Source organism: Haliotis cracherodii, unplaced genomic scaffold (assembly GCF_022045235.1).
Source record: "Haliotis cracherodii isolate W230 unplaced genomic scaffold, xgHalCrac1.p SCAF_5, whole genome shotgun sequence".
NCBI lineage: Eukaryota > Metazoa > Mollusca > Gastropoda > Lepetellida > Haliotidae > Haliotis > Haliotis cracherodii.
In genome coordinates this window covers 26,927,043-27,053,466 of record NW_027266308.1, presented here as the reverse complement: position 1 = coordinate 27,053,466, position 126,424 = coordinate 26,927,043, and the positions used below count along the sequence as shown (strand labels likewise).

At 40.6% G+C, this 126,424-nt stretch overlaps 3 protein-coding genes and 1 pseudogene across 5 annotated transcripts; 2 read left to right on the top strand and 2 right to left on the bottom strand.

Moving 5' to 3' along the window:
* Positions 1 to 3,790: 3,790 nt before the first annotated feature.
* On the bottom strand, positions 3,791 to 24,203 carry LOC139442725 (calmodulin-like). Of its 2 annotated transcripts, none has more exons than XM_071223606.1 (5): positions 23,892 to 24,203; positions 13,634 to 13,664; positions 7,688 to 7,831; positions 6,975 to 7,217; positions 3,791 to 4,214 (listed from the first exon to the last, which is right to left on the bottom strand). In XM_071223606.1, exons 1-5 carry the CDS (start codon positions 23,892 to 23,894, stop codon positions 4,186 to 4,188), a joined length of 450 nt encoding a protein of 149 aa, XP_071079707.1. In that variant the 5' UTR covers positions 23,895 to 24,203; the 3' UTR covers positions 3,791 to 4,185. The 2 variants fall into 2 exon arrangements, with proteins under 2 accessions (XP_071079707.1, XP_071079706.1); XM_071223605.1 differs by lacking the exon at positions 23,892 to 24,203 and adding an exon at positions 18,864 to 19,093.
* Positions 24,204 to 52,108: 27,905 nt separating this feature from the next.
* On the bottom strand, positions 52,109 to 77,455 carry LOC139442727 (calmodulin-like). Its single transcript, XM_071223607.1, has 5 exons — positions 77,247 to 77,455; positions 58,371 to 58,401; positions 57,720 to 57,863; positions 55,964 to 56,206; positions 52,109 to 54,505 (listed from the first exon to the last, which is right to left on the bottom strand). Exons 1-5 carry the CDS (start codon positions 77,247 to 77,249, stop codon positions 54,477 to 54,479), a joined length of 450 nt encoding a protein of 149 aa, XP_071079708.1. The 5' UTR covers positions 77,250 to 77,455; the 3' UTR covers positions 52,109 to 54,476.
* A 14,491-nt stretch (positions 77,456 to 91,946) lies between these two features.
* On the top strand, positions 91,947 to 109,988 carry LOC139443062 (uncharacterized). Of its 2 annotated transcripts, none has more exons than XM_071223982.1 (2): positions 91,947 to 92,438; positions 106,373 to 109,988. In XM_071223982.1, exons 1-2 carry the CDS (start codon positions 92,436 to 92,438, stop codon positions 109,418 to 109,420), a joined length of 3,051 nt encoding a protein of 1,016 aa, XP_071080083.1. In that variant the 5' UTR covers positions 91,947 to 92,435; the 3' UTR covers positions 109,421 to 109,988. The 2 variants fall into 2 exon arrangements, with proteins under 2 accessions (XP_071080083.1, XP_071080084.1); XM_071223983.1 differs by lacking the exon at positions 91,947 to 92,438 and adding an exon at positions 103,995 to 104,067.
* LOC139443063 (uncharacterized) lies at positions 97,128 to 99,963 on the top strand (annotated as a pseudogene).
* Positions 109,989 to 126,424: the final 16,436 nt, after the last annotated feature.

Below are 126,424 nucleotides of genomic sequence, written 5' to 3'. Positions count from 1 at the left end.
GTACTTGCTATTACCCTGTCTGGCGCTCGGCATTAAGGGGCAAAAACAAGGACTGGTCGGCTCTGAGTCAGTATCTCTGTGTCTGAGTGGGGTATTCATGCTAAACTGCGGCATGGTATCTCAGTGGGCTAGCACTAGAAATCGGCACCAGTCCGGACTAGTACAAGCAACAACACCTCGCTATATAAGTGCAATAATCTTGGACGCGACGTTAAACCCAATTTCCCCGGCATCGAGATGACCCATTTGATAAAAGTGAGCCGAGCGGTGTTTTAGGTGTCTAGTATTAGAAGCATACGTAAAATATATCCTAATATTCACGTATTCTGTCTGCACGGCGCACTATGTTCCATACAACACCAAAGTACATGTAGCGTCACCTATATAATACAAGGGAAACAGCACATCTAACATCAGATATGACCCAACACTGATATTGCATAATGCCCGAGTAGGATAGAGTGTCGGAGATAGATCTAGAATGGCGAATATTGAAAACTTTAACTTTTACGCAGAAAGTGTGTGAAATATGAAATAATTCAACATTTGCAATAGATTTATATTTATGAGTGATTCTTTTTAAAAACCGCAGCAGCAATATTCCAGTTATATGAAGTCGACTTGTTTTTAATGGAATCTGGTCATGTTAACAAGGGAAACGATGTTGTGGTGCGCCCCCTTTCTGAAGCATGATAATCACGTTTACATTTGGAAAACATCAAACATTGGTGACTTAAAAAATAAAAATGAATTAACGAACTTTTGGCTAACGAACGCAAATTGTTTCGCGAATTATTTCAATTCAAAACACGTTTCGTGCACACTCCCCACCCTTTTTTTCCAAAACGCTGTGCAACCATACACACCATTTTCTTAAAGTTTCTGGGGGCACTGGTGGTCCATTCGTCTAAGGCGCCGCAATTTGCTGTGCAGAGTTGCGTCCCTTGGAAACCTATGATTGTGGATTCGAATCCCGGTTCGCCCCGATTATGTTTCTAGGTTTGTCAGCACCATAGCTGTGCTCATGGGTTTCACCGAAGTGGTAAACGTCTGAGACCTGCATTACTTCGGGATTTCCTCCCACATTAAGCTGACACGCCGTGATATAACTGAACTACTGTAAAAAGCGGCGTGAAACCCAATTCACTCACTCACTCTTAAAATTCTATCCGCGCTTACTATCACCTCTGTATCCGCGGGGTTTACTACTGAAATAAATGATGGAGCGTGCACTCCGTTGTTTTCTACTAAGTCTATGAACTCATGGGTAATAGAATAGAAGGTACATGCTTTTCTGTTATTTTCTCTACATTATAACTTTATTTATAAATTCCTGATATGTTGTTAGTTGTTCCTTTTTTATATTTATACCCTGAAATGCATGACATTTGTTTGAATGTTTACCGCAATAATGGGAGGGGGGTTCATCACAACAATTAGCGCGGTGACCACCTGAAATAGTTGCTGCGCTCATATACTGTTGAAAGACCGTTTTTATCAAATTTAGTATGTAGAAAAAAACATAATGGAAGATGTAAAACAGGGAATGAATTGAAACCAATATTGTTTATATTGTTTTAAACATGCCTGTGTTGATTGACCATTTTGGCAAAATATATTTAATATAAGTTTAATTTGTTTGCGATTTTAATATAGACATGCTATTTTTTGCAGTCGTGTTGATGCCTCGCATCCAACTTTTCTTGTGATGCCTATATGTAGCATTATCACGACTGTGACCTCAGATTGACATCTATGTTGGGTATATATTGCATGTACAAAGGTCCTGTTTGGCGAGAGAAGACACCAATGACTGGCCAGCCCTACAGCCTATATTTCTTTTATGTATCTCGTTTGACAAAATCGATGTCATGTGTTTTTTTATCTGGACCGAGATTATAATGATTAGTCGTGCAATTACATGTCGCCATACCATTTAGTGCGGTCCTTGTCGTCAACCAACTTCCGGAAGAAAATGTCCGGATATGAGATGTTGGATAAGAGGTGGGCGGAAAACAATAAACAAAACATGCTTTTATTGCTGTGATCGGACAAAATAACAGGGGTACTCCCTTAGGGAAACTCTAAAAACTAAACGAAAACACACCTGCCACGTTATTTCCCTATTTGCACTTAATACCTAGGTACGTAAGAACGGTGCTCTGGCACTAAAGTAAAAGAACTCACTGCATGCTTGAGCACATGATGGTATTATCCAATATCGTTGATGTCTTTTTTAATGAACAAAAAGAGTAAGGGAACAAAATATTTGGGGGGATTTTGTGTCGTGAAATTGTGTACTCACTCTTCACTACAAAAATATCGCCAAAGTGTTTTATTTCATTATACAACGCTGGTACAATGCGCCGCCATTCGATGTGTGTTACCTCCCTTTGCAGTGCTTGCCTCCGATGATTGATGGTTTAGATTTTTGGAACCTGTTCCCATCGGTTCCATATCATGACGTCTCTGCAGGCTTTAATATTACGTGTTTATCAGTGTATCAGTTTATCAGTTCACTGATTACCCCTGATTACCCTACTCACACATGGATAAGTCCCACTTTCGCATATGACAGTAAAATAGCGTCTATTCCTTTCACTAGAAATGGACCACCTCCGAGGTCTAGTGGATGGAGCGTCTGCCCAGAGAGAGGAAGGTCGGTGGTTCGATACCCGGCCGCTTCATACAAACGCTAAACGAAGGTACTTGTTGTTACATGGCAATATAAATGCAATAATCTTGAATGCGATGTTAAATCCAATTTTCACACTTCATGTTTCAACGAAGGAAAGCATATTATTGTATTGTATTATTTGTATAACTGTGTATATGTGGTGATGTGGCTTAAGTTTGGAGAAACAATAGAATTACGAACGGAATTATCTCCCTTGCACTTGTAGACGAGAATTTCAATTGGATACGTCAGAGATTTAGGCTATTTTAAAAATGGATTATCTCAGGAATATGTTATTTTGTATAAACATATTTTTTAATGGAGACTATTTTTTATCTATTTGTCTTTGAATGAAAGGGTAACGCATTTTCTCATCAGACACAGCATTTACTCCCGTTTAACAATACCGACCAGTCCTTGGTTTAGCCCTTTAATGCCGAGCGCCAGACAGGGTAACAACAAGTACCATCTTTTAACGTCTTTTGGTATGACGCGGCCGGGAAGTGAACCCCGGACCTTCCGCTCTCCCACCAGACCACGATGGCGGTACCAGATTTAATAACCAGACAGAAATCACACAATATCAACCACTCATCACGAGCCACACACAAATCGCACCATGTCTGGATTAAGCTGCATACCCCTCTTTTCCACACATTACACAGAATCCCAACACAAGACAGCAACCATTCCCCAACATACACCCTAAGCACGACATGCTTACCCTTTTCGCGAACACCAGGTGTCATTACTGATTTTTAGTGACCCTTGCATACACATTGTATCATCACTTCACCCTATGGTTTCTGTTTGGGAAGACATTCGGAACTGATAATTCTTGGCGTTGACATTTAGTGGAAATGTGATACTATTTGTTGTTTAACGCCGCACTCAGCAGCATTCCACCTATATGATGGAGGTCTTTAAATAACCCAGTCTGGCCCATACACGCCAGTGATTGATGTCATGAGCATAGATCCACGCAATTGGGATATGATCAACCAAGTCATCGAGCCTTACCACCCGACAAATGTAGTCGCTTTTACGACCTGCACAAGTTGCTGTGGGCCTATATTGTCGCCCTGATTCGGGGAAATAACACAACTAATGGTATAATGAGAAGGGTTTATTACAGTCTATGATAACAGGAAGAGATCGATGTTGAGTGATTAAATTCAAGAGTAGTCATGAAACATATCGATGTATAGAATTCGATAAGAGAAAACGTTCAGTAATATAGATGAATACAGGAATAACTAATGATATTTGTATAATTGAGAATCAGATTTAGAAAAACGGAGAGGAGGGCGGATAAATAATCATTATCAAAATATACACACGAGTATGGGATATTTACAATGTAAAAGCATAGTTAATACGATAAGGCAAGCGTTCTTGATTGGTCAGATATTCATGACGTCTTTGCTGTCAATCATGACAGCTTGCAGACCGAGCACAGGATGATGGACAATATTGCTGTACAGGTGGTCACGTGATACTGTAGCCTCTCACTTCGCTGTCATCATCTTAACGAATTCTGTGAAGAAAAACACAAATTAAAAGTGAGAGCTTGTTTGATAATGTTATGGCTAAGTAAGTGATCTTCAAGCCACCTTGGCCAGTATGCCAGTTATGCCACGGCGTGTCAGTTGAAGAATACACGAAATGATGCAGGTCTCAGACGTTTACCACTTTGGTGAAACCCACCAGCACGGGTATGGTGCTGACAAACCTAGAAACATAATCGATGCGAACCGGTATCCGTACCAACAATCACAGATTTCTGGCGTTCCAAGTAACGCAACTCTGCACAGAGCGAACTGTGGCGCCTAAGACGACTGTGTCATATCCGTGTTGCTTTCAATGCAAATTCTCTTGTGATGACTGTGATAACAGAACCGGCTTTTAGACCACGATTTTTCATAGGTTACGTTCGTCTAAACCAAGCGATTACATCCCATTCATTAAGCTTTTGGTTTTGGTTGTTGTTTTACGCCGCACTCAGTAATACCCCATCTATATGACAGCGGTCTGTAAATAATCGAGTCTGGACCAGACAATCCAGTAATTAACATCGTGAACATCGATCCACGCAATTGGGATCGATGACATGCATCAACCAAGTCAGTGAGCCTGACCACCCGATCCCTTCAGTCGCCTTTTAAGGCAAGCATGGGTTGCTGAAGACCTATTCTACCCCGGATATTCACGGGTCCATTCAGTAAGCACTGGATTTTTCATATGGAATGTCATCGATTACAACAGAGAAGTCAAATGTAAGTCCTAATTGCCTGTATATTGCTACCCAAAACTGGTTGAATGAATTGGGTTTAACTCCGTTTCGAACAATCTTTCAGTTATACAGACAATCCAGTGGATAACACCATGAGCATCGATCTACGCAATTGGCAACAACCGAGTCAACAAGCCTGACCACCCGATCACGTGAGTCGCCCCAAATAAGCATTGGTTGCTGAAGACCAGTTCTAACCGGGATCTTCACGCACTAATATTGTAACAAGTGTCATGAGTTGGATCAATAGCACTGATGGAACTACAGAACTCATTTCTCCAACTAGAACAATGAACGACCTTGTAGACGGTCGTCATATTAAAACACCATATACATGTACGTTTGTTTAATTTGTTTAACGATGCTTTAGTGTAAAACAGGCATTATTCTAATGACCCATTCGGCATCTGAGACACATGAATACTTTTTTCAATTACAGAGTTTTACCAAAGGCAGTATGGCTATTGCCCAAAATGTGAAATCAATACTTTTTGCATTTTCCCTGTATTTTGTAAGCCATAAATCGTGAATGATTGCTTCCAGGACAGGACAATGATCATGAAAACGGTAAAGTCCTATCTCAGTCCAGAACGGATGAATGTGTACGCGTCGTGAGCCGTCAGTCAAATGTCACATTATCACATGATTGATAGAAATACACAAGTAGAATCTGTCCGACTGTTACGCGGTGCGAATAAGCAGGGTCAGAATTAAATTTACGAACAATAATTGCAATCACATCTCTGGACCGCAGGACCACTCGTATGTCCATTTACGATGACGGCGACATGAACGGCAGTGGCATGGTTGAATGTAGTTGTCTCGCGTTGTAGACGTGGCTCGCAACAGACAGTTGTCTACAAATGTTTCGAGTAGATTACATGTGCCCATTGTTTCGCCAAAAAATATTGTGTCTGAGTCTGGTCAGGAAATCAATACACGTATGGAGCTACGAACTTGACAATAAAGCGGAATTCAATGCCACTGGAGACTCGTTGTCAGCGTGTGATGAATTGGCGCTGTGAGGAGGACGGCTCTGATCTCACATCCTGCCGGAACACAACTGATTTCATTTACACCGACCAGTCATCTCAACGTCAAAAGTCAGTTTCAGTTTAACTTTTATTCCATTGAGACAATATCGTGCTGGTTATGCAGCTATGGCTTGCCTGTTTGCCTGTTTAGATTTATTTGGGTGGGCGATACCATTGAATATACACATCGCTTTATGAGTCGATGACTCACCAACTGCGCGTAACGCTGATTGTTATTTAACCCGTACTTGGCAATATTCAAGCTTTATGGCTGCGGTCTGTAAACAATCGAGTCTGGAAAGCCAATCCAGTGATTGACATCATGAACATGTATCTACCCAATTGGGATACGATGACAATCAACCAAATCAGCGAGTCTGACCACCCGATCCCGTTGGCCGCGTCTTAAGACAATCATGGGATGCTGAAAACCAGTTTTAACCCGGATATGCACAAGCACTCCGCGTAACGACGCCAATGTAGGAACCTATGTATTTCCCCATAGACCGCGGGAAAGTGTACTATTTCTTTGTGCACCGTACTACAAAGCAATCATACAAAGTCCCGTTTTCTGCCATTGATGATGAGTACTTGGATAGTCTTGCATTACTATTCCTGGTTGCAATTATTAAAACGTAAATCTAACAAAACAAGTTAAATGCTATGAAAATGTAGCTTTCCTCGGTTACAAAAAGGTATCTCCGAAGATAACGACCGACTTCAAAGAGTCCCCCCATCCACCGAGAGTGCTGCGGTAGACAACAGGGTCCGTTGCACAAAGCGATCTTAGCTCTAAAAAAATCCTTACTCCCATACTTTAACATAGCTATTGGTAGTCTTAGTGTTAACATCGCTTTGTGGAACGGGGCCCCATGTCATTTCGGTGTATCCAAAAACATGGATGCTATGTTACAATAGCCATTTTAGACAGCTCAAACACATCTTAATTTCAAAGAAGTGTGTTACGTACCTTCATAATTTACTTGTCCATCACCATCAATATCTGCTTCCCTGATCATTTCATCTACTTCATCGTCAGTCAACTTCTCGCCCAAGTTTGTCATGACATGCCTCAATTCAGCTGCACTGATGAAACCGTTGCCGTCCTTGTCGAACACTCGGAATGCTTCTCTTAGTTCCTCCTCTGTATCCGTATCTTTCATCTTTCGCGCCATCATGGTGAGGAATTCTGGGAAATCTATTGTCCCGTTTCCTGTGATATAAGAACTTTATTAAATCTAGGGACGGAATTGGGTTAAAGAGAACATTTTACATCAACACGAAATATCAGCCTAATGCGATGCGGGTCGTAGACATTATCATTTCGATGAGTGAGAGAGTTGGGTTCAACAGTAATTCCAACTATCTCAGGGCGTGTCATTAATCAGGCAGGAAAGCTCGATGTGAGGCAGGTCTTAGACGTTTACCGAGAAACATAATCGGGTTTGAACCTACTATCATAGGTTTCTGGCATACCCAAGGGACGCAACTCTGCACAGCGAATTGCAGGGCCTTAGACGACAGGGCCACCGGTGACCTCATCATATTGATGAAACCAACGAGCACGGATATGATTCTGACAAAGGACTTGACACACTATGTTATGGTGCTAAGCAAACATTAACTTAAGATTTCAGTGAACTTGAAAGCCATTATTTTCTCTGTGTAGTATGTATGATTTACCATCAGCATCTACTTCGTTGATCATGTCTTGCAACTCTGCCTCTGTTGGGTTCTGACCTAGTGACCTCATGACGGTTCCCAACTCCTTGGTTGTGATGGTGCCATCGCCGTCTTTGTCGAAAAGGCTGAAAGCCTCCTTGAATTCTGAAGAAAGAAGAACAATAGATATATAGACAAACAGATTACAGGATTTTATTCCGTGAGTACCACACACAACTTTCTTCAATTCGGAGAGAGAGAGAGAGAGAGAGAGAGAGAGAGAGAGAGAGAGAGAGAGAGAGAGAGAGAGAGAGGAGGTGTGTGTGTGTGTGTGTGTGTGTGTGTGTGTGTGTGTGTGTGTGTGTGAATCTGCTATTTCGGGACTATTTAAAAAGATGGTCACCGTGGTTGCTCCCATTCAAGCTCTGCACATACTCGGAAACCATTGTGATACCTGGGGGGCGGGTTGCAAGAGTAAGCAAGTCAATCGCTCATACCGGGGTCTGCAACAGCTCCAAGTGCTTGCGCACTCCAAATGCGCAACTACCGCTTAGTTGCCTTGCCTTTATAAACAACGTAGCAGAAGGGGGGTTGGATGGCGAGCTGATGAATTTATGATTACTTTGAAGATGCGGAGCAGACTGAGGATGATGGAGTGTTTGCTGCCTTTGCCGATTTCCCAGTTGATCTAGTCAAGATGTCTTGTTCCACTGTCGAACACAGTCGCCATTTTGGTTTGAGAACGAAGCGATCTCAGCCAGCGATTTGTACGATTGCAAACGCCTTAAAGTTAGCGCCCCGTTGTAAGGCGAATCGTTGAAAACGCACCCCTGATCTCCATACTAACGGCCCCGTATATGGCTAGAAAAGATACCGGGCGCTTATGCTTCTCCGTGGGTATTGCTTCACGGAACATAGGTTTGTGAGGCAATGCACACACACAATAACCTATTCCCATATCACTGGGCTCACCTAGCAGCATTTCTCTCCAACAATAAACACAGTAACCCCTTGACAAGTCTTACTCTACAAAACATTGACATGTATCAGGTTACTCGCAGATGAATATTTTATGACCAAGGTACATCCAGCATTCATCGACTGGCGTTCAGATCAATTCATCTCACCGTGTTTTTTAACACAGAAATGTCCAAATCGTATATATTGCTACTTTCAATAAATATATATCAGCAATGAATATATACGACCAACACACATACGCTCTAGCAATCATGACACCAATAGTACAGAGGCAGTCTGGTGTCATAAACACTCATGTAGTGAATGCCAATACAATTATAGTTAATTTTTAATGTACATACTTCATAATAATGAATTTAGTAATACCAATATCAAATGATGGTTGCGGATTTGATATTACGCCTTATATACTTTAATAAATGTGTATAGAAATCCATCCAGTAAGAAAAGTCCAGAGCACTGACATGTTATTGACATTTTAAGTGAGTGAGTATGGTTTTACACCGCTTACACCGCAATATTCCAGCAATATCACGGCGGGGGACACCAGAAATGGGCTTCACACATTGTACCCATGTCGGGAATCGAACCTGGGTATCGGCGTGACGAGCGAACGCTTTAACCACTAACCTACCCGACCGCCCCTGACAACTTAAGGATTAAAGTCATGACCAGGGTGTGCACCTAAAGTAATATTCCAGCTGTATTTTGTCCATGTTGACAAACGCGAATTTGGGCCAGCCAAACTAATATTTGATAGTATAAGCAACGATCTACGCCGTACAATATATATATGTTCCCAAACATGTTTGAATATATTAATTTGTCGTGAGGTATTACATACAAATCGATCTTTGGACATGTGCTGGATGTTATGAAAAATAATGTGTCGTGGGTACCAAAAATGTTTGAAGCTTCAATTTAGAGAATGAAATTGAATGTTTTGAATAAAATTATTAATCCATCTCAAACAAAACTCCCGGCCCGGCCCGGCCCGGCCCGGCCCGCCCCGGCCCCGCCCACCCCCAGAATATTGATGGTAGGTTTGTTTGTTTGTTGTTAAACACCGCACTCAGCAATATTCCAACCATCTGAAGGCGGTCAGTAAATAATCGAGTCTGGACCAGACAACCCAGTGATTGATGTAATGAGCATCGATCCACGCATTTGAGATCGATGACATGCATCAACAATCTGCGAGCCTGACCACCCGATCCCCTTAGTCGCCTCTTACGACTGATGTAGGTCCCGACAGTAGCCCGTCCTATCTGTTTAACTCGGAATCATCAGTTAGACGTCATGTTTGGTACAATGTTGTATTTTTGTTGTTTAACGCCAGTCAGCAATCTTTCAGCTACACCACAGTGGTCCCTAAATATTCAAGCTGCCGCCTGGCAAACCAATGCTCGATTTGCATATTTAACTTTCACGGCTAGCGGTCGGGGATGGTGACACAAGCGTCAAAGTGACAGAACCTGACCGCCTGTGCCTCGTAACAGCCGGCTTCTAGCACGAGCAGGAGGTACGAGGGACCTATTCTCGTTAGGGATCCCCCATTGTTTTAGAAACTTGTATTCGGTATTGCCGTTATTTGAGTGGGCGGCATAATCGAGACGGGGGGCACACAAAAAGGGCAGGGGGGAACGCTGTCTATACTAAACCAAAACAATGTATGCATGATCTTCCCCAGGTGTGCCTGCTAATTCTTCGTGGTCTTTAAAAGACGATGTGACATGGCAACTTGAATAACCGTTCTGCTCTATATTACTCAGACACGCGGGAACAGGTGCAGTGTTCACATGGTTCAACGTAGTGCTCAGGGGTTTGTGTTTGGGAGTGTCATGGCGCAAAAGATTAGGTCGACGTATATTAATAATGCAGCAGACTGCAATATTACACTATATCGCAGTAAATATAAGAAAATAAATAAATGAAGAAATAAAAAAAACGTTATAAAAACATATAACACAAAGACATGGTTGGCAGCATTACTAACGACTATATTTGCATTTTCTAAAACAATGAATCTACATAGAGGTAGCTGTAATCAGTTGTGATATTTGGTTCTTTTTAAACCGTTATATATGTTACTACAGAGTTTAGGTTATGTACCGATTGCGGCATGGTTTTCATTTACCAAGGTTCTTCTATTTATCTACATAACTATGTACAAATGCCGCTTTGGATTTCTGATTTCATAACAGATACATAAATTATTAGGGAAGACATACGCTTATCGGCAAAAACACTGGAATTTGGCCCTTCGATCGATACTTTTCTCACTATTCATGTTATTATTAATTTAAGATATGTGTGGAACTCTACAGTTTTAAACACCATGTGAGGTCAATGATAAATGTTTTCGTGGCGAGGAATACCATCAATACTTAACAATATCATGACCAGTCGCTTACACGAATAACGTACGGCACCGATGTAATAATATATGCATAAGAAGTGTGCCACAGTCTTCATGGTGTGGAGTGGAGGATGTCGCTGGAGAGCGATCCCTCACACGGTACCTTGATTATTCATAACTGTGGTGACATACGCCACGTGTTTATTCTTATCAATAACCCGGTCGTTGACAAAGTACGTCTTTCGTCAATCTCACTGATTAGCATCTCTGTTAAAAATTCCCAAGTGCACCGATGTGCTAACAGTCAAGCAGAGAGTGTAGTGCACTACAGTGAATAGCAAGGCTAAGTCTGTTGTCAGTGGTGCTTACATATGCATATTCGTCTGCTATTACACTTGAATTAGAGGTGCTCCCATATGCATATCCGTCTGTTATTAAACCAGATTCACCGGTGCTTACATATGCATCCAATAAATGTTATAACACCTGCATCAGTAGTGCTTACATAGGCATCTACGTCTGTTATTACACCTGCATCATTATTGCTTACACATGCATCCAATAAACAAATTATTACATCTGCATCACTATTGCTTACATGGGCATCTATGTCCGTTATTACACCTGCATCAGTAGTGCTTACACATGCATTCAATAAACATATTATTATATCTGCATCACTATTGCTTACATGGGCATCTACGTCCGTTATTACACCTGCATCAGTAGTGCTTACACATGCATCAATAAACATATTATTACATCTGTATCACTGTTGCTTACATGGGCATCTACGTCCGTTATTACACTTGCGTCAGCAGTGCTTACATATGCATCTACGCCTGTTATTACACCTGCATCACTATTGCTTATAAATGCATCTACGTCTGATATTACACCTGCATCACTATTGCTTATACCTGCATCACTATTGCTTATACATGCATCACCATTGCTTATACATGCATCTACGTCTGTTATTACACCTGCATAAATATTGCTTATACATGCATCTACGTCTGTTATTACACCTGCATCACTATTGCTTACATATGCATCTACGCCTGTTATTACACCTGCATCACTATTGCTTATAAATGCATCTACGTCTGATATTACACCTGCATCACTATTGCTTATACATGCATCACCATTGCTTATACATGCATCTACGTCTGTTATTACACCTGCATCACTATTGCTTACATATGAATCTACGTCTGTTATTGCACCTGCATCACTATTGCTTACATATGAATCTACGTCTGTTATTGCACCTGCATCACTATTGCTTACATATGAATCTACGTCTGTTATTACACCTCCGTCAGTAGTGCTTACATATGAATCTACGTCTGTTATTACACCTGCATCACTATGGTTACATATGAATCTACGTGTGTTATTACACCTGCATCACTATTGCTTATAAATGCATTTACGTCTGTTATTACACCTGCATCACCAGTTCTTACATATGCATCGGTATCAGTGGTGCTTACATATGCAACTGCATCTGTTCTTACACCTGCATTACTAGTGCTTACGTATGCATCTACGTCTGTTATTACAACTGGGTCAGCCGTGCTTACACCTGCCAGTAGAACTAACTCTTGTCTTGGTCGAGCTTTTAGTTCTTAGCACGCAACATAAATGATATATATTCCCACTGCTAATAGTAAAAGTCACGGCCTCATCTCACTGTTAATGACTAGCAATCTACCCGTGTTTCACACATGTTGGCGCAAGGGGTACTATTACCGGCAGGCAAACTACAATGGCTCCATTCACTGAGCGTGAAAGAAACACCCTCACATTCCATCAAGTTCATTTCACCCAACACAAAGGCAACATGGCATTAATAATGCGACCTTCATTCACAGCACAATTATCACAGCCTTGATTGGCACTAATAAACACGAAAAACAAGCCCGCGTGGTGTGAACAGCGAGTGAATGCGTAATGAGAGACATGATTCAATTATAGTGGCAGCAAGTTATTATCCCAAAGCGCTCTTAATATATGAATTATGATCTCATAATTTATTAACGTCTGGCGCAAATGTTGTGCTTCAAATGATATCAATGGCATAATTCAACTCAACATCGGGCATAGTTTTATTGCAAAAAAAAATATTTACGCCTCAACCACCTTCCAGCTTTTTCATGGCAGTCTGTAATTAACCAGAGTGAGTGAGTGAGTGAGTAAGTGACCCGATCCCTTAGTCCCATCATGCAACAGGCGCCCCCTGAAGATCCGGTGTAGAATAGGTCTTCAGCAAACCATGCTTGCGGTAAGAGGGGACTAAAAGGATCGGGTGGTCAGGCTCGCTGAAGTGGTTGATACATGTCATCGTATCCCAGTTGCGTGAAAAGATGCTCATGGCATCAATCACTGGATTGTCTAACAAAATCATACAACAGGCAATGGTTGCTTTGTACCCATGTGGGGACTCCAACCCGGGCTATCGGCGTGAAAACCGGGCGCACTAACCACTAGACATCCCCACCGATATCATACAGTTACGGGCTACACTGAAACGGGGAATGACGGTTTACAGACATAGAAGCAATGTCAGTCATTGATGGCAATACCATTGCTTCTGTCACACACAAGTCTTTACTCACCAGCGATCTGTTCTTCTGTCAGCTGGTCTGCCTGTAACAAACAAAACAAGGACGTGAGTCATTTGATCATAAACATTCAACAGGTGCAAGTGTCTATTTCACGTAGGACAACATCTGACTGACATGTTCCAAACACGTCCCAGTGCAGTAAACACCGAGTGGGTTTCCGCAATATGACATATACTAGTCAATAATGTACGTAGCCTGGCTACCGAGTAAACATAGAGGGGTTTGAGAAGATCGATTGTATTAAAAAATACATGCCATGTCCGCTGATTTCCAGCAAAGATAATAACAAACAGAAAACAGAATTTCTCTTTCCTGAAATTTGTCATGTTATTATTAAAATTCGGATATAAAGTCAAAGAGTTAGTTGAAAAGGCAGCTGCATAGTAGGTCCAAATATAGATATCCCGATATATGTTGACATAAGATAGACATGTTGAAGGGTTAACCCAAAATATTTTAAATATGTGAGACAATACAGATAAATACTTGAATACATCGGAAGCAGACTTAAAGAGTGAGTGAGTATGCTTTTACGCCGCTTTTAGCACTATTCCAGCAATATCACGGCGGGTGACACCAGTAATGGTCTTCACGCATATTACCCATGCGGGGAATTGGACCCGGGCCTTCGGCGTTACGATTAAACGCTATAACCACAAGGCTGCCCACCCCCTAGTCTTAAATAGAATATGGGTGACAAATAACAGATATGTACGTATACGAGATGTACAATGCAGATCAGAGACGTTAAAAACGTTCCGCTTTAATAACCTCCTAATTCAGATATTAATTAAGTAAGGTCTAAACGTTTGAGAAATCGTACAGGCATATTTTAACTAGGCGCTTACAGAGCTTAAGTACAGCATGGTACACTGAACCTATGACTGGGGAATTACCATCTCTTATGACAAAAATGTCAATAATAATTGGCATTCCTGGCACATTTATGGGAATGAGAATGATTGAACGCTGCGCACTAAGGGGATCCCGACAATTTATGATTTCGTTTCTTCGGTTGTTGTTTAACGCTCTATATGATGGCAGGTTGGACCAGACGATCCAATGATTCAGATTGTGAATAACGATCCACGCCGTCGAGGTCCGATGATATGCTATCAACAAAGTCAAAGTTTCTGGTGAACTGCTCTGACATAGAATCCCTACGGGACAAATTATTCTAAACTTGATACAAAACAAGCACTCAGCACTATGCCAGCTATATGACGGAGGTCTGTAAATATTCCAGTCTGGACCAGACAATCCAGTGATTGATATCATGAGCATCGATCTACGCAATACGATGACAAGCATCAACCGAGTCAGCGGGCCTGACCACCCGATCCCGTTAGTCGCCTCTTACGGCAAGCATGTGTTGCTGAAGACCTATTCTATCCTGGATCTTCACAAGTCCACAGAGTGAGTCACTGAATGAGTAAACTTTTAACGTCGCCTCGGCATTATTCAAGCCATATAGATACCAGCTGTCACGCCGAGAAATAACTGAATACTGTTTAAAACAGCGTTAAATGTAACTCCCTTGATTAATATATGTGAGTTGGTGTGATTTTATGCGGGCATTAGCAATATTGCAGCAATATCACCCAAAATTGATTTTACACAATGTACCATGTGGGGAATCGAGTCCGGACCGAAGGGGTAACGAACTAACGCTAACCACAAGGCTACCACACTACCCCATACTGTTCCTGATATACAATCTCAATCTTTATATTGATACACTGTCTCAATCTTTATGGCAAACTGGTTGTGAACAACTGTGATATATGGCCAAGTTGAAGGACCTGTCTTATCATACAGCGATCACTTATTGATGCATTCCACAGTGACACATATTCATGTCACCGAGAAATTCGAGCTTATTACAATACGTTGCTCAGATTGCTCAATTTATCAACATACAGAAATATATCAAATTCGAAACTGTCAGGGAAACATTGATTTTTTTTATTCATGTGTCATTCGGCCCAAGGCATAATCTTCATACCAGTAAGAAACATTTGATACACGATTGTCTGTTTTGACCTATCGTTGGCTACCAAAGATAAATTACCTGTTTGCTGCAAAAGCTGATAACACGCATTAATTGTCGTCTAATCTGATCCAGTCAAACTCACATATGCATTTTGATAACTACGAGTAGATTGTTTAGCTGCAGCTGCAAAACCAGATTATTTATTATTTAAATCTATGCGCCAGAATATTTTTGAAGCTCGGAAGCATTATTATAGGTCAAGGTGAATTAGTTTTTTCGATAACAATCTCAGCTCCCATTCCCCCCACTAATATCAAACGGTCGGTCACTTCGATATTCACGCTAGGCCGCTAGCCTGTGACTATTAAATTATTTTGAGGCCAAGCTAAATCCTCATCCTTCCTTGTCCTCATCTTCTGACAGACAGAAACTGTAAACACAGTAAATATTTTGTCTCATTCAAGCAGCAGTAGCTACAAACTCTTGAGGACGAGAGAATTAAGGTTTACACTCGTCCTCTGGACTAGTCTTAAAAAACGAAGTTCTAAGGCTGCAAGGGTCCTTCTGTGTGGCCACCCGTAGCGCTTGGCCCCGTCTCAAAGCTGGGGGCCACTTGACAACGGGGCAATGCCGTGGTAAGTAGATTCAAATAATCTTGGTTGAACTTGAAGACTTGATTGTGCTCGAATGATAAATACTAAAGGGTGATTAGAGAAACAGACGAGTGATTATCAAGTCTGCCCTCTGGCGGGTTAATGTATGCCTCGATTAGATAAGCAGCGGTAGGGTGTTACAAAGCCGATTACGATCACTAGGGAAAATCAACAAAGACCGAGGTTGGCGATAGGTTTTAGGAGTGTCCCCTACCTATGCAATGTATACACCATGTTCCAGTTCAGTTGTCATTGTTAACCGGTCAACAGTAGCCATGGTATCGCTATGGTGAAAACTTAACGCCAAGACTCATAGTTATCACATGTCACACGTTGCAAAGCATGAAGATGTGTCGTTTGAAAACAGGTGTCGCAAATATGCTAACACTTCTGAAGAGTATCCATAGCAACAGTTGGATTGTTCTCTTAGGACAACCGAGGCTTAGAAGCTAGCACAAATCTTACAATCAAACCAAAATGTTGAATAATTCAGCTAGCATCAGGACTGGACAATTTACTTCCATAAAATATTTTTCCCCATCTAAACCTTTAAACCACAACACGAAGTTGTGACTTTTGAAAATTTCTACCTCTGCAGTTGTGGAGATTACACAAAATAACATTCCAGCCTCCGCGATTAAATTGATCTCGTTGCCAAGGGCTATTGGATGATCTCAACGACATTCTTATACGCCTCACCTATAGGCATAGATGAGTGAATCAGTAGTGATCCAGATGGAGAGTTGTAACACACAATTAAGCAGTCATTGTTAGTCCTGCGCCGTGACTAAATGCCTGAGCAAGTCTAGATCAACTTTGAAGTCTAGTTTCCTTGATTCCACACGAAAACACCAGAAGAGAAAAGGTTCTTTTGAACAAAATATACAATTATTTTAAAGAAATGTTTTCGTATTCTTAGTGTTTGTCTAAGTCATGATGACAGAGTCATGGAACAAGCTTCGTGCTCATTTAGGCACCATGTCCCCGACAGCTTTCCATACATGGGAATAAATGTCTGTACTTCAATAAACACACAGTGTCCGTGAACATCATTATCGTATTTCACGTTGTCATGGGGGTTGACGAATTGGACAAAAATAAGAAAATGATTCGTTTTAAACAGTTGACAGTGAATTTGGTAGTACTCTTTCATCATTTCTTTAGGGAAGCTTTGTATAAGCTGACGTGTTTCAGGGGGATAAAACTCGTTTTCAAAACAATATCTAGGTTTCTTGTTTCAACAGATCTGTTTCATGGTCTCGGGTTTCGAGGTGTCTGAATCCCAGTATACATTCAACACACCAAGACGGTGACATTCATAGCTTGGTAATTTACATGCTAAGTAAGCGTTTACTTGTTTCAACCTTAACCGCCAGTCAGAGAGGGCGAGAGAAATAGTACAAATGGTCAGGTTACAATAAAATCTTCAATAACAGTCGTAAAAACGTACCTTACTCTTTCTGTCACAGGAATTCTTGTGATAATGTATAACGGTTTGATTGTATATTTGTTTTAACGTTACACACGCAATACTATTGCAAGCGGCCTGTAAACAATCGACCAGATAGACCGGTGAATAAAATGAGCAACGGCCAAGCTGTCGGAGACGATGACATTGAAACTAGCCAAGTCATCGACCCTGACACCCGAACCATCTGGTCGCTTCTCACGACGAACATAGGTTGTTTCGGGGCCTTTGGTACTCCAAGATCCCCACGGGTAATAATGCATCCATTAAAAGTGATGCAGTTAGCCTAGATCATGAGACGAGTGCTACTTTCTGAATAAGTGTTTAATCCATCATGATAACGTTGCGCTATTGTTCTCAGCCAGGAATTCATTGCCATTGAACGTGCATTCTAAGTCATTATGCAGTCATATAGTGAGTTGGGTTTAACGCCGCTTTTTACAGTATTCCAGTTATATCAGGGCGTGTCAGCTAAATGTGGGACGAAAGCCCGAAGTGATGCAGGTGAAACCCACGAGCACGGGTATGGTGCTGACAAACCTAGAAACATAATCGGGGCGAACCGGGATTCGAACCCACAATCATAGGTTTCTGGCGTGCCCAAGGGACGCAACTCTGCACAGAGAAATGCGGCGCCCCCGCAGTCATAGAGAAATTATATAACAACCATAACATAGAGAAGTCACTCGAAGTCAGTCGAAGTTCGTATGTTCGAGTTCGTTGATTTTACTCCTGGAATCAACCGATTCTCAAGTTGTATCCATACAGAATATAGAGCGTTACGGGACTAAGACAAATACATGCACATAACTGGCGACCCGTGACGAACCGGGTTATATTAGGTGTTCAATAACCCATGCTTTTCGTAAGAGGCAACAATGCTTGTCGTAAGAGGCGACTAACGGGATCGGGTGGTCATGCTCGCTGACTTGGGTTATGCATGATCACCGTATTCCAATCGCGTGGGTCGATGCTCACGATGTCAATCACTGGATTGTCTGGTCCAGATACAGACCGCCGTCATACAGCTGGAATATTGCTGACTGCGGCGTTAAGAAACAAACGAACAAAGCAAATATGGCAGGATATTACAGAAATGTGGCTTACCAACATGTTGAGAGGACGGTGAGGGAAACAATGGCTGTATGACCCTGTCTGTGCGATCCCTTTATATCTCTGCTGATGTAATGATCATCCAATGCTCAACTGGTATATTGAATATCATATACCTTGATGTACACGTTCTCGTACAGGCAATATTGCTTAATGCTGTGTATATGATAGCGGTTATGTCACAGGAACGCCAGAGAACACGTGTGGTCTAAGAAATGCCTGAGCCAGAGTGTCGTAGATCTGGTCGCCACAAGCTGCTGGTTTGATAGTTCACTACCAGAGGGGGTCTCGCTGCACTTAAGTGGACGGACTTTAATTTGAACGCTCTAGGTTTACTCTAATTACATATTTATAGCTCGTTTCGAGTAGTTCTATAAGTCTGCTTAATTTCCCAATTACTTAATTGCCATGGAAACCTGATCATTCAACTAAACAAATAAAAGCCCATATATGATCAACATGAATCACTGGCACTATTTTGCTCATATCTGGACCATCTTTCCATAAGTAATTGGTAATTCGCCCAAAAAGTATTCACATCAAACCGAAGGTTTACTGGATGATGATATCGTGTCATTAAAATATTTCGTGAACCATACAACAAAAATGCAAAGTTTGTGCGAGTGTGCCAAAATCATTGGCTTGTTGCATCGGGAACAACTCGTGCCTCCGCTGGTCATCCCATCAGGAAATAAAAGTTAGATATATAGGTGTCGTCGTGTGATATTCTGCACGTATAGTACACATGACGTATTGGGAACAGCCAATCTCTGAATCACAATGAGCTCAAGAGCTTATACAAGTAATTTCTACCAAATAAATTGCGTCTTTCATTGCGTTATTGCCATTTAAGGGTACATTGAGATTTTCTTATCGTCCTGCGAGAGATGCAGCCACAAATATATGTTACTGGTCTTGTTTGGTTTGTTGTTGAACGCCGCACTCAGCAATATTCCAGCTATATGACGGCGGTCTGTAAATAATCGAGTCTGGACCAGACAATCCAGTGATTGACATCATAAGCATCTATAAGAGCAATTGGGATACAATGACATGCATCAACCAAGTCAGCGAGCCTGATCATCCGATCCCGTTAGTCGCCTCTTGCCACAAGCATAGTCGCCTTCTACAGCAAGCATGGGTTGCTGAAGACTATTCTACCACGTATCTTCAGGGGTCAAATGTTACTGAAATTGGCTATATATCTATATATCTCCCCTTTTCGCAGTCCTATATATACCTCAGCAATATGTTGCAATGTACAGTGTAAACTATTCAGTGAAACTCACTCATAATCCGATCACGCATGGCACAGCTTCACTGACTACAGCGTCATGTGAATATGGAATCTATATCACGCACATGTCACCATGGCAAAATTGGCGTGTTGTGAATAATCAACCAATACCAGAGGCTTTCACGAAGTCTGTTCCCCTAGACCCGAGAGAATACATAAAAAACAATCCAGCTCAAGTCTAGAATGATTTGGCATATCTAGGTTGCCTCAGGCCCGAAATTAAGCATTGTTCTGGGCTCCAAATGTATATTCTTTTCAATCAGTAGATATATATTTTTGAAAAAGATAACTTTATTTCTGGGACTAAATGTTAGTCTAGCTTTTGTCTCAGTAACATTGGTAATCGAACACGGTTTTCGGCGCTTACAACGTTTAAGAAAGTACTTGTTTGGGACTATATTTCAAGGTTTTCAAATAGTATCAATTCTTCAAGAAAACTGTCTCACGTCAAAAATAAGAAAACATATTCAACAAAAATATAAGTGATGTGTGTATATGTTCACTAAGTTAATTTGACAATATCTTGGAATTATTACCTTCAGGACAGATTTTCGAATACTGTACATACAACAGTAACAAACCATAGATCAGCGAAACACCAAATATTCAAGTTCAATGATCCGCACATATGCTATAAAAGTGCAAAACTCGGACAGTACCTACGGACAGTACCTTTGGGCAGTTTTTTAGCCATATTGTTTTCTGCCAAATTATAGTCGGTGTTTCTAGTTAGAATGTCACCTATCACAAATGTCGAATCGTTTGGCCTTTCAGTCCAGGATAAACGATACCTCCCCTAATAGGGCGGTATAAATATATCATGAGCCATAATGTCGCCGCTATCTGTATAACCGTAGGTTGAATCTGGCAACCGAACATGGCAACGCGCTACCGCAGCTACCAGACAACGGTGGTGGAATACGTCTTATCGGGTGTGTTCGATTAGGTGACCCGGTCGTGCCCGTGCTTGTCAATCAGAGTGAGTGAGTGAGTGAGTGAGAGCTTGACAATTATCGGATATATCAAGGGCAGACGCTATTCGCGGGGATGCCCGTCAGCCAAAATCAGCGCACTAACCGTATCTCGTGACATTGTAATGAAAGTTAATAAAACAGTTCGTAATTAGGGCACCTCATTGTTAAAGGGAACATCTACCAAGAGGTATTTATGGTTTCCATAGAGACGCCACCTAATAAAAGTTTCAGGGCCAATAGTCATATATTCCACCTTAAATCAAATTGTGAATAACGTCTACAAGATCAAGCACGTAAATTACTGAACAGTAGGCAAGAAAGAACAATGCATGAGCATGTATCATTGATTGTGTTGGTCGAATTGTCTTGACACGGTTAGGTCATAGCTAATCAAAAATTAATGTATAATGTGTGCTGAATGTGACTAAAAGTACTGGAATATCAAGTCACCAAAATATCGGTTAATAGATTCTACGTCATTAACATTCTATGACATTCCTCTGTTCTGTATTGAGAGAAAGCAACTGATTGTACAGCACTCCTACCTGTTTTGAAGGTCGAACGGAGTAAGTAGAATTGCCTTCAACTATTCAAGGGCACTAATTTGTACTTTACCTACAGACTAACGAATCGCTACCGACAATTTCCACTGAGCAGGCACTTTACATATTTTAAATTACTAAATAATTTTGAAAAAATCAGATACGCTGAGAATTTATCAGTGAAATTGACCATGCACAATACAGTATCTTCTCCCAAACGTGACCATATAGTGATTAAAAGTGGCAAACGAAAAAAGGAATTCATTATTTGTCACCATGGGAATAAGTTGATTAACTCATTTATTTATATTTCGTTATTTGAATTATGAATAAAATATGTCAAAAACGGATTAAATTAATTAGCATTCCACTTGATATACAAGTACAAAATATGACAGTGGTAGTGTGTGAATGTAAATATATACATATATATATATACAATCAATCAGTACAGCGTAATCAGACCAGCGTGGAGCCATAATCATTATTAAATCTAATTGTTGATTTGCTCGCTGTGGGGAAGTTATACCGGACCATCATCATATATACTGCATGATCTTTGGCAACAGTGAGAGTAATTTTACACCTCTGCAATACCCCAGCAATATCAAGGAGGGGGGTGGGGTGGGGTGGGGGTGGAGGAACACCACTTTGTACCCAGGTGGAGAATCAAATCTTGGACGTGACAAGTGAAGGCTTTTAACCACCAGGATCCCCTACCGCCCCAATGAGACAACAATCTGTTGTGGCTACATTTTATTGGAGATTTATCCCAATCATTGCAGCAAGCTATAACAATGAGGAAAATTGGCTGTAATCGCATGTAGATCGTCACGTCCTTGTGCCACTACACAGAAACCGCGGCAGCTGGCGCGTGAACAATACCATCCCATCCAGATATGCATCGCTTGTCCGCAGGTGTATACAATACCATGAAACATACGCTTACAGTAAGGTACTACAATCATCGATTTCTCATAGCGTACAACTGTTTAGCCATATAGATTTGTGGAGATGGTACGTTTTCAATTGAAATAGGCTATTAACATATTCTGTTCATCCAATGCATGTTCGCTTTCATGTTCATGCTAGGTTACGAATCGGCCCGTATCAAATGTACCCGAGAGTGAGACCGTAGCCGTAGATACACAGCGGTACAGTGACGATGAAACCCGAGACAAGACAGGTATCATTATGGCAGGGATACAGTATTGTGTGTCATTGGGATGAAAATATAGGTAGTGGTTGGGAACTGAGGATAGGGCGTCATTAGGGTAAGATGGGGCGATGCATGTAGATGGGGCGATGCAATGTAGAACTCTACATATCGTTTGTAAATATTCTTAAAATAGCCTACATTCGATGTGCAGATTTTACTTATAGCCTCCTAGTATTTGTAAAGCCATTCGAGACGATGGGAAACTATAATACACACAATGTGACATCAAGGCTAATACAAACTGGATTTTCAAGTATGTCAAACAATTGAAATCTATACTTAGTCTTTCATGTCATGAAGCCAACATGACATGAGAGTGGAATACCATTCACATTTTCGCAGGCAGATCAACATGTCAAAGCCACAGTGTAAATAAAATAAACAAATGTGTGTTTAAAGTAGGGACAAGATATTATGTAAGAAAAAACTCCCTCTTTCAATAGCATACCGGGGCTGGAGTTTAAAAGATACATATGTAAGCATCGTTCTAACCCTGGTGTCGACCTCACTGTAATGCCCGGTATAAAAAATGTGTGCAATACCTACGTACTTTGTATGTTAAGCGTTCATGGCATGTATGGTGAATAATGATTGATCTACGAGGAAGTTGACAGAATGAGAGGTGCCAGCGCTAACAGTAGGGTCATCGGGTAAACGGCGCGCACATGTGTGCGAATAATTCTATTTATAGATCAGTTTGGCTATAATGTAATTGTGTTGTGAAATTCTTAGAAACATGTGATATGAGATATATTACTCTTTCGGAATGCAATGACATAAGACAATGCAATGTAAGCTCGTCAATCACGTTGAGCACTACAGCGTGCAAGATCCCATGCTCAGCATGTGGGACACTTGTTGATCACTGTCCTAATGAACATAGCTAGTATTTGGTATTTCTCACAGCAGGCCGACAACAAAATGTCCCGTATACTCGTACGGTGTAACTTTTACATCACCACAAAATTGGTTGTGATAAATAGGTCTTACCATTTCAGCGCTAGTCCTTGCGAGTTTTCCGAGCCGAGCGTGTATCAAGTGCGACCGAGTTTCTGTCGTCTGTGACTCGCTCCGCAGTGAGAGATTACTCCGCTTGCTCACGTGGACTTGATCACCGGCGTAGTTCGATCCGAATGACTTAAATCACTTTCGTCTCTGAATGGTCACTGTTAGCGGTAGACGTGCAGTGGGCTTGTGGTCAACGCCTCTCCGAGCTGCCCTTTTACATGATTCCGCTTCAACTGTTTATAATCCGCTGGACTTAGTGAGAACCGAAAAATACTTGTCGCAGTGACAACGGTGGTTCATTATGTAACAGGCTTATGCAATACACAAGTCGCGCTGTGACAGGACCGGTGTTCCATGCTTAGTGCAACGAAGCAATTAATCCCCCCTCCCCCCCCCCCCCCTCTTCAAACCAAGAAAAGGTTCATTTAGCTTGATTGAAAGTATGGTTCATAAACAAGAAGCCGACTTTATTCGGTTCTGAGATTAAGATTCAGGTTATAACTCAACCCGGGAACAGTGAATAGGGCTAGTTGGTGTTGTATGTTTGGGGGGTCGGTTTCATGAATACTCTGTATCGAGGAATTAGGATAATCGGCATTACGTAGTATAGACGTGCTTATATAAATTAACATATGGCTTTATCATGATAATAGGGACTACGGATGGTCCGGTTATCTAAGGGTGGTTGGGTGGTTTGTTGTTTAACGCCGCACGCAGCAATATTCCAACGGTCTGTAAATGGAGTCTGGACCAGACAATCCAGTGATTAATATCATGAGCATCAATCCACGCAATTGGGATTGATGACATGCATCAACCAAGTCAGCGAGCCTGACCACTCGATCCCGTTAGTCGCCTTTTACGCCAAGCATAGTCACCTTTTACGGCAAGCATGGGCTGCTGAAGACCTATTCTACCCCGTAATCTTCACGGGTTATCTAAGGCGCCGCAATTAACTGTGCCGAGTTGCCTCTCTTGGGCACGCCAGGAATCGATGTATGATTCTGGGTTAGAACGCCCCGATTACGTTCTAAGTTTGACAATTTGTTTTGTTTGTTTGTTGTTTAACGCCGCATTCAGCAATATTACAGCGATATGAAGAAGGTCCGTAAATAAATCGAGTCTGGAACAGACAATCCAGTGATTGACATCATGAGCATCGAGTGTAAATGGGTTGTGAACTGATCTTCAGCAACCCATGCTTGTCGTAACAATTAAATTGTCTGGTCCAAACTCGATTATTTACAGACCACCGTCATATAACTGGAAAATTGCTGAGTGTGACGTTAAACAACAAACAAACAAACAAACAAACATCTTCCCGAGGCAAGAGAGTTAACTGACTTTTGATTTGACTATGCATAGACTCGTTAGTCCAGCCAAAATGTAACTCCACAATATCAGCCTAGTTCGGCAAGGGTGGAAACTGCCAGTGGACTTTTATAGTCAGTTAACTAACTCTCTTGCCTCGGGAAAATGACAAACAAACAATGTAATGAAGTAGGAAATGTGCGATGGAAAAACTTCCGTCTGACCTGTTAGCATTACCATATATTTTATAATGTTTATTTTGCCACCTTGGAAGTGAAATATTAATGCTTAAATTTTAGTACATATAATAAAATGATGTAGAATATCATAGCGATGATGTCCACTTGACAGGGCGGATCATTTATGAAACCAATGCTAAATTTGCAATTAACTCGCCCTTAGTAACATCACGCGGCCATACAGTCATGGGGGGCACGGGTGGCCCAGTCGTCTTTGGCGCCGCGATACGCTGTGCAGAGTTGCGTCCCTTGGGCACACCAGAAACCTATGATTGTGGGTTCGAATCCCGGTTCACCCCGATTATGTTTCTAGGTTTGTAAGCACCATACCCGTGTTCGTGGGTTTCACCGAAGTGGTAAACGTCTAAGACCTGCATTACTTCGGGCTTTCCTCCCACATTAAGCTGTTACGCCGTGTTATAACTGGAATACTGTTAAAAGCGGCGTTAAACCCAACTCACTCACTCACTCACCCATACAGTCATGATAAGACACGCTCGGACTTTCTTATAGCAATAGCTTGAACGCATGTCAGTTCAGGCAATCAAGACGATCTGTTTTACGTGTGTGAGTGAGGTGGATTTTACGCTGCTTCGAACAGTATTTCAGCCATATTACTCCGTTTCATCCAGGTGGAAAGCCCAGTAGTGACTCATGTCGTAGACTGAAAATAAAAGCGGCAAAAAATTACATATACATAGGAAATATGTGCTAAAATCAGAGTCGATTGTACGATTTTGACTATATCATGATCATGTGTTTATGAATTACTATCCAAAAGTGATCATACCAGGTGTTCGCGAAAAGGCGAGCGTATCCTGCCCACGGATGGCATCAGCCACAACACATGCGACGGCAAGTCAAGTGAGCACCAGAAAAACACACACGGGGACACATGGTACAAGTCATCTTTCCGAGGCAAGGGAGTTAACAAGTTAACAGAAGTCCAGTTTTTACACTTGCAGAACAAGGCTTGAATTTCGTGGCTTGATCGTAGCGCTACCGGTGGATATTATGAGTTATGTCCCTTGTGTGCCCCTCCTATTGACCAATCAGATTTCACCGCTCATATCACTTGGATTTGCTACAAAAAACAAAACCAAGATGATCTGATTGATAATCAAGATCTAGGTTGTAATAAAACGGGTCTAACCCTGCGAAGTGCATCACATCACTTGAGCACGTTGATTTAAAACATGAAAAGATTTGAAGAGTATCTTTCGACGTCCAGTGCAAATATGGCAGTCCCCATGTTGTTTACATATACTGTTGCTATAGACATGCTGTATGTAACACACGTGGAGACAGTGTAGACGTGCATGTACATATACTGTTGCTATAGACATGCTGTATGTAACACACGTGGAGACAGTGTAGACGTGCATGTACATATACTGTTGCTATAGACATGTTGTATGTAACACACGCGGAGACAGTGTGGACGAGCATGTACATATACTGTTGCTATAGACATGCTGTATGTAACACACGTGGTGGCAGTGTGGACGAGCATGTACATATACTGTTGCTATAGAAATGCTGTATGTAACACACGAGGAGACAGTGTAGACGAGCATGTACATATACTGTTGCTATAGACATGCTGTATGTAACACACGTGGTGACAGTGTGGACGAGCATGTACATATACTGTTGCTATAGACATGCTGTATGTAACACACGTGGTGACAGTGTAGACGAGCATGTACATACATGTGTATACTGTTGCTATAGACATGCTGTATGTAACACACGTGGTGACAGTGTAGACGTGCATGTACATATACTGTTGCTATAGACATGATGTATGTAACACACGTGGTGACAGTGTGGACGAGCATGTACATATGCTGTTGCTATAGACATGCTGTATGTAACACACGTGGTGACAGTGTGGACGAGCATGTACATATACTGTTGCTATAGACATGCTGTATGTAACACACGTGGTGACAGTGTGGACGAGCATGTACATATACTGTTGCTATAGACACGCTGTATGTAACACACGTGGAGACAGTGTAGACGAGCATGTACATAAACTGTTGCTATAGACATGTTGTATGTAACACACGCGGAGACAGTGTGGACGAGCATGTACATATACTGTTGCTATAGACATGTGGTATGTTACCACACGAGGGGACAGTGAGTGAGTGAGTGTCGGGAATCGAACCCGGGTCTTCGGCGTGACGATCGAACGCACGAGGGGATAGTGTGGACGAGCACGAGGAGAAAGTGTGCGCAGCCATATTGTTTTTAAGCAAATGCAAGTGATATGAGAGAAGGAATCTGATCAGTTATAACAGACACATAGCCACTGATGGCGCTACGATCGAGCCACAATATTCCAGCCGAATTCGGCAAGGGATGAAACGGGACTTTCGCAGTCAGCGAACGCCCTGGCCTTTGAAAGATGACCTCTTGTGGTATAGGGCAGAAAGATGGAGTATCTCCCTACTCTTTAGAGTTTCATACAAGGGTCCCTCAAGGGGAACCCATCTGGATAAATTAAAAAGAATAACTTGTAAACATGATGTGTTGAATACGAAAGAGCAAACACGTTTCACTGACAATATGGAAACTAAAAAAGTTGGAGATGTGATTTGCATAAAAAAATTAAATACAAAATATTAATACAAATATCTAAAGGCCTGGTCGCCATTACAAGCTCGTATTCATGAATGAACGGGATCTCTATTGTGGTTATAGTACGTAAATTATTTTCAGTGGAACGCCAATTTGAGTCAATTAAAGTTTATATTCGTTTACGTTTAGCATGTCATGTAACTTGTGGTTGTGGTTGGGGGCGCATCGAAAAAAATCCGAGATATGCCATCCCAATACTGTAGAATAACGGCGTACCAGCTTTAGTGTACATTATTGGGGAGGAAGGTTAGAGTTTCCCATTTCGCAAACGCCTGATGTCCTCACTGAATCGAAACAGCAACGAACTATGTACAGTAAACTACATGTACGTTTATAATGAACACTCTTATAACGAACTTCCGGATATAACGAACTGTTCCTGGGTCCCGACCATTTTGTGTGTATATGTTGTGCATATGCTTATAACGAACTACGGTTATAACGAATCAAAATGGGTGGTCCCTTTGAGTTCGTTATTACCGTAGTTGACTAAGTTATATAGGAAATATCAAGACTAACAATCAGTACGGGTGCGACCACACACAACCAGCCAGGTCATTCATTGTAGCCGCTCTGTCATCATCGTCATCCTGAGAAATTAGCCATCAATTTGGTGCCTTGACATTCTTGCTGTCGACAACACTTAGATGAAGAGACCGTCATCATGCGGTGTGGTACCAGTTCCACGCGTAATGGAGGAAGGAAGGAAGGAAGAAGGAACGAACATACCAGATCAACCTGTAACGAAGGAAGGGAGGAGGAAGGAAGGAGAAAGACCGACCGAACAAACGACCGACTGACCGAACGAATGTATCAGTTCAACGTGTAACGACGGTAGGGACGTAGGAAGGAAGGAAGGAAGGACCGACGGACCGAGCAAGCGACCGAACGAACCAGTTCAACGTGTAACGAAGGAAGGAAGGAAAGACCGAACGAGCGAGTGTGTACACAGGAGTGTATATACATTAAGAGAAATACAACACGGACATTACTATATCATACCGAGAACAGATTAATACTGACATGTTTGTATATTCACGAATTTGTAGTGGCTTAACTTTCACAAATATAGCAAAAACTGCAGATTCCAAAAACTCAGTGGCCACAACGTCTGTGAATACAGTCCTGTTATCTCGAGTCATGTCTTACAAGATGTGAGTGATGCCATCACTGTCCAAACGGGAGTCTCATTGTCTCATAGTCTCATATATTGAGCAAATAACATTATGTCAATCAGGTTTCTATTGTCATTGCACTCAGCAATATTCTAGCTATATGACGGCGGTATGTAAATAATCGAGTCTGGACCAGACAATCCAGTGATTGACATTATGAGCATTGATCGGCGCAATTGGGATACTATGGCATGCATCAACAAAGTCAGCGAGTCTGACCACCCGATCCCGTTAGTCGCCTCTTACGGCAAGCATGTGTTGCTGAAGACCTATTCTATCCCGGATCTTCACAGGTCCACAGAGTGAGTGACTGAATGAGTAAACATTTAACGTCGCCTCGGCATTATTCAAGCCATATAGCGCCTCTTACGACAAGCATAGCCATTTTCATTAACAGAGAAGCTTTTTATCTGTGGTCACATTCAGCATAAAGTCATCATGTTACAAAAGACAGCACTAGAATAGAAAAAAAACATGGTCAGTTTCAATGTACATTTAAAAAACATGAATATCTTACACAAAATCATCCAATAACAGCTGTCAGATGATTCAGTCTGCACTGAAGTCGAAAACTGCTGGTCGAACGACCGATTCTGATGTGGTTTGGTAGAACCTCTCATGTACATCCTCCGTTGTCAGGCTCCGAAAGTTTAATTCACCCCTCGTACGCGATATTCTCAAGGCAGGGCTCGATCAAACGGATGTCTGTCTGTGGTGGCACAGAACAGAACGATGGCGTAATTCATTACTCATTCGTATTGTTTTTCTTTATATGGTTCCTAGGAAAGAACTCCGCTGGATTTTTTAAATAGAATAACTTTAAAAAACAAATAACACTTTAAACGTTAGGAAAGCATTTTACTGACGATATGGAAACTAATAAATTGGAGATGTGAGTTACATATAAATTTATACATAAATATTGATTTAAATGTCTATGAGCCTGGACACTATCACAAAATATGTATGCAGAATTGATCGACGCCTATCTTGTGGTTATCGGACATAAATTATATTAACGTAATATAATGTTGTACAGGCGTTAAATGAAAATATTAATTGGTTACAATTAGCATTTCACATAAAAAAACACTTAAAAAAACTAAGTATGCCCTACTAATACTACAGAATAGCAAAACATTATGGTATATGTGTGGCCTATGAGGACACCAGCTTGCAGATATACTGCAAGATTTATAAGCAGTTCATCTTCGGGAGACTGTGTCTGTATACTGATGGGAAAATCGATTGCCTTCGAAAGACTATCTATCTTGTACGTATGGGATAATGTATATTGTGCTTTCGTACAGCTTCACATGTTGTACGCATAGAATTTTTTTATTCACATTTATGACCTACTTTAGCGTACGTATAGGATAATGTATTGCTTCTCTGCGCTGCGTAATTATTCAGCCGTGGAGGGCAAAATGACTTGGTGTAACGAATTGTAAGTTACAATCTCTTTGCTATGACTGATCCTTTCAGTTTCTAGGACATGAAATTGCGAATTTCAATTTATGTGCGTGTAGCTTCTTGACGTGATGAATTGTTTTTACGCAATAAAAACGGAACGAGTGAGTATATGTTTCTGTAAATCAGTCTCCCATTGGTTTGACATATATGAGTCTGAATAAACCTTTGTTTAAAGAGTTCTGTATAATCAGGCCATAATACCATGGGGTCATGCGCATCCTCCTTGGAATGCAATATTATACACATTAGACAGTCCCGTTGATGCAACATCAGTGACACTCGCTTTACACATTTTTGAAATGCAAGAAAACCTAGATTAGACAGTTGAAAGTATGTAATTCTTATACAACATTAAACATCCCTATTAATGATCATGCTATATATTCGTTATTAGACAACCTTCAGTAAATAAATAAATAAATAAATAAATAAATAAATATCGCACCTCACTTTGGCCACTGATGCGTCAAATTTGTAAGTCCACTCACTGTACCATTCCGACTATATCGGAAGCGCGCGTTCATGAATTTTACACAATCATCATTCACCGTTCTCGTAAAGCTCTCAGAGTGCCTCGTAAACAATGTATAACATACTATTAACAACTGCCCAGGTTTAACGAGTAACCCATTGGATTACAAGGGAAAGCGAAGCCCAGGATTAAACCCAACTGCACATAATATATGTCATAAGTTCTTTCCAAGATTCTAACAGACCTCAAGCACTCAATATTCTTAGACCCAACTTATGAACGTGTGTCGTGCATCATGCTGTCAACCACTGGTTTACCCGGCTCAGACCCGACTATTTAAGGACCCTCACAACATAGCTTGAAAATTGCTGGCTGCGGCGTAAAACGCCATTGATTCACTTACATATGTTGCTGATGCTTTTCGTTGCGAGGCCGCTGCGACCCTGCGTCGGTGGGGGAGGCGTATCTTGAGAGAGGACGCTCTGAACACTCTGGGCCTTGGAATAGAAGACGACAAGTGACAATGCGAGCCGCTCCCTTGACTATAATTTAGGAGCATCGAATTCACTCGATTCACGACACGACACCGCTTATCAGATACATTCAAACATGTGATGTAGGTATTTAGATGAATCATGTGATGTGTAAACCTCATACTATACCAGGGCAACTTGCTGGTATGCCATACCAGGGCAACTTGCTGTTATACTATACTAGGGCAACTTGCTGTCATTCTATACTAGGGCAACTTGCTGTCATACTATACCAGGGCAACTTGCTGCCATAATATACCAGGGCAACTTGCTGTCATACTATACTAGGGCAACTTGCTGTCATACTATACTAGGGCAACTTGCTGTCATACTATACTAGGGCAACTTGCTGTCATACTATACCAGGGCAACTTGCTGTCATACTATACCAAGGCAACTTGCTGTCATTCTATACTAGGGCAACTTGCTGTCATACTATACCAGGGCAACTTGCTGCCATAATATACCAGGGCAACTTGCTGTCATACTATACTAGGGCAACTTGCTGTCATACTATACCAGGGCAACTTGCTGTCATACTATACTAGGGCAACTTGCTGTCATACTATACCAGGGTAACTTACTGTCATGCTATACCAGGGCAACTTGCTGTCATACTATACCAAGGCAACTTGCTGTCATTCTATACTAGGGCAACTTGCTGTCATACTATACCAGGGCAACTTGCTGCCATAATATACCAGGGCAACTTGCTGTCATACTATACTAGGGCAACTTGCTGTCATACTATACCAGGGCAACTTGCTGTCATACTATACTAGGGCAACTTGCTGTCATACTATACCAGGGTAACTTACTGTCATGCTATACCAGGGCAACTTGCTGTCATACTATACCAGGGCAACTTGCTGTCATACTATACCAGGACAACTTGCTGTCATGCTATACCAGGGCAACTTGCTGTCATACTATACCAGGGCAACTTGCTGTCATGTTATACCAGGGCAACTTGATGTCATGCTATATCAAGGCAACTTGCTGTCATGCTATACTAGGGCAACTTGCTGTCATACTATACCAGGGCAACTTGCTGCCATACTATACCAGGGCAACATGCTGTCATACTATACTTGGGCAACTTGCTGTCACACTATACCAGGGCAACTTGCTGCCATACTATACCAGGGCAACTTGCTGTCACACTATACTAGGACAACTTGCTATCATACTATACTAGGACTACTTGCTGTCATACTATACTAGGGCACTTGCTGCCATACTATACTAGGGCACTTGCTGTCATGCTATACCAGGGCAATTTGCTGTCACACTATCTAGGGCAACTTACTGTCACGCTATACTAGGGCAATTTGCTGTCATACTAGGGGCGGTCGGGTAGCCTAGTGGTTAAAGCGTTGGCTCGTCACGCCGAAGACCCGGGTTCAATTCCCGACATGGGTACAATGTCTGAAGTCCATTTCTGGTGTCCCCCGCCGTGATATTGCTGGAATATTGCTAAAAGCGGCGTAAAACCATACTCACTCACTCACTGTCATACAATACCAGGGCAACTTGCTGTCATGCTATGCAAGGGGGGAGTCCAAAATGTCCACGTCTTAACCCGCGACCACGGACATAACCCTGACAATAAAACCCATGTCTCAGGCCGAACCCGGGACTCGAACACAAGATCATAGGTTTCTGGTGCGCCTAAGGTACGCAACTCTGCAAGGCAATTGCTCCTTAATAAGAAACCTCCTCGACATAGAAGCCGTATCGAACGATTAGATGAAGGTCATGAAGGGTCCAACCTCAAATAAAATGATGAGACATGGAATGGGGAATTTCCAGTGCTGTAATTGCTGCAACTTAGGTTGATAATGTGTACTTTCGCCGACAGAAGGCAACAATGTATTTGCAGGTGCTTTGCTATAAAATGTACTACGTTGAACCGGGCATTATATAACGTATCGACATAGTTGTGATCAATACAATGACACGCTGAATGACGTTGTGCGAGCTATTCGTATTCTGTCAATGCTATATCATAGCGTGTTTTATGTATTTAAAACTAACTTGCACTTTGTCGAATCTGTTTAACAACGGCACTATTGCCTCTTCAGCCCTTATATCACGGCGTCATACAAGGATTTTATTGTTTTACTCATCATGTGATGAATAACACATGAAGACTATTTCATTCGTTGAGAAAATTAAAAAAATTAAAAAAATTATGCCAAAAGTCATGATAAAAACATAAAAATTAACAATGGTATTTTCTAAATGTGAATTATGGAAACGTAATGAAGTGTGACCGTAGCACTACAGATAATCTCCCCCGTGTAGATCCGGGTAAGAATTGGTCTTCAGCAGCCCTTATGAGACGAGTAAAGGGATCGGGTGGTCCGACTCACAGACTTGGTTAATGCATGTCATCGTGTCCCAATTGCATGGATCTATGCTCTTGATGTCAATCACTGATTGTCTGGACCAGACTCTATTATTTAGAGACAGACGTCATCATGTGGAATATGGATGAGTACGGCGTCAAACAAGCAAGCAAACAAACAAACAAACAAACAATTTTAACATTTTACAAACATTTAAAGTATGTTTAGTCATTTGCAAACCCAACAAATCATTCTAACATCTGATTGACTAACATGGTTAGATGTAGTAGTTTATCATTGGTTTTATTAAGCGATGGGACACTGAACAATACAGGTGAAAAGATTACATCCACTGCTCATAGCAAAAGACAAGGCGACAACATACAGCGTGGCATCAGATGGAGTTAATGTTCATATGGACTTTGAAACACGAGCATCAGTAAGTTTGAATACCCCCAGACCCCCCCCACCCCCCCCCCCCCCCCCCCACTAAACAAAAAAACAAACCCCCCAAACAAACAAAAAAAACCCCAAAAACCATCACCAACAACATAAAGCCGAACCAAACAAGCCAAAAAACAAATGAAATTATTTTGCTAAAGATATTGAGTACAATATTAGGGATCCGATGTTATTTGCGTATAAACTGTACATCAACATTAATATAGTTACATCTTCAATGCCTGTATACTAAATATAGTTACTGAACTAAATTCTTTGATGTGATAACCATATTTTGTCTCGCAGGAATATGTGGAGCGGACTTTGTAATCGAAGCAGTCATAACATTCTGTGTCACTGTCGCAATATATACTACTCCTCAAACCAATACAACAACACAACCTCACCGGTATCCACTCAGCAATAACTGTTTTACATCACAGCTTCCTTCAGAACCGGGGCGGTCGGGTAGCCTAGAGGTTAAAGCGTTCGCTCGTCACGCCGATGACCCGTGTTCGATTCCCGACATGGGTACAATGTGTGAAGCCCATTTCTGGTGTCCCCCGCCGCTGGAATATTGCTAAAAGCGGCGTAAAACCAAACTCACTCACTCACTCCTTCAGAACCAAGCTTGCCTTAATAGTTTAAACTTCATTAACGCAGCCTCGTTGGATTCTTCATTCATAGGGTGGCTCGGGTGGCCCAGTCGTCTAAGGCGCCGCGATTCGCTGTGCAGAGTTGCGTCCCTTGGGCACACCAGAAACCTATGATTGTGGGGGATTCGAATCCCGGTTCGTCCCGATTATGTTTCTAGGTTTGTCAGCACCATACCCGTGCTCGTGGGTTTAACCGAAGTGGTAAACGTCTGAGACGTGCATCACTTCGGGCTTTCCTCCCACATTAAGCTGACACGCCGTGATATAACTTGAATACTGTTAAAAGCGGCATTAAACCCAACTCACTCACTCCTTCATTCATAGAGCAATGTTTCATTCCACGGTGCTTAACGCCCAGTCGTATAAAGAGCCACAATTCGCAGTGCAGAATAGCTCAAATTAGGCATGCAAGAAAACTGTAAAAGTGGTTCGAATCCCTGTCATTCTCATTATGGTTCTTGGTTTATCAGCACCATACATTTTGGTTTAACCAAAGTGGTAAACGTTTAAGATCTGCATCACTGATGGCTTTCTCCAAGTTAAACCGGACGTGATATATACCATCCCAAAGAAGTTGAAGAACATCCGATTTTTTTTATTTGACCAAGTGGTTGGCTCGTTCCACCAAAGACCCGGGTTCGATTCCCCACATGGGTACAATGTGTGGAGCCCATTTTCCGGTGTCCCCCGCCGTGATATTGCTGGAATATTGCTAAAAGCGGCGTAAAACCATACTCACTCACTTACATCGACTAAATTCACCCATTCACTTAAATAAGCAGCAACGAATACCATAGGTGTAATAAGAATTAAGTGTTAGAACCTATACCGAAACGATCGCTCTTAATTGTAATAAAGACGTTGTTCATCCATAAATTCCTATCCTTACTTAATGTACTATTGTTTACTCTTTTAAGACAAGTACATGATGTTCAAGAGGTCAGTGGGATTTTAACGCCGCTTTTAACAGTATTCCAATTATATCACGGCGTGTCAGCGTAAAGCCCGAATTCATGCAAGTCTCAGACATATATCACTTTGGTGAAACCCACGAGCGTGGGTATGGTGCCGACAAACGTAGAACCATAATCAGGGCGAACCGGGATTCGAACTCGAGGTGATGGGTTTCTGGCGTGCTAAGGGCCGCAACTCTGCACAGCGAATTGCCCCCCCCCCCCCCCCCCCCCCCCCCCCCTGAGGTGAGACGCAAAAAATGATATCTTTATGTGGTGGCACAGAGCATGACACATTAATCATCATCTTATTGACACTTTCAAAATAGTGCCTATATAAAGGAACCCAAATTAAATAAATAGTATACATAATGCGAGACCTCAATTATTGAGCATTGAGTGAGTGAGTGAGTTGGGTTTAACGCCGCTTTTAACTGTATTCCAGTTATATCGCGGCGTGTCAGCTTAATGTGGGAGGAAGTGATGATTGAGCCCGAAGTGATGTAGGCCTCAGACGTTTACCACTTCGGTGAAACCCACGAGCACGGGTATGGTGCTGACAAACCTAGAAACATAATCGGGGCGAACCGGGATTCGAACCAACAATCATAGTTTTCGGGCGTGCCCAAGGGACGCAACTCTGCACAGCGAATCGCGGCGCCTTCGATGACTGGGTCACACGTGCCCCCTTTTGAGCATTGAGCAGAAGGAACGCACATTACATGGATCTTCTTAACGAAGAGAACAGTAAAACTTTTGTTGTTCTCACAGGTACATATATAACCATGTTCTCCTCTTCATAACCTTCGTTTACAAGGTTCACAAGTAAGCAAATACTCAGAACCGTCGTGTTCCTCATAGTAGAGACTAACATACAAGCTGTCCCGTGCGTGTATCACTTCTACCTGCCATTTTAAGACTTATTGGATCGTCTTTCATTCAGTTACGTTATCGGGTTCTTAGAGAAGAACCCTCTGGATAAATTAAAAAGAATAACTTAGAAACATGATAAAGTCTGCAACGACTAGAAAAATTATTTCACTGACGATATGTGAATGAAACAATTGGATATGTTATTTGCATATAAATTTAAATATCAATTTTAATGTAAATATGCACAGCCTGGGCACTACCCCAAAGCATGCATCCATAATTGAACTAGGTTTATCTTGTGGTTATTAAACAAAAAAACATTTAAAATATATAACCATATTCTTCCTGTCCAACCGTACACTAATGCATATTTCATTCAACTCCTGTTCAAAATCAAATAAATATTTGTTTACAGTTAGGGTTTCAGTATGGTGCTGACAAACCTAGAAACATAATCGGGGCGAACCGGGGTTCGAACCCACAATCATAGGTTTCTGGCGGTGCCTTAGACGACTGGGCCACCCCTGCCCCCTCCAATACTTAATAACAAGACATAATAATGTTTGCGTTCGATTTCAAACCAAGGACGACCCGGCTAACCCGTGCTTACCAAGGTATTACTCAAATTAACCTTGGTCGACTAATGTTAGCACGTATTAACTGATTTACCTCATATTTAGGTCCAGCTCAGTTGCCCATACCTACTCAACCCCTGGGGTGCCGGGCTCCGGTTAGCAGCCTAAAGTGACGTCATCGTTAAAGCTATTTTGTTTCATGTATTGATTCAATCATAAACAAAAGAATTTTCATGAACATAATTACCTAGGTATTGATAGCATATTAGTCCTGCACCATGACCGTGGAATATATTTATTTTATGAAAAACAAAAAAATCTAGAAACGCATACAAAAGCAAGTCTAGCCAGCTCCAGCTAGCTCTATTCATCATAGGGATTTTTATTTTATTTTTAGAATCAAGAAGGATATTGTGTAATATAAGATTTCAGGGACTAAATGTTAGTCTAATAGCATATGCGTATTCTGATATGCGTCTAGCGCGCTTAACTTTCGATTATTGATATAAATACTTTGTAATGAATAATGAAACTTTGATGATGATTTTACATTTCTGTGTTTCAGGTTTTTCATGGGTACAATGTATGAAGCCCATTTCTGGATTCCCCCGCTTTATAGTGACGGAATAATCGAACGCAGGTAGGATGGTCCAGAGGTACTCGATGTTATGGAAATACTTTGAAATTAGGTTATATATCATGCACTGATTATATATATTGTGTTGTTAATATGTGTTTACATAAACCTTGATACTTCCTTAATATCGGTATATATATCCTTAAATTAGCTCTGTTTTGTAGTTAATGAACTAAAGTTATTTTATTTGGGATATATTTTTCTTGATTGCCGTTACACAGTAATCCACATGAACAAAGTATATTTTTAAAATTCCAAGTATAAAAGTTCCCTAAAGAAATGTCCGATGCATAGGGCACAACTAACTCTCATCAGATAAATTCATTTATTTTCAGTTACGTTTTCGAGCGCCTTAGGAGGCACTCATCCAGATAAATTAAAAAGAATAACTTAAAACATGAAGTAATTAAATTTGAAAGATAAAAATTTTTTACTGACGATATGGATAGTAAGAAATTGGCGATGACATTTGCATGTAAATTTTAAAAAATAATATTAACATCAATACCCACTGGCCTGGACACTATCACAAAGTATGTATGCATAATTGAACGAGGTCAATGTTGTGGTTACCGAAAAGAACTTTTTTTTATGTAATCACGTTTTGTCCGCTATGTACGTTTACAAATTATATGTGTGTAATATACACCGTAAAAAAATAGGTATAATACAGAATGACCCCCCCACCCCCCCCCACCCCACCCCACCCCCCAACACACACACACACACACACCTTCCCATTCCACTAAAACAGTAATACAACAATTAGACGTCGCACAAACATTTGTGTCCAGCATGGGACAGAAAGTATATCGTCTCCGATTTCAATTGTTTCATATGTGTTAAATGAAATATACATCATACAATTTTTACCGTAGCCTAGAGGTTAAAGCGTTCATTCACCATGCCGAAGACCCGGGTTCAATTCCAAACATGGGTTCAATGTGTGAAGCCCCTTTCGGGTGTCCCCTGCGTGATATTGCTGGAATATTGCTAAAAGCAGCGTAAAACCATACTCGCTCTCTTAGGGAACGCTGGATCATGTTAGTTGAAACGTTCGTAAAATATTATAAACTATGCGATGAGATAAAATTTAACGTTGCATCGGCAAAAATACAGTCACAGCAACTTCTGCGAAGAAACTATTTTTAGGGTTTCAGGAACGTCCTACACGCGTTGCGTAAATATGCAGCCAAAGTAGTATTTATTCGTGAAGTGATTAATTCCTAACAGGGTGTGTTGAAGTATGCATGGATCACACTGAACAGGTTGATAAATGGTGTTATATGATGTATTGCATTGTTTTTGTCGTCTACCAGATTAAAAGCTTATTGAATTTTGACCGTTTTCAAAGGTAAAGGATAGCCGAACCCGTAGATAAGACATACTTAATCAGACAGTATGACAACATAGCCGTTGCATACTGTGTTAGGAACACTTATTGAAGCAGTGTTCGATTTCAAGAGCCCGGACGGCCCAGAAAAACCCTTTGTTAACAACGGTATAACCAATGTTAACCTTGGTTGACCAATGTCAGCACAGGTTGCATTTAATACGTTTTATTTCGAGTACTGCCCTAAGTTATCATTGATTAACTCTGGTTAACTCAGGTTGACTCTGATCAACCCTAATTGTCAAAATTTGGTAACCTTAGTTAACGCAGGTTGAATCTCATCAAGCCTGGTTGTCAGAAATGGGGTAACCTCAATTAACTCAGGTTGAATCTCATCAAACCTGGTTGCCAGAAATGGGGTTACCTCAGTTAACACAGATTGAATCTCATTAAACCTGGTTGCCAGAAATGGGGTAACCTCAGTTAACTCAGGTTGAATCTCATCAAACCTCTTTGCCAGAAATGGGGTAACCTCAGTTAACACAGGTTGAATCTCATCAAACCTCTTTGCCAGAAATGTGGTAACCTTTTTTGACCCAGTTCACACAGATTGTAAAAATAGAACGCACGAAAAAAACCCGATATCACAACAGGCCACACCAAGAAAGGGTTTGGAATATTTACCTATGTTTGTAGCCGTGGCCGGTTTTTTTTACATAACGAGCGAATGCTTTGACCACTGGGCTAACCAACCGCCTTTACCTGCCGTTGCCTCACTACGTTGTCTGAAGTCAAGCCTATGTAACTCTAACATGCGAGTACAAGAATAAATGAGGAAATGAATTAATTTGGCTTTAAATATTGAAAAACCATCAGTACTTAACATTATTCTAATTAAATAAATCAAATTCTCCTGTGGAAAATATTATTTGTACCACACTACTGCTGCAGTTCCCATGTATTAATGAGTATTAATGTTATCGCCAAGTAAATAAAAAACCCGTCAACGCCAGAGAAGAACTAGTCTCGATTATCCGCCTCCAATCTAAATCAATCTACATAATTCAGCATGAACGGATACTATGGGTGAGCGTGTCTGTGAGTATGGTTTTACGCTTCTTTTAGCAAAATTACAGAAATATCACGGCGGGGACACCAGAAATGACGTGTGATATGGGGACGTGATACAGGTTACATAAATTGTTACAGAAATCAGTCAGAAAATTGTATTTTATGTCTTTATACCCCCTTGTAGTGATGCGTTTCTTGAAGGATCCTATGGCCGTCGGTTCAAATCTCAGATTTATCCTCATAATGATTCTTGGTTTGTAGGCGTCATACCCGTGCACGTGGGATTCTCCATGTGGTCCTACATCTGTAACACCTCAAACATTAAGCTAACACACCGTGATATAACTGACATATTGTTCACAGCGCTGTAAGCACAACTCACTCACTCACTTATGTGCCAGTGATTTCACTGTATCCGTCCAGTGATCCGTGAATATCCCTGATAACAAAATCTTTGTTATACGAATACCACTGTTAATGTAACGCCAAATGTTTGTGTCGTTCAGGATTTGATGTTCTGAAAACTGCATGTGAATTCCTGGATATAACCTCATGTATTGAACTAAGTCATCATTCAACATATTATCTGTCGTCTTGATGGCCTTTAACTACATAAAGCGAAGGATTATCATCTAACAAGCCTATATCGCTGTCTATATTGTCTTCGATAACCTAATGTGAATAATAGAGTGGGTCTAATACAGAACCTTGGGGGCACTCCAGTCAAGATAGTCTTACAGTATCCGTCTATATCACTTTATTTTTACTTTCTGAAGCCAATAATTGGGAAACAGGTACTTACTTAATCACTAAAGCCATTATCTTTGGGAACATTAATTAAGTATACACATTGTGTTTAACCCAATTGTTAACTTCTAAAAGGCTTTCCTCGTTTTGACAAAAAAAACAGCAGTATGTCTTTACCCGGGTAATCAACCAAGGTCCTATAAAACTATACAGTAAGTTAACTGACTCTCTGTTGAATCCATAAGGTTAAAGGATTGTTAAATACTAAATTAACCATTATTCCTAAGAAATATTATCACATGCTTGAATACAATTTTCAAACAATTCAGTCATGCAACTAGATCAAGAAGGGCTTGTTACAGAAGCTTTAATGAAGAAGCTTTCCAAATCGTGTTATAGATAATATAAATTATCAAAAGCAATTCTTGAATCGTGTATAGTGATATACATATATAGCTATAATTATTTGATGTGACCCTGTGGTCTTAAGATAAGGCAACCGCCAGTATTCATCTTTCATAGCTTCTGTTCAATGACTTCATGAATGATGAGGCTGAATATTCCACCCACTGACTCACGCACTTATGCCTTGGCACGTGTTTGTGACGTTTGCCACCGGTGGGACATGTTTTGGTAACTTTTCGCGAACATCTGGTGTCATCAATATTTCAGAGTGATTCATAAACAAATGATTAAGCTATTTATGGAATCGTACAATGAAGCCTTCTGTCATCAGAGATTTCTTATCAGAATGGAAAGGGTTTTGTCGCTTTTATTTATCTCTCTTCACAATTACATACAAACTGGACAATGGTGACTACAAAGGATATAGAACATCAGCGTCACCTGTAATGTTGTCTGACGTCATCAGAATCCAAGCAACGTTTGTACTTCTTTGAAGGGTCTGTTCTCCGGATCCAAATACGATATAGGCTAAAGTTGAACGTGGTCCCATTCAGCCTCTATTAAAACTAAGCATACGAACACTGAATTCAAGATCAGTAGTATTTCCGAACTATCCGCCAATCATATTACGCTACAAGTGAAAGAATTATGAGTCAAAACCTAATGAAGTAACCATTTATCCGAAATAAACATCCAGATATGCATCTGATAAATATTTCACCTATTTTAATCGTAGCTTTGATGGTAATGCGTCAGTGTTGTTTTTACACATTGTAAATTCACAAAGTGGTTGATAGAAATCTGATTAAATATTTTACATACTTTATCGTAGCTTTGACGATAATGGCTAAATGTTGTCTTGATATATCTTGGTTTATATAATTGTTATTCGGCTAGATATAAATTAAAAAAACCCAGTTATTATTAGATATAAAGTATATATCAAGCTTTAGTTTGGAGACCATAACACGTTGTTCTGAATTTAATATTCAACCATATATGCTTGTTTAGCTTAGTCCGCGCGCATGCGTCAATCACTATCAAACAAAGAGATAGAAAAAGAATGCGAACAGTTCAATTGATGTACTTTCCAAGTAATTGTTGTTCATATTAATAATAATAATTTTGGTGAAATATCACTCATGTATAACGACCGTCTAAAATGTTACTAACCGTCTCTCACAAATGAATAAATGTCATTCAATAACAGTACTTTATATCCATATAATCAGGGAATTCGGAATTGTGAGTGAAAGTGATTCATCCCTTCCCGTCCGGCCATGAATCAATATCAATGTGCAGACTATTAACAAATAACAATGCCAATGTATCATCGATAAAAGCTTGCTCTTCTTTGTCAACGAAAGCACGTCACAAATCGATATGCCATCCGGTTATCATGGAAAATTTACAACCAACAGCTTTCCTCGACAGTTATCAGCATCACTGAAAGGGAATAGTGTTACTTCTGAAAAGGTGGACACGTTTGAAATAGATTGTATTTCGCTCAAAATCACGGGGGCTTGTAACGCAAAAAAATAGCTACTATATATATGGTCACACTCAGTGACAATATACTATAATATATACTATACTATATTCTATACTATTAAAGTGCAGGGTTTTTGATTGCCTGGTATCTGTGTCAATCGAACAGTGACAGTTCAAAAACATGCCAAAATTAACAGAAGTTCAAAGAAACAACGTCACAGACCGCTTGCAGTCAGGGGAATCTCGACCAGCTGTAGCTAGGGTTTTCAATGTAGCGCTCAGTACCATCACAAGGCCAAGGGATCGGTTTCAACAGCATGGGTCAACACGTGATCGGCCAAGGTCGGGACGACCAAGAGTAACCACCCCCGCCCAAGATCGCTACATCCGACTGCGCCACCTACGTGAAAGGATGACGTCAGCCATCTCAACCGCATCCAAAATATCCGCAGAATCTCCGTCCAGACTGTACGAACCGTTTAAGAGCAGGACGTCCTGTTTGACGCATCATATTGAGTCGACAACATCGTCAAAAACGACAGCATTGGTGTCGTCAACACAGGGTATGGCCTCATCTGCGTTCAGCAACGAATAACAATTTCTCCTCCGTCGATGGGATGGATGAGCACGGGTCTACAGACGTCGGGGAGAACGTTGCGCCAGAAACAGAGTACAAGAAATGGACAAATTTGGTGGGGGTAGCGTTATGATGTGGGCAGCTATCTCTCATCACGGCGGGACAGGTTTGGTTCATATCCAGGGCAATCTTACGAAGCAACGATAGATCAACGAAATTCTCCTACCACACGTCCTCATAACTGCAACCAACGGCAACGGTGTATTCCAGCAGGTCAACGCTTGACCGCATACAGCACGGATCACAAAAGCCTGCCTACACAACAACAACGTTGATGTTCTCCCCTGGCCCTCCAGATCCCCAGATTGGAACCCGATAGGGCACCTGTGGGATGAATTGGACAGACGGCTACGCTGACGTCAACCATAACCACAGACGTTGCAGCAGTTGGCTTTGCGTTGCAGGCCGAGTGGGTATCATTCCCAGTATGTGATTCGCATACTCGTCTCTTCCATGGGCAGGAAAGTTCAGGCCACTGTCGATTCCAACGGGGGACATAAGCGTTATTGATGGCAGCTGAACTTCACCTTGGACTTTTCCTATATACCCATAACTGAGATGACTACAATCACCAAGTGTTCTCTCCACAACATTTTGGCTTAATATCTTGTACGGTTCCTCGTATAAATGTATTTTCCTACCTCACACAAATCTGGCTTTGCGTTTCTTTTTTTGGAAGAATATATATAAAAGGTATAGTATACTGACACTGGGTGTGACCATACATCTTGCAGCTATTTTTTGCGTTACAAGCCCCTGTGTTCAAAACAGGGTAGAATGGCCAATAGCATACTGAAGACTTGTATTGAACTCGCGCCTGCAAAATAATATTAAAACACGAATGTATGTGTTCATAAGTAACATTGATTATTGACACAAAGGCGATATGTTCTGAATAGTACAATTATATTATTTTGTTCAAGAAAGTAAATACCATCGTAGCGTTTGTGTAAATGAACATTTGTTGAATAAGAAGTTAAAAAATACGAACCTGCTTTCCCCATCATTATTATTGGGCATATAGAGGTTATCACGCGAGTGTTTTTGGTAAATATCCTGTATTAGGAATAAACATTGTATTTAGCGAGCCGTGGCGAGCTAAATATATACTAGTGTTTATTCCTAATACAGGATACTTACCATCCCCAAACACACAAGCGTGATGACCTTTTTATCATATAATGTCATTCGTCAATTCTCTGCTCGAAAATCTCTTTCCATCTCTCACAAACATAACCTAAACATTGTATTTTTTCCAGGAATGTGCGCATTAATATATATTACGTCAGAGTGTAAGTGATGTGCCAGCCGGACAGTAACAGTATCCGATATAATTCCAACAGAAACATGTTTCTTATACAGTGGCGTAACTACATACATGCAAAACAACAATTGCCTACACAAAGTTTTTTCTTACCTTTCGCGGCAATCCATCGGTCTGTCCGATAGAGTAACTGCCCTTTGTCAAAGGGAAGCTACTCTAACCCTAGTCTATGAAACGACACGGCCACAGTCAAACGTTGTTGACAGTCGGCCTGTCTTGTCGTAACGTTACGAAGTGCAGTCAGATGTACGCACAGCGACAAAACGAAACAAGGTAACAATTCGAACATACTTCAGCCAAATCCAACTGTTTAACTTGTGGAAAAGGTTCCAAGCCGCATAGGTCTACAATCACAGATATGGAAAGTGATCCCGCTTGGCTATTGCCCTCGCTAAATTGTTTCGCAATTTATATCTCCAAAGGTGCCAAAACTTGTAAAATGCCTTAGCTTAGTTATAGTTGGACACTGAGCTTCAGTATATTAGACTATTCTTTTCATAATGATAGCAATTATCCCAGTAGTTTCTCCAGATTCCTGATGGTTAATTCTGACCAAATCGCCGAGTGACAAGGGCGACGCCATGTTTGTTTATAAAAAGTGAAAGTAGTCCATACTTGACCTTTAATATTTGCATCTATATCCGCATATGACCCCAATCGTCTTTATCCGTTGGCTTTATCCTGACGAGAAGCACACCCATCATAGAATAAATCTACATGTATATATGCACGACGTATCAAATGATACTATAATGCGGAATTGTGGTAATCCGGAGTCGGAAAGTACCGTCCGTGATGACATGATTATTATATAGTCGGAATAGTACAATGAACTCTGCTTTTAACAAGGATTTATTAATATAGAAATGATTTTGTCGCTAATATTTAAGAATGTGTGTGTGTGGATGTGGATATGTGTAAGATAATCTGAATACAGTATGGGGACACGGGTGGCAAAGTCGTCTGAGGCGCCGCAGAGTGCAGAGTTGCGTCCCTTGGGCACGCAAGAAACCTATGCTTGGTGCGAATCCCGATTCACCCCGATTATGTTTCGTGGTTTGTTAGCACCATGCCTGTGTTTATGGGTTTTACCAAAGTGGTAAACGTCCGAGACCTGCATCACTTCGATCTTTCCTCCCACATTAAGCTGAAAAGCGCCGTTAAACCGAACTCACTCAATCACTCCTTCATTCATAGAGCAATGTTTCCTTCCAAATAAGCACGGGGCACGGTAGGCCCAGTCGTATAAAGAGCCACAATTCGCAGTGCAGAATTGCGCCACTGTAATCTAAAATCACTCACTCACTCACTAAATACAGTAGCACCTATTGTGTTAAGTTCGAGTTGTATGCAGTGGGGTCGTTGATTCATAACCACATGATAGAGTACAATGGACACTGCTTTTAACCGAGATTGACATGTCGATACGTCTACGATGATCAGAATACGGTAACACCTGTTCCTGTTTTATGCAATTAGGTCACTGATTCATAAACGCGTGCTCGTGATTATAGTCAGGTTGTGTGGCTTTTATTTCCTTTAAATGTACGTAGTTTAGATGTATTACGTGTCTCCCCGTGAAGGTCCGGGTTAGAGAAGGTCTTCAGCAATCGATGCCTGCCGCAAAAGGCGACTATGCTTGTCTTAAGACGCAGCTATGCTTGTCGTAATGGGGCCTTTACACAGGATGGCGACCTTTGTGCCTCCCGTGTCCGACCATAGACTTTGCCAGGTCGTCGTTGGGGGCTCAAAGGAGGCAGAATGGTTGCCTAGGTCGCTCCAAGGTGGTACACATGAGGTTCAGACATGGCCATGGACGCCATGGACGCCGTGAATTTATGAACATGTTCAAAACAGTCGCACAAAGGTCGCCGAGGAGCTTGGTTGTTCAAAGGTGGCTCAAAGGAGGAAGAAGGGAGGCACAAGCATTATCATTGTTGCAGGAAGAAGGCACAGTGGTCGCCCAATGGTCGCCAGGTAATAGATGCGTTCTGCGGAAATATTTCCCCATCAATCTGGGCGATGCTTCTGCCTCCCTTGTGCCTCCTTTGAGCGACCAACAGCGTGCATTGAACGATGAATGTGGCGACCGCCGTGCCTTCATTCAGCGACCATGGCAACCCTTGAGACACCATGGCAATGCTTCTGCCTCCTTTCTGCCTCCTTTGAGCTACCTGTAGTGCCTCCTCAGCCTGCCTATAAATAGAGGGCTTGTACCTGCAGTGTTTCATTGTGGTTGCAGACGCTGAACAACTCGAGCACTTACTGCTGAACAACTGCTGGAGCAGTTACATAGAAACATGATTTTCCTGGGTTCAGGCGACCATTGAGCGTCGTGGCCTGGTTTTGATTGCTCAAAGATGGCACAAAGGTCGCAGCCATGTGTGGGCCTTAAGAGCTTACATAACTATGTTTCGGGGCTTGTTAATTTCCTAATAATCGAATGGGTTTACTGTTTTATTGTCAGTATCTACTGCTGTTATATCTCTGACATAAATCATTGCTTAAGACAAATAATGCAACCCTGGAGAACTCATTGATCAATGTTTCAAAGAAATAAATATAAACATAGCTCTCAAAACATTCTATGTATTATATATAGTTCCCTGTGGCACCGAAGGACCTAGGGCGGATGACCGACAAAGTGCACTCCAAGTAATGTATACTTACAATGAATAGATTGTTTGGTTGGTTGTTTATCGCCGCACTCACCAATATTACAGCTATATACCGGCGGTCTGTAAATAATCGAGTCTGGACCAGACAATCCAGTGATTGACATCAAGAGCATCGATCCACGCAATTTGGATACGATGACATGCATCAACCAAGTCAGTGAGCCTGATCACCCGATCCCTCTTACGACAAGCATAATCGCCTCTTACGGCAACATGGGTTGCTGAAGACCTATTCGAACCCGGATGTTCACGGACAAGCAATAGATACTTCCAACCAAACAGATATATGTATATGGATATTGAGTTCTAAAATCGATATATGAAATATTACAGAATTAACTTAATATTCTTATCACCTGCATTTTTATTAACCGGCTCAGTTTGGATGCAGATAAGAATGTATAATATCATGTCTTTAAATGATATTTAAAATTGATACAATAAGGAAGAGAATTTATGGATGCCAACTTCTTTATTGCCCATAATCTATTTGCCCATTGCCCTTTCTTTCCTTTCACCTATCAGTGTTAATTACCTGGCCTCCCGTTTGCCCATTGTCCATTGCCTATTACCCGCCTTGGAGGGTAATATATTCATCAGCGGGGGAATAAACCTCTTATACCCCGCCACGAGCAATGCAGGCTGCATATGGGTATCTCAGAGACAGAATAAATACCTTATACCCCGCAACAATGCAAAAATCCGCCCTCTTCCCAGTCAATCGAGGTCACGTGGCATAACGCAAGTTAACCTCAGCTCAATGGAACAGCTGCTTTCTATGAATTTTGTAATTGTTGTTATTTTGTAATAATGTCGGTTAGATCAATTCGTTGTAGCCGGATCACTCGGGGTACATGGGGTTTATGCGTCCCACGTTAGGTTTATGTATACCACTCACCCCCGGCTCGTTTTATGCGTCCCACGTTAGCTTTTATATCTCTCACCTGCGGCTCGTAGTATAAAACCTAACGCGAGACGCATAAAACCCCATATACCACTCGTGGTCCTGCTACAACTTATAAGATAATTTGTATTGCCAAGCAAATTAAAATTAAGGTCGACGCGAATTCATGAATAAATAATAAGTATTGCAAGGTAACAGGGTCATACTACAAACTTATTTCCGAAACGGTTGTTAAGTTAATAATATATAATATTCTAAGGAACGTAACACGACACTAAAAGTCCAATAAAAATTAAATTACCGGCGACACGAGTCACTATGAATGAATTAATCAAATACTCTAAGGTCACATGCTCATAGTACAAAATTATTTTCAAAGCAGTTTCTAAGTTCCAAATAAATTCTAAGCAACATAAAACGACACCAAAACTGATGCTCTGAAACAGGGGGACATAAAACTTCATAATTCATGTCAACAAGATTCCCCGATGTTTATCGTCCGCATGTGTCTCACGCCTGTGAGATATTCTGCACTCTAGCATGCCATGCATGAACGTACACGTCAACAGGCAATGGGATCTAACAGCTGGTTGCAGAAATAACTAGCGCTGTAGCTGTCCTTACTTAATAATGAAATATATTTCTGGAAGGTCATTACGCGCAAGTTCAAAATCATTGAAGGGAAACCATATGACTACCATTCCCCATGATGTCTCAAAGACATATTTCCTTGTAATTATTTATTTGTTGCTGTTATAAATTGTTATTTGAAATACGGCCTAATTCCAACCGGCATATTTCTTTTCAAAACCATTATCCATGTTGGATAAAAGCTTTTACTGTAGCTGGGGTTGTGTTTTGATCGTGGTGTATGTACTAGACTACACCATTGTATTGCCCGATCCATGAGTTTCCTGATGATGATTGCTTCATAAATATTGCATGCTACAAACAACGAGGCGTGAATATCTACACGTCAGTAATTACTGGTAGTGTGGAATGTGGTGGATCTGACACTGAGGTACGGATGGGCGGGACGGTGGGCGTCGAGCGGATTGGGTTGTACAGCCAGATATATCACAGCTGTACAGCTGATGAATGAAATCAACCCTGCAGCTGGTCCCCGATCACCAAAGTGATTTTAGCCCTAAGACGATAAATTTATGAATAAAACATACTTGCACTTTGACACACTCAATAATATTCTGCATCTGGATTGAACTGGGTCCCATGAAGCTATATGACATAGATTTATTGTTGTTTGGTGAGTAAATGGTGTTTATGGCAGTGTTCAGCAATATGCCATCTACGTGATGGCGGTCTGTAAATGGTCGAGTCTGGGTCAGACAACCGGTGATTGATATCACGAGCATCAACTTTGTTGGCCTGTCTGTCTGTTGTTTAAAGCTGCACTCAGCAATATTACATCTTCATGACGGCGGTCTGTAAATAATCGAATCGGGACCAGACAATCCAGTGATTGACATCATAAGCATCGATCTACGTAATTGGGATCGGTGACATGCATCAACCAAGTCAGCGAGCATGACCACCCGATCCCGTTAGTCAAAGACAAATATGACAATCGTGGTTCCTAAAGAGCAATTCTAACCCAAATCTTCGACTGAAGAAACACTAGGTATGTGTCCTATGTTATCGCCAATCCAGGAATTCGTATTATCAGGCAGTATTGCCACCCGATAGCCATTTCTGTCGTCTCTGATGAGGTGTAGGCTAAATATTACAGGAATCATTAGAGATACAAACCGCAAAAAATATAAATTACTGCAATATAAAACACTGAGTCAATTAAATGTAGAAACTTTTGGATTTTTCATCACCAATGATGAGATCAATTAATTAAATCCATTGTTAGAACATCGAGACGTTATTTTCATAAGCGTTAAAGCAACGTCAAACAAACCCCTCTGTGACGTTATTTTCCTTAGCGTTAGAGCAACGTCATACAAACACCCCCGTGATGCTATTTTCATCAGCGTTAGAGTGACGTCACACAAAGTCTCGTGTGACGTTATTTTCATTAGCGACAATGCGATGATCTTGGCCGCTTCGCAAACAATCAAGATAATGGAACAAATGGCTAGCTCAATGAGGCTTAGGTTCAAAAATGCACCGCAACCCATGCGCCTATAGGTATAATCAAATTACTCGTGTATTATGTACTTTCCAATCAGTATAGCTTTGTGTTTAATGTCAGTATAGCTCTGTGTATAACGTCAGTATAGCTGTGTGTATAACGTCAGTATAGCTGTGTGTATAATGTTGGTTTAGCTGTGTATAATGTCAGTATAGCTGTGTATATTATCAGTAGAGCTCTCTCTATAACGTCAGTATAGCTCTGTGTATAATGTCATTTAAGTCTGTGTATGTCAGTATAGCTGTGTGTATAATGTCATTATAGCCCTATGTATAATGTCAGTATAACTCCGTATAACGTCAGTATAGCTGCGTGTATAATGTCAGTATAGCTGTGTGTATAATGCCAGTACAGCTCTGTGTATAACGTCAGTATAGCTGTGTGTATAATGTCAGTATGGCTTTGTGTATAGCGTCAGTATAGCTGTGTATAACGTCAGTATAGCTGTGTGTATAATGTCAGTTGAGCGGTGTGTATAATGTCAGTATATCTGTGTGTATAACGTCAGTATAGCTGTGTGTATAACGTCAGTATAGCTGCGTATAACGCCAGTATAGCTGTGTGTATAATGTCAGTAGAGCTGTGTGTATAATGTCAGTATAGCTCTGTTTATAATGTCAGTATAGCTCTGTGTGTAATGTCAGTACAGCTCTGTGTATAATGTCAGTACAGCCCTGTGTATAATATGAGTACAGCTCGGTGTTTTATCCCAATATAGCTCTGTGTATAATGTCAGTACAGCTCTGTGTATAATGTCAGTACAGCTCTGTGTTTTATCCCAATATAGCTGTGTGTATAATGTCAGTACAGCTCTGTGTATAATGTCAGTACAGCTCGGTGTTTTATCCCAATATAGCTGTGTGTATAATGTCAGTACAGCCCTGTGTATAATGTCAGTACAGCTCTGTGTATAATGCCAGTACAGCTCTGTGTATAATGCCAATATAGCTCTGTATATAATGCCAGTACAGCCCTGTATATAATGCCAGTACAGCTCTTTGTATAATGCCAGTACATTCTGTGTATAATGCCAGTACAGCTCTTTGTATGATGTCAGTACAGCTCTCTGCCTAATGTTGACTGTCCACAATAAAAAGAATGATACAAATATGGTTGCAATTTCAAAACCTTTAATGGATTATACGTGTTGTCGCAAATGTCCAACACAATGGTACAAGATGAAGTATGTTACGAGGTACGAGGCTCAAGCAGCCGCTGCAGCATATATAACGCGTCCATCACGCCCCATCCACCAGACAATAACAAACTCGCTAAGCTGGCTGTCGCTACGACCATGATGAAATTTACTGGGAGTTTTCGAGGAAGAAGCAAGTTGGGTTCCTTGAAGATCTTTCCAAAACTCTTTCCAAAATGGAATACTTTCCTTGTCTTTCATCCCTTACAAATCAAGTAATAAACGATGTCGGAGAAAGCCATTGGATGAATATGAAAATCTATTTTCGAAATAGATACCTTACATTGAATTTAACGTCCGTGATATCAAGCTAATCGCACATATTCTTTATTTCGGAGAAATTGGGCAATGTAATTGCTGATAAAAAAAGGTATATCTAGGGATCTCCAAATGTCATACGAACACTAAAATGATTATAGGGTAAATGACTTATAATATATAAAGAGAACTTTAGAAGATAATAGGACACTTTCACTCTAATCGATATCAAATACATATTTTATAAATCACTGCAGACCTTTCACATAGCATACCACTTGTATACAACGGACAGCAACACAATGCCATATCAAAACACATACAGATACAATAAAGTAGGAAAACCATTTTTAATGACCACACTTGAATATGCCACATGTAAATCGTCAATGTGTGTATAAAGTTGCACAATACATAGGCACAATGTAATCTGGTAAGTAGGCAAATCTGTAGGATAGAAGTACATGAATATATATATGTTGAGAAATTCAAACAAAAGAGCTGACTAAGCAGGAAATATTCAATGTACCCGTATCGGTAACAACACGGTTAGGACAATACCCTACACTAAACTGAAAATACATCCATGAACAAAATGCAGACAGTGAGTGTGGTTTTACGCCGCTTTTAGCAATATTCCAGCAATATCACGGCGGGGGACACCAGAAAATGGGCTCCATCGTACCTCTGTGGGGAACAGGAAGTAGAATGCTGTTCGAAAAAGACTTTCAAAGTTCAAGTGTTTTCGGCGTTATAATTAATACAATCCTATTTCAAACATAAATCATGTGTTACCATAGCAACAAAAGATATTGAAGAAATCACTGATTCTTCTATTTTTAAGGTGCCTTAAAATGTGGATTAAGTGGGATAAAACTTTTTTAAAATTCATATATATTCGCAAGGGGCCACCATGAGCTAGAATTCAGCCTATAGGGGTCACACCATTAGAGCAGTACACGAAAAAACACTGTATAAATATTTGTGTGAATATATAAGTTATCAAACGTTGTAAATTTGGAATGTGGGGTAAGGAAAAAGGGATGTAAACAATAAATCTGTGACATGAGCTGTGACACATCTCAGTCACGTGACAACCATAACCAATATCAATTGCATATGATTGCATATTTCTATGACGAAAAGAGTGCAGTAGATGGAGAAATAAAAAACAACCTCCCAATTTGTCATCGAAGTAAACATGTGTATTACCCGTAGCCATGGGAAACCATTTATCCATTCATCATTTACCGAAGTTACTCTATTACAGTATGGTTGGGCCGTGTAGACTATTATTAATATTATAATGGCATACAGATTCGGATTACAAATAATCAATGCCAATGAATATTTTGAGAAATCGTTTCCTGGCGTTGCTTTACCTGACATTTAAATTGAAGACGTATGTGGCTGTCTAATAAACTCCACTTCATTTTAGATGATAACGATGATAAAATTGATGTCACCTTTAATGTTCAGTCATGGCGTTTTCGTAATTCCATCGATTTTGTGGTGAAGGTGATAATAGACAGAGGTGAAGTGATTCTATGAGGAAGGATATATCTTGATAGTTGATGTATATCTCCAGTGCCGCTGGTTACAACCCATTTGTTGACAGCACACAGTTGGGTGATGACGAAGACGAAATTGGTGCCGCACTACACGAAAATGATGCCCATTCATCTCGTATGTTGACAGTCCTAATAGCACATGCACCCATTCAACCATGACACTACCTCTTATAAGCTCTTCGCTGATTGGCTGGTTCATATAGTCACGTGATCAGCTAACAGCACAATACACGACAATGATTGGTTGATATCACAACTTGTAAAGGCTGCCAACATGTAGATCCAACTCGGATTGCTTTAAGATTAGCATTTTATCTTGAAAAATTTATAAAATGCGAAGAAATCCAACGAATATATATATATAAACATACGACATAAAGGTATAGTTGAAAGCTGCCCCAATAAGATGGTTCCAGGGGCATGACGACAAACCACACAGCCGGACAGGGTTTCCAGATCACTTCGATGTCATCATCCGTACAAACTCTGCAACATAAACCGTAGCTGATGATGTCCCTGAGTCGGGCTAGATCACATATGCTCCATACCAATCATAGAATTCATAATATACACACACCCATACAGGGGGCACGGGTGGCCTAGTCGTCTAAGGCCCTGCGATTCGCTGTGCAGAGTTGCGTCCCTTGGGCACGCCAGAAACCTATGGTTGTGGGTTCGAATCCCGGTTCGCCCCGATTATGTTTCTAGGTTTGTCAGCACCATACCCGTGCTTGTGGGTTTCACCGAAGTGGTAAACGTCTAAGACCTGCATCACTTCGGGCTTTCCTCCTACATTAAGCTGACACGTCGCGATATAACTGGAATAGTGTTAAAAGCGGCGTTAAACCCAACTCACTCACTCACTCACTCACACACCCCTACAGGGTTACGTTGTCAACGAGACGTTTCTGTACCAATACCTCTTCCAACATTCCTCAAAATTCTATTTCGAATGCCTGCACCCTAAACTGTCTCCCCAGACAACCAAAACGTAAGACAACATAAAAATAAGGGCCCTATTTGTGAGGTGAAATGGGGTTTAACGTCGCATCCAAGATTATTGCACTCATACAGCGACGTGCATGCACATGTGTGTGTATGGCTGCTTGTACATGTACCGATGTATAGTGTCATCCCACTGAGATACCATGCCGCAGTGTAACATGAATACCCCACTCAGACACGGTAAACTAACCCCGAGCCGCCAAATGCAAGTCCTTGTTTTAGCCCTTTAATGCCAAGCGCCAGACAGGGTAACAACAAGTACCATCATTTAACGCATATGACGCGGCCAAGGGTCGAACCCCGGACCTTCCGCTCTCCGGGTGGACGCTCTACCACTAAACCACGGAGGCGGCCAAATAAACGGGAGGATGCTAGATATGTTTGTAGATGACTACTGCTTCATGGACTCGCGTAATGGAGATGATAATTCACCATTTTGACTGGACTTGCGCAGCTGCTACGTTTCCAGAGCCCGTTCCACAAAATGATCTTAGCTCTGAGGTGATCGTTACTTTCATATTTTAACATAAGATTACGGTCATTGTGGCGCTAAGATCGCTTTGTGGAACGGGTCATCAGGTCTAACAGTGGTCTCTTTATTCAGTGTAATTGTTTAAACCAAGATTTGATCAATCTCATTAAAATTAGATCTTACTACCGTCCAATCAGAACGCCGGGAGATTCACCTGACGTGACCAGAAATGGGAAGCCATCATATCGCTGTTTGGCGGGTTTAAAGAGACTGGTATATGCTTAAAATATTGATAAATGTAAATGATGAATATAATATCAGGCGAGATACAGTGCTTTTCAGTTCGGATTTCACTATTAATGCCAAAAGGTTACAGTTATATTTCACGATTGTAGTGCGCAGAGGTGATCACTGCGTGCTGTGGTACGCAATAATATTTAGGGTAATTTGCACTTTCATAGGCTTACCTTCATAATTTACTTGTCCATCACCATCAATATCTGCTTCCCTGATCATTTCATCTACTTCCTCATCTGTCAACTTCTCGCCCAAGTTTGTCATGACATGCCTCAACTCAGCTGCACTGATGTAACCGTTGCCGTCCTTGTCAAACACTCGGAACGCTTCCCTGAGTTCATCCTCAGAGTCAGTCTCCTTCATCTTCCGCGCCATCATGGTGAGGAACTCTGGGAAATCTATAGTTCCATTTCCTGCAGGGCAGCAAGAGGGGAAATTGAGTGACTACTGTGTAGAGCCCGGGTTTCTGTGTGTAACCTACACCAACCTATATGTTTAATTGGGGTAAACCATCTAAATGTAGGCCTTCCATTTGTAAAATTAATCAGAGAAACAGGCAAGGGCAATCTAGAATTGAACATGTTTACAGAAGTAGCATAAATATTCGAAAAAACATATTCTAATCTGTTTTGTTCAAAATGAGTTCATAAAAAACTCGTAGAAAACGTGTGTTATAAGGTCTTCGTGAGTTCTACGGCATTGTGACGTACTGCAGACACCACTGTTGATTGTTTTGGTAAGTGTCTTGACGTCACAACAAAAATGACGTTGTAATGTATAATTGTTGACGTTATGTTGTTGCCAGTTTGCGGTTTCGATCAATTTAGAACACAATACAGGTCTAACAAAATGTTGACCATAACGAGATTGCATTACTTATTCTGAGGGGCGGTAGGGTAGCCAAGTGGTTAAAGCGTTGTCTCGTCATGCCGAAGACCCGGGTTCGATTCACCACATGGGTAATTTTTTGAAGCCAATTTTCCGGTGTTCCCCGCCTGATATTGCTGGAATATTGCTAAAAGCAGTATAAAACCATACTCACTCACTCACTCACTCACTCACGTATTCTGAATTTACGAACTATTTTGGAACACGATATGCAGATGATTTCTACATGTCAACTTTCCCTTTATGTCGAGCCATATTCTAGCAGGTTTAACCTTTGGTGACGACATTTCACAACTTTTGAGGTACAATCGAGCATGCTCTTACTACGAAGATTTTAAAGAGCGTAATACGCCTCATGCTGAAACGTGGTTTGATTAAGGTTACAACAGTCAAGGCCTCAGCAAAACTTTCAAAAAGATAAATGATATACATGTGGAGGTCATTTCCCGTGTTTTTTTCAGGTGAACAATTGATTTGCCTTTGAATGTGTTTGTGACGGGTGCCACCGGTGAGGCAGAGCATGCTCACGTGATTCATAGATATAAACTTATGACAAAATCGGAAGCGTTCTCTAGTCTCTGCTATTTAGTAGAAATTTCATATGATGATGGAAAATTAATGTTTTTTTCGCGTATATTTAATTTTTGACATACTGTCAGTTAATGTTGTATGTCGGTGAAAGTAGAGTGTCAGTTTGTCTCCAACAGTAAGGATGAAGAAACATAAAACTAAGCATTGATTTTTAGACACTGGGGTATTAATCGTTAATCCATTGTGACATGTTAACCTCGACACTCCTGTATGTCATCTAATATAGGTCATCTAGCATCGGATCACCAAGGCGTTGGCTTTCCGGGTTACAGGAATGCCATTGGTATTGTGAGAAACGACCCACGCTGTTTCCTTTATTTACAGGCCGCCGTCATTTACCTGGATTATTGCTGAGTGCGGCGTTAGACAACGCACAACAAAGCTTACTGACTCACTCGGTCACTCACGCACGCACGCACGCACGCACGCACGCACGAACGCACTCACCATCAGCATCTACTTCGTTGATCATGTCTTGCAACTCTGCCTCTGTTGGGTTCTGACCTAGTGACCTCATGACGGTTCCCAATTCCTTGGTTGTGATGGTGCCATCGCCGTCTTTGTCGAAAAGGCTGAAAGCCTCTTTGAATTCTGTTCAACATGCAGAACATACTTACGTAACAATAGCAGTAAGAAATGTAAGAATATACACGTTGGTGGGTTTCCCATTATTCGTTTACAATTATTACACCCTTTAACCAGAAGGTACAAACGAAATGTTACCACAATTTTCAATTTTCCTCACGCTCTCATGAGATCGCGAACATAAACGGCAGTGTGTGACATTTCAATGTAAGTAATATTTAATGATAACCACTTCCTGTGTAAATGGGCCATGGGTGAAACATGATGCACTAGAACAGGTATGTAAAGGTGAAACAATCCGAGAAACTGCCTGTGCCAAGGACGTCATTCTGAGCCGTCGCAGTGCATAAATAGTCAAGCAGTCTGGCGGGAGTGTTGTCAAGACATACGGCAAAGGTTTCGATGTCGTAACCCAATACTCTTTTCTGAATACATTTGACGTTTATAAATATCCAAAATCAATCATTATTCGCGAAATAGAAGAAATATATTTCTGAAGTCTTTGAAACTCACCTGCTATTTGCTCTTCCGTCAGATCGGTTGCCTGGAAAAGAAAAGAATCACTTGTAAGTTCATGTTAAATAAGTTATGACATTGGAAATTGAACAAAATAACAAGGGAGTGCTCAGTTGTGTGTATGGCTGACAAATTCCTTGGGGAATGAACAGTAAAACCAACGGCAATTTTATTTATATACTACTCAAAAGAAGATAAGGAACACCTGATTCTTTCACATTAATATAGTTAATCTGTCATGCCATGTTGTTAACTTCTTTTGAGTAGCATTCTGTATAAAATAGAGAACTTAGACCTCGGATTAGGAAGATATCATGATAAGGCACGAAGGCTATAGATGAGGTGAGGTGTTATGGTGTTTAACGTCGCGTTCACGATTATTGCACTTACATAGCGACGTGCATGCACGTGTGTGTGTGGCTGCTTGCACTAGTCCGGAATGATGCCGATTTATAGTGCCAGCCCACTGAGATAACATGCCGCAGTTTAACGTGAATACCCCACTGAGATACAGTATACTGACTTTGAGCCGACCGGTCCTTGTTTTAGCCCCTTAATGCCGAGCACCAGACGGTAGCAACAAGTACCATCTTTGGTATGACGCGGCCGACGGTCCGGCGGACGATCCACTACAAGACCATGGAGGCGGTCCCGAAGGCTATGGAGATATATTGCATTTTAGTTGGTGTCGAAGAACACATTCATCAGCAGATCCCATCATATGGACGCAGAGATTAAGGTCAGAGGTCAGGATCCTGAAGTTACATTACCACAGCTTCGTAGTACCTCACAATGACGTAACAGTAAATACGTATATGATCACAAAATTACAATATCTTTGTGCAACGGCTTATGAAAGACAAATTAACAGCTGACACATGAATGGGACATTTTCAGATGAAGTTTTACCTCGCTTAAATTTGTATTTACAAAATATATATTGGTTACCTTTCAATCAGGATGAACTAGAATCAGGATTCTAGAAGTCGTACACGTTTCCTGTATGAATTGACGGTTCCGGATTTTCAGTCTATTAATTCCCCATACATACCGTGATTAGTTCTGCAGTATACATGAAGAGCTTGGGTACAGCACACGTTAGCTCAACGTAATGGCTTCTGTACCGTCGGTGTATTGATTTTAAACAATCATCAACTTGGCTGTTAGGCTTCAAGTTATCAAACGCCCCATATATTTTGCAGTGAAGAAGAAAGACATAGCATGAATAATTCAAAGTTAAAATGTTTTTACGCTTATTCAATAGTAAAAAATAACTTGATGAGCCTTTATCGGAGGTTCCGTTGTGAAACGCCGAAAAAGGTTATGACCAAATCTAGACTGGGGAAATGTCTTCTTCATTCACTTGTACGAAATGGCATAATTTGAAAGCGATATATCATCAACCGACTACAATTAAAACAAACTTAAATAATATTTTGATAAATCATTTTAATTATTTTAAACAGGAGCGCACGACAACAAAATTATGTATACCTGGATGTGCATTGTTTGCTTAAGATCCCCGAACCCAGTCTAGGATAAGCCGCTTGATGCAAAGAGCGACCCGAACCCAGTCTAGGATAAGCCGCTAGATGCAAAGAGCGCCCCAAACCCAGACTTGGATAAGCCCCTTGATGCAAAGAGCGCCCCGAACCCAGTCTTGGATAAGCCCCTTGATGCAAAGAGCGCCCCGAACCCAGTCTAGGATATGCCGCTAGAGACAATGGCGCCCCGAACCCAGTCTAGGATAAGTCACTAAAGATGCTATTGGCGCCGCGAACTTAATCTAGAACCCTTCTGGGCTATATCGCTTGTTTGAGTAGGCGCCCTAATCCAGTCTAGGATATGTAGCCAGATGCAATGGGCACCCATTACCCAATCTAGTTAGATACAATGGGCGCCCCGAACCCAGTCTAGGATATGCCGCTTGAAACAATGGGCACCGTATTCATAAAGCAGTCTGAAATTGATTTCAAAATCTGTCCAATGGTGCAATATTCATTTTCTTACTCTCAATGTAAAAAAGACAAGAGAAATGATTATAGATTTCAGAAAAAAAGAAGACCCAAATTCTGCGTGTTGTTATTGATAACGAAAATATTGATTTGGTTGAACAATATAAGTATATTTGCAACATTATTGATTCCAAACTAATTTGGAATGCCAACACAGAGCATATTTATGAAAAGGGCCAATAGCGGCGTCTTAGGTATTTTAAACCTGATAATACAATACTCTCTCTATTTTAAAGAACATTTATTCAAAGCATTTTAGTTTTTGATGTTATATGCTGGTATGGGAGCCTGTCTGTTCAAAATAAATCAAAACTTGATAAAAAAAAATAATACGTCAAGCAAAATATCAGGTACCCAATTTCAGCACATTGGCGAAATTAATGAGCAGAAAAATGTGAAAAAGGCGCGTAATTTACTAAATGACAGCCGTCCTATACTTCATTCCGAGTATCAGTTTCTCCCTTCTGGCCGCCGACTGCGCATGTCAATGCTGAAAACCAACAGGACCCGGCTTTCATTCATACCAGCCAGTATTAGTCTTTTAAATGATTAACTGTTTAATACAATTATATTATTAATACCATTCCTTGTCTGTGAAAGTGTTTAATTCTCTTCGTATTTTTACCCGTGGTTTTATTTTCTTATTTACATATTTTATTATGATATATATTTTTTTCATATTTTAGTGCTAATCAACTGTGAACCATGAATTTCCCTTTGGATAATAAAGTCGTATCTTATCTTAACCCAGTCTAGGATATGGCACTTGACGCAATGGGCGCCACGAACCCAGTATAGGATATGCTGCTGTAGATGCTATTACGCCCCAAACCCAGTCTAGGACATGCAGTTGGGTGCGATAAGCAGGCAGCCTGCCAAGATTGATAAAACCAGTTTAGCGACTCATACACCGTGGCACGTCAGCAGGAAACCCGCCATCGCCAGCGACACCGTGGCGGTGTACGACTGCCCCGCGGGGGTAGAATGGCAGTTGATCATGAGTTAGAAAAAAAGGCGAAATGTTGAAATATTTATATTCCGTAAACTGGACGGGTCATGATTGAATACAGGGAAGGCAGGGTCTTCGATAGCAGTCTATAGTATATACAGAGGAGTATATATTAACTCAATGCACAAATGTGTTGTGGATATGATCCTATTAGATTTTGTGTCAGATTTAAAATTAAATTTTCCATAAATCCTTGAATAAACGTCTGTCTTGAAGAAACAACAACCGAGATTGAACGAATCACCTGAATTATTAAACATTTGACACCTCTTTTAAATAATTTCTGGATGAAACGATGACCTTTAGCGAACGCCATGTATCGGGATTGTATTTACGACGATACTCGATCTGTTGTCACATTTCAGTTTTGTTGATTTAAATTGACTTTACCTGATTGACATTTATGCTTATCTATCTATATTGAAGCTGAGTCTTAACAAGCATGACATGTTGCTTGGGGCGTCAATCAGCAATTCTTTATAACAATGACGGACATCGTCACAGAGGACGGACAGGTCAAGCTATCACCCTTTACAATCTACTAGCACTGTGTGACGTCAGTGAGCCAACTGCGCTAGACTTGAATGATTTTAATCAACTTTTAACTTCATATTTCTTTATGTTAATAAGTTATGTAAATCTGTAAATTTGTAAAATAATAAATATACATAACATTAGCTGCATGACAATATTGACGTAAGTCAGTGAGAATGTTTGAGCACTGTCAACACTTCACGGGTCTGGACACACACAAAATATAAACATATAATGGTAGCTGTCTGACATTGACGATACCTGCCATTGACGATACCTGACATTGACGATACCCGACATTGACGATACCTGACATTGACGATACCCGACATTGACGATACCCGACATTGACGATACCTGACCTTGATGATACCCGACATTGGCGATAAGCGACATTGACGATACCTCACATTGACGATACTTGACATTGACGATACCTGACATTGACGATACCCGACATTGACGATACCTGACATTGACGATACCCGACATTGATGATACCTGCCATTGACGATACCCGACATTGACAATACCCTACATTGACGATACCCTACATTGACGATACCCGACATTGATAATACCTGCCATTGACGATACCCGACATTGACGATACCCGACATTGACGATACCCGACATTGACGATACCCGACATTGACGATACCTGCCATTGACGATACCCGCCATTGACGATACCTGACATTGACGATACCCGACATTGACGATACCCGATATTGACGATACCTGACATTGACGATACCCGATGTTGACGATACCCGACATTGACGATACCCGACATTGACGATACCTGCCATTGACGATACCTGATATTGACGATACCCTACATTGACGACACCCTACATTGACGATATCTGACTTTGACGATACCTGATAAAATCAGATCTTAGTTTTCGCTACCGCTAATCAAAGATTTGAGGACATCCCATTACGGGTCACGTCAGAACGACCTTTCGGGAAATCGACATTAGCCAATCAGAGGGCAGCTTTATCGAGCTTTACGACACTAGTTTCAAACTGGTGACTACGCTTCGAAATATATTTTGACGTATTCTCGATTAAAAAAAAATTAAAACTGATAAGAAGAATATTCTGGAATGGCTTATAGATGCCTAGATTGTATGGATATAATCATAAAACCCGTAACTGTCGTTCGGAATACTCCATGTTAAATATTTCGTGGTTGCTTGATTAGAAAATACATTCCGACTGTCACTTTCATGATCTGGTAAGCGACGCTCTGATTAGTTGGATGAAAGGTTGTTCTGACTTGACCCTTAATGGGATGTCCTCAGATCTTTGTTCAGCGACAGCGAGAACTAAGATAAGATTTTAATGAGATTGTTAAAAGATGGTAATTGTTGTTACCCTGTCAGGCACTTGGCATTAAGAGGAGAAAATAAAGGTTGGCTGGCTCGGAGTCAGTAAAGTGGGTCTGAGTGGGGTGTCCATGTAAGCTTGGTGGTTCTGTGCGCTAGTACTTAAAAACCGATATTTGTCCGGACCAGGACAATCAGACAATAATCTTGAAAGCGTCGTTAAACCCCATTTCACCTCATATCTAATTGCATATTAACGATTCAAAAACAATTATCAATATTATCATTTTTTGACAGCACCAAAAGTAATCAAAGTGGTCACTGAAACATTTTTAGATTTAAACATCTTTAGTTTTGGTTTCCCTAGATACAACATTCAATTGGCCGTTGTGATATGAGTGAAATACAGAAAAAGAGACTTAAAACGTCACATCAACTATTCAAGAATGATTTGAGGTACGATAGGGAGGTAGATTTACAGCAAAAACGCTTACCACTTAAATAAAAATAAAATGAATGATTGATAAATATATGCAGAGGGTAGCTTGTTGCAATATTCCAGCGTAACCACGGTGAGGACACCAATGATAACGTAGATATAGTACCATGTTCGGGAAACGAACCGCGCCTTCATCTTGACAAGCGAGCGTTCATCCACTAGCCTACGTGTCCTTAGGTATGTTAATGTACCTCTGAGTCAGACAACATTACTCCTACAAAAATTAAATTATTGAACCAGTGATGCCAGATAATATATTCCGGGCATTGATAACGGAGGCTGTTGGAAACAGAGCGCTTGCATCCAGCAGCATCCTCATCTACTGTATGTGTTTACCATGGTTCAATCAAGATGATTCAGCTACCAATACATTACAGCACCCCCCTGGGTCGCTCTGGCAGTTGTTATGGCTAGCCAGTGTTCACGGAAGAGCCGAATAACGAACGTCAATACTATGTCTACTGGGACCCCAAACAGCTCATTTCCCAGGTTCTGGCTCCCTCTCATTAACAATACATTGGTAACAATAAGCCGACACTCGGCAAACGATCTACCGTTTTAATCCTGTTTTATTCCTAATTGCGAATGGAAAGCAAACACTAGTTGTTGACTGTATTTTGACAGTGTTGGAAGTTGATGCGCAGAGCAGAGTATAGAGATGATTGGGAAGCAATATTTATACGTGAACACCAAGCTGATGGTGCTGTGGGTTTTAGTTTATAAGTATAGCTACGCCTGGTGGTGGTACTTGTAGGGAGAATAAATGGTGTGAGATTTAGCAATATGGGGAGCTGTGACGGTTATATCCGTCTAGGGGATGCTTTGTTTTTGTGAATTTTGTCTTGACATTTCAGTGGTGGACTGCGTGGTGTCGTAAAGTGGTGGTAAGTATGGTGTTTGTATGCAGACGCTGGGCAGGCTGCAAGAGCTGAATTTGCCTTACAACCGATGTCACTTGTGGGGGATGTGATGAGAAGGAGCTGAGAGAACTAATGGGGGAAGAGATAAAGGAAAAGAGAAAAAGGAAGAGGAAGGATAGGAAAATAAAATAGAAAGAGAGAGGAAACAGAGAGAGAGAGAGAGAGAGAGAGAGACAGACAGACAGAGAGAGACAGAGAGAGTGTGTGTGTGTGTGTGTGTAAACTGCGAACGTCCTGAGTGAGTTACCTTCGTACGATCATGGATGCCGTTTTTGCAATTATTTGCATCAATGAGTTACGTGCCGTTACGCTGGACCTCCTCGCAAACAACGAACACAGCCGGTTAATTGGAACAAACTTGCTATGACCATGTAGCAAAACTTTCAGTGCTCAGTAGAAGGGTCTGTGGAGGAAATAATGTCAATAATGTTGGTATCCCTATGGGGAAAAATCTGTATTCAATCGACGACGTTGGAAAGGGTAGATGGAGAAGATAGTGGTACATGCTGTGCTGGAGAAGATAGTGGTCCATGACGTGCTGGAGAAGATAGTGGTCCATGACGTGCTGGAGAAGATAGTGGTCCACGTCTTGCCGGAGAAGATAGTGGTCCATGTCGTGCCGGAGAGGATAGTGGTCCATGTCGTGCAGGAGAAGATAGTGGTCCATGTCTTGCCGGAGAAGATAGTGGTCCATGACGTGCTGGAGAAGATAGTGGTCCATGACGTGCTGGAGAAGATAGTGGTCCATGTAGTGCCGGAGAGGATAGTGGTCCATGTTTTTGCCGGAGAAAATAGTGGTCCATGGCGTGCTGGAGAAGATAGTGGTTCATGTCATGCTGGAGAAGATAGTGGTCCATGACGTGCCGGAGAGGATAGTGGTCCATGACGTGCCGGAGAAGATAGTGGTCCATGTCGTGCGGAGAGGATAGTGGTCCATGTCGTGCTGGAGAAGATAGTGGTCCATGTCGTGCCGGAGAAGATATTGGTCCATGACGTGCTGGAGAAGATAGTGGTCCATGTCGTGCCGGAGAATATAGTGGTGCATGTCTTTCCGGGGACCTTCGTATCAAATTACAGCGGAAGCTGATATTTATAAAATCAATCATTGTCGATAGTTTTTTTTAAATACATCGGTATTCAATCATCGGTTACAACATGTAGAGTTACCGATGCTACAATAGTCAATGTATGTGGTGGCAATACATGCTGGGAAGAAAACGCGATAAAAATCGACTGAGGGAGTGTATTTGAAATCGTGGGAAACTTAAGGGCCTTTCGATATTCGTCAACTCTTTTGCGTCACAATAACGTCACAATGACGTCATGTAGTGACGTGCGGGTTGAACTGAACCTTCCAAGGCTTGCTTCATTTTCTTTTGGGACGCCAAGTTTATGATAGCTTGCAAAGTAGCCATGCTACAAACTTGCAATGCCTGAAATATTTGCCAGTAAAGATAAATGACGTCAAACATCAATGTCTGAGCATATACAGCGCCTTCAGATCGAAATACCACTCAAAACACTGCACTCAACAAATGCCGTTAACTCAACATCGTCACCCTAACAAAAAGGGGCCCCTTTTTATTTTGTCATTGTAGAATAGAGATAAACATACTGTTCTTTCAATATCGAGCTCAGTTTAACATTCGAAACCTCACGCTGCACGTTCTCATCCAAATTCAATTTAGAGTGGTTAAATCTAAATGTAACCAAGTACAAACTCGACTTTGAAAACACAGAGTGCATGGCTGTCTCCTAAATATTTAACCTGCGCTGCACCACTCTTCGTCATTACGCTGGAAATCAAGATGGTTGTCATAGAGGCATCGTACATTTCCAAAACGATGCCGAGAGACTTGGTGGTGCGTCCTTGTTAATGATAAACACCATCCGTCATTAACAGTCCGTTCTTTCATCCTCAATGACAACACATAACTGAATGGGTACTTCCCAGTTACGCGCCGATGGCCAAAATGCAGCCATGTTACAGATATGGTTGATGAACATTTCCTCGTTAGAGGAACTCCGTGACAGTGTCTTACCCTGAGAACCATAACAGAGTCAGCATGTGTTGGTTTATTGATGTGTACAGGAGCCAGCAGAAATATGGTTCTCATCCTGAAGAGATAACGCAGTTAAATGAAAGCATCTGTCATCGTTATTTACAAATTACTTAAGGCATAGTTGTACTTGGTCTTCGTCGGCCATTGATCAAGGGGCAAGGTGCAGTCATCCCGACCGTCATGTGTACATGTGCTTCCAGTAGAGCAGCAAGAACGAACGCCTGACATTATCATTGCAATATGACACTGATTCATACATGCACCTCTAACGTGACAGATTCGACCTGATCATGAGTCTTGATTTTCCAGCATCAAATCCATGCCTGTGGTATTCTTTCAGTGGTAAACGTGTATGACGTCACTTTCTTTGAAGTACAAAGCTGACACGCCGTGATAGAACTGAAGTACTTTTCAAATCTACTCACTTACTCATTAATGCGTAGAGTATGAATTTGTCACTACCAACAAAGAATAATATTACGTTTTCTTGAATCATGACTCCGACTGCACGATGACACCTGGGGTCATTTGTATCATCATCGTCGTGAATGGATTCACAATGACTGTCTAATTTTCATCACTACATTGGCCTTTTACGCCTCAGTGAATCCTGTTTCGTCAGATAATCGTCACTGATTGTTCTCTGGCGCTGAGGTGTGATATATATATAGCCCAACACTTCCAACCTTGAACATCATTACTTTTTGCTTGTTTTACAAACAGTACGTTTTAAGACTGCAAAATACGCATAAATATAAAAATAAACCTCTTGCCAGCTCTGACGTGTACAAAAGCTATTTGCATTAAATTCAAGAACCTTTTAACGATAATTAAATACACGTATTTAATGATAAACGTGCACTTTCAATATTAATCTCAACTGTTAGGAAACTGACTTAAACATGTTCTATTTGATTGACCCAGTCAACCGTAACCACGTGTTAGGATTTGCCCTGAAAAATGAATCTACAAAACAATAATTTATCTGGTCCGACCAAGGGTCACATCGATGAAGACGTCCCTTTGACCCCCTGTGATTAAATCCCAGAACTCTCAAACATCTTGTCACGGAGATATATACCAAGGATGTGTCGCTAACATTATCATCACTTCAGATTCACTTTACACCCCACCACTATCATCTTCATCTTCTACGGCGTGCTGCTGTGCATTCACGTCATGGTCGATGTCCGTCCGTACGTTCTGCACTTCTTCTCGCGTGTCGGCGTGTCTGACAGGAGGGGGAGGGGGAGTGTCATGAATACCCTACTGCTGCTGGCTGATGGCAGCGGGCTACGCAGGTGAATACCGCCTGTCTCCCGGGACGCCACGTGTATGTGTGACTGCCGATTGATTGCTACCTTCAACCTCCTTGCGCCAATAATTCCGTTACCATTTACATTCTGAAGCCACACGAGGCCTTACAGTCAGTGTCCCTTGTGGTTTACGTAGTTCGCTTACAAAAGAAAGGACACGCACGCTGTTCTGAGTGTCTGTGGAAGTTACTCTTAAGTTCCTAGGTGCCTTTGTGGAAGTTCCTCTTAAGTGCTTAAATGCCCTTGAGAATTACATGTCGATATATTTGTGTCTGCTGGTGTCTATGCATGAGAGGTTGTCTCTGTGTGCAGATGTGCGTTTATGTGTGACTGTGTGTTACATTGCTTCCTGCATCAGAATGTCTCCGCATATGCCTGTTTGTGTGCCTGTATGTGTGTGTGTGTGTGTGTGCTTGTGTGTGTGTGTGTGTGTGTGTGTGTGTGTGTGTGTGTGTGTGTGTGTGTGTGTGTGTGTGTGACGTTTCTTTGTGCAACAGATAATGAGTCTGTATGCCAGTTATCATGTTTCCTTATGCAACAGATAATGAGTCTGTATGTGAATTATAACGTTTCTTTATGCAGCAGATAATGTGTCTGTGTGTGAGTTGTCACGTTTCTTTATGCAACAGATAATGAGTCTGTATGTGAATTATCACGTTTCTTTATGCAACAGACAATGAGCCTGTATGCGAGTTATCACGTTTCTTTATGCAGATGATAATGTGTCGTTTTGTGAGTTATCAAGTTTATTTATGTAACATAATATGTGTCTGTATGTGAGTGTTCACGTTTTTTCATGCAACATAATATGTGTCCGTATGTGAATTGTCATGTTTCTTTATGAAACAGATGTGTCTGTATGTGAGATGTCAGGTTGCCGTATGCAACAGAATATGAGTCTGTATATGCGCTGTCAGATTTCTTTATGTACTATTTTATCTCTAAGTGAAGTGTTACATGTTTTTATTCAAAAGAATAGAGTCTGCATATAAGTTGTCGCGTTTCTTTAGGCAACAGATCTGGAATATGTGTCCGTGTGTATCTACATCGTGAACATTCCCTGCTCCATCGCAACGTGTTGAGTGCCAACGTTCCCGAACGATTAAAACAGAAATAATGGAAATATAATGTTTATAATGTGTATGTAATATCGGTCACTAAGATATTTGGTGCACCGTAGAAAAATGCATGCAATGTTAGTTCTGGAAAAATGCAAAAATATCAACAAATACTTCGCAGTCGCCGGATCATTGTCAAAACACGTACACCAGCGCTTATAGGAGGCAAGTATACCTCATCAATAACACGCTCACAATGTCAACGTCCCCACTCCGGGGACACAAACCAATAAGGAAGGACTAGGTTCGTGCAGGTTGACAGTCAACTCACTCTGAAATCGTTCAAAACCCATTCAAAATGAATGATGAATGTCATTTTAAAGCAGTTAATGCTTACCCTAATTCAGCAACTACAGTGTCTATACTAATACACATTGCACAGATTTCAGCGACCAACAAAGCGTTCTTTTCACTATGTTGGCAGTTGTCTACGGAAGCGTAGTGGGGCCACTGTGACTTTTTTGTCTAAGTATCTCCTACGTAGGACTTAGTATCTCCTACGTAGGACTTACTATCTCCTACGTAGGACTTACTATCTCCTACTTAGGACTTACTATCTCCTACGTAGGACTTAGTATGGCTTGAATTACTATCTCCTACGTAGGACTTAGTATCTCCTACGTATGAGATACTAAGTCCTGCGTAGGAGATACTAAGTCCTACGTAGGAGATAGTAATTCTAGGCCATACTAAGTCCTACGTAGGAGATAATAAGTCCTACGTAGGAGATACGTACATAGTACATGTACATATATATAACAAACGAAGAGCCTTTATTTGACCGATTACCAATACCTTGGTAGTCTCGAATTACTCATGATCCTAAAATGGCCCCTGAAACACGATACTGTGAAGTAATTTTGTCACTTAGATGAAGCCGACATTTGTATATCGACATATCCTGAAGTATATATTAGCTTTGTCGCACGTAATATCCTTTCTGTAGAAGCCAGTAGTGACGTACACGATTCATGGCATCTGTTTAGATCCTGTCGTGGACTTGTTTCAATAATGCGGCTAAACCGAGCATGTATATCTCCGCCGTCCATGACACGGAGTCATCTATCTTTGAAGATTTTTTTTACTTTCAACTCCCCTGGGAGAGTCCGTGTCGCCATATACTTTAAGGAGTATTCAGTGTCACTGTAAAGTTTAAGCTCAAACTGTAAATCCTATTTGCTGTTCAGCAGAGAACATATGACATTATTCATGGTAATCAAGTGCAGTGCCTGAGGAATTCAGAGAATTCAGTGAGAAAGGGCAGGAAGGGTTTCATTTAGTTGAGATGTCACGCACAAAAGTTGGCTGTGTGTGTTCATGAAATTTATTATTTTTTGCCAATATCCATAAATACTACACTAATAGTATCAATTAAATAACAACAATGTGTGTGTGTGTATGTGTGCGTGTGTGTGTGCGTGTGCGTGTGCGTGTCTTTGTGTGTTGGTGGAGAGGGAGTGGTGGGAGGGTCAGGGGTTTTGTATTAAGACCAGATATGTTTTTTTAGCTGCTAAATCAGATACGTTTTCAATAAAAACGATTTCTTTTTCTAGAAAACATATTGAAACGATAATGAATCTATTTTTTTCAACATTCTTTTCTCAAATCTCAAAATGGAGACCACACACTCACTCACTCACTCACTCACACACGCCACGGAGATCCTGTATGTATACACCATGGAGACGCTGCACATGTACACCACGGAGACACTATATATGTACACCATGGAGACACTATATATGTACGCCATGGAGACACTATATATGTACACCATGGAGACACTGTATATGTACACCATGGAGACACTGTATATGTACACCATGGAGACGCTATATATGTACAACACGGAGACACTATATATGTACACCATGGAGACACTATATATGTACACCATGGAGACACTATATATGTACACCATGGAGACACTAAATATGTACACCACAGAGACACTATATATGTATACAGCATGGAGACATATATCGAAACTATTTTGGAACACTTTACAGCACGTTCAACACGCAGAGGTCGGACTATTCGATTCGGACCCGAGGGGAGCGAGCCTCGGTTCACGGTTTCGCGTCGCCTCGCTGACGCCTCGAGCATTGAAAGCCCATATCACCCTTGAGGAGCGCTAACCTATACCTAAATAATATTCCCCTTAGCACTTTCACGTGGAACTGTCTATGAAAAACATCATCATGTACAGACATTTGTACACACAGTCATCTCCCACACAGAGACAATTAGACAATTACGAACACTTAGTATCTGGATGTATTGAGAACACAGCGATGGGCTTCAGCATCGCCTTGAAGAACACGGGGTGTTTTGTGGAGATAAGACCCAGGGCTGTTATAACTTACCCCATGATGCCACGCTTGGATGCCGAGACAGTTTCATGAATACGATATCGCGCCATAATCATCAGTGCATAGCTTGCCTCAAGGCTCGACACTGATTGCTTGCGGTAATTCCGGCAGTATGGTACCAGTTACTGCAGCTTCTCTTGAGACCTAGGTATTTGTTACAAACACACCGAACGAAGATGGGGATGCTGAGGAAGAACGCTCGACTTTTGTTCTTGGTTTAACCAGCTTGAAATATAAAGGTTGCTTACATCCATTTTGCATCATGCGAAAACACGTTATGTTCTGTTTCACTTAGTAAAATAGAATATGCAAATAGTGTTTTTTTAACACATTGAAGAATGTCGAGTGATAATAATGTGAATATTGTATTACGCTTTTCCATAGACCATATACCGATTTTTCCTGTCGATCGATACCCTGGTCCGATTTTTTACTATATTTTTTTATTTGCCTGCCGCACAACCTTTAAGATAAATTCATATATGCAATTGGCGAATACTGCAACTTTGGTTTCCGGGTCCCTTGGCACACGCACCGACGAATTAAGGGGAAGTGCACTTTTACCTTATTTTATAGACAGTCGTATTGACAAACTGAAGGGAAGAGAAAAAATATTACCTTAGTGGAGAAGACAACAATATAGATGATTTGATAGAGGAAAATAGGTTAATCTTAATCTGCAAGATAGCAATACAAACACAACAAAATATTGACTAATATCTACAGGACAGCCATAAACGTTGACTGAGGGACAGGTGAATACTAGCTTAGTCTACTAGACAGCTGTAAAGACGCACTGCGAGACAGGTGAATACTAGCCTGGTCTACAAGACAGCTGTAAAGACGCACTGCGAGACAGGTGAATACTAGCTTAGTCTACAAGAATGCTGTAAAGACGGACTGCGAGACAGGTGAATACTAGCTTCGTCTACAAGACAGCTGTAAAGACGCACTGCGAGACAGGTGAATACTAGCTTAGTCTACAAGACAGCTGTAAAGACGCAATGAGAGACGGGTGAATACTAGCTTCGTCTACTAGACAGCTGTAAAGACGCACTGCGAGACGGGTGAATACTAGCTTAGTCTACTAGACAGCTGTAAAGACGCACTGTGAGACAGGTGAATACTAGCTTAGTCTACAAGACAGCTGTAAAGACGCACTGCGAGACGGGTGAATACTAGCTTAGTCTACAAGACAGCTGTAAAGACGCACTGCGAGACAGGTGAATATTAGCTTAGTCTACAAGACAGCTGTAAAGACGCACTGCGAGACAGGTGAATACTAGCTTAGTCTACAAGACAGCTGTAAAGTCGCACTGAGAGACGGGTGAATACTAGCTTAGTCTTCAAGAATGCTGTAAAGACGCACTGAGAGAGGGGTGAATATAAGCTTAGTCTACAAGACAGTTGTTAAGATGCACTGAGAGACGGGTGAATATTAACTTAGTCTACAAGAACGCTGTAAAGACGCACTGAGAGAGGGGTGAATATAAGCTTAGTCTACAAGACAGCTGTAAAGACGCACTGAGAGACGGGTGAATATTAACTTAGTCTTCAAGAACGCTGTAAAGACGCACTGCGAGACAGGTGAATATTAGCTTAGTCTACACAACAGCTGTAAAGACGCACTGCGAGACGGGTGAATATTAACTTGGTCTAAACGACAGATATAAAAAAGCACTGAGAGACGGGTGAATATTAACTTGGTCTACACGACAGCTGTAAATACGCACTGAGAGACGGGTGAATATTAACTTAGTCTACACGACAGCTGTAAAGACGCACTGAGAGACGTGTGAATATTAACATGGTCTACACGACAGATATAAAGACGCACTGAGATACGGGTGAATATTAGCTTGGTCTACAAGACAGCTGTAAAGACGCACTGAGAGACAGGTGAATACTAGCTTAGTCTTCAAGAACGCTGTAAAGACGCACTGAGAGACGGATGAATATAAGCTTAGTCTACAAGACAGTTGTAAAGACGCACTGAGAGACGGGTGAATATTAAGTTAGTCTACAAGAACGCTGTAAAGACGCACTGAGAGACGGGTGAATATAAGCTTAGTCTACAAGACAGCTGTAAAGACGCACTGCGAGACAGGTGAATATTAACTTAGTCTACAAGACAGGTGTAAAGACGCACTGCGAGACAGGTGAATATTAGCTTAGTCTACACAACAGCTGTAAAGACGCACTGAGAGACGGGTGAATATTAACTTGGTCTACACGACAGCTGTAAAGACGCACTGAGAGACGGGTGAATATTAACTTGGTCTACAAGACAGCTGTAAAGACACACTGAGAGAAAACAATATATTAACACAAACATGTTCATCAAAAGGCATGTTTACTGGTTTACAAGTATACTAGCCATAACTATAAACTCAATTTGAGTGTAATGTTAGGTTTATATTGTTGTGGACAAACTGAGACATATTTCAACATCGACCCGTTCAACTAAGACCGCAATACTAAGATGGCAGCTGCGGTATGTGACCTTTTCATTATGTTACTGAGATCGTAAGCTAACACTAAGCATGCTTAGTTTAGTTTATTCTTGGACAACCTGTGAATAATTCATGGATTATCTTTTGGGGAAATGAGTACTTTTACCGCAGGGAAATGACTAAATTATGCATGATATTTTTTGGAACAGACATTCATATGATCTTTGACAGTTTTGATGCATACAGACCGCTATGGAGTACTTTTTCCATAATGTATTCCATAACAAATAAATGTAATTGAAACGTACCACATGAAAAATACAAGTAATTTCTCTGCAAAATAAACATCTCTGGAATTGAGAATTCTGTAATGGCGACATTTATAATCTGACACTCGACACTACAAACCTCTATATAAACCATCATCTCTGCAATCCGGCATCTGAGCAATACGGCGACATTTGTTATCTGACTCTCTACACTACAATCCCATATATAAGGAAGCACCTCTGCAATCCGGTATTCTCAGCAACACGGCGACATTTGTAATCCAACACTTTACACTACAATCTTGTATATAAAATCGGCACCTCTGCAATCCGGTATTCGCAACAATACGGCAACGTGTATGGGGTATTGTTGTGTCAGAGGTTTTTGATGACCTAATGTTCTGAAAATAAATGACCCTCCCCTCTTTTATCCTTGTAATTATATTTTACACGCCGATACTAAATAACTTGTCCCTAAGTATTCTCTGTTATATGGCAGTTTTTGTACTCTCGGTTACGTAGCATTCTCTGTGTATGCCAGTGTCTCGGGGAACCGAATTCTCTGTTATACTCCCCTCTCTGTTGCCCCCAGTAACCCAACACTGTCTGTAGGCATTCACTCACTGGTGCAGTGTTCTCTGGTGTGTTCCATGACATCTGTGTCTTCTTATAGTATGCGTTACAATGCGGTATATTCAATCTGGCATTTGTCGCCGTACGGTATACGCACTCTCTCTGATTCAACACACTCAGTAATACGGCATTCTCTGCATAGCAAGACTCTGAGTAATACGAGAGTCACTCAAATCCACTCCCGTTGTTTTGTTAAATAGCACTTGTGAAGAAATCGGTGCAGGGAAATAATTCAACAAAATCGTACAATTTCTCGGGCGTCGGAAAGTTTAATGTTTCAACTAGCTGGCAGATTTGCCCAACTTTAACCTGAACGACATACAATCAAACATTATCAGGCCTAAAGCAAAGTTTGTATTGGAATAAATTCTGAAATTCTGGGAATATTTGACTGGGGTATTTGCTAGGTGTTACCGTGTCTACAAGGCTGCTAGCAGAACAACGTCAAACTGTCAACTCCTGGCCTGATATACAATTGGAGTAAATATTTTCACACGGCCTTGGACGGATAATCAAAGACGTTGTTTTCTAGGATACTGTTCAGGTGTCTCTTTGTGCAAGGCGATTTAACACGCCATCATTATGCGCAGGGAGACAGGACGCAATAAGACAAGGATATAATACAATAATAGAAGGCCGGGATACAATAATACTAGGACATGATACATTAATACCAAGACATTGAACACTAATACTAGGACAGGGTACAATAATACTAGGACAGGGTACAATAATACTAGGACAGGGTTCAATAATACTAGGGCAGGTTATACTAATACTAGGACAGGGTACACTAATACTAGGACAGGGTACACTAATACTAGGACAGGGTACACTAATACTATAGCAGGGTACACTAATACTAGGACAGGGTACACTAATACTAGGACAGGATACAATGATACCAGGACAGGGTACACTAATACTAGGACATGTTATACTAATACTAGGGCAGGGTACACTAATACTAGGACAGGGTACACTAATACTATAACAGGGTACACTAATACTAGGACAGGGTACAATGATACTAGGACAGGGTACAATAATACTAGGACAGGGTACAATATACTAGGACAGGGTACACTAATACTAGGACATGTTATACTAATACTAGGGCAGGGTACACTAATACTAGGACAGGGTACACTAATACTATAACAGGGTACACTAATACTAGGACAGGGTACACTAATACTAGGACAGGGTACACTAATACTAGGACAGGGTACACTAATACTATAACAGGGTACACTAATACTAGGACAGGGTACACTAATACTAGGACAGGATACACTAATACTAAGACAGGGTACACTAATACTAGGACAGGGTACAATGATACTAGGACAGGGTACACTAATACTAGGACAGGGTACACTAATACTAGGACAGGGTACACTAATACTAGGACAGGGTACAATGATACTAGGACAGGGTACACTAATACTAGGACAGGGTACAATAATACTAGGACAGGGTACACTAATACTAGGACAGGGTACAATGATACTAGGACAGGGTACAATAATACTAGGACAGGGTACACTAATACTAGGACAGGGTACAATAATACTAGGACAGGGTACACTAATACTAGGACAGGGTACACTAATACTAGGACAGGGTACAATAACACTAGGACATGGTACACTAATACTAGGACAGGGTACAATAATACTAGGACAGGGTACAATAATACTAGGACAGGGTACAATAATACTAGGACGTGATACAAGAAGACTAAGACAAGACACTACAAGACAAGAACAGATATAAGACAAGGACAGGATAAAACAAGACGAGGGCAGTATGCAGTTATACTAGAACATGTTACATCAACATTAGAACAAGATACGGTACTAGGCCGGGACAACACAATACTTGGCCAGGAAACAGTCCCGTTGAGTCCTAATGACGCCATCGCGGGATCAGATGACGCCTCTAAAGTTGTTCAAAAACATTATTATGATCCCACGATCAGAAGATCAAAGTTGGAAATAAAAGTGGTACACCAGGAAAGATCTAAAGTGTAGCGAATCATATGGCCTTGCTGTTGGAGTCCATGTACATGTAAGGATTTGGCGTACTGCCATAATAATCTCTCGTTGTCCCTGAGATGGGTCATAAGGTCCCGACATCAAACACGCTATTTGTCTTTAAATTATAAGATTTCCGACATAATCACCCAGGTTATGCTTCAGGTAATACTACCTACAAGCACAGGGAACACTTTTGCAATTGTTGTGCAGAATCTGAACAGGAATTGCTACAGCATCAGAGTGCTCATGACTGAACCCTGAAACAGGCATTCAATATAACATTCATAGTGACTCACCATTGTTGGTTAAATCCTATAAGTGTTGTCAGCGACGTAGTCCGAGAGTGACACCACCGACGACGATGTTGCTACTATGACACTACGAGAGCGTGAGGATGACGTGTGGCTGGCTCTCTGTCGGCGTGTTCTGTTTTACACAGTAGCAGCGTCTGTGCAGCGCGTGGCAGAAGCACTTGGTAGAGCGGGCGTTAGGAGTATGTCCGATGCGGGACCTCAATGATGTGAGTCACATGGCTTAGCCTGCAGGTTTGCCTGGCGAGCACAGCACCTAGCGTATCGACCTAACATCAACCTTCTCTTTACGGACACTCTGTTAAAAGGACATTAGGCCAGACCAGTTAGTCGTTTTACGAATTTTTATCCAAAACTTACATGAAGGTAGGAGTGGCGAAAAAATCATTTTTTTCAAATCAGTGACTAAATTCATATCTGCATCGTGTTTTTAACGGTGTTACCCTTTTGCATATAGATACACCTCCTTGTTTTGACTTACTTTGTACACAGATTTTACCTCTTTGAACCTAATATATAAAAAATGTTTTTACTATTCAAAAATACACGGGGGCACAGGTGGCCCAGTCGTCTAAGGCGCCGAGATTCGCTGTACAGAGTTGCGTCCCTTGGGCACGCCGGAAAATTATGATTTGGGGTTCGAATACCGGTTCGCCCCGATTATGTTTCTAGGTTTGTCAGCACCATACCCGTGCTCGTGGGTTTCACCGAAGTGGTGAACGTCTGAGACCTGCATCACTTCGGGCTTTCCTCCCACATTAAGCTGACACGCCGTGATATAACTGGAATACTGTTAAAAGCGGCGTTAAACCCAACTCACTCACTCACTCACTCAAATATACACAATTAACATTAAGAAAATTGTCCAACTCTCTTATTTTTGTGATCAATGCTTTCAAGACATACACAAGTATTCCCATGACACAGCGTTTAAATGGCTGAAAGGATACAGGCGAGTCTGCCCTAAAACATTTACACTGGTCTGGTCTTAGAGCAATGTAACAGAAAAAAATATCCTCACCTTGTATACCCTTATATAGTATTGTTTTATATTAATAATATAGTTTATTGAACATTTGTATATGAACTTTTTAACTCTTGGCACCATGGCGTTTGACACCATTTAAGCCAGCCTGCCAATATCCAGTAATGTCTCGTTAATTCGAAATCGATACATACATCGATACACACAAACCGAGGGTATGTATGTATGTATGTATGTATGTATGTATGTATGTATGTATGTATGTATGTATGTAATACCTACATGCAATATATATATATATGTATATGTATATGTATATGTATATATATATATATATATATATATATATATATATATATATATATATATATATATATATATATATATATATATATATATATACCTTCGGTTTGTATCGAAAACGGATAACTCGAACTGAAGCATAATTTTTGTAATTTTTCCACAATATCGCATGGAATTAAATCACTGCCAACATCACATGAATGAAATGCCATGCCGATGACTTAAACTGAAGGGCCATAGACTCTCGTGTTTGATGGTGGCTACTTAAACAGCAAACAAACCAATCAACCAGTTTATTTGAACAAATCAGGTATATCCTGTCATGGCATTGCATATCTCCGTGTTGGCTTATTGAGAAGACGTTGGTTATATTTCCAAGGCCTTACCGAACAGTGCTTTACTGTATACCACGTTAACCAATGGGATGTCCTCAGATCTTTGTTCAGCGAAAGCGAGAACTAGGATATGATTTTAATGAGATTATACCTATTTCTGAAAAAAATTGTTCATTTGAAATACATCATTAAAAAGTGTGCACTTACAGACACTAGAAGTGGTGTTTCAGGATTTTGAATCAAATGCTGGGCTGACGGTTTGTGAAAGCGGCGGGAAATAATATTAACACCCGCGAACACTAATGTTTGGCGATCTCTTACTAATGACCTATATACACGTATATTGCTGTTGTCATTGTTTATCGATAATCCTCAGCTTGCATTGGTGCCAAACATGTCCATGCAGGACGATGTCATTATGGTGAACGCGAAGCTGCCAAAAGAGTGTATCGAAAAACCTAACGCTGTAATTACTGTTGACACGCTCATTGACAAGTGCATCACTGCACACGATTGAAAACATCAGTGTTAATATGGCACCTCATCCAACCCCATCGCGACAGCAGCATCAGAAGCACAGAGCTTTAGTCTGGCACTGCAGCTGTTTTAACATTGTTAATATATACACTCTGTAAACATGCATTAATCGTCCCGGATATTGTGAAACGGCAAAGCATACCAGTTAGGAAAACTCATCGATAAAAATAAACTGTTTGAAGAGGCGGTAAAATCCTCATCAGCTGCCTGTTGTACACTGATAATCATATCTTTAAACGATAATACCCTTTCTATGGATAATGTTCCAAGGTTCCATTATCCTTTTTCGGTATTTTTTGTTTGTTGTTTAACGCCGCACTCTGCAATATTCCAGCTAAATGGCGGCGGTCTGTAAATAATCGAGTCTGGACCAGACATTTCAGTGATTGATATCATGAGCATCGATCCACGCCATTGGGATCGATGACATGCATCAACCAAGTCAGTGAGCCTGACCACCCTTTTACGACAAGCATAGTCGTCCTTTACGGCAAGCATGGGTTGCTGAAGACCTATTCTACCCCGGATCTTCACGGGTCGGTTCCATTATCACTTGGATAGTTCCATCATCATAGTAATATTCTAGCCCATTTGTTTTAATTTGGCGTTTTTTTCCAGAATAAATATTAATTTTATTCTTCTAATAAAAGAATGTTTGTCAACGTGGGTGCAATATGGAATATAAATGCCGATTTGTGAGTGAGTTGGGCGTAGCGCCGCTTTAATTGTGTGTTTGTTTGTTGTTTAACGCCGCACTCAGCAATATTCCCGCTATATGACGGCGGTCTGTAAATAACTAGACAATCCAGTGATTGATATCATGAGCTTCGATCCACGCAATTAAGATACGATGACATGCATCAACCAAGTCTACGAGCCTGACCACCCGATCCTGTCAGTCGCCTCTTACGACAAGCATAGTCGCCTCTTACGGCAAGCATGGGTTCCTGAAAATCGGTTCTACCCCGGATCTTCACGAGTCTAACACCACTCTAAACAGTAATCATTCCAGTCATATTACAAACGTAGAAGGTACTGACAAACCTAGAAACATAATCGGGGCGAACCGGGATTCGAACCAACGACCATGGGTTTCTTGCGTGCCCAAGGGACGCAACTCTGCACAGCAAATTGCGGCGCCTTAAACGACTGAGCCACCCATGTCCCCATAAATTTCAGTAAGCTGTTGAGATTTTAGCAATACACGTTAAAGAAATATGATCTAGCGGAAACAAATCTATAATTGATTTTTATTGGACTGTGAAACTTAACACCAGTGTGCACCTGATCTGTGTAAATGCATAAATTAATAATGAATTAAATCGCCATGCTGGTGCATGATATGTGTATGGTGCCGACAAACCAAGAATTTTAATCAGGGATTTAGAACCAACGGTTTTTAATAGATTCCTTGCCTTCGAGACGAAACCCTACACAACGGCGTCTTTGTCGGCCGTGATTTCTAATTTATAATCCTGAATAGGAGTCATGTAAGTTATCAAGTTTTGACTAGGCAAGCCTGTTGCGTAGATCGATGCTCATGATGTCAATCATTGAATTGTCTGGTCCAGACTATACATTCTTTACAGATCGCCGCCATACAGCTTGAGTATTGCTGGGTGAGATGTTAAACAACAACCCACCAGCCAAACAAACAAATAAACAAACAAAAAAACAGGCAAGCAAGCGGTTGACAGCTTGCGAAACGATCGACGCTTTCGACCTCACATGACCCTTAATCGCCAAGGTCACTCGTTGTAACTTAATCGCCAAGGTCACTCGTTGTAACTTAATCGCCAAGGTCACTCGTTGTAACTTAATCGCCATGGTCACTCGTTGTGATAGTCCGGTCCCACTCGGTCGGCTCTTAAACACATGGGGACAAGAGCGATCCATGGCACAGGTAGATTCGGGAGAACTTTCAGAAATTTATTTTTAAATAATTGTTTCAGTGATCAAAGAGGAATAAATTAAAAAGATATTTATCTGTGAATGTGCTTCATTTTGTAAATAAATAGCACATAACAAAAGGACAGCCCCTTCTAAATCTTATAAACTTGTAGTCAGATAGTTCGGCATGCGTCTTAATTCTGGACCACACGGGTTCATGAATAAATGTGGTTTTATGGCGCAGTACAATTCCAGCTATATAACGGTGTCAGCGCCTAGCAAACCATTCGTTGAGTGCGTGAACTGCGAGCAGGCGGCTGGGTAAGAATACATGCAAACAACCAGCTCGTGCATTGTTACCAACGATCCTAATTTTAGTCGTGATCCATCCAGTTGGTCGCCTCTTAGCTTGGCTTCACACGTTGTACCTATACGGGGAATCGAACCCGGGTCTTCGGCGTGAGGAGCGAACGCTTTAACAACCGGGCTACCGAACCGCCCGTGAACTGGAAGAGCTATACATGACAACAATCTGGTATCTATTGTTAAATCGATTTATATAGGAGTCATTTTTCACACCATGAGTTCGAATAAGAGATACCTGATATTGAATTTGTGATCAGAATATATGCTGTCGGTTTGTTGTTAAACGCCGCACTCAGCAATATTCCAGCTATATGACGGCGGTCTGTAAATAATCGAGTCCGGACTAGACAATCCAGTGATTGACATCATGAGCATCGTTCCACGCCATTCGGATACGATGGCATGCATCAACCAAGTCAGCGAGCCTGACCACCGTTAGTCGCCTCTTCCGACAAGCATAGTCGCCTTTAACGGCACGCAAGGATTGCCAAAGACCTCTCCTACCCCGCATCTTCACGGGTTAGAATATATGTCATGATCTTTTTTTCATCTCACTTACAAAACAAATGATTCAGAAACATCACAAATTAAACTTCTTTAAAATATCAAATATTGGATGCAAATCAACACCGCTCCAGTAATTGTGAACGGCGCTACATATTTCAACATATTTACTTATATGGTAGAATTTACATCACCATATTTACAACGAATCATCATGTGTTTTATCAGTTAATAAAAGTGTAAACAATCAATCTGTTTCTTACACGTGGTCTTGAGTTTGTTTAAGGATTAATTATTGTAGAATGGGAGTTTCTGTAAGTCGATTAAATCTTAACTTAACCATGATTTTATTGCAACAAATTAACTTGTGATATCACAAATTCTATCTTCTATCAGTGATCTAATGCATAACGGAACAAACTTTATAGATATATCAGAATTGGCACCGAAAATTGATATGGTCGATGCAAACTGTTGCTGTGGCTGATGATAAGAGGCCCTCTCAGAATTACCTCCCTTTACCCGTTTCACGATTGACATTTCCTGCCACGTTTAGCTATCTCAACTTGAGTTAGGTTTGCTTTTGAAGTAACGGCTCGATTGAGAAATACAAAAAGGTGGAGGAGTTGTTTGAACAATAAATATGAAAACAGCCCCACCCTCTAGCCACCAGTCAAGGTATGTACGCTCCATTATGTTTCCGCGTGGCATATGTGCCAATCTATCCGCCCCGCGCAACACGTTGACATATTGGCAGCTGTCCAAGTAACACGCCTGGCTTCAAGGCGACAATCACAAACCAGGATCTGCTTATGACGATTATGAAAGGGACCCTATCAAAACCTGTCGACGTGCTTATCAATGGAAATGTCATGCCGAAATCCTGTCTACACACTTAACATTCACATCGATACAATCTCACTCATTTTAACCGAAAGGATATATTTTCATTAATTTTAAAAGTTGAGCATTATATATTCAACATTTTTTATACGGTCCCGATCTTGAAAAAAAACTTACGCTTTGTGTAAGCTTATCTGGCAATGCGAGACACTAGTGGGCGATTATATAACAATGTCGCCGTCTTGTTTCAAAGCAACAGATTCCCGGAGATTCCATTTTGTTTTTTTAAGATCCACCGACACAAATGCACCTTATTGGCATATGCTACATACGGGCAACAAGAGTGTCAGAAAACAATGTCAATAATCGAGTGATGTGTTTCCTACATGTAACTGGGTCAAACCACTTTTCCAGGAAATGCGAGCTCCCACGAAAGGCCCGTTTGCGGCGTACTAAGGAATAGACATGGTCAATTACAGAGAGCTTACGTCAAATGGGTATTCTTGAACATTATTAAAGGAATGAATGTCTTCCGGGTAATAACGATCATGGATTAAAAAAGAAGACTTTTTTCACACGATTTGCATTTATGAAGATTTAATGTGTCTACACAGGTAATTCATGTAATTTTACTTGCAGATTTGTAAGCATGGTATATTGATATTCAGAGAAATATTCCATCCTTTACACACAACGACTCAGAAAATCAGAAAAGGTAACTGAGTTCAGTGAATCAAGTACAGTGCATGACTATTTCGGTATTCACATGACTAATGTAGACATTGATATATAATAAGATACTACATTTAGAATACGGCAGTTTGTTTAGAACATATAACAGTAAGAATGCTATACTATATTTACAAACCTGTTTGATAAACTTTTCAATATGTGCATCATTGTTACTTAAATAACCGTACAGACAATTTGAATCGGTTTTTACATACTTTAACACGAAACTGTACAATATATGTACATAAGCATTTCTCTGAAAGATACATTTTCTCAGAAAATAAATTATGGTTTAATTATATCAAAACATTTGATTTTCCAACTGCACTCCACAAACCCACGCGAAACACAAAAGACTTCATCCCTTGATTCATGGGGCAATGAACGTGGGGATCATATACTGATTTATAGTTTCGGGACAATTTGTCAAAAAATGAAAGCAAATGTCATCTAAAGATTTTGAGAAAGAAAAATGTGAAATTCTAGACATCTTCACTGATATTGTCTATCTGGGGCGGTCGGGTAGCCTAGTGGTTAAAGCGTTCGCTCGTCACGCCGAAGACCCGGGTTCGATTCCCGACATGGGTACAATGTGTGAAGCCCATATCTGGTGTCCCCCGCCGTGATATTGCTGGAATATTGCTAAAAGCGGCGTAAAACCATACTCACTCACTCACTCACTAATGTCTATCTGAATATTTGGGGTAAGATGTTCAGATAAGTAGTAGGCATCCCCAGGGGCAACAATTGTGCATCCCATCTTACTGTGATCTGTTTGTTTATGCTCATTAATTGGAATTTCTGCTCTGGTTGGCAAAATCAAAAGTTTTGAGGTACAATCGAGCATTCTGTTTCTACCAATATTTCAAAGAGCGTCATGCGATTCCTGCTCAAAACGTGTTTGATCAGGGTTACAACGTTCAAGGACTCAGTAAAGCTTTCCAAGGGGTTTATGGAAGACATGTGAAGGATATTTCCAAATTGGATGCAAAATTATGTACAATGCCATTCCCTATTTTGACTTGACTTTGCATGCATTTGTGACGAGATGGGACATATATGCTTTCTTTGATATAATCACTATTCATAAACACATCGTACAATGGACTCTTCTCTCAACAGATATTTCTTATGATTATGAAAATGTATTTTTCACTTTTATTTAATTGACAATAAAGATGATGATTTTTGTTACTTGCTCGGAAAAAAACCCCTTTTTTTAAACCATACAGTATATATATATATATATATATATATATATATATATATATATATATACATGACCATTTTTTTTAAATCATACAGTATATATATATATATATATATATATACTGTATGATTTAAAAATAAATGGTCATGTATATATATATATACATGACCATTTGTCTTAAAACCATACAGTATAGGATATTATCGTAATATACTTGCTCGAAAAACATATACATAGTTATTTACATGATCATTTGTTGTATAAGCATATATCATATGATTTAATCTAGATATATTTGCTCGAAAAATGTAAAGCGTGTACATAAGCATCTCTTATATAATCATATTTGATATAATGCTTTTTTCATATATTTGTCCGAAAAAATGTTCAATATATTTGCATAGCCATTTCGAATATGATACAATATTTAGATCTTTGCTCTATAAAGGTTTCAATATGAAGCATGAGCATTACTTTTTTAATTATTTAAATAATCTTTAAATACATGTTCGTAAAATACTTTTGAAGATGAAGCCTAAGCATTTCTTGCAAAATGCCGGGGAAAGGAAAACACACAACTGAGAATTAGATCAATACATTACAAAACGTTACCAGACTGAAAACACTCGCCGAAACACTGCAAATTTTAATTCCGAAATACAACAATGATACCCGTATCAATTACGTCACCATCGAATATCCATTTCTTGTTTGTTTCAGTTGTAGCCACCATCACACATGTACATTGGTGTATAATTTCTTTAGCCCGGCAGTTCATAAATAACAGTGTGTCATACCATGTTAAAATACCTCTGGCTTTACTATTTGGTATTAATATATACACACATGCTTATGATATGGTCATACAGCTTTAATCATGATTATGAAAAGGTTATTTGTTGCTTATATTTAGTCCATCAGCACTATTTATATAACCCTATATTATGTCATACTATATTTAGAAAGCTGCTTGATAAACAGTTCAAGAAAAAATGTGATACTATATTCAGATACTTTCTCGATAAACGTTTTAATATGTATAGAAGCATTACTTGTACAATCATATATAACATTGGATACTATTGCTGGAAATAAAGTGTTCACTGTATTTGCATAATTATTTCTTATATTAGCATAAAGAATATGATAATATCTGAAGATAATAGCCCGAGAAACGTTTCAATATATATGCATAAGCATTTCTTATACAACCGTTTAGAAAAGATGGCATCAGGTATAAACGTGCACACACATTGATCAGTTCTATATGATTAGTTTTGGGCAAATACATTATTATGTCATATTCAGATCGAATCAGGTTTACTCGAATGAATAAGTTGCTGTACATATTGCGTACATTCTGAGTGCAGAAAACTAACTGAACACTAACTTCAGAATAAATTGAATTATATAAACATGCATTCTTTCTGCCAGTTTAGATTTTCTATGTGGATAAATAAAACTTCACTGACATCGAAAAAGTCAACATAGAATTAAATATACTAAATCAATGTCTCAATGATTAACCATAATCCATCATATAATCAATGATGAACTTTCTTTATATTCACAGAAATATTTTGCCAGAAGTTGAATTCTCAGAACTCAAAGACTTTGCAATTTCAGAAAAGAATAAAATTCAATTCTGTCAAAATGTTTGACTTTTCCACGCTATCCCACACGACAAATTTGAGAAACATTTAACCCATTTGGCATTTGTCACTAAACCTACAGTCCATAGATATAGATAAATTTCAAAATCAAAAGCAAATGTTTTCTGAAGTTTAATGAGAAAACAATATGTGATAGGCCGGATTTCCTCACAGATAGCATTTATGTGGAAATCTGGGGACAGGACACCAAGACAAGAAGTCTTTTGGGGGTTGTTTGCACCCTTACAAGACACCTGTCGTCATTTTTTGGTTGTTTTCACCCTTTCAACACACCGCCAAAATGTTCAGTTGATTGTCATGTAACACCCAGTCCTTCCCGTTTCTTATCAACCACTCAATACATCTGTGTATTCCTGTTATCATCTGCTACCTGCCGGATATGAAATGATATTTCCGGTAAATGTGGATTCATCATGACCTTCTAACTTTACAGGATATTTGGAAGTCTTGAGAAAGGGGGATGCCTAGCTGCAAGAATGTTGACTGATCCGGAAAACAATATCAATCCAGTTGTAGTGATAAATGTAACAGAGGAAAACTTCGTCACAGAATACACATATCGGGGAGATTTGCCCTATTGTCTTTCTCACATCTACAGTTCACAGAAATATGACAACTTTTCAAATGTATATCATTATTCGCATAAACAAATAGCACATAATAAGAATAATGAATGGAATTCACAGATCCAACATGGAGACCTGTCAGAAAGCAGTCTGATAATCTGATGTTTTCTCTTAGGACGATTCCGACCTACATGTACTGTATTGTACTAATTACAATCAACATACTATCAACAGGAGGACGTTTCAAGAATGGTAAATCAGGGTTTATTAAACAATCATCTAGTCCTTGATCGTCACTAATTGGATCAGTGCAAAACAAATGGGGAATCCAGATTTTGCATTGATTTTCGCTGTTTAAATTTTCGCCTGAGAATAGTACACCGATTTACGTATAACATGTTATCAGGAATTAGCCTGTTCATTTGCCTGGTTTGTACTTTTGGCTATTGGCTAATTGAAATTTAATCTGAAGATAAAGATTTGTAACAGCTTTTTCTACGCTATTTTGGGTTATCTCATTTCACTAGAATACCATTTGTCTCACGGTCCTGCTTGTTTCTCCAGACTTCAGCAGGGGGCACTAACGGGACCTGGGGACACTTGGTTGATTTATATTGATATTCTGATTGTTCGTAACATTCCAGTGACCATCTTGACAAACTCCCACAAGTACTTAATGCTTGAACAAGGCAGGTTTGAAGCTGTTACCAAGAAATGCGAAGACTTTGAAAGGGAAATAAAATATTTTGAATATGTCAAGGTATATCAATAAATACTGAAAAGGCTGAAGTTGTTGTGACACGCCCCATCAAAGTAACACTGAATTATTGAGATCATGTGCTTGTATCATAGTCGATTTGTGAATACTTTTGCTTCAGCTGTGGCACCCATACACAAAAATTAAACAAGGGAGATAATTTTGTACAGACAACAATCAACACAATTACTGTCTTAACCCAAATATTTTACCCCAAATTAGATAAGGAATTTATTCCTGACACAGATGGAAGTGATAAGGGGGTAGGGGGGACTGTGAGTCAAATTTAAGATTGGAAAGAAACTGATTGTATTTACAAGCAGAGCTCTGTGCAAAGCAGAGAAATAATTTAACATCAAAGAAAGAATAACTTGCTGTTTTTAAAATGCGTAAACATTTTAAACATTATATATGTTTGCATGTCAGTTACTAATAAGAACTGAACATGGCTCTTGGCAAAATTAATAGAATTTTTAGCACGAAATTTAATTTTCGAGTACAAATTTTGAATGTCTTACAACTCAAGTATACACAGTTCTTCCAAGTACACACGAAATTACCTTATTTTTGTGGGGAAATAAATCTACCAGGTGATATCATGTGTGGAACAACAATGGAAGGGTAGACTTATAAAGACAAGATGGAGTCCCAGATGACCAAAGCTAATGTAATAGTCACGGAAAATCTACATAGACCATCTCAATGTGAGGAGTATTGTCATTGCAAAGTTCAGCTAAACCATTACCAGTGGGAGGAGACTTGTTGTACTTTCCTGTCCTGTGTGTGTGTGTGTGTGTGCGTATGTGTGTGCGTGTGTGTGTGTGTGTGTGTGTGTGTGTGTGTGTGTGTGTGTGTGTGTGTGTGTGTGTGAACGTGTGTGAACGTGTGTGTGTGTGTACGTGTGTGTGCGTCTACGTGTGCGCACGCGTGTATGTCTCGGTTACGTTAAATGTTAAAATTAGTGTGTAATATATAACGACATCTTGCGAATGCCAGACTTCATACAAGATGGCGTCGCCGTGCTGTGTGTGCACATGTAAGCAAGGATTATATCCTACCTAAATATTATCCCGGGGGAAGTTTTACTCTAGAGTATAGTATCCTATCTTAGTGTGGGAAATCTGGGATAGGTTATGTAAAAAAAATGAGGGCAATTTATCTCAGTGAAACATACCTAAGTGGAAATAGAAAAATGTATCCTGGGATAATTTACACTAACTTGAATCAGTGTATGTTATCCCATGACAGACTTCCTTTGCACATCAATTGCATGCTGTCATGACATTCATGCTGTCATGACTTCATGACTTTGAGGTTTGACATTGACAGTTGATTTGATCAACCATGGATGGAAAAGAGTATTCAAAAGTATATCTATGTATATCTATCTATCTATCTATCTATCTATCTATCTATCTCTCTCTCTCTCTCTCACTCTCTCTCTCTCTCTCTCTCTCTCTCTCTCTATATATATATATATATATATATATATATATACATAATACATACATAATCAGAGTAACAACAAACTACCCTGAAGAGCGTATGACAAGAGGGGTGACTTCAACTTGCCAATAGTCCACTGTCCCTCAGGTGCATCAACATTCCAGCAGCTCCAGCATATAACTCAAGGTCTTGCTCAGGGGTAGTTTGACCTTGCATGACCCTTAGAAAAGCCTTCCAAACGTTACTGGTGTTGTCCAGGTGAACAATTGACTTTCCTTTGCATGCGTTTGTTTCGGGGGCCACAGGTGGGACAGGATACGGTCAACGTTTCGCGCACATGTGGCATCATCATTATTTGATAGTGATTCATAAACACAGTCAGATAACTGTACAGTACTGACCCGTTCCATCGCCTACTTTGTTGATACTCAAATCTCATCTAATTGTAGTTTTCGTGTTTATCAACTAATGGTGAACGAGGCATTGATACTTTTGTGTTTTGATGAACGCAAAAAAATACTTTTTCTATGTATACAAATTACATATATAAATACTTATAGCATACTTCCTTGAAGTCATAATATATCTTCCATGCTTAAATTCACGCACATGTTCAATAAAATGAGTTGCATACATGTATGAACATCGATGTTATAATCTCTAGTTTGAAAAATATACAAAATTCTACAAGGGAACGTCTTACACGTGGAAATACATTGACTCATGCTTGTCGTAAGAGGCGATTAACGGGATCGGGTGGTCACGCTCGCTGACTTGGTTGTGATGAATGTCATCGTATCCCAATTGCGTAGATCAATGCTCATGATGTCATAACTCGATTATTTACAGACCGCCGTCATATAGCTCGAGTATTGCTGAGTGCGGTGTTAAACAACAAACAAACAAACAAAAGTTACGACAATTTATCATCCAAACTGGCTCTCACAGGAGATATCGCTTGGATGAGATATCGCTGCAATGAAAATTGCATCACAATGCGTTGCAGACCATTGTGACGTCACTATCAAATGACATCACTAATGGCACTGTTATTGAAGCTGTTAGCAGTACTCTTTACACTGAAGACACTGCTAATTACTGTCTACAAACTGTAAAAGTTGGAAGAATGATGTTGGATGATAAATAAAATCTCACCCTCGTGTCTTTTGATATCAAATATATCAACACTCGTTGATAAAAGTGGCGTAAATCCTCGACAGACCTCGGAATTTTTTCAATTTTTATCAACTCGTTTCGATATCAGAAGACACTCGGGTGAGATTCGCTCTGTAACAATATGGCCCCGAAAGAGAACAAGGTATTTGCACGACGTCGTATTACCGGTTGTGTCGAACGACAATAACTGGATATGTTCCTGATAGCTTTCGAGATAAAGCAGGATTGCTATAGGTTCAATATAACAGTACAAATGACATAACCATGCTAAAGCGTTAAAGCTGTCTCGCTACCAAAGAAAAAAGTTCTTTAAGATTTAGCATGCGCTGTTGACACATCATACCGTGTTTGCGTGTATCCCCGTCCTGCTTCGCGAACACCTGGTATCATCACAACTTGATAGTCATTCAATGGACTCTAGCAGAGATGAATTATGGATTATGGAAAGGAATTTGTCACTTTTATTAACGGTGGTTGTATAGCCTTCAGTCTGCTTCCCGGAAGTATCCGAAGTTAGGTTTGCTAAACCGTAGCTTGTCACGGTGTCCTTGGTTGTGTGTACATGTACATGTGGCATGATTTCTTTAACTTCAATTGTAACGACATAACGGTAAATATACAGTTAGGTCACTATCCCACTGTCCTTAAAATTACGCATCACAGTGTTCGTTTAGAGAGGATTTTGTCGTATCACTGGTAAGGTAATGCTTCACACCACTGTAGGACAACGTGTGTGCCTCAAAGACAAATCTCCTCGAAAAACGGCACTAGAATGAATAAGGCATCAATATGCTTTAAATATTCACTTTTAATGCTGATGATCTATTTGTCTGCTGAAAACATTTTACATATGCAACTTCTTTACTGTTTCTGACAGCTTCTTGTTCTTCGTCATATTACGTCATCAACTGACGATTATGAGTCCAAACTTGCACAGGACTTTAACATAGGTCCCTCTATAGAATGTTTTGTTGGTTTGTATACAGAATCATGATGGTTCCGTGCACATGGCGACAGTACTCGTCCTACGTTTTACTCATTGTGATGATGGAATGTGAAACAGGCATCTTAATCTCAGTCACGATTTTCGTAGTTGCCAAATGAAATGATACCGAATTTCGAAGAGAAACAGAAGAAAGAAGCATTACCTGAGTTACTCAATCATCATCATCATCAGCAGCAGCAGCAGCAGCAGCAGCAGCAGCAAGGCTATCCGTTCTGATCTACGCGCAATCAGCCGCAGAGAGTTGCAGCCCCTTCTGAGAACAGCCGTTATAAGACTAACCAACCTCCTAGAAATAATCACTTTCCTAGAAATGGGACCAGATTACTGAAGAGGTCTAACCACGAATCTGCCACCAGGTTGGAGGGAGAGGAGAGCTGTATAGAGGGCCATGTTAGACCCCACTGGAGTATTATAGGACAGATGGTTACAGAATTATACCAACTAAGAACATGATGAGATTGATAATCTTGAACCATCACGGAACATGGTGAGACAACATTGAACTATAGTGAGGCCGCATTGGATTATTATGAGTCAAGATAATACTAAGAATTACAACAGATAACACCATGGTGAGACCATCGAGGAAGGAGGAGGAGGGATCATAAAGGACAATGAAAACCACCATGGACCAGGGTGAGGACATTGAGGACCATAGCGATACCAAGGAGGACCATGGTGAGGACCATAGTGGTACCAAGGAGGACCATGGATGACGAGGAAGGACCAGGCAGCCAGACATAAGGACATCAGTGGAGACGATACATATATCGAGGATATCACCCGGCGTTGTGCCAACGGGAGCAGTAACTTCGTGAAATCAGAACCAACACGTGGATAGAGACATGGTCAGTTTGTTGTGTGTACAGGTTAACGTGTCTGGAGACAAGGTCAGTGTTTGTGGTTGTGTATTTGATGGATTCTCTAGCCGCACGACCATAAGTTTGATATGTCCGACACATTTGCTTAGAGTAAATATATTCACAAACAGCTGTATGGAGCAGGAATCGATGAACATTGTCGTATGAGAGAGTCGCATGTGTTTCCATCGTGGTGTTTCCTTTATATTTATATCGAGAATAGATAGTGGAGCCATATTGGAATTTGATTTGACATCAATACAGGTCAAGGAACGTATTTCACGTGCTCGGGCAAAGCTTTGGAGCGACATTATATGTCCATCAATTTCACACGTTCTGCGTTCATTAGAGTAATGAATAGTTAGAATATATTTCGAATAGGATCTGCATGTTCATTTACCGTGTGTTAATGTGTCATAGAAACTGATAATGGAAGCACCAGTGTGTGTTCTGGACGTTGATACACTGGGAATCCACACGGTCAAATGAAAAGGACTGTTGAAAAGGACTGTTGAATCATGTTAAACGCCTGCGACATTGTGAAACACAATTCGCTGTATTCCATTGTGTGTAGCGTTAATTCACCACGATAATGTCAACACATTTCGAAACTAACCTTCGATCTAGTGCGCTGGAAACGTGTGTTTTATCGCACGTATGTGAAATGTATCAATTTCTTGATCAAGGTTGTCATTTCCTAGCCAATATGAAAAGACAAATCTTAGTCATTGTGTTTACGAATTCAATAATGTCATTGCATTCTCAATTTACGATGACTAATAATATACAATATAATTATTTCAACACAAATAGTCAACATGTCGTTAGGTTCGTCAGACGAGGACTCGGGGATGGCTTAGCTGTTTCAAAAGTCGAATTCCGTGCAGTTGAACAGCTTGCTGGGCAAAACAGATGCCTTAAATGTATTGACACAATTTCCCAAACATAAAACCCAGACTCGGTTCGTTTCTCAGAATTATTTCAGATAACACATAACTGCGAATTTGAACCGCAAATAGAGTGCACCATCTCAGATTACATTCAGCGCTGCACTCGCGAGCCGTCTGCATAGCGTTCACTTGTTATCTCGCTCCGATCGTTCACGATCTAACACGATATCTTCCGAATGCACATGCTATTTATATCCTACTTCCGAGTACTGCAAAACGAAACTAGGTTCGCCGAAGATTGTACGCCGAGCTTAGTCAATGAACTACACGAAGCTTGTTCTTATGTATGATCGAATAGTCTAAATTTGGACTTAGGTTTACAAACCAGTGAGTAGGTGTGTATTTAAATGTGCTAGCCTAATATCAGTTCAATTTAGAGACTTGGAATCTGAAGTTGAGGTTGTGACTCAGAGAGTGGAGAATTCCTGTGTGGGACCAGATCATACAGTTGTTTCTTCCGCCAACACAGAAAAATCACCTAACTGGTGCTGTATATAGGTGAGTAGTAGTATACAGGTATATTAATCTATATCTTTGTATGTTTAAAGCAGTGACGTATGTTAGTTCATAGGCCATCCTGGCACAGAAAACAGCCGAATAACGTAGCTATTGTATCGTGTACAGCGTTCAGCACGAACTTGGTATTATGGAACAATTTGAAGGCGGGATGGTGACGCAAGTTAAACTTGTAGAGTTGAATTGGTTGTGTTGAATGGGTTTTTACTTTGATCTGTATGTTGTCCTATCCTTATAGGTCATGTATTCAATTATTATTGGGGGGTCGTGCGGGTGGGGGTATTATTATTTGTATTACATTAAAAAAAAATATCGATTAATTAATTTCTTCTTCTTTTTTGTTTTTCTTTTTTCTTTGCTTTTTTTTTTTTTGGGGGGGGGGGGGGGGGGGGGTCATGTTAAGAAAAGACAGGTCACCAAAATTTATTACATGCAAAAATATACAGTAAAATAAATAAATTACAAATCGTTTATCAATGTTACAAATGGTTTATCTCTTTTTGCACAAGGGTGCATACGCTGAAATACACAAAGGATTTACATCGCGGAACTAACATTACAGGACAGCTGAAATGTATTTAAGCAGTATTAACTTCAGTCTCCATTGTATAGTTTTCCGATTTAAAAGGCTACTTCCCTCGCCGTGTATCCGGATATCGAGGTTGTACCGTGTTCATGGCAGAATTGCAGTTACACCTCCGATGCAGCTTACCCACAAAACGTGCATTGCGGATCTTGTTCGTGATTACATCCTGGTGGTGAAATATTAATATTATAACTTTCAACAAACAGCAATCTCATCATGACATTTAAAAATAAATATTGTTGTAATGAGTTAATCTAATTTTATTTGCAACATCCTGTTGATTTAAGCGATATTTGAGTATAAAATGTGCCTTTTGCAGTGAGAAAGTATTTTCAATCAGTGCTGTATAGTGATGATTAGGGAATACAGGCGCTCCTAATTATGTGTGCCCTTCCATTGTGTCACCGGTTTGTCTGATCAGTCGATTGGAAATTCAGGGGTATGTGTGTTTTCTTTTAAGTCATTTGCATTTTTGTCAGCTGTTTCGTGTCACAAATAAATAAAAATAAATTTTAAATTTTTTTGTGTTCCATACATAAAAAATACATAATTATATGAAATGATGTAGTGAGTGAGTTTGGTTTAACGCCGCTTTTAACAGTATTCCAGTTATATCACGGCGTGTCAGCTTAATGTGGGAGGAAAGCCCTAAGTGATGCAGGTCTCAGACGTTTACCACTTCGGTGAAACCCACGAGCACGGGTAGACAAACCTAGAAACATAATTGGGGCGAACCGGGATTCGAACCCCCAATCATAGGTTTCTGGCGTGCCAAAGGGACGCAACTCTGCACAGCGAATCGCGGCGCCTTAGACGACTGGGCCACCCGTGCCCCCTGAAATGTTGTAAGTACATACATAAGTATACAAAATGAATAAATGAGCTGCTTTGGATTGTGCAGATGAAACATAAATAAACGAACTGTTTGGTGTTACATACATAAAACAGACAATGATTATATGAGCTGTTGTAGTTACATACATAAAAATACAAAATTAATAAATTAATTGTTTTGGATTATATATAAATAAAATAAATACACGAACTGTTTGGTGTTACATACATAAAATAGATATAATAATTAAATGAGCTGTTGTAGTTCCATACATAAATATACAACATTAATAAATGATCTGTTTTAAATAATTAATACTTAAATAAACATAATCAGTAAATTAGCTATGTAGAGTAATATATACAAAAAAAATGAAAAATTAGATAAATGAACTGTTTGGGGTTACATGCATCAACATACAAAATTAATAAATGATTTGGTTTGGATATATAATGAAAGAACACACATAATAAGCAAATTAGCTATGTAAAGTTATATTAATAAATGTGAAATATATATAAATATAAATATAAAAACAATATATAAATGCGGTGTTTAGGGTTATATGCACAAATAATCAAAATGAACACGAACTGTTTAGGGTTATATACATAATAAGCTTCACATACAAATGGTGTGTTTAGGATTATAAGCATAAACAAATAAACACTTTGGTCTTTCCTCCAAACTCAAGCTGACACGCCGGGATGTGGCAGAGATTCCTTACTAAGGCACGGAGTTCTTTTGTTTTAATAACTGAAATATAGCTCGGCGTTAATCCAAAGTTAGGTACTCACAACATAGTTAATAATCTAATGTGAAATGGATATATATATTTTTTAAAAATTAAGTATTTTATTTGTCTTCCGCGAAGTATGCAACCTTAAATCGAGATAAGCAAACCTTAGATCTTGTGATGTCAGTATCCGGGTATGCATTATTTCATGTCCCGTGGTCGCATCGTGGAATGCGTTGGCTGAGATGACGTAGTGTTATGTGCATCTCTGAACCACGTTTTAGTCTGATCACGTTTTCATGAATATCATGTTGACCTAAATTGCTGATCGATTTACAATCGAATAATTTTCACGCACTGGTGATCAATCTCAACTGAGAGTAAGAGAGTACATTTTGACATCGTTTTGAATATCATTTACCAATGTTACTGCGAGGGGCCCAAACAAAATATAGCATCCAATTGGAAATTTAATTTGAGCAAGAATTCCCAACGTTATCAAAAAGTTACAAGGCTGTAGAAACACACCAAACTTAATGTCCAATATCGTCTATGATACCTGTATCAAATAGATCACAATCAAATAACCATATCTTGGGTTGTGTTTGTTAATTTTAGCAACCATCAAACATAGAAATACTGTCTTGTGTCCGGCAGTTTAGTCTAACGCGCAACATACATATCGAAGCGAATTGATATATGCAGCTCAATGCTGTAGGACACATTGATATGACTCAATAGATAACTGTAGGAACTGGGCTGGAAATAGTTTATATCTGCGCATGTCTACGCATATGATAAAAACATAATAACATATAGATATAACACATAAAAAACACATCTGGTCACGTGGCAGTCATTTTGGTTTAAATGTCGGATGCTTTTACTGTGTCAATGCAAAACAGTGTGTCTTCAGCGGTTTGCCGCCTTTCGAATTGAAACTGCCATGTATATTTTGATCCACGTAATGCAAGGTAATTATCATACGTATGAAGTGGTCTCGAAACCTTGGGACCTTGCCTACGTGTGTCTAAGTTTGGATGCCACGTGATCAATGGATCAGTATTTTATGTTTATCTCCCCGCAGCCAGACGTGTGATCCAGGGAAATATGTTCAAGTATGTGTAAACGATGTTGTAGTGGGTAGTGATGTTGTAGTGGGCAGTTCAGAGGTAAACAAACATAAACACAAATACCGAGGCACGCGTACACTCAATGTTAATTGGTCCCCACATTAATGTCTATTGCGCAGTTAGTTTTCTTGCTGTTTATCGGTATATGTCCGACCCACGATTCATGTACACATTTCTTAATAATTAGTTTTTGTTTCAGAGTGACGGATACACCTTCATTCAAATTGAGAATGACGCATCCTAAAGACAGTGATGTAGAGACTATACCCGTTGTTGTGTCCTCGGATGAGAGAAGAAAGAAGGACACGGAGGACAATAGGATCGACGAGGACAGAAGCCAGAGAAGAGCTAACCTTGGGGTCGATCCTGGACGCTGTCTTTCGGCGTCTGAAACTGGAGAGTCTGTGCCAGGCGACATGCCACGCCTACAGCAGACAGCCCCTGTTGGAGCTGTGGAGGGAGAAAACATCATTCTCAAAGATGAGGCAGGGTCTGAACCATCCTCTGGAACTGACAATGGGGATGATGAGAATGTGAAGAGGCTAGATGAAGCCTTGTCCAGATTGGATGTCAAAGACGAAGATGACCCTGAAGGCATGCCACACAGTTCTCTTGTGAGTGCAACACAGCTTCGGGTGCCTGAAACAGAGTCTTCACATACATCTCTTGATGCTGTGTCCAATGAGTGTGGTGCTAAGGGAAGTGAACGTTTGTCTGAGAGCTCTCTGGAATCCGATGGGAATGTGAGTGACGTTGAGAGTGACATTGACTCTGATGGAATATGTTCACCAAGAGACAGCCAGGATCAACTTGTAGCGAGAGGACCAACAAGGTGCCACACTTTACAGTCCCGTCATCAGGGCAAACCATATGACAGACAGTCTACTTCGCCTCATATTGTCACCAAGGAACAAGATGATGAATTGAAGATGTTACTCGAGATGTCCCCTGACAGTTATGATGGATCGCAGCATTCGTCACCCCAAGGTTTTCATCCGAATGATGTAGATAATTGGCTGGAAACGCTCGAGTCTCAAGATCCGTTGCAATTATTTGAAGGAAACGATTCCTGTGTGTCGGCTGAAGATATGACAGGCTCCATGGCCAGCCCTGGTCAAGTTGGTCTTGATAGTAGTGGTAGAATCTTCACCTCCCCTGTACCAACTCAGCAGTGTGCTTATGTATTTAATCCCCTTACTTCTGATCCCGCTCTGACAACAATGACAACGACAAACTGTGATTCGAACCTAGCACAGTCAAATATCTTTCCATCATCCAGTACAGCGAACATCCCCAGACCTGATGATTTCATGTCTGGTAGTCAGGCCCCCATGCAATCTACAATACCAACTGTGGTTGAGGAAAAAATAAATGAATCAGAAACAGACCCCAAGAAAAGAAAGAAGAGAACCCCTAAAGCGAAAAAGGGCACCCCGATCCCACGTAAAGTAGCAACAAAGTCGGAATGTCAATCTTCTGTCCAACAAACGCCACCCCCTATTCCACCAATGTTGAGCCAAGGTCTTGTTTCTGCAACACCAGTTGAATCATCCAGACTCCTGATGGATGCAATGCACTTTATTGCTAACGACCTTTGCAATAATCCACCAAATGGTACACCGGTCACCCAGATTCACCCAGAAGTGCTGCAGCAATGGTCACATGCATCGGACACCCAGACCGCATGTGTGCCAATGCATTCTGACCCGGCCCATCCTGTTCAGCAGCTTCCAGTACAGCGAGCAACAGTTTTTTCCCAAAGTCCACAAACTGTTCTACAAGCGCCCCCATCAGTACAGAGTCGTCAACTTTGTCTTCCCCCACCTGCAACCAGGATATATCTTAATCAGGATCCCAACATTGATGTGCAACAGAGTTCCCCTCAACACCTTGATGCAACCCTTTGGGGCAATAATGATGTGCAGCATGTCGCTCCAGATGTTCAGGTTTTTCATCAACAGCCAGGAATACCACCTCTCGCCTCTACCGCGACGATGTCGTATGGCACTAGTCAACCTCAGATGTTCCGCAGCCGACCAACAATGATGGCTAATGCTGGGTTAAGGCCCTTGGTGCCGTCTTCTGGCCAATACAAGTTGACAACGGCTGGCAGCTTAGGCGCGACTAGTTATCAGCTATTTGCCTTCCCATTTCAACCTGTGAGGCCAGTACGTACCCCGACCGAACCAACTTCGAGATTACAGAAGATAGTCCCAAAACCAACTTGAAGGGATAAATGGAAAATGAATGGTTTGAAAGCTGATGATGATCTTCAATATGTTGCTTCGGTGTGATCTGGTGACGAAGGTTATAGGGGAATGTTGTGGAGATCCAGGGATGTAAACCAAGTTTACGGTATAACCCTTGGTGTGAGAGCTGGTAGTCATGTGATGACACTCGGCCGGTGTTTATAGTGATCTTTGCATCATCGTTCCAAGGAAAAGAAATATCCTGAAGTATCTGGTATAGGTGTGAGTCATTCGGCAGATATTGTCTTGTTGGTAACGTTATATGACTTAATATGACAGTTTATCTTAGGACAATTTGCAAAGACCTAATACCGCAGATCTTGGCGGTGATGTTATGAAAATCAGAGAAACCGAGTATGGTGAATTCCTTTCGCTGGTCGTGGACATTGAATTCGAAGGACCATGGCTGTACAGTTGTTTTATGTTGAAAATTCAATTTTCTGCGCGAATATTTGTTTTCTTTTTCTCTCTCTGGTATGTATTTATAACGTTAATGTATGTAATACATGTATATTAAATATGTATATGACGTTTTGTCCGAAATAAAGAAAATATCTTTGTAAATGTCTTTCATTTTTTATTTTGATTCATTTCAACATGGAGCTGTGCATGGAGCTATAAACATGTAATATTCAAGGAAACGGCTTATAGATTTACTGAGCCCTCGCAGAAATGAAAATTAATATTTCCAAGAACCACGAGCGTTCGTGGAAATTCAAGCAGCATGGCCTCGCTGTTCGCTGAGCACACAGCACTTGTGCATGCTGTGCACTCTCTCTGTCATACAGTAGTGCACTAGCATGCTTGTGAAGGACGCATTACAAGTGTGCGTTTCAACCGATGAATAGTTACCTTGTACTAAAGAGGTTTATAGATAAAGGAAATACCAGGCTGACAAAGAAGCATTCAAGGAAGTGACTCGATTGTTGGACTTCCAGCGTAACCTGTTATGTATGGGAAAACACGATACAGACGAAGTTCTGATTTTAGGCCATTTTAAGGATTCTTCCAGGACAAACGGGACATTGTAATGAATGAGGTGACGAGAGGTTGGAGTGAGTGAGTGAGCTTGAATTTACGCTTTTAGCAATGTTCCAGCTACACCACGGCGGGATACACCAGAAATTGGCTTTATATATTGTGCCCATGAGAGGAGTCGAACCCACGAGAGTACACTTTAACCACTAGGCTACACCCACCGCCCCGTGAGTGAGTGAGTTGGGTTTAACGCCGTTTGAATAGTATTTCAGTTACATCACGGCGTATCAGCTTGATGTCGGAGGAAAGCCCGAAGTGACGCAGGTCTCAGATGTTTACCACTTTGGTGAAACCCACCGTCACGGGTGTGGTGCTGACAAACCTAGAAACATGATCGGGGCGAACCAGGATTCGAACCCACGATCATGAGGCGCCTTAGACGACTGGGCCACCTTGCCCTACAGCGCCCATTGAGAACATCGAGGTCGGGTATAAGCGGTTTAAATATACATTGCGACTGTTCTAGACTCAAAGCTCTCTATGGCCCATACAACAAGTTATTCACTCTCTTAGTCAATTACTATCGTGTCTTCTGCCCAAAATGTATATTGCCACACAGTTTGATATCGTAGTAACCGCATATCTGCATTTTATAACCTATATTTATACATATAATTAATTCAAAATGCCTACCGACAATAACTGACACAGAAGTACATGTCTGTGAATAGTATCTTCGTACTGGTGCAGCCAACCAAATCGGCTGTTTCAGTTAGAGGTGGTAACTTTTATTTGATACCTCAGAAGCGAGTACTTTCCAAATACATGGAAGAATACATCTTTGTTGTAAACTACAAGGATAACTTCATACACAAATCAATTCTTTATTATTGTTTTCTTAAGCTATTAAGGACATCCGTGTTCGGTCAAGACATTTGTAGGTTTAAGGTAGGAGAAAAAGTCAAACAGTTCAGATTTCAGAACGGTTGTTTCAGATAATATACATGTGATGTGTGATGTGAGATACCTTGTTAGCCCGGAAAACGTAACTTCCAGACCATCTTGTTGCGAAAATTTACATGTTACCAGGGGCGGTCGGGTAGCCTAGTGGTTAAAGCGTTCGCTCGTCTCGCCGAAGACCCGGGTTCGATTCCCAACATTGGTACAATGTGTGAAGCCCATTTCTGGTGTCCCCCGCCATGATATTACTGGAATATTGCTAAAAACGGCGTAAAACCCATCTTCCCGAGGCAAGGGAGTTAACTGACTATAAAAGTCCAGTTTCCACCCTTGCCGAACTAGGCTAGTAACATTAGTTACATTTTGGCTGGACTAACGAGTCTGTGCATAGTCCAATCAAAATCGCGCAACGAAATCGAAATCCGGTTCGTAAAACTGTCGTGCAGATTTCGGTCGATTGCAGGATTTGCAAAGCAATTGCACCGCCAACTCGTTGTCAACAGATATTTTCCAAACCTTTTCATGTTTTTAATCAAGTTGCTCGCGTGATTTGATGTACTTGGCGATGAAAGACCCGTTTTATCACCATATAGATCTTGATGATGGATCAGATCGTCTTGACTGGGAGCCGCCATTTTGTTTGAAACAAATGCAAGTGATGGAATCGGATTGGTCCATAGCAAAGGCCGAGAGGGACATAACCGGTAATAGCCACTGGTCGAGCCCAGGAATTCCAGCCTAGTTCAGCAAGGGTGGAAACTGGAGTTTTAAAGTCAGTTAACTCTCTCGCCTCGGGAAGATGCGTAAAACCATATCCACTTACTCACGACATGTTACGGAAGAAACCATGCTCCATTTGATGATTCGTTAATCCAGACGATTATACAAGGAACGGAACGGGTTAACGAGGGTTGAGTACAAGATCGTTTTTTACTCTCATAGAGGATATTCTTAGGTACACTTTATTGTTCAAAAGGGCGTTTTACGTTCACCAGATATATATTTATATTTCACGCTAGGGATACATGGAACAGGATTACCAACACCAGTTTGAGATATGTGTTGTCTCAACACTGTCACATGTCCAGACAGTTTCGATTCGTCACATCTATTTTGAGAACTGTATTTCTAGCCAATAAACATGCTGATTTTGACGCAATATGCAGGGTATTACAACCTGGGATTTGTTTACCCGTATCATATGGAACTTAAATTTAAAAGAAATTATATTAAAACATCTTGCAGCACAGAGAGTATCACAACGTTTGTATTGACAAGAAGAGCACCCCCCCCCCCCCCCCCCCCCACACACACACACACACACACCGATTTGAAACTTTATTTATTTACAACCTTGGTCTAAAACCTATCACATTAAAGTAATCTCTCCAATTACATTTATTTCGCAAAACAAAAAAAGATGCACCTTTACGTCAGTCTTCTCATTTCCTCATATGGCCAGTGGTGGTGAAATTATATGTTGTGTTGAGAAACATGCTCAGTCTTGTTGAAGTAAGACTTTCCCTTCACCTAATGATCAACACGATCATGTCGGAAGTAAAGTACAAATGAAGAATTATCGTATTTAATAACTGCAATGTTGTCTAATATACACAATACACACTTAATCTTCCGTTCCATGAAAGGACAGGGGTGCGTCATGACAGGCTAATTAAGCAAGCACATGAAGCTTAACTTGCATCATATCAAACAAACGTTTCATAAAACGTTATATAATTGGAAGATACGTGTTTTCTGATTTTCGGGAGTTTTCGGAAATTTCATTTGAAACCGACGATTTTAAGATCAGGTCATAGCACACACTCATTCATTTAACAAAATGTTTTTGCTCATAGCGAGGTAATCCAGGGGTCCAAATCAAATGAAGCATATTGTAGACAATTCTTCCCCCCACTGAGAGAGCATTTTGATATTTTGGAACCCTCCATCCCCCTCTCCACATTTCTAAAATGCTGTATCCACCCATGCTGCCGTGTGAAAATCAAGGTGAAGAAGTTTTTTAATATCACCTGAATTAATTTTAAGAGTAAATGTTCATAACTCAAATAATAAGATTTAATTTAATTTAATTTAATTGATATGATTCTCTATTATAAAAGAAGATTTTTATTGTCACAAATAACCGTATCTTTTCAAATGGTGAGTATGAGGCCTTTAACGATGTTTATTGCAAAATATATCATTTGCACAAGTTTATTATGGATAATTCAACAAGAAAACCAGGCATCAACTATCCGTCACACCCAGGGGAAGATATCCTGGTGTATGCGCGTTATATCGAGTAAATCGATTTCTTCCTGTAGACAGTATTTCTTATGAACATGGAAAGCATTTTGTCGCTTTTACTTATTATATTTTTAGCTGAATTTTAGTTTGGACTATATGTAACCAGCTATATGGAAATATTCAATGATAATACTTCATTTTGTGTGTGATCCTTAGTTATGACACGACGGCCTTAGCGACAAACGCTTGTCTATTCATAGAACTCGATAATGCCGAGGGAATTCCCACGAAGACAACATTGTCGGCTGTGGTGTTAAACTGCTTTCACAATGTGGATGTCGCTCCGCGGGCGATGTCTAGCTCTGGTATTCCAACTTGGGATCACTGAATCCTACAAGGATGACCTGATTCTGACAACGTATAGAAGGTATGGTCATATTCCATCAACACGAATTGGTCTGAGAATATAAAAGACTGTTGTTTCTAATTTCACTATTGCACATCTCTATTTCATGTTCTCTATGTGACATTGATGTCCTGCAGTAACATATCACTTTGAAGTAGTTAATACGTGGCTTTACTCTTCTCTCTTATCTCTCATCGATATATCTTCCAGCCTCTACCACGATTTATCTTTCGATATAATTAGACAAGTTAGTGTACAGTATACATTTATCGGGATATTCGCCTATAGAGTGTTATTTGTCCCGACATGGGTGCAATGTGTGAAGTACATTTCTTTACTTTTTTGTTGTGATATTGCTGGAATATTGCTAAATGCGGCGTAAAACCATACTCACTTACTCACAGTACCTGTCACGTTAGCGTATGAGAATATGTATCTATATACGTCTGGCATAGTGGTAGGGGCGTTAGCTTGTCATGAAGCACCGGTTCGATTCCCTGAGAAGGATGAAGCTCATTGACGATACTCTTTTTTTTACCTTGCCTGTGCATGTGATTTCAACGGGTGAATCCGGTGGGGCGGGATACGCTCACCTTTTCGCAAACACTCTGTATCATAACTGTTTGATAATGATTTATAAACAAGGTTTTATTGTAGTTGTGGAAAGGGTTATGCCGCTTTTATTATTTTAATATAGTCGAGATAGCAGAGATTATTTAAGATTATGGAAAGGGTTTTGTCTCTTTTATTATTTTAATATAGTCGAGATAGCAGAGATTATTTAAGATTATGGAAAGGGTTTTGTCGCTTTTATTTTCAGGAATAAATCACAGTTTAGTAATTCATAGCATTGTGATCTTCATGGTATGTCGTATGGTATGTCGTATGTCGTATGTCGTATGTCGTATTGTTAACGAATGTTACAAATTAATCGCTGTTTAATTTCTTATACGGTCCCTTGAGATCACAAGCGTTGTGCAACTTTGGGAAGGACATGACGTAGGTCTAATTCTGTGATGATAGTATGCGCTATTTCCGGGATTTTTCTTTCCACACAGCCCTGTGAGGTGGTATTTATACACGGATACAAGTATGTGTGGTTACACCTGTAGGCGACTAGAACTGACTAAGGGCAATCTATATCACCATAACAATACTAAACATTTTCAATAAAATCCCGTACTATTTAATGGTTGTGAATGCAATACCTAGCCAGTTCGAAAATAACTTTCGCTTTTGTTGTCGAAATGACAAATAGTTTGAGGTTTGTTGTTTTCTTTTGTGTGTTCCTTTTCGTTTCATCATTTTCAATTGTCGCTTTTTGAACGTCCATGGTTTGGACTAGTGTGGTTATGCCTTAGTTCATACACTTCATCGAGTTTGTGGGTGATTGAATGAATGTTGTTTTTCGCGTGAGTGACTGAGTGAGTAACGTTTATGCTGCAGTAGTTAATATTTCAGCGATGTGATTACGACCTGCAAGTAACCAATTTGGTTCAGACAAACCAGTGATTGATAACATGAAGAATGATCCACGTTGCCGGGGTACGGTGTCACACAATTAAGATAACAAATAAATAAATAAAAAAATAAAAAATATAAATCATGTTAAAATAATTGACAGGCTGTCCCATTATTAAAGCAGGTGTGGTCAGGTTGGACATTGTCAAATAGGGGTATAATATATGGGGTCGGTAAATGTAAAACGTCAACGCCAGGGAATAACCAGTCTTGATTATCCAGCGAATCAGATTCAATAGGGCGCAAAAGGCAAAATAAAGGCGAAAATTATATGAATTGATCACTGAAATTCAGTGATGACACCAGGTGTTTGCGAAAAAGATAACCATATCCTGCTCTTGTAGCTCGACGTAATAACACAGATCAAATATACATTGACACTAACTTTTATCATCCTGACATACATTTAACATTCGGATGTCAACGCCAAATTCTAACATTATTATTAATTTAGCAAAATATTTTTACTATCAGAGACCATAACATAGATATTTTATTGTCTCTGGTACTAAGCACAAACATGGGAAGAAATATACGGTTAACAGTTATTAAACCTGTACCATAACGTTTGTACACAAAGGATGAGTCCTAAAAGAACTGAAATTGTTTGATTGATAAACTGATTGAAGTCATGTCATACATTGTAACCCCCCGATTCTCATTAAGTAAGCTATAAACTAGGAGAGAAGAGGACCTATTCTGGTCGCGGAATAATCTCATAGGAACTGTGATCAGTACATGTTTACGAGAATAAACGTTCCTTTGCTTCATCCATCCGTTCACTCTCTTGATCTTTTCTCAACAGGTGTCACGGGTCATGTTTTCCAGGCATCGTCCAGAACGCTCTCATAAAACATCAGCAAGGATGGACAGTGAAGAACAAAGATGTACAGAGGCTGCCCAAAAACTGACCAGTAGTTCGCAACAGTCAAACATGGGGTTACTTACCCAACAGTTTTCAGTGTTAAAAGTTGGAGCCCCTCGACTCAAAGAGCCTCTGGGTAGTCATGAGAGTGTCCAAAATCAATGTCATAATCATCGCAAATCCAACCTGGAAAAATGTTTTGATCGGAACTCGCATAAGACAACCCACGGTCGACCAGAACTGATATGTAACCCTACAATGTCACCTGGTACCATGCCAGTGAAAAGTAAACGAAGGGGAGATGAGAAGAATTCTACGGCAGATAGCACTACAATAAGCACTGCAGGTGCCATTGGGCCCGAGAAAACTGGAATGTCAGAGCCTTCAACTCCACCGCTTCCTAGCGTGAAGATGGCACGTGGAGATGCTGGCACAGCAACTGTATCAACCGACCATGACGCTATCAATGATCCCCCAGCTCCCAATGGCTTCAATGATACAACAACTTGGATTGATATACCGATCTCTTTGGAGGAAAACCTGAAGAAGCTATCTTTAAAAAGTCCTGAAGTTCTTCTTGAGAGAGGTCGGGCTGACAGATCCAGGTTTGCACGGAAAACCATCGAGGAAAAGCCGTATACAAAACCTGAAGGCTCGAGGCCTCAAACAACCGCAAGGTCGTCCGTGAGTTGCATCAATTATGATGATGATGATGAAACTTTCGTTCACGCTTTACTGCATGCCCCAAGTCCTGATTCTACAGCTGGTGGAATAGCAGATTTAAGTGATGAACATACACAGACTTGTATTCCAAATATCGTCTTTGAGAAGATGAATGAAAAGGAGCCTGTCAAGAAAACACCCACTCCAAGAAGGAAGAAAGGTCAAGCTTCCACCAAGGCAAATGTTTCTTCATCAACTGAACACTTAAGTAATTGTCAGAATAATCTTCAAGGATTAACCAACCACCGAGCTGGACTCTCTGCGACTTCAATGTTTGGAGGCCCTGGTCAGCAGGTCGATGTCTCCTTCCCTCCATTGACAATGGCAAACCAGACAACTGTATCACAAGCTGGAAATGAAACACCCACCATACAACCCGCATCGAAGAACGTTTGCTATCAGCAGCCTGGGATGCCGACTGTATCAGGCAATGACACTAGTCCGTTGACAGCTTCACCTTTGCATTGCGGACAGCAACCATTGTTCTCTGTGGCTCCTCATCATCAACATGATCAACAGCGGGGGAATGTTCTGGCGATGGACACATTTGGATGTTCAGCCTCTGTGATTCCAGATGGATGTGGGCTTCTGACGGGTCCAAGCCGACCTCCTATACAGATGCAATTTAACAGTTGTAATTCTAACAAGAGCTTGACTATTGCACCGCAAACGATGGCTGGTCTGGCTGTGGGTAGTAGCATGAATGCTGGACAGGAGACTGTGGGCGGTCCTGGGTGGCAAAATGAGATATATGGTGGCCAGAAAATAAATTATTGTCTGCCAGAGCAACGCGTGATGAGCGATAGACCACAGGTGGCATCTGCACCCGCACATCCGACAACAGCATGTCTTATATATACGGCAGAGAGTAACAACCGTGTGCGACAGCAGAACCATGGTCTGGATAGGAATAATACAGTAAGCCAGCAACATGTGCCAGCTAGTTTGATGGGAAGTACCATGGTGAGTGTTGGACAACACATGCCAAATGGTCTGATGGAAGGCAACATTGCGATTGCTGGGCAACAGATAACAGCTGGTCAGATTAGCGGTACCATGGCAAATGGAGGCCAAGAGATGCAACCTGGTCAGATGGGATGTACCATGGTGAGTGTTGGACAACACATGCCAAATGGTCTGATGGAAGGCAACATTGCGATTGCTGGGCAACAGATAACAGCTGGTCAGATTAGCGGTACCATGGCAATTGGAGGCCAAGAGATGCAACTTGGTCAGATGAGATGTACAATGACGTATGGAGGCCAGCATATGGCAGCTGCTAAGACGGGAGGTGTCATATTAAATGGAGGCCAGCAGATGCCAGCTGGCCAGATAGGGTGTATCATGGTGAATGAAAGCCAACAGATGACAGCTGGTCCGAATGGATATACCATGGTGAATGGAGGCCAAGGGGTAGCAGCTGGTCAGTTGATAGCAACCATGGTGAATAGAGGCCAACATATGCCAGCGGATCAGATGGGAAGTATCATGTTGAATGGAGGCCAAGAGGTAGCAGCTGGTCAGTTGATAGCAACCATGGTGAATAGAGGCCAACATATGCCAGCTGATCAGATGGGAAGTATCATGTTGAATGGAGGCCAACAGATGCAAGCTGGTCAGATGGGAGGTGTCGTGTTGAATGGAGGCCAACAGATGCCAGCTGGTCAGATGGTAGGTACCATGTTGAATGGAGGCCAACATATGCCAGCTGATCAGATGGGAACTATCATGTTGAATGGAGGCCAACAGATGCCAGCTGGTCAGATTGGAGGTGCCATGTTGAATGGAGGCCAACAGATGCCAGCTGGTCAGATGGGAGGTACCATGGTGAATGCAGGCCAACAGATACCAGCAGGTCAGATGGGAGGTGCCATGGTAAATGGAGGCCAACAGATGCCAGCTGGTCAGATGGGAGGTACCATGGTGAATGGAGGCCAACAGATGCCAGCTGGTCAGATGGGAGGTGTCATGTTGAATGGAGGCCAACAGATGCCAGCTGGTGAGATGGAAGGTACCATTGTGAATGGAGGCCAAGATAAGACAGCTGGTCAGATTGGATGTACCATGGCGAATGGAGCCCTACATATGCCAGCTGATCTGATAGAGAGTATCATGGCGAATGAAGGGCAACAGATTGGAATGCACAGGATGATGCGAAGCAGGACTTCCAGTCCTTTAGCTATTCTGATAACATTAGGCCGGCAATGGCCGAATGAAAGGCGAAATTCAACACGATTCAGAACCTTGCTGCCCAAACAGAAATAGTAACTCTCTTAATGGAATAATCACTGTTCCTGTGCTGTACCAAGTTAGGGTACAAAGAATAATGTGTGTGACAGTCACGTAAATGTCTGTGTCAAAGAAGCCAAAGAAGAGTTTGTAATTAATAGCGATGAAACAGTTAGTGCAAGGCTTAGTGGCTGTTGAATGGCTATATTAGGGTAAATTGTATCCATTAACTCTGATTGAAAAATGTTTCAAATAACAGTTTCTCTGTTAGGATCTTTTTTAAAAAAAGGCACATCTTTCCTGTGGCGGATATTTCTGGAACAAAGACTTATCCGAGACCCTTGTTGAGAGTAACCGCCTTATCTTTGTTAAGGAAACATGTCGAACAAATGAAGCATCTTACCCGGGGTTAGCTAGTTCTGATGAAAGGAAGCATCATGTAATGGAGACAACATTCACAGGGAATCTTTTCTAAAGGGAAAATAAATTTGTAAAACAAATAATTATTAGCACCTAACTAAGACGGAAAAGATGATTGAGCTCCTAAACATTAAAAAAGGAATTCTAATATCCCAAACCTCCCCCCCCCCCCCCCCCCCCCTCACACACACACACACACACACCACCCCAACCAATCATATGGTTGCTCCATAAAATGACTTTGGGTCAAATTGAAGAATGAGCGCAGTTCACAGGATAAGAAAGATGTGATGGAATGTACCGTTATCTGTGGGTACAACGAGGTCGGATAGAGCAAAAAGACGACTATGACAACCCATATCTAAGCCAATTAGACGTAGTATTGTAGAAGGGTATGCCCCGCTGTCTGGTGCCCGTGCCAGATTACATAATTACTGTATGCACTTTGGCTGCTTAGGATCCCAGGTAGGTAGGATAGTCGCGAACTTCGATGTTGAAAATCCGAGAAAGGAAAATCCGAGAAAAGGAAACAAGATATATTTGTAATAATGTATCTCCCAAATGGTATCTATTTGATGGACATTGTTGCTCTCACGAACACAAAATATTTCGAGTCGGATGAATTTTATCAATGACAATTACCTGTATGAGTCTTGTGTAAGTGTTATTTCTCATTAACCTATTGTATTAGATAACTGTATGCTTATATCTAGCTTATATCGTTTTTTGGACATTATTATGAAGTTTATATATTTTGAATTCAGATCTCAAATATCTACATTATATATATATATATATATATATATATATATATATATATATATATATATATATATATATATATATATATAAAATGAAGTATGCCAGTACTTCTTTAACCAATATAGAATATATTGTTCACTTTATTGTGTTTTTATTGAAATTGATTTAGTGAATTTAGTGATTTAGTCCTATTGCAAAACGCCTTTGGCTTATAGATTGTACGATGTATGCAAAATGAGATATATCACACAAGTTTGCGAGTGAACAGCTAGTCTCGGGCTAGCGATTGTGTCTAACCCTCTCTTAACTATATAAGTTGTTTTAGAACAATAAAAGTCCATCTCTATACTAAGTGTGCCTCACGTAGCGTCATTTTACTCTTTAAGAGGTTCGGTTATTACTAGAGTTGTCTCCTGTGAAAATCCGGCTTAGACTTGCTAGTCGTCGGAGGCGACAAATGCAACCTGTTAAATTCATATCGGGATAATCATATCCCACTTACCAGATCAGGAAAGCGACAGTGGGACTGTCTTTTCTAATCATGCAACCTCGAAAAGGTTAACACGCGGCATTCCGAAAGACAGTTGCGGCTGCGATCTGAACACGATCGGCTGTTTCCGGTGAAAATAGGCCTCTGGGGTGACTCGAAGGCATTGTAAGCCGTGACTATATTTGAGTCACGTGATGTAAACATGCGTGCAGACGACAGTTTAGAACTGAAAGAAACTGCATCTTATTGCTTTAGGTGGAAGCCTGTTTATAGTTGGGCCACAAGTTACCAAATTTTCTACACTCACAGCCGAGTTTGAAGACGTACTGAAGAGACTTTCCATACAATATCGAACAGTCAAATTATTTTTTCAAAACGTAGTCTGGATTGAAGTCGACAGTATGAAACTAGTGCCGTAAAGCTCGAATAAGCTGCTTTCTGATTGGCTAATAACGACTTCTTGTTAGTCATTTCATCGGAAAGGTTGTTCTCACGTGACCCGTAATGGGATGTGTCGTAACTGCTTTCGGGCGTCCAGTGCGACCCTAATACAGTTACTAAATGTATTGCCGTTCCTGGTCCTTGTGGTCAATTACGCCATGCCATTGCCACTCGCCTTGTCCGCCGCGGCTCGGCTCCGTCAAGGAGTGATTGGTCTAACGACGCTTACTCTATCAGCATTCACACACGCATAATAAAGAAACGCAACACCAGTTTTATACTCACATAGTTTTACTTACTCTCAGCCCATCTATCAATAAAGGACAGGATCAGACTGGCCAGACTCGTCACTAACTGAGGAAACTTAGAACGATCGGGATTCGACTCGATCGATTGCAAACCGCGCTCTCCTCTCCTAATGTTGAAGGTATCATTTTACAGTGTTCGAGCCTGGCCTGTCCTTGTCACATGTCACAATACCTCATTTTGATTCGTTAAATATTAGATCTGACCATGAACTCATGTGTGCCGTAATCGGAAAAATACAGAAGCCTACATGCCAGATTGCTCATCTCTCTATTGATTTTGTGATACGCATCCGGAAGCTCCAAATGAAATATACCTTGAAACTCTCTTTTTGTTTCATTAACTAATGGACGATAGCCAGGAACCAATCCAATGATAATTATGAAATGTCCAGAATACACTTGTGATAAATGTGAAATGTCTTTTATCTATTGATTCCTTTCAAACTAAAATTTCTGTCACAAACTATATCTAATGCAACTCCTCATTGCAGCTATAACGGTTACCATTTTCTAATGTTTTGGGGATGCATTTTTAACCTTATAACAGATATCTTCAGATCTTTGTTTAGAGGTAGGTAAACTAAGATATGATTTTAATGGCTAACGGGCTCAGATGGTAACTAAGGCTCGCTGACTTGGTTGATGCATGTCATCGTACCCCAGCTGCGTGGATCGATGCTCATGATGTCAATCCCTGGATTGTCTGGTCCAGATTTGATCATTTACAGACCGCCGTCATATAGCTGGAACATTGCTGAGTGTGACGTTTAACAACAAACAAACAAACAAACAAAAAAGCAAGACTTGTGTCAAAGTGTTGTGGTAACAATTTAAGTTATTGCCAAAATTGTAAAAGGTTTATTTACATGTGTGAAATGTCAAAAAGATCTCACATGTCTCGGTCTCGCAGCAAGCAGTGAGAACCGGTACGCAGTATTCCCGTACAGTAATACCTCACTATAAATTCCACCATGGATAATACCCCCAGATGACGACACAGTATTAACAAACACAACATCGACCTTGGGAAGTGCCTGAATCAGATTGCCCACAGCTAAAAATAACGAAATGTATCACGTATGACGTATTGATTATTGTTGTGACAAGCAAAGCCATTCAAAATACCTGTATTCAGCCTGTGCTGAGAATAGAGGGATTCCGGGAAACGGCAGTTCGGTGATACGTGTAATGGGGGGTGTCCTACATACACCCTCGCCTGTGTGATCCCGAGTCGATACTGGCTTCTATGAAAGGGAACGCTTCCAGGAAGCCGCTTGTTATTTTGCATTGCACACCCCGTTGACACAGCCGCGGTAGTGTGTGACCCAGACGCACTTGCCTTGTACAGAATTCACACAGCGCCTTTTGACATCACCACTTAACACAAATGTTTGAGCGCATCAATCCGGTGGTCGTGTTCTGATGTTGAAAAGCCAAACGAGTGTTAGTTGTATTGTTGTTGTTTATTTATGAAACCAGTCATCAACATAACACCTACAATCGATACGTGTTTAGAGAAACGTGAAGTGTGAGGCTGCCAGGCTCTTTTTACGCGACATTCGGGGTCTGTGTGGAGGGTATTCGGGACTCAGTAGTGTGGATCACGGAACACAACTATAATCGTATTTGGTACACAGATTCAACATCTAAAAAATAAATATACTGAACAACAAAAGTTCCTGTGACATTCAATAAGATTTAATGCAAAGTTATGTTTTTAACAAATCTGAAACAATGTCGGTTTGGAACAGCTAAAAGACTCCTGTAAGTGTCCAGAAAGTGCGTGATTTCATAAAAAAAAACCATGAACATGCCAAAATGTCAATTTACAAATCAATAGCGTGTGTGTCCACCTCTGGTTGCAATGCAAGCAACACATCTTCATCACATGGAATGGACCCGGCGTGGCAGAAAGTCCTGTGGGATATCTGTCCATATCTGCTGGAGCATGTTTCGAAGTTCCTGGAGTGTCTGTGAAACACGTGGTTGACGTCGAAGGCGCCGATCCATCTCATCCCACATGTGCTCGATTGGTGAGAGATCAGGGGAGCGAGACGGCCACATTGTTTTGTTAAAGAGAATCCTGAACAAGTCGAGCAATATGAGGCCGGGCGTTGTCATGTTGAAAGGTAATGCCTGGCCCATGACGACGCAAAAACGGTAGAACAACAGGGCCGATGATCTCGTCGCGGTAGCGCTGTCCACTATCAAACGGGTCCTCTGTCTTGCTGTAAGCCCACCCCATACCATAACGCTGCCGCCCCCGAACCGATCTTCTTCCATGACACAATTATTGACGTAACGTTCACCTCGACGTCGGTACACTCGAATCCGTCCATCGCTGTGGCTGAGGTGGAAATGAGACTCGTCGGTGAATAGAACTTGTCCCCACTGCATGGCCGTCCAGCGTAGACGCTGTCTGCACCACTGTAGTCGTGCTTGACGGTGGTTTCCTGTCAAAATGGGACGTCTGGCGGGTCTTCTAGCGACAATCCCTGCACATCTAAGGCGACGACGTACGGTTTGTGAAGATATTCGTCGAAGGCCAGGGATGCTTCTTGTAGTCACTGTTGCTGGCTGGAATCGAGGAAAGGTTTGTTGTTCGAATCCAGTTGTCTTGTCTATTATTGGTTTCACGTGGCCTGCCACTCCGAGGATGGCCTCTGACTGCATTCGTCTGTTGCCAACGTTGCCATAAACACCAAATGGTGTTTTTGTGGACGTTAAATTGTCTTGCAACACCACGTTGACTCGATCCTGCTTCAAGCATACCAATGGCTCGCAGACGCTCATTTTCGGTCAGGCGTGGCATTTCGTAATGTTGAATAATTGCATAATTTTGTTGTTTTTCTGAGTGGTTGTTGTCAGCACGATACTAAACAATGCATATGGAATCCCGTTAACGCACATGTTTTTATACCCATTCTTGGGTAGTGAAATGCATGGGGCTTGCATAAAAGTCAACTTTTGCATGGAATGCATGCTTTTCTGTAGCACTTGCGTTTTTGTGACTTGATTCCATACATATAATACAATATTGAAAACCAACCTTTACTTGTTTGATAAATATACTAAAATATTGGTGTCACAGGAACTTTTGTTGTTGAGTATAATAGTGTACAGAGAAATTTCCATTTTATATGTTGTTTTCTCAATGCTTTTGAGATTTGTGTTAGGTAGTACTTGGGATTCAGGCGTGAGCATAGTCCTGCACCATGACTGTGTAATACATCTACTTTATGAAATTAAAACCAATCAAAATATATAAAAGCAAGTCTAGACAGCTCTTGCCAGCTCTATTCCACAATCAGCATCATGAAAATATACCAGGAAAATTATTTGTTTTATTTTTAGAGGAGAATGAATAATATGTATTTTGTTTTACGCCGCATTAGCCATTTTCCAGCTATTCGCGGCGAAATTTTAGACAGAAATGTATCGTGTAAGACAAGAGCTCATAGATTATATGATGAGCAGGGAGAATGAGAGCGTAAAAATAGATGTTTTTCGGGATTCAGGGCAGGTACGTGTTGGCGCTCAAATGTGCCGCTATCTGATGTAGTGAAGACGCTAAAAAAAAACTTTTTCAGTACTGAATTAATTTTTGGGTCCGCTTTATCTCACCTAGGTCGTTAATGGTGCATGGATTGAATCACCATGGTCCTATATAATATCTAAACCTTAAGTCAACAATAAATACACGAATAGTTATCTGAATCATGGTTATATTTATACTACAGCTTTATGTATATAAATAATAATATCTGATTCTACAAATATCGGCCGCACAACTGAGACGAGGGCGTCCTATCCATACAATCGAAACTAGTCAATTCTCGCAGCTTCTGTTATCTCTTTCTTTTGTGACAAAAATAGACGCATAGTTTGTCATGGACAAAACGAAGTACGTGGCTGGTGCGAGTTATTCACTGTGACAATAGATGTATTTCCACCAGTTATACCCTAAGGGATTACTTGAGAAATGAAAAATCTGTCGTCAACGTAATATTAATATGCAAATGAGAGGTATATGCAAATTAGCATGTGAAACTCATAATGACTAATGCTTGTCGCTAAGGTCTGGCACAACACAACAGCCTTGTTGCCTTATTTATTTCACGCCTTGGGTGGTAAGGGGCCGGCCGTGGGGTGCCCTAAAAGTATACATATTGGATACAATATGTGGAGACCTTTTACATTATAACGCTCGATTCCAAAAAGAGTGAGTGTCTTATTATTACCTCGACCAGTGTTCATGAAATTCCATTCCCAGCTCCCTGGGTATAATAACGGCTCCAACAAGAGCTAAACACTACGAATGAGTGAGTGAGAGAATTGGGTTTAACGCCGCCTTTAACATTATTCCAGTTACATCGCGGCGTCATTTTGTAAGTGATGCAGGTCTCAGACGTTTACCACTTCGGTGAAACCCACGAGCACGGGTACGGTGCTGACAACCCAGAAACATAATCGGGGCGAACCGGGATTCGAACCCACAATCATAGATATCTGGCGTGCCTAAGGTACAGAACTCTGCACAACGAATCGCGGCGTCTCAGACGACTGGGCCACCCGTACCCCCTATAAACTACGAAAGAAACACCTCGTGCATATTCTACAAACATAGAGCCTAGATTGATATAAGCTGCTGTTTTATAATTATAATCAGAGTGACTATCAGCGTCAACTTCCTGATTAGATGGTATCCATAGTGTGTGTGATAAGGTATTGCACATACGACTGAGTTGTGTTTAACGCCACTTTTAACACTGTCAGTATTTCAGTTCTCGAGTGCAAGATAATTGAGAGTGAAGCCCAATTGCAAAGCAGCCACACACTGCACCTCACCGAACCTACGGTTATCGGATCCTGACAAGACTAAGGCACATAACTTATAGGCCAGAGAAGTGCGGCGCCATATGTAAATGACTGGCCTGTCCTGACTCCGACAATAAATAGAAATTCAGGGTACATTTAGCGATGATTAAAACTCCACATCAACAACGTTTCATTTTGGGACACGCCCGTGAAATCTTCACAAAGCTATGCTTGTAAGGGGCGACAAACACAATCGGATGAACAGACTCGCTGACTAGGTTTATGCATGTCATCGTATAGCAGTTGCTTAGATCGATGCTCATGATATCAATCACTGAATTACATGGCCTACACTCAATTATGCACAGACCACCGTCATATAGCTGGAATATTACAGAGTACAAACAACAGACAAACAAGCAAGTCAAATAGGGATATGGACAAATTAGTGTAAGTATATATTTTTTCGGGATATTCGCCTATAAATAGAGAATACTACACTCATTCTCGTTAGATACCATTTTTACGGAACGAGTGGACTGTCTATGGTATCTGACCGAGCGAAATCGAGGTCAAATACCATAGAAAGTTCACGAGTATCGTAAAAATGGTATCTAACGAGAATGAGTCTGGTATTTTATCTATTACCCAAGTTAAATATATATTTAAGTGTAAATACATAACAACTTTTGTTCGTTGACAGACCTAACTGAAACCGGTTGCAAAATCTGGTTGTGCATAACTATTGATATATTCCCAAATATGGGCATTGTTGACATTTCTATGCATACGCATTAACAACATGAACCTTCGGTTGTGTTTGCAAACAAAACAGCACCCACGCTCAAGATCCTTTTGGAAGAATTTCTTCAACTTATGGTAATTCAACCGCCATTATGTTAGTACGCAGGGCACCTATAAGAAAATTTGAAAAGTCACATTAGCGCCGCGCTTTGAATATCGGACCAACAGTTGGTCACTCGCACTGCCGGGGTCCCGCCTGTGCAAACAAAATGGTTTCCTTGACATATCAGATGAATTTATATCATGTCCGTACCATTTTGGAAGAGGGAAATCAGAGTGTTCGCCAAAGACATTCATGTTAACTGTACCACCCTATACTGAAGACGTGAAAATCAACAAACTCAAATCTGCTTGCATGTCAGTGACAACTTCGACCGATCGAATTATAAGGTCACCACCGGAATAAGGAAAGACAACCGTGATATGATCACAGCGTTCTACGATAGAGAAAGGGAATGTTATTGTTCACATTTAGGATATTTTGGGCCACTTAATCAGAAAGTGATCGGGTGCGTCACTCTCATGAGGACCCTCGATCTATTGATCGGTAGTCGTACATTGTAAATGGATATAGGCTAGCTCTATTATATAATGTCTGTAGAAGCTCTATGCATAACTAATATAGAATGCAAACTGAATTTGATGCGTTTGGTTTTAATAAAGTGTTTGTGAATATCTCTCGCTCTCATGTGATTGCTTCAGTTCTGCCTTGTAGTTGCAAAATGAATGACGTCTCGCGATTTTTTTTTGAATGAAAAAAGTGGTCCCGGTGTGTCAGAGGTCACGTTTATCCAATCAAAACTAATAAAACAAGGTCAACCTTATACGACACACGTGTGACGTACGGATCTAGAATCTTACCACCTGTATTGTCGTCACGTGGGTAATAAATTGTATATTTCATGATGTTAATTACAGCCTTTGTTGTACCTCACCCACTACCCCGCCTACTGACACCGTTCGCTCGTCACGCCGAAGACCAGGGTTCGATTCCCCACATGGGTACAAGTTGTGAAGTCCATTTCTGGTGTCCCTGCCGTGTTGTTGCCGGCATATTGCTAAAAGCGACGTAAAACCATACTCGCCAATGCCCGGCAGTTTACGTGATATCGCATGAAGAGATTGTATAGTGCGCTTGTGATATGATGAAAAGAATACTTCCCTGTATCGCAATAAAGCAGTATTGTTGAACGGGATTGCGAGACTAACCTTAAAGGAAGCCTTTGTCAAAGATCTATGTCGTTAATGTTGGAAGAAAATGGATAAGCTATTTAGATGACTAACTTGTGATTCGGAACTTAGCCTTCTTTGTACTTCATATGTTTACAGTTACAAGGAACTGTATATGAGAAAAACACTGAATTAACTACTTTGGGGGTGGGTCTCAAGCTTAAAGCGCCATGCACACGTGATCGCAGATATAAGTGCTAATACCGATAGTACTTAGACACACAATCAAGCGAGGTCCGGCAAAAGGAAAGTCATGTGCATCTAGGAATTCCTGGGTCATGTGCCACGTTGACCTTGACATTCCTTTGTCATCAGTAACGTTGTGTTGTCTCACTTACAACCTACTCCCACGTGAACAGTTTCTTTCTGAAATCAACCTCGTGTTTTACTGACTCAACTAGGGTGAGTGAGTGCGTTGGGTTTAACGCCGCTTTTAACATTATTCCAGTTATACCACGGCGTAATGTGGGAGGAAAGCCCGAAGTGTTGCAAGTCTTGGGCGTTTACCACTTCGGTGAAACCCATGAGCACGGGTATGGTGCTGACAAACCTAGAAACATAATCAGGGTTTCTGGCGTGCCCAAGGGACGCAACTCTGCACAGCGAATCGCGGCGTCTTAGACGACTGGGCCACCCATGCCCAGAAGTCAACTGGAGATCTATAACATGACCTTAATCAGATTCTAATTCTAGTTCTCCCGTGTTTGATTTTTTAAGGTCTTATCAAAATAATAAGCAATGATTTTTTAAGGTCTTATCAAAATAATAAGCAACGTATGTATAATTATCATGCAATGCAATGTTTAAATATGCAACTGAGCACCTGAGGGAGTATGGTTTTACGCCGCTTTTAGAAATATTCCAGCAATATCATGGCGGTGGACACCAGAAATGGGCTTCACACATTGTACGTGTGAGGAATCGAACCTATTAGGCGTGACGAGCGAACGCTTGAACACCTGCGCTACCCCACCGCCCTAAACATGCAACTGAATAAAAGAGCCGTTGTTGGTGCACAGGGTATTATGTTTTGTGCATGTAATGTTATATTATAAGAATAGTCGTGAATAAGCTGCTTTATGTAACATGGCCATATAGACAATTCTTAAACCTTCATTGTGGCCATTTAAATGATATTGAAACCTTTATTGTGGCCATTTAAATAACTGAAATTTTCATCGTGGCTATTTAAGTAATAGCGAAAGCTTCATTGTCGCCATTTAAACAATAGTGAAAGCGTGTTCGTGGTCATGTTAAATAATAATGAAAACTTCGATCATTGTGGTCATTTAAATAATAGTAAAAGTTTCATTGTCGCCATTTAAATAAGAGTGAAAGCTTCACTGTGGCCATTGAAATAAAATAAACGTTTCACAGTGGCCATTTAAATAATAGTGAAAGTTTCACTGTGGCCATTCAAATAAAAGTGAAGCTTCATTGTGGCGATGTAAATAATAGTGAAAGTTTCACTGTGGCCATTTAAATAAAAATGAAAGTTCACGGAGACCATTTGAACAATAGTGAAAGTTTTGAAATAATAGTGAAGCTTTATTGTGGCGATGTAAATAATAGTGAAAGTTTCACTGTGGTCATTTAAATAATAGTGAAGGCTTCATTGTGGCCATTTAAATAAGAGTGAAACCATCATAGCTGCTATTAAAATCATAGTGAAAACTTCTCTGTGGCCAGTTAAATAATAGTGAAAGCTTCATTGTGGCCATTTAGATAATAGTGGAGCCTTTATTGGGGTCATTGAAATAATAGTAAAAGATTCCTTGTGGCCATTTAAATAATAGTAAAAGATGCGTTGTGGTCATTGAAATAATAGTAAAAGATTCCTTGTGGCCATTTAAATTATAGTGAAAGCTTCGTTGTGGTCATTTAAATAATAGTTTAAGATTCGTTGTGGCCATTTAAATAATAGTAAAAGATGCGTTGTGGTCATTTAAATAATAGTTTAAGATTCGTTGTGGCCATTTAAATAATAGTGAAAGCTTCGTTGTGGCCATTTAAATAATAGTTTAAGATTCGTTGTGGCCATTTAAATAATAGTAAAAGATGCGTTGTGGTCATTTAGATAATAGTAAAAGATTCGTTGTGGCCATTTGAATAATAGTGAAAGCTTCACTGTGGCTATGTAAATGATAGTGAAACCATCAGAGTTGCTATTAAAATAATAGGGAAATCTTTATTGTGGTTATTTAAATAATAGTTTAAGATTCGTTGTGGCCATTTAAATAATAGTAAAAGATTCGTTGTGGCCATTTGAATAATAGTGAAAGCTTCACTGTGGCTATGTAAATGATAGTGAAACCATCATAGTTGCTATTAAAATAATAGTGAAACCTTTACTGTGGTTATTTAAATAATAATAAAAGATTTGTTGTGGCCATTTAAATAATAGTGAAATGTTTATACAAATTGTTAACAAAGGCAGACACTTAAAAATGTTGCTGTCAGCATTGATATTCAAAACATGTCTGCATACATACTGAGAACGTAAAACTAACACTATATGATGTCATCACAAGGAGAAACATGCATGTCAAAGTTCAGCTCCCTTATCTGCCATCTGGAGAATTCAAGAGCATGGTCAAAACAAGGTCTACTTATACAATATTGCGAAAAATGGAACATTTGATTTGATACTAAACAGGTACCAAAAATCATTTTGAACAAAAATCACTCTGTAACGGTAATAACATGGATTTTTCATATTCAAAGTTCTTGAACAAATTGTGATGTCATCATTAGTGGGAACAAGCGTGTTAAATTAACAGCTTAATTGGTCTTGAAGTTTATAAGGAACGTTACAGTGCGAGGAAATGCGTTTTGAGTAGCATAAAAATATAGAAAATAAAAAAAACTAATAATAATAAAATGTTCGATTTTTTTTTTTACAAACCCGGAAAAACAGAATACATATTGAGCCCCACAAGTAACTCGACATGCACTAAATTTCATTCCGTTTAGAACACATATGACAGCTTCGTTGGTCTTGAGGTTTTATGATGTATATTTACAGTGGGAGGAAATACGTTTTAAGATAATTTAGGAGCACAATCAAAGTGAAAGTCAAGTAAAGATCAAAATTTAAAAAAGAACGGAAAATATATATTGAGCCCCACAACCTAACTCCACTTGTACCCAATATTTTTTCCATTTTGAACACAAATGACCGGGTAAACTCCATAAACAGCTTTTTCAAAAGTCCTGACAAAGCGGTCATGTTGAAAACCGGATTCGAACCTTTTTGAACAAATTGGGGTTTCGTCATTCGTGGGAACAAGCTTGAAGTTTCATTGGTCTTGTGGTTGACCGCCTCTGTGGTCCAGTGGATAGACCGTCTGCCTGAGGTAGGTCTGTGGTTCGATGCCCGGCCGCGTCATTCCAAAAGTTTTCCCTGTCTGGCGTTCGGCATAAATGGGATAAAACAAGGACTGTTCGACACGGAATCGGCACCAGTGTTAAACTGCGGTATAGAATCTCAGTGGGCACACGTGGTATCGTCGGTAACCAACACCGTGACCAGAAACAAGCGCCCCTCTACCAGTATTGATCCAAACTCGCGGAGTAGTGTTGCACGAGTTATCTCCCTTTTCACTACAAGCCTGTCGCTGCGTCCGTACACACGAGGAAGGAAACGACGACTCGATTAGTTTATCGATTGTTTTGAACTCTCTGCGTGGTTTATTTATGTCAAAAGCTTAAAAACAAACAAAAACAAAACAAAACAAATAACCAATGATAATGAAGATCGAGTGAGTGAACGAGTGAAATTGTAATTGTGGACATGGCGTTGTAATTGTGGACATGGCGTGTGTAATTGTGGACATGGCGTGTAATTGTGGACATGGCGTGTGTAATTGTGGACATGGCGTGTGTAATTGTTGACATGGCGTGTGTAATTGTGGACATGGCGTGTGTAATTGTGGACATGACGTGTGTAATTGTGGACATGGCGTGTGTAATTGTGGATATGGCGTGTAATTGTTGACATGGCGTGTGTAATTGTGGACATGACGTGTGTAATTGTGGACATGGCGTGTGTAATTGTGGACATGGCGTGTGTAATTGTGGACATGGCGTGTGTAATTGTGGGCATGACGTGTGTAATTGTGGACATTGTTTGAGGTATAAAAGACAAACGGGGCCCTGATATCCGATATCAGCAATACAGTTCTCTATAATACTTTCTGCCGCGATATAACTGGAATACTGTTAAAAGCGGCGTTAAACCCAACTCACTCACTCACTATAATACTTTCTAAATGGTGAAACGTATCGCTCACGGCACTCGTGGATCAGGTATTCTTTGGCCATAATAAATTATTTTTTAGAATTTTATCCCCGACCTCCGTGGCGTCATTTCCAAACATCCCTCCATACATCGGTGTGTAAAACCGATGAAAGTCGCTATGTGTTCCGTTCCTTTCTTTACATCAGCCCAGAGTAGAGCAGTTGGGCTTGGTTGTTTTTTTAAATAACAAACATTAATTTACAAAAAGGCCTCCCACCTCACATTTTGTCAAACATTTGAATTAAAATCTAATAATCACTGTATAATTGCCTTAGGTAAAGTAACAGAGTGAATACTAATTTACGTTTCAGTCCACACTGTAACTACTATATCATTACGGCTTTGGGGCGGTGGGGTGGCCTAGTGGTGAAAGTGTTCGCTCGTCCGAGTTCGATTCCTTACATGGGTATTATTATCATCATTATTATATGTACTATACCTTTATATACCGCAGTTATCCATATACTAGGGGATGGTGAGGTAGCCTAGTGGTTAAAGCATTCGCTCGTCACGCCGCAGACCCGGGTTCGATTCCCCACATGGGGATTTAGACTTAAGGCCAAATTTTGTCTGAAAATCGGGGATCACGAAGCTCAATCTGTGAGAATATTGTAAGTCTAAGACAAAATTTGATCTTAAGGAATGAGACTGCCCCTGAGTAGACTTCAGACAAAATTTGTTGCAAGAAAGATGGCGGAGGTTGTTCGCGTCAGGGCTAAAAAGGACAAAAATACCAATTCAGCGGACATTTCGAGGCCGCTTCAACCCTCTTGATATGTGCAACGACGAAGAGCTCTTTGAAAGATGTAGATTTCGTCGTTCTACCATTATTTTCAGCGTTGGTTTAATCGGTGATGAGTGAGTGAGTGAGTCAGTTGGGTTTAACGCCGCTTTTAACAGTATTCCAGTCATATCGCGGCGTGTCAGCTTAATGTGGGAGGAAAGCCCGAAGTGATGCAGGTCTCAGACGTTTACCACTTCGGTGAAACCCACGAGCACGGGTATGATGCTGACAAACCTAGAAACATAATCGGGGCGAACCGGGATTCGAACCCACAATCATAGGTTTCTGGCGTGCCAAGGGACGCAACTCTGCACAGCGAATCGCGGCGCCTCAGACGACTGGGCCACCCGTGCCCCCTAAACGGTGATGAACTGACACACCCCACTCAGTCTCCCACGTATTATTCAAGTTTTGATATTCCTTCAGTTTGTTGCCACTGGGGCTTTTCACCTATTATTTGCTCGGTCGTTTTGTGTCATACTTGTTAGTGTTTACAAAATCACGTTATACGTACATCGGTAATGAGACGCCAATAACATCACGTATATTTCAAAATCAGCGGCCATACTTACATCCTTAAATTCCTCATACATTTTAGAATCAAATGACAAATGATCTTTGTCGCCAATATACAAATTGTCTTGATGAAATCAAGCCATATAAATGAGGTTTGAAAACGAACGCTGTGCTCGAAAAAGTGCACTTGATGGAAATGTAAACAAAGACATTCGTCTATTCGTTGAATACATTGGCTCAACATTTTCAGAATATACGTATAGTGGGAAGAGAATCGTAGGAAGAATTGGGGAATTAAAAATTGCAATGATTTGATATTTTCAATAGAAATTGTCGAAGTTTCCGTCCTGTGTGACGCCATGACTGACCCACAAACACGCACAAACACCTCACTCACCTACATGCGGTATGGTTGTCAAACAGATTCAAGGGTTGACACGTCCTGTAAATGTTGACCGAACCATGGGCTAGTGTAACTTATCTGTTTATTTACACATAAGTGTATTCAGTTCCTCGATGTCATAGTCGGTTTGGCCCATCTTTGAGGATCATATAGGAATCCAGTTACCTTATGAAAACTGGGAGTCATCATGGCGAGGTTTTACGTCGCGTCTTACATTATTGCACTTATATAGCGACGTGCATGCACGTGTGTGTGTGTGTGTGTGTGTGGTGGGGGTGGGTGGGGGGGGGGGGGGGGGGTGGGGGGGGGGGGGATATCCCACTCAGACACAGTGTATTGACTCCGAGCCGACTAGTCCTTGTTTTAGCCCCCAGGCAGGGTAACAACAAGTACCATATTTTAACGTCTTTTGGTATAACTCGGCCGGGGATAAAACCCCGGAACTTCCGCTCTCAGGGCGAACGCGCTCCCACTGGACCACGGAAGCGGTCGGGAGTCATCATGACTCACTGCATATTTGGTTGGGTCATAAGCACAATTTAGAGTCATAAATTAACCTTAATAGACTACAATATGGTTGGGTCATAAGCACAATTTAGAGTCATAAATTAACCTTAATAGACTACAATAAATTATATCTGTAATTTACATATTTTTACCTTTTATGGAATCTATTTCGACGGATAATTGAGACTGGTTATTCTCTGGCATTGACTTTTTATATATGGAAGCTGTAATATGATGGAAGTCACAAGGGAGACATTAAGTGATGATATGTATTATCTATATATCTAATATTTCTAATACAGACTCCCTGGAGTCACGAATGACCTATGATAGAGCTGATCATGTAGTTCAACCATGAGTCAACATGTCGACAGGCATTGACAAACTGTTTTTTACAGCCAATTAGGTGTTTTATTAGGAAATGAAACCATTTTTTAAATTATGTTGTGTCATATATGACTCCTGAAAAATGTTTGGGAGTATTGTGGATGAAAATCACATCATATGAAACTCTGAAACGTGCAGCATTGATGTGTGAAGCTTACTTTATTTCATGTCCGCCCTTACCCAGCTTCCCGAGGCAAGGGATTTAACTGACTATAAAAATCCAGTTTCCACTTTTACAGTGAGTTACCTCCCTTGCCTCGGGAAGATGGTCGTATCGTGAATATTATAGTATTGGAGAGTTACCCAAAGTATTCACAGTTCATATTATATATTATTTTATTCAATCTCTACGGCATGAAAGTTTATCCTATCTTCTTTGAAACTATATTGATATGGTTTAAATGTAACTGGTTTTACTGAATACATAGATCACCGACCCCAGTGAAGTTAGCGACCTGTAAATATTACTGTTGACGGGCGTTTGGCAGTTCTACTTATGAATCAGAGTACTTAGTATTGGAATGAATAACACATCACATTGTATAGTTGCCACCTGTATAACAGAGTGACTCATTGATGAGACGGTTGAGAATTTAAATGCACTGTGGTTTCGTGCTATTAAATAATATGGGGCTGCAAACTAAACACAAACATCATGAACTTATAATCAAAATATTTTACAGGTCTGTATCTATATACACAGAGGATAAATACAGGAATTTAGACACTCGTGTCGTAAACATAGTATTACGTGAGCACGAATATAATGTTCTATCTGTTACTGAAGAAGATGTCTACATAAAGAGACGATTTTTAGTGTTTACCTTTTAGGACAACAAGTCGCAACAGCAGCGGAACCACAATGTGTCG

Bases quoted from the DNA above. Each gene is read 5' to 3' on its own strand.
- LOC139442725 (XM_071223605.1), bottom strand. The intron at 7,832-13,633 runs GTGAGTAAAGAC...TTCTTTCTTCAG, and splicing joins GACAGAAGAACAGATCGCTG to AATTCAAGGAGGCTTTCAGC. The intron at 4,215-6,974 runs GTACGTAACACA...TTTTCTTCACAG, and splicing joins TGGACAAGTAAATTATGAAG to AATTCGTTAAGATGATGACA.
- LOC139442727 (XM_071223607.1), bottom strand. The intron at 57,864-58,370 runs GTGAGTTTCAAA...CATGTTGAACAG, and splicing joins GACGGAAGAGCAAATAGCAG to AATTCAAAGAGGCTTTCAGC. The intron at 56,207-57,719 runs GTGAGTGCGTTC...GCTGCCCTGCAG, and splicing joins CAACGAAGTAGATGCTGATG to GAAATGGAACTATAGATTTC.